Raw genomic sequence first — 121339 nt, forward strand, 5'->3', positions numbered from 1 at the left:
ATTTGCCGCTCTCTAGATGCATAAGATCAGCTGATCCCATTCATCCCAATAGGGAAAGGGGGGGAACCCATATCTCTGGACCCCCTGATCCCATCTTTACAAAACTTGGGGGTTCTTGCAAGAAGCCTCATCTGAAGCTACGCTGAAAGTTTGAGACCTATACCCCCAAAAATGGCCCCTCCGGAGCCGCGGAAAAGCGCCAATGTGCTTCAAGTGGCTTTATTCCTGTCACTGTGGGCAATTTCTTTGTGGGGGCAACCTCTTCCGGGCCCCATATCTCGGGACCCCCTGACCCAATCTTTACAAAACTTGGGGGTTCTTGCAAGAAGCATCCCCTCAAGCTACCCTGAAAGTTTGAGACCTCTACCCCCCAAAATACCCCCCCCGGAGCCGCAGAAAGGCGCGAGTGCATTTTTAATGACTTTATTCGGCCGAATTTCCCCCCGAACTCGAACTAGGTGCCGAATTCCACAGATCCGAATCGGGGGAGTTCGGACTTCAGCATATCCCGAATCGAGATGGGCTGAATTCTGCCGAATCCGAACTATACCAATTTTTTTTTCAACAGCCCTACTACAGAGATCATTTTTGAAGTAAATAGCAGATTTAGAAGGCAGAGTATGGAATTACATGTCTGCTGAACTTCCTCCTCTCTTCTCTCCCCAGGAATTTTCCCAGCCAGAATTGGCAACCTTAAGAGAGAGTACTCATGTTGCCCACAAGTACATGGTAACATGTAGAAACAAATACAACTTTCAAAATGAACGCTACTCTCACATAAATGAAGACAGATCTCTTACCAAAAAAAGCAAAATTTATCTTGGATAATTAACCAGGCACTCTCGCTCAGCCATGGGAACTGAGATTTATTCAGTTCCCAAGGGATTTAATTATCACAGAGGCCTTGAAATGTTGAAGAGATGTTTAAATGCCCCTTGATAACAGCTTCCTGTTGATTTTGGGTATTGTGCCCCCTGCAGACTCTTACCACAGCCAGAGTTTTAGACAGGATCTGTTAAGACCATTACTAAGACGATGGGATCTGTCCAAGAGGGCATGGCTCATAAACCAGCCTTCTACTGAGTCAGGCCATTGGTCCCTCAAGAGTTTCCTGTCAAGGTCTTTCACATTCCCTTCTGTCTGATCTTTTAAAATGGAGATGCTGGGATTGAACTGGCGACCATGCAAATGCCAAGCAGATTCTCTACTGTCTAGTTTGTGGGCTTCCTGGAGGCACCTGGTTGGCCCCTGTGTGAACAGACTGCTAGACTTGATAGGCCATGGTCTGATCCAGCAGGGCCTTTCTTATGGTCACTGAGCCATGGCCCAGTAGACATATGGACTAGGGTTGCCAACCTTCAGGTGGCGGCTGGAGATCTCCCATTATTACAACTGATCTCCAGGTGACAGAGATCAGTTCCATGGAGAAAATGGCCGTTTTGGCAACTGGACTCTATGGCATTGAAGTCCCTCCCTTCTCCAAACCCCACCCTCCTCAGGCTCCACCCCCAAAATCTCCAGGTATTTCCCAAACCAGGGTCAGCAACCCAGTACAGACTCTTCAGCAATAAAATTTATTACTATTGTTTGCTTTAGGTATTATTAGGATTTTAGTGCTATTAGAGTTCGGGGTCCTTAATCATAGAATCATAGAGTTGGAAAGGACCACCAAGGCCATCAAGTCCAACCCCCTGCACAATGCAGGAAATTCACAGCTTTCCCCCTCCACACCCCTAGTGACCAGAAGATGGCCAAGATACCCTCCCTCTCATCATCTGCCTAAAGTCACAGAATCAGCATTGCTGACAGATGGCCATCTAGCCTCTTCTTAAAAACCTCCAGGGAAGGAGAGCTTACCACCTCCCGAGGAAGCCTGTTCCACTGAGGAACCTCTCTGTTAGAAAATTCTTCCTAATGTCTAGACGGAAACTCTTTTGATTTAATTTCAACCCGTTGGTTTCTGGGGCAACAGAAAACAACTCGGCACCTTCCTCTATGTGACAGCCCTTCAAGTACTTGAAGATGGTTATCATGTCCCCTCTCAGTCTTCTCCTCTGCAGGCTAAACATATCCAGCTCCTTCAACCTTTCCTCATAGGACTTGGTCTCCAGACCCCTCACCATCTTTGTTGTGGCTGTGGGCACTTTTGGAATTTTGAGACTAGGGAGTGGAGACCAGCGCAAAGTGGCTGCCGTGGGGCATGGGCCGTGGGGAGATAGGGTGTGTGTGCAGCATTCTGCAGCCTGGTGCCCCTTTGTATTAAAAACAGACACACACACTCCAACTATGCAACCATTCATTGGAGCAGATCTGTGTTTCGAGGCTTGCCAATTCCAGGTTGGGAAATTCCTGGAGTTTTGGGGGGTGGAGCCTGGAGAGGGTAGGGTTGGGGAGGGGAGGGACCTCTGCAGGTACGTGAGGCCAAAGACCATTTATGGATAGGGTTGCCAACCTCCAGGTAGCAGCTGGAGATCCCTTGCTATGACAACTGATCTCCAGCTGATAGAGATCAGCTCCCCTGGAGAAAATGGCGGCTTTTGCAATTGGACTCTGTGGCATTGAAGTCCCTCCCCTCCCCAAACTCCGCCCTCCTCAGGCTCCTGCCCAAAAACCTCCCGCCGGTGGCGAAGAGGGACCTGGCAACCCTATTTTATGGATGCTGGCTAAACACAAATCCAGGAAAAGTGGGCAAAATGCATGGAAAGGCATGGGGAGAGAGAGGCTACCTCTGACGGTCGGAAAAGCCCCAAAGTAGTCGGGGGATGGGTGACCGCAAGGAAACAGCCATGCATAAATGGCCATAGAGTCTGCCTTCCAAAAACTGCCATTTTCTCTGCCGTCTGGAGAGGACGTGTAAGCCTGAGAGATCTCCAGGCCCCACCTGGAAACTGGCAACCCTGGCTCTGTCCTCACCATCAACCCTCTAGACCAGGCTTGTCCAAACTGCGGCCCCTGGGCCACATGCTGCCCAGGACAGCTATGAATGCGGCCCAACACAAAATCGTAAAATTACTTAAAGCATTATGAATCAGCTATCATTAGGGTTGACAGGTCCCTCTTGACCACTGGCGGGAGGTTTTTGGGGCAGAGCCTGAAGAGGGTGGGGTTTGGGGAGGGGAGGGACTTCGATGCCATAGAGTCCAATTGCCAAAGCGGCCGTTTTCTCCCGGGGAACTGATCTCTGTCGGCTGGACATCAGCTGTAATAGCAGGAGATCTCCTGGAGGTTGGCAACCCTAGCTATCGTTAGTGTAAGTGTATTTTATGTACGGCCCAAGACAATTCTTCTTCTTCCAATGTGGCCCAGGGAAGCCAAAAGATTGGACACCCCTACCCTAGACTGGTGATGCAGTTGCCCAAAATGCTGGCCACCGCCGGGCTAAAATTCCTCCTTTGCTTCCCACGATTAGCCCTCAGTTGATGCCACACAACGTGAGAAAGGGGGGAAGCGGAGAAGAGACAGCCGTTCCCTGCCACCGCCAAAAGTCATAAATCCATCAGAGGCAAGGCCAAAGCAATCTCCCTCGTCCTTTAAAAGAAATGCCACCAGCCACTGATAAGGGGCAAAGCGACCGCGCGAGGCTTTTTGGGGGGAAAGGAGGCGCAGTCAGCATTTGTTTGCACCCCTGGGCTCTGCTAAAACGTGTGCAGCAAGGCAGGGGGGACGACGACTCCAGATTTAGAGCCTCGGTGCGGTCAAAAAGATGCTTTCTCCGCAGAGCTCGTAAAACCGAAGCCGCCGGAGATTAAGTGGCTGGCTGGGAGGCCCTTTTCCTGGGAGGCTCCAGGGGCGGGGGGACAGGTGGGAAAGACACAGAGAGACTAAGCGTGTCCTGAGCTGGAAAACCCGGCAAAGTGGGGAGCCTTTATAAACAGCACCCCCCCCCCCAAATGAAGAGGTGGGAAGAGAGAATCGAGGCGAAAGATAATGGCCATTTATGCAGGGTCAATTTTGATGCTCGCTCAACGCTCTTTTTTAAAATGCGACCTTTAAAATGCCTATTCACAGCCCCGATGCAAAAGGAGAAATTCCACCCCATCCCCACTCGCCTGCTCCTTCGTTCCTTTGTTTGCATAGCCATTAGCAACTGCCGGTTGCATAGTTAAAGTGCGGTTGTGATTTTGCATGCTTCCTTGAGGGGATTCTTCGAGGCGGGGGCGGAGCAAACACAAAAGGTCGCGTTAAAGAGGCGCTTAAGAAATGCTAAGCAGGTATGCGCCGGCTTGGCAGTCGTTCAGCGTGAAAAACTAAAAAAATAAATATGTGGGGCACTTCAGCCTGGAACGCGCTGCTAATTACCAAGCATAAATGGCCAATGTCAGGAAACCAATGTGATAATTTCCTATGGCATATTCTGGCCTTTCTGTTTTTCACAGTTGAGGAGGGCTGCCAACCTCCAAAGTGGGGGGTGGAGATCTCCTGGAGTTACAACCGACTACATAAATTGCTTATTTATTTATTTTTTAAAAAATTATTCCACTTCTCCTGAAGAAAATGGCTGGAAGGTGGACTGCGTGGCATTATACCCTACCAAGGTCCCTCCGAGGGGTTGCCAGCCTCCAGGTCCTCAGCATAGATGCGAAAAGATTAAACAAAGTGCAAAACTTTATAATGCTACACAATAACACAAACCACAACTGGTCATACAAACAGATATAACACGAATAACATCAACATGTGCACCACCAAAAAGCAGTCCAAAACCAACATATATAGTCCAAAAGGTATACAGCCATTCAAAAGGTAAGTATTCAGCAGTCCTTTGAAAGTTAAGTGTTCGCAGTCAACAGTGGTCCCATGAAGGTTTCCACGAAGTGAAGACACAGACCGATGGGGATACGGCCGTTTCGATTTCTTACATTAATCTCTTCTTCAGTCCCCACAAACAGCTTATTCTTTCTTTAAATTTGGCTGCCAGCAATATTCTTTGACCAACGTCAACCAGTTCCACAAAGGGATACAAAAAGCATAGCCCTAAAAATCTCCCGTCGGTGGCGAAGAGGGACCTGGCAACTCTATCCTAAGGCTGGGCTTAGTTAGGTTTTCAGGCCTCAGAGTCCTCTTTCTGCACTGTTCTGATCAGTACAGCAAGACTTTCACCCGTTCAGAATCCTGTTTTTCCTCTTTTCTGGCCCCCATTTATCAAGGTGGGTGGTAACTATCAATAGGGTATTTTTGCTTTTGGCATACCCTCCACCTTGACGCTCACCTGGCACTTACCCCGCTGTCAGCCTTCAATTCAAGGCTTTATCTTTATTTAAGCTGTCATATGGCTGTTTTTAGGTTTGAGGTCTGCTTTATGGATCTCTTTATGCCCTTTTTATATCCCTAGCTTGTTTTTAATGGCTTGTTCTGTGTTTTTTTTTTTAATTTGAATAATTTATGACGGTTTTATGATTCTGATGGTGGTTTTTTTTTTTTTTTTACACGTAAGCTGCCTACAGCAGGACTCTCCAGAAGTGGCATAAAAATGTCCTACACAAAAACAAATTGTACAACTTCAGCGACATCTGCGTTTGCTACTAAACCACCATTGCCCAACTGCAGAATTGTCATTTGTCTCAAAGTTCGTGCTCTTCCCCCCCCCCCCAGAACTTCCATCCAGGATGAAAGAGTAAGGCAGCAAGATTGCTAGAAGACCTTTAAAAATAACGAAAAACCCTGGACCAGTTGCCAGACATTTTTGCATAAGATCCAAATAACCTTTCCTGGGGGTTTGTTCACATTTGGTGATCGTCCACATCAGATAGCTTCCAGAGTTCAAATGCCTTGTCTTCATCAAATATATTTGCTTATTTATCCCTGCAGCTCTTCCCCCTGGTGTGCGCTTCTGTCATCTCTGGACACATTTCTTTGGACTGCAAACACTATTCTTGTCTAGATCTTAAGGACTTAAGGTTGTGAAATCCCCCCCCCCCCCAGACAGGACTCTGTCCTCATATCGGGAAGGAATCAACAGGTGAAGTATTGTCAAAGGCTTTCACGGTCAGAGTTCATTGGTTTTTGTAGGTTATCCGGGCTGTGTAACCGTGGTCTTGGTATTTTCTTTCCTGACGTTTCGCCAGCAGCTGTGGCCGGCATCTTCAGAGGAGTAACAGTGAAGGACAGTGTCTCTCAGTGTCAAGTGTGTAGGAAGAGTAATGTATAGTCAGAAAGGGGTTGGGTTGAGCTGAATCATTGTCCTGCAAAAAGTATCAAATGTAATGTGCTAATCATTGTCCTGTAAGTATTAATACCACATACCACACCCTCATTAGCACATTATCTTGATATTTACAGGACAATGATTAGCACATTACCTTTGATGCTTTTTGCAGGACAATGATTCAGCTCAACCCAACCCCTTTCTGACTATATATTACTCTTCCTACACACTTGACACTGAGAGACACTGTCCTTCAGTGTTACTCCTCTGAAGATGCCTGCCACAGCTGCTGGCGAAACGTCAGGAAAGAAAATACCAAGACCACGGTTACACAGCCCGGATAACCTACAAGAACCAACAGGTGAAGTGTTCCTTGAATCGCCCTGCCCCCCAAAAGAGAACAACTTCTGCTGATTTCTGCCTGTTTTATGCAACAGCCATGCGATAAACGGAACTGGCAAACATGGATTGGGGGAAATCAGAAGGAGATTGAGACTGGGAAGGGCAGCCACGAAGGAGCTAGAAAAGATTCTGAAGTGTAAGGATGAGTCACTGTGTCACTGGCCACCAAGATTAGGTTAATTTATGCCATCGTATTCTCTGTTACTGTGTATGGGTGTGAAAGCTGGACAATGAAGAAAGCTGACAGGAAGAAAGTAGACTCCTTTGAAATGTGGTGTTGGAGGAGAGTGTGACGGATACCGTGGACTACCAAAAAAAAAAAAAATTCGTCGGTTATAGATCAAATCATGCCTGAACTGACCCTAGAAGCTAAAATGACTAAACTGAGGCTATCGTATTTTGGTCAAATTATGAGAAGACAAGAGTCACTGGAAAAGACAGTCATGTTAGGAAAAGTTGAGGGCAGCAGGAAAAGAGGAAGACTCAACAAGAGATGGATTGGCTCAATAAAGGAAGCCACAGCCCTCAATTTGCAAGACCTGAGCAAGGCTGTCAAAGACAGGACATTTTGGAGGACATTGATTCATAGGGTCGCCATGAGTCGGAAGCGACTTGATGGCACTTAACACACACACACAGAGGATTGGGGGAGCGGGCACTGGTAGGAATACAGCCCTGCGTTGGTGTGCAGTCTTCCACTACATGATCTTGGGTTCCTTTTATCTCAAAGATCTGAGGCTATTTTATAGCATTCTTCTTTCAAGAGTATATTAAACCAGCCAAGCTGAAAAGAAGGGTCAAGAAACTGAACAAGGGCTTGCAGCTTTCGGAGTTTTCCTATAATCCCTCCTTATGTTCCTTAGTCATAAGCGCACTGGAGATGAATTCTGTGTCACTGAGGTCTCTCCCTCGGGCAAGGATCTTCACTTAGGGAAAGACACAAAAAAAGGAATCGAGTCCCTTTCACAGTACTGGAATCCAGAAAAAATTCAACACCCCATGATTTGTCATTCAAGATATTTTTCCCCGAAATTGCCTGTCCTTTTTAATCAGGGAGCAGCTGAAACTGATCCAGGAGGCAGCGGCTATTTTAAGATGCAAGGAACCTCAGCGCCCTGGCACAATTTGAAAAGACACTCCATTGCTGAGAATCCTGCCAGTGAGCGCTAGGCGGTGATCTTTCTTCAGGAGATAGTTGTCTGGAACGGCTGCTGTTTCATTTGCGATCACTAAAAAAGATCAAGATCCGCCTTACTTTTTTTTTAATGTGTGAGACATGAAAGGCTTAACTTCAGATGCTGTTTTTTTTTCATGAAAAAAACATGAAAGCAAATGGCACTTCATATTGAACAATTTTGCCTACAAGGAGACAGCTTCCCTTACAAACAGAATATGCACCTTGTTAGCAACAAGATTTCTGGGGGAAGGGGGGAATCTGCTTTGAGGTAGTAGTAGGGTTGCCAAATTCAGTTTGGGAAACTTCTGGAGATTTTTTGGGGGGCAGTACCTGGGGAAAGTACAGTTTGGGGAGGGGAGAGACCTCAGGGGGGATGTGATGCCATAAAGGTGTTTTATGCAAGGTAGTTTTACCTTGGGTTTGATGCTTGCTCGGCCCACACTTTTCTGTTGCGAATTCCAAAAAATGCTATGCACTAGCAAAACTACCAGCTCAAATCTGGAAGTGTCTGAGTCCTCGCCCCTTGAAAATGCTGCTTTGTAATTGGCTGTAGTGCTTGCTGTGAGAAAAACGTCCAGTTCTCCTCCCCCCCCCCAGTGGAAACCCAAGCGCCATTTTAAAAACAATTTCCCAAAACAGAGCTCTTTTAAAAGGAAGGGGGTGGGGGAGAAACCCAAGCGTCGTTTTTAAACCCATTACTAGGTGAGGCAAATGTCTGCTCAGAAAGAACTCCAGGTGGGAGACAAAAAATCAGAAAGCATCCGAGTCTCCACCCCTTGAAATGCTGCTTTGTAACTGGCTGTAGTGCTTACTGTGAAAAAAACATCACCCCCCTCCCCAGTTCCCCTGTCCCGCGCTTTGAATTATGCATGGAGATTTGACCCGGACTGATCTCAGGGATAGGGTTGCCAACCTCCAGGTACTAGCTGGAGATCTCCTGCCAATAACAACTGATCTCCAGCAAATAGAGATCAGATCACCTGGAGAAAATGGCCTCTATGGCCATTGGACTCTATGGCATTGAAGTCCCTCCCCTCCCCAAACCCAGCCCTCCTCAGGCTCCGCCCCCAAACCTCCTGCTGGTGGTGAAGAGGGACCTGGCAAACCTGCTCAGGGGAGTTCGAAGAATCGCATTACAAGATCAGGAAGACCCAGAATGTCGAGGGCTGGGCGCAAGGCCATCTCTGAGGGGTGGAGAACTCATGCATAACTCCAAGGAACAACAGAGTCAGTCCAGGGGCAAACATGAGTCAAAGTACCCATGCATAAAGGACCACCATCTACCCTCCAAAGCGGCCATTTCCTCCAGGGGAACTGATCTCTGTAGACTGGAGATCAGTTGTAATAGCAGGAGAATTCCAGGCCCCACTTGGAGGTTTGGCAACCCTGGCTGGTAGACTAGCTTCCTGCTGAGGCTTTGAAAAACGAATAACTTCTACATTTCCCATTCCTACACTGAGCTGTGACGTGGCTCTCACGGTGCAACCTTAAAGCCAATCTGTAAACTTATTTATGTTATTATTCGTTTTGTTTTTTTCCTGCCCTTGAAGGGCCACGGCATCACTCTTACCTTTTTAAAAAGGAGAATCAAACCGGCTTACGGTCTCCTTCCCTTCCTCTCCCCACAACAGACACCTTGTGAGGTAGGTGAGGCTGAGAGAGTTCGAAGAGAACTGTGACTGGCCCGAGGTAGCCCAGCTGTGTAGGAGTGGGGAAACCAACCCGGTTCACCAGATTAGCATCTGCTGCCTACATGGAAGAGTGGGGAATCAAACCAGGTTCTCCATATTAGAGTCCACCCCTCAGAACCATTACACCACGCTGGCTCTCTTTTTGAACCCACATTTGCTCCCCAGTACAACATTGAATTGGGTGGGGGGAACCAACAGATGGCCAATTGGCCACAAATCTATTCTGTGTGCCCCCCATAAGCTATAGCCCTCCACTTACTAGTCACATGAACACATGAAGCTGCCTTCTACTGAATCAGACCCTTGATCCATCAAAGTCAATATTGTCTACTCAGACCGGCAGCGGCTCTCCAGGGTCTCAGGCAGAGGTCTTTCATGTCACCGACTTGCCTAGTCCCTTTAACTGGAGTTGCCGGGGATTGAACCTGGAACCTTCTGCATGCCAAGCAGATGCTCTACCACTGAGCCACGGCTCCTCCCCTAGTCCAGTCCCAGGAAGCTCCGTACTAGTCTGAGAACCCCATAATTGCTCCTTCACTGGTAGATCGATGTAGAAGCCTTACTTCCCTTTCACCGAACAACAGAAAGAAGCGGTAGTAGAAAGTGCTCCTGGGGGGGGGGGGGTTCAAAGCAAGAGGCAAACAGAGGTGGTTTGTCATTGCCTGCCTCTGCGTAGCAAAACCCTGGACTTCCTTGGTGGTCTCCCATCCAAGTACTAATGGGGGCTGACCCGAAGAAGAAGAAGAAGAGTTGGTTTTTATATGCCGACTTTCTCTACCACTTAAGGGAGACTCAAACCGGCTTACAATCACCTTCCCTTCCCCACAACAGACACCCTGTGGGGTAGGTGGGACTGAGAGAGCTCTAAGAGCTGTGACTAGCCCAAGGTCACCCAGCTGGCTTCATGTGTAGTAGTGGGAAAACAAATCCAGTTCACCAGATTAGCCTCCGCCGCTCATGGGGAGGAGTGGGGAATCAAACCCAGTTCTCCAGATCAGACTCCACCGCTCCAAACCACTTCTCTTAACCACTACACCACGCTGGCTCTTAACCACGACACCACGCTGGCATCTGAGATCTGATGAGATCGTGCTAGCCTGGGCCATCCAGGTCAGGACACAGAAATAAACACTGATATAATTATTGTGGGGGTGGATTCTTAAGGAGTCACAACCAGCAACGACCTGCCTAGCAAATATTCACCACCACTGGAATAAATTCATTACACAATGCAATGCAAATCATGAAACCGCAGGTGCTGCAGCATATGTCTGAAGGATAGGTTACCAAATAATGAGTCATATTTTTGTATTAATGGAAAAATACAATTTTTTAAAAAATCAACCATTCTTCCCTGCCTTCTGATGACACAGGCTGCAGAAGTATTGACTCATGCCTTGTCTGTATTCTCATGGAGAGTCTCGGGGAGATAATTGGGAGATTATTCACACACCATATTGCTCAGTTTCAGGGCTGGAGGAACAGCCTGGCGTTTGCCGAGCGCCCAACCTTGAAATAAGCTGAAGCGTCCCCTTCCCTGGTCCCTACCCATGAAACAGAGGAATGACCCAGACTTTTGGTGTCCCCACAAAGAAGTCCCCCAAAAGCTAGCTCCCACAACTCATATTTCATGGTACACTGGTTGGGCCTGTGCCCTGTGTAACAGTCGCAATCCGCTCCAACTCTGTTCTACTCATAGAAGTTTCCTATCAACAATTATGTGTGTGTGTAAAGTGCCGTCAAGTCGCAGCCGACTTATGGCGACCCCTTTTGGGGTTTTCATGGCAAGAGACTAGCAGAGGTGGTTTGCCAGTGCCTTCCTCTGCACAGCAACCCTGGACTTCCTTGGTGGTCTCCCATCCAAATACTAACCAGGGCTGACCCTGCTTATCTTCTGAGATCTGACGAGATCAGGCTAGCCTGGGCCATCCAGGGGATATTTTTTTTGGGGGGGGGGATTTTCAAGTGCTGTAGGTGGGGGAAAGAGGTTATCTTGGATTTTTTGCCCTTGTCCCCTTATTTATTTATGTCCTACTTTTCTCCCCAGTTGGAACTCAAAGCAGCTTAGGACACCATTCTCCCCTCCTACATTCTCTTACAACAACCACCCTGTCAGGTAGGTAGGATTGTCAACCTCCAGGTACTAGCTGGAGATCTCCCACTATTACAACTGATCTCCTACACATGAAGCCAGCTGGGCGACCTTGGGCTGGTCACACTCTCTCAGCCCCACCTAACTCACAAGGTGTCTGTTGTGGAGAGGGGAAGGGAAGGTGATTGTAGGCTGGTTTGATTCTCCCTTAAGTGGTAGAGAAAGTCAGCATATAAAAACCAACTCCTCCTCCTCTTCTTCTTCCTCTTCCTCCTGTCAGTGGACATGACATTTGATACAGTGAAAATGATGTCCTCGAGGACCCTGCAGAGAGAAGGATATTTGTTCAGATCTTTTATTGCCCCAGTCTTCAGAGGGGAATGGAGATATTTACTCTCTGAAATAATAGGAAAGCAGAGAGGTGTGTGTGTGTGTTTGTGTGTGTGAGGGACAAAGACTTCATCTTTCCCTCAGTGATAGATAGTTGTGGGTTATGAAGTGATAAATCTTCCCTTTGGCAGAGGGGCAAGACGGGAACTGGCACCCAAGGTCAACCTCTGCATATTCCTCCTCCCCGCTCAGCCAGGGAAGGGAAGTCCCAGCGTTGCCACCATAATGCTGAAGCAAGCAAGAAGGGGTGGAGGCTGCAGGTGAGGACTATATTAGACCAGCAAAGCTGCACAGGTGGCTTTTTCATTCTGTGAAACAGAGAGAGAGAGAGAGAGAAGGGAAAGGTGGACTAGAGGAGCAGGTAGAGAGAAGAATCTGACAAGATATGGCAGACCGGAAGAGACTTCCGTCTCAGGTGAGGTCCACCTGCTCCCCCACTGTTAACTTTCCCTTCAGGCTCTCCTAGGTTTTGTAAAATATCCACCCATGGGTTTTGTGTGGCCCAAATTTCAGCTTTCTGGGTGGTTCGAATAAATGTGGAATTTGGGGGCTTATGAAACATCATGGTGAAGTGGTTAAGGGTAGCAGGCTCTGATCTGGAGAACCAGGCTTGATTCCCCACTCCTCCACATGAGCCGCGGAGGCTAATCTGGTGAACTGGATTTGTTTCCCCACTCTTGCACATGAAGCCAGCTGGGTGACCTTGGGCTAGTCACACTCTCTTAGCCCCACCATTCTCCCCTCCTACATTCTCTTACAACAACCACCCTGCCAGGTAGGTAGGATTGTCAACCTCCAGGTACTAGCTGGAGATCTCCCGCTATTACAACTGATCTCCTACACATGAAGCCAGCTGGGCAACCTTGGGCTAGTCACACTCTCTTAGCCCCACCTACCTCACAGGGTGTCTATTGTGGAGAGGGGAAAGGAAGGTGATTGTAGGCCAGTTTGATTCTTCCTTAAGTGGTAGAGAAAGTTGGCATATAAAAACTGACTCTTCTTCTTCTTCTTCGAAGTTTAAAGAGGCAGGCAATGGCAAGCCATCTCGGAACGTGTCTTACCTTGAAAACCCCATGCGGTCACCATACGTCAGCTGAGACTTGACGGCACTTTCCACCCCTACCAATTTAGAGAAAAGATGACTACGGGGATGGGGTGGGGACGACAATGAACAAGTTTTATAAAGCAGAGTCGATACTTCTCCCATAATACTGGAACTCGTGGCCACCCAATGAAGCTGATGGGCAATAGATTCAGGATGGTCAAAAGGAAGTACTTCACTCCACTGTAATTATCTTGTGGAATTTGCTGCCTCTAGTTTATCTGGCCTTACAAGGGGATTTGACAGCTTCATAGAAGGGACGTCCATGAATGGCTGTTAGCCATAAAAACGAAATAGAACCTCCATTTTCAGAGGCAGTAACCCCCTGAGAACCAGTGCGGGGAGACCACAATGGAGGGCGGATTTGGTCTCCATGTCCTCCTTGCCTATAGGCTTTCAGAGGGCATGTGGTTGGCAACTGTATGAAACAGGATGCTGGACTAGACAGACTTACTGTTGGTCTGATCTAGCCCAGCTGCATTGAGATTCTTAAGGTAAAGGTAAAGGTCCCTTGTGCAAGCACCGGGTCATTCCTGACCCATGGGGTGATGTCACATCCCAACGTTTACTAGGCAGACTACCTTTATGGGGCGGTTTTCCATTGCCTTCCCCAGTCGTCTTCCCTTTACCCCCAGCAACCTGGGTACTCATTTGACCAACCTCAGAAGGATGGAAGGCTGAGTAAACCTTGAGCCAGCTTCCTGAAACCAACTTCCATCAGGGTCGAACTCAGGTCGTGAGCAGAGCTTGGACTGCAGTACTGCAGCTTGCCACTCTGCACCACGGGGCTTCTGTGTTAAGGTTCTTACCTTAGCTCTTCTGCACTTTATGTCCCCTCTAGAGACCCTTCTCTAATTCCCGTCCATATGCTTTTTGTAAGCAGTTTTGCAAGCTTGTACAAAAAAGTGTTTGAATAATTGTCTAAAAGGGAGGGCATGTTTCAGAGGGGATGAGAATGTTCATCCATAAGTGCTACCTTTTGCCTAAACACTGATCTATCTGTCTGTCTATCTGTCTGTCTATCTATCTGTCTGTCTGTCTATCTGACTATCTATCTGTCTATCAATCATCTATCAATCATCTATCCATCTATCCATCTATCCATCTATCTATCCATCCATCCATCCTTAGGCAAAAGGTAGCACTTATGGATGAACATATATACATTTTATCCTGCATGGAAAGTGTGTGTAAATTCCCCCCCCCCAAGTATACCACCCCCAAAAAAGATGGGGTCATCTTACACTTTTATACAAGCTACAGTTACAGCCAGTAATTGTGTGTGTGTGTGTGACATTTTTAAGGGAGTTATTTTACATTTGGGATTGTCTTCCTTTTGAGTAAACACGGTAAGATCCATTAATGCTGCCGGCATCCGTGGTGCCTGAACACAAGTGACGGGGACTTTTCCGTTGTGGCACCAGGATCAGGGGACCCTTTCCCCTCATCAGCTTGCCTAGAATTTCGCTTGTTGAGTTTTATACGCCAGATATTTTCCCCCCCGGGTTTTGGCCTTGTTTCTTCTTGCCTTTTTAAAAAAACAATTGACTCTCCTATCCCGCTCTTTATATTACCTTTACAGCTCTCTGTTGAGATTTATGATTTACAATCGGGCGGCGAAAATGATGCTAAATTATTTTTAATATCCTTTTAAACTGCTGGGATTTTGAGTCTGGATGCGGATTTATTTCTTTTATTTCATTGTTTTTAACCTTTGCGTGGAAGCTGCCCTCTGAACACTGCCGATATAGCGGGGAGTGGCTATTTTGAACGAACGTGCGAACGAAACATTTTAAGGACTCATTAAACCCTCTCTCTTGATCCTCGCACCGCAGCCCCTTGGCTGTCCGGAGAGGACAAAGAGGTGTTGATAACCGGTCTCTGGCAGACGTCTCTGCTTTTCCTGTGCACAATCCCACTTGCAAGATGATCCGGGGGTCTCACACGCGCTTCCTCTTTGCTTCCCACTTAATTGCTATTCCAAGAGCCGCACGCGTACGGACAGGCCAAGGCATGGAGCAGGTTTGAGAGATGTCAGCGCACCATCCGCATGGGGGGGAAATATGCTCTTCATTCCTCTCACACATTGCTAGGCTGTTTGAGTTAGTCCCTGCCTGGCGGCGGCTGCAGCACTACACAATGTGTGTGTGTGTGTGTGTGTAGTCCGTGCCGGGGAAAGTGGCACCAGGCAGCTATGGAACCAGTTGCAGCAATGCGAAAAGATTAGTGTGACTAGAGCCAGCGTGGCGTAGTGGTTAAGATCGGTGGCTTGGAGCGGTGGACTCTGATCTAGGGAACCGGGTTTGATTCCCCACTCCTCCCCGTGAGCGGAGGACGCTAATCTGGCGAACTGGATTTGTTTTCCCCACTCCTCCACATGAAGCCAGCTGGGTGACCTTGGGCTAGTCGCAGCTCTGTTAAGAGCTGCCTCAGCCCCACCTATCTCACAGGGTGTCTGTTGTGGGAGGGGAAGGGAAGGAGATTGTAAGCCCATTTGAGTCTCCCTTAAGTGGTAGAGAAAGTCGGCATATAATAATTTCAAATACACCTCATTGGCAGAGCACGAAAGGCTAGCAGAACGACTATGCTGAACCAGACAAAAGGTCCATCCATACCAGCATCCTGCCTTGAGTAGCATCCAGTAAAATGCTTCCAGGAAGTTCCCAGTCCCTTGCTGTTAGTCCTGGGCTTCTGGTTATCAGAGGCATATTGGCTCTAAATATAGACCTCCAGTCTTTTTCTAACACCTTAAGCTAATGAGCATCACCACATCCTGTCGCATATGTGGATGGAGAGATATTTCCCTCCCTCTCCTCATAATGAAGTCTGCCCAGTGAAATTGACGGAAGCCAGATGAAAAACATGATTTGGTCAGGCAATGTGTAATTCACTTATGGAATACGCTCCCACAAGACAAGGCGATGGTCAGGAAGGCAGGTGGCTATTAAAAAAAAAGGATTAGACAAACTCATGGAGGGTTGATCGGTGGTGTTCAGTTATGACAGCTACATGTGGAACCTTCACAAGCAGAGAGCCAACGTGGTATAGGAGAGCCAGCGTGGTGTAGTGCTTAAAAGCGGTGGTTTGGAGGGGTGGACTCTGATCTGGGGAACCGAGTTTGATTCCCCACTCCTCCACATGAGCCGCGGAGGCTAATCTGGTGGACTGGATTGGTTTCCCCACTCCTACACATTAAGCCAGTTGGGTGACCTTAGGCAAGTCACAGCTCTCTTAGGGCTTTCTCAGCCTCACCTACCTCATGGGGTGTCTGTTATGGGGAGAGGAGGGGAAGGTGATTGTAAGCTGGTTTGATTCTCCCTTAAGTGGTAGAGAAAGTCGGCATATAAAAACCAACTCCTCCTCCTCCTCCTCCTCCTCCTCCTCCTCCTCCTCCTCCTCCTCCTCCTCCTCCTCCTCCTCTCTTCTTCTTCTTCTTCTTCTTCTTCTTCTTCTTCTTCTTCTTCTTCTTCTTCTTCTTCTCCTCCTTCTCCTTCTCCTCCTTCTCCTTCTCCTCCTTCTCCTCCTTCTCCTTATTCTACTACTTCTCTTATTCTACTACTTCTACTACTACTACTTCTCCTCCTCCTCCTCCTTCTTCACTTCCCGAAACCCAGGACCTGGGGACAAACAACAGGTGATCGGCTTTTATGGCCGAGCGTTGCAGGAAAAAGAACGCTGAGCTCCACTGGTTGTGGTCAGAGCCAGCAAAACAGTTCTTGCGTTCTCAAGACGTGCTGTTACTGTAGTTAGTGCCTTTGGAGAGTCCTGACCTAATTATCTGCCAGTGCGTTCCTAAACTGGTTTGATGCCCCTTATTGTACAAATGCATGCGTTAAAACCCAGCAGTATAGGCAGGGAAGGCCCATATGTCAGTATAACTCTTCCTGCCTGCTCTCTCTCTTGCTTTGTCCTCTTGGCATGTGAGTTCCATCTTTCTGGCTTCACAGTTCACGAACCGTTCCGACTCTCCCCTTGCCGCCTTCTCTCCCCCTTCCCTCTCCTTGAGGGTTCCCTCCTGCCATACACCTGATATTCAATCCTGGCTGAGAAAATGCCTCTTGCTCAGATCAGATGTGGCTTTGGGGGGGGTCATGTGACAGAAGAAGGCTGCTATAAATATAGTTAAACCCTGCCATCGCTGCCCCCAGACGCCTTTGGGGGCAGGAAGAAAAGAAAGTGAGAAAGGCACAAGGAACCGGGAGGCAGAGAGAGGCCATGCCGCGGGCCGAGTCGCTCGTGGGGCTCAGCGTTTGGCTTGCGGCGACCTCAACTCGGCTCAACAAAGGTTGAGCACAGTGCTATGGAGCATTCGAGGCGCAAGGCGGATCATGGCCGGAAGGACTCGGCGTTGTGGGGTGGTGCCCCCCAATATGACTATGTCCAATTCGAGCACTGCACCAGTTATGGGATCCCATTGGAGGCGAGCCACGAGACCGGGGGGACTGGGGATGACGCGCGCTACCAGGAGAAGGCCTTCAACCATGCTCAGGTAGGGTGGGCGACAGGGGTGTGGGTAGGGTTGCCAGCTCCGAATTGATTTTGGGGGCGGAGCCTGAGTAGGGAAGGGTAGGGGAGGGACTTCAATGCCATAGAGTCCAATGGTCAAAGCGTCCATTCTCTCCAGGGGAACTGATCTCTGGAGATCAGTTGTAATAGCGGGAGATGTCCAGCTATTTCCTGGAGGCTGTAAGTTTGCATGAAGTATATACAACATCCAGTAAAAGCAAACAAGATTTAGTTGTAAATTTTGTTCATTATTTCGGTATTTTCCCATAAGGAACACAGCAATAACTGTATATCGATTAGCACTGGAGGGTGGCAACCCTAGGTATGGAATCATCTGTCAGGTCCAAATGGACTCTTGGACTTTTCCTTTCACAAAATTGCTGTTCCCCCACAGCAGGCCTGAACTGGTGTAGCAACTGAGATGTCTGGGTAGTCAACTTGAGGTTGGAAAATTTCTGGAGATTTGGGGGTGGTGGAGCCTGGGGAGGGGAGAGGCCTCAGTGGGGTATAATGCCATAAAGTTCCCCCTCCAGCCATTTTCTCCAGGGGAACTGGAGTCCAGTTGGGATTCCCAGAGATCTCCAGGCCCCATCTAGTGGTTGGCAACCCTATAAAGTGGTAAAATCCTTAGGTGTAGGGTTGCCAACCTCCAGGTACTAGCTGGAGATCTCCCACTATGACAACTGATCTCCAGACGATAGAGATCAATTCACCTGGAGAAAATGGCTGCTTTGGCCTTTGGACTCTATGGCATTGAAGTCCCTCCTCTCCCTAAACCCTGCCCTCCTCAGGCTCCGCCCCCCAAATCTCCAGGTATTTCCCAATCTGGAGCTGGCAAACCTACTTAGGCAGGAGATTGTACCATAACACTTCAGACTGCTGATATGTATGTCGGGGTTTGACACATTTTTAATGCTCTCACATGTAAAAAAGGCTATGCAAATTATATGTTGAGCATATGAGGAGGAAACGTTGAGATTCTGAAGCCTGTAAACCCTCCCCTGCAATCTGAAGCAGGACAGTCTATCCTATCACCTTGTTGAGCCAGCCAACCCTGACTTCAAAATGTAGCCTAGGTCTTTTATGCATGGCTGTTTCACTCACGGTTACCCCTCCGACAACTTCGGGTCTTTGTGTTGAATATGCATGCCATTTCCAACCCGTCAGAGGTCGCCTCGCTCTCCCCCTGCGTTTTCCTTAGGGTTGCCAACCTCCAGATAGTAGCAGGAGATCTCCTGCTATTTCAACTGATCCCCAGCCGATTGAGATCAGTGCACCTGGAGAAAATGGCCGCTTTGGCAAATGGACTCTATGGCATTGAAGTCCTCCCTCCCCAAACCCCATCTTCCTCGAGCTCTGCCCCAAAAAACCTCCCGCCAGTGGCAAAGAGGGACCTGGCAAGTGGCAACCCTAGTTTCCCTGATAGCCATATAGCATTCTGTATTCTGGAAGCAATATAGCAAACCTTTGCCACTGTACGTGAGATGGTGGGATTCTTGTCTTCAAGCAGAAAATTCGCCATGAAAACACGATAACGGCTGGCCAACCACACGTTTGGGAGAGCACAGTTTCTGTGATGCACTCGATATGCCATTTGGTGTGACTTGGGGACGCAGGGACTTTCCATGCGCATGCTGCTTCTGTGCATATGAACCAGAACATTGGACAACCAGGGTTCTGGTTTGCTTGTACGGAAGCTGTATGCGCATGGGAAATCCATGCATTGCCACATGTAACAGCGACCACTTTTATCTGCTGGATTATAGGGACGGTGCATTCCTGATACAGCTGGCGGGCTCCCGGCTTATGTGGACAAAATGTCTGAAGAGGACTATTGTATTTTGGAGATGTGCAGAGTGTTCCCTCCCACTTAAAATATTGTGGGTTTTTTATTATTAATTTTCTCAAAAAGGATACAGAAGGAAAAAAGGGGAAAGGGGTAAAGGAAAAATAACATGACTGATTCATTTCTGTGCCCCGTGCAACCCCTATCCACCCGTCCTTTTCTTCCAGTCAGCAATTAGTTCTGATTACTATTTTCTTAGTACTATTTCTTTATTCTTTCTAATCACTTAAAAACAAACCAATTCTTCATCCTCGCACTAATTTTTCTTCTAAACTATTATATAACATTCAGTCATCAAAATCATAGTTCGCATTGATTAGTCGTTTAACGCAACCTCTCAACTCCACTTGATCACTAATATTATTTCTTAGTCCTACATACATTACAAATCAACTTATCGACTGTATCTGTCATAAAAAGATTGCTATTTCTGTTTACTAGAAGCCCCATGGCACAGTGGTAAGCTGCAATACTGCAGTCCAAGCTCTGCTCACAACCTGAGTTCGATCCCGACTGAAGTCGGTTTCAGGTAGCCGGCTCAAGGTTGACTCAGCCTTCCATCCTTCCAAGGTCAGTAAAATGAGTACCCAGGGAAGATGACTGGGGAAGGCACTGGCAAACCACCCCGAAGTCTGCCTAGTAAACGTCGAGATGTGACGTCACCCCATGGGTCAGAAATGACCCGGTGCTTGCACAGGGGACCTTTACCTTACTTTTTTTTAATCTGTTTATGTTCATCTATCAATTTTCTTTGAAGCAAAATTGTTAATCTTGCCATTGTGGCGAATTCTTGCATTTTTGTAATCCACTCTGAGATTTCTGGTATCTTCTTATCATTCCAATGCCTCGCATATATGATTCTCGCAGCTGTTGTTGCGTATTGGAAGAGTTCTTTATGTGTAGCCTGTATTTGTGTTGGAATTATCCCTAATAGCATATGTTTCGCATTCAGCGCTTAACATATTGTGAAGCCTTGCATGGAATAGCGAAATAGATTTGTAGTGTGAAATTGGCATGCATGACCACTGATTTGAAGAAGGCCTAGAAAGATACTTCGGCAGGTTTCTAAGATATAAACTGGGGGTAATTCTGCATTTGTTTGCTTGTCCAGTTATCCTCATAACAAAATGTTGACAATCTTGAGAGTGATGCATGCAAAAAATCTTTATAACAGCCTTTCAAAAGGCCAAGCTCTCCTTTTTTTCATCAACCGCAGTCATCTGAAAGGAAACCATGAAGGTGCTGGTATGTGAGTCAGGAAGCCTGTAATTCCTAGCATAGCACATAAGTTAAACCCAACAGAATCTAAGCAAATATTATCAGCCATCAGCCCTGATGTACCAACATCATATTTTGCTGTAAAGTACTGGTAAGACTGACTGGAAACTAATCATGATTTTCATGACATTTTTGGCAGCTATTAAATGTTTTTCCACCTTTTCGGTGATTTTTTTTTTTTACACTTCTCACAAGAATGTTCACAAGGGTTGCCAGGTCCCTCTTTGCCACCGGCGGGAGGTTTTTGGGGCATAGCAGGGTTTGGGGAAGGGAGGGACTTCAATGCCATAAAGTCCAATTGCCAAACCGGCCATTTTCTCCAGGGGAACTGATCTCTGTCGGCTGGAGATCAGTTGTAATAGCAGGAGATCTCCAGCTAGCACCTGGAGGTTGGCAACCCTAGTGTTCACTCATTTGTAAACTGTGTCCCCACCTGCCTTCCGTGATGTCATCATGTAGCCAACTCTCTGATTTGCTATGCAGTGTTGGGACATCCTCCTATTCACTGCATGATCCTTGACTGGATGGAATAATAACCCACGTGTCTCATGCAGGAAGAATGAGCAGGGGGAAGGGAAGAAGGCATCCATTGCTTGCAAGATTTACACCAAACTTCAGTGGCCAGCCAGCAAAGGAAATGAGGGATCCAGTCAATCAAGTTGTTTTTCAGGAGAAGGGGAAGTCTATCCTGCTGGGATTGCTGGTTTGGGCCTTGGAACTGTAGAATATTTGGCGCAGCTGTAGAAACCGAAAGCATTGCAGCATAATGGCAGGAGGAAGGAGAATCTTGAGGAGAAGGACTGCAGTTGTAGGGGGAAAAGCAGTGGAAGAATCCAGGAATTCAATTAATCAGCTCTATCCCTTGCAGATTTGACTGGTGTTTAAAGGATGCTATGGCCATTTACGCAGGGCTGTTTCCCTCGCGGTCACTCCCGCCGACTGCTCCGGTGCTTCATTTTGAGTATGCATGCCTTTCCCTCGCTCTCCCTGGGCGTTTCTGCACCTTTTGCCCGCATTTTCCGGATTCTCGCTAAAACAGCGTCCGGAAAACATAGGCAAAAATGCATGGAAACGCGCAGGGAGAGCGAGGCGACCTCTGATGGTCGGGAAAGGCATGCACAATCAAAACAAAGCGCCGGAGCAGTCTGCGGGGTGAGGGAAACAGCCCTGCATAAATGGCCTAGGATACTTTGCTCTGACCTGGATGGCCCAGGCTAACCTGATTTTGCCAGATCTCAGAAGCTAAGCAGGGTCGACCCTGGTTTGCAATTGGATGGGAGACCACCAAGAAATACCATGGTTGCTCTGCAGAGGCAGGCAATGGCAAACCACCTTGGTTAGTCTCTTGCCTTGAAATTTCTACTGGGTTGCCATAAGTCAGCTGTGACTTGACGGCACTTTACACACACACACACACACACACACACACACACACACACACAATGCCTTCCACACAGCAGCATTCATGTATGGTTTTCCTCATTGCCGATGCGATTGCAGTGGGGGATCCACCTGAAGGGTTGTATTCCTGTGTTTACCTGTTTCTGAAACTAACCCATTGTGACCTTCACACTTTTTGCATTTAACAATGGTTAAGCAAGAATGGTTAAGCAAAAATGGAGGCGCGGGGAATCAAACCCGGTTCTCCAGATTAGAGTCCGCCACTCTTAACTTCTACACCACACTGGCTCTCCCACATATCCTGCCCATACACATTGATGGAGGCCCCCTGAACCCAGGGAGACTCATCTGAGGAAGAAGGTGGAGAAAGTGCCACTCTGCACACAGATTTGTGGGATTCTTATTCCCAAATAGGACCCCCGTGGCACAGAGTGGTCAGCTGCAATACTGCAGTCCAAGCTTTGCTCACGACCTGAGTTCAATCCCGACGGAAGTCGGTTTCAGGTAGCCGGCTCAGGGTTGACTCAGGCTCCCATTCTTCCAAGGTTGGTAAAATGAGTACCCAGTTGAGGAAGATGGCTGGGGAAGGCACTGGCAAACCACTCCGTAAACAAAGCCTGCCTAGTAAACGTCAGGATGTGACGTCACCCCATGGGTCAGGAATGACCCGGTGCTTGCACAGGGGTCTACCTTTACCTTTAAGCAAGAAAGGCAGAGGGATTGGGCCGGGGTAAGTTCAGGGCAGCGGCTGCAAAAGGCAAGGTTGTATTGTGGAAACCAGGATTCAAGGGCTCTGGCAGAATCGCCAGAGTTACACCCTTCGAAATCAGCGGACTGCTGTCGTAAGGAGCGAAGCGGTCAGATTCAGGATCGAAAAAGACACCGAAGAAGTGGAGAAAATGGAAAGGAGGCTGAACTTTGTGCGCCAGCAGCTATGCGTGGCATCCAAGACAGGAATAGTAAATGGAAAACCTTCTGAGATCACCGTGGTCCCACAGGACATAATATGTTCAGGCTATATTGGCGTTCACCCAAAGGCTGAGGCTTCCCCCGGTTTCCTTTGTCCCTTTCCTTAGCAGTGTTGAGAATAGGTGCTTTATGCAGAGTGCAAAAGGTTCTTCTCCCCCCCAAGCTTGATTTCCATTTCTTTGGCTCCATATTTTGCCTCCCTTCGCGCTCGGTGTTTATACCCGTCCGATGTTTGTGCTGTAGTTCTCGTGTTGCTTCTTAGTCATCGTTTAGCTAGCTCTTGATTAATCTTCCTCCTCTGGTCAGCCCCTCCAGCTGCTCTCCAGGATCTCCTGCTATTTCTCAGGACCTTCCTGGCGTTGCTCCTGTTGAGGGGGGGAGGCATAAAAGACTGCAGCCAGCCTTCCTTTGCAGGAGGGAGGTTGCAAAGCGCTATTACAACTCCTCTCCAGCCAATAGAGATCAGTTCGCCTGGAGAAAATGGCCGGTTTTGCAATTGGACTCTATGGCATTGAAGTCCCTCCCCTCCCCAAACCCCACCCTCTTCAGGATCCACCCCAAAAAACCCCTGCAAGGGGTGAAGAGGGACCTGGCAACCCTAGCTAGAGACTGCCTACCCTTACCATTGATTTCTGTTAAAGTATATGGGTGTATGAGCTTATGGCTGTCATGAGAGATCCCCAACACTTTCTTCAGAGAACAAGGTAGGGCATTTCTTCTCTAGGACAGATGAGGCACCATTTAGGAGATAGTCCGGTGTTGCCCACCTCTGGGTGGTTGAATTCAAACAAAGTAGCACAAGAACAAAAAGCCAAACTAAGGCACATAAATGCCCAAATTGGAAAATGCTAACAAAGTGTATTGAAACAACCATAAGGTGAACAACCACAGTTGATAAAAAAATAGGTGCAAGACCAACAGGTCAGTTATCACAATGTACAATAAACGAAAAGCGTTTAGTAATACAAAAGCAATGGGATAATAATGGGCTTCCGGTAAATTCCTATTTCATAATGATTTTTTCAAGCTTCCAAGTCTTCCGTATACTTGAGAATTCATTTGTGTAGCAAAGGAGTGTGCCTTCTTAGGTGGTGGCTGGAGATCTCCTGCTATTACAACTGATCTCCAGCTGATAGTGATCAGTTCCCCTGGAGAAAATGGCAGCTTGGGCAATTGGACTCTGTGGTGTTGAAGCCCCTCCCCTCCCCAAACCCCGCCCTCCTCAGGCTCTGCCCACAAAACCTCCCGCCGGTAGGGAAGAGGGACCTGGCAATCCTACTGGAAAGGGTTGTTTGGGATCTTCTGGGCTTCGAGCAGAAATGTGGCAGTGGGGAACCTAGGGGTATACTGGCAGGAGGGAGGGGTGGTAAATCAATGCTAACCCCCTGAAACCTAAATACAAGCAGTTTGTTTCCATTATACCTACGAGAAATTATTCTATTTTATTACGGGAAAATGTAACCTTGCAGAGAAAATGAACTCAACACTGTATTCCTATGCAGAGTTATTCCAGCTGAAGTCCAGTAAAGCTTAGACTGGAATAACTCTGCACAGGATTGCGCTTAGGGTTGCCAACCTCCAGGCAATTAATCTCCAGGCAATAGATACCAGTTGCCATGGAGAAAATGGCAGTTTACCTAGATGTAATTGAATGGACAAACAAAGTAGCAGAATATGCAACCATGGCTAAATTAATGTATTTAGTGCATAACAGATCAACCTCTGAGTTCTATGGAAAATGGAAAGTATTCCTTGATTAAATTGCTGTTAACCAATCAAAATAATAGACTGTAAGAATTTAAGTAAGAAATGCATTGGCAGATGTGCAAATATATTAACTTAAAGAAGGGATAATTGAATTGCAATTATAAAGCGGGTAGGAAGTCCCACAGAACTCAGCAGAACTTACTTCTGGATATGCATGTTCAAATATGACAAATGAGTATAAAACTGATGTGGAGAAATGCCCTCCACCCTAGAAGCCAACTTGATATTTTACTAAGGGAGGTTATACTCTGCACAGGCTCCAGAAGCTTCAAGGCTGGTAAAATGACTGAGAAAAAAGAAAACCACAAGAGATGAGTCATCTGTCTCCCAAGCATGGAGCACTCTGGCCTTTAGTTATGCAAATGGCTCTGGCCAAAGTAGAACAAAAGGTTTAACAGCTAATACTTGGGACAGCAAAAGTCTAGATCGTATTTTCTTCCCCTTGAGGCAGGAACATCAGAACTGACCACAGAGTAGGATGAACTCTCAAAGGGAAGATTATAAACTCAGGACATGAAGAAGAAACTCTCTGTTATCTTTCAGCTTTTGCCTTGGGAGGTATAAGCCATGCAGGACTAAATCTTTACCTAGGGACTCCATGGGTTGAGTGTCAGTGGGAAGAAGTCCATACTCTGAGAACGAAAGTAACAAAGGACTTTTAAATGCTGCAGCTTCAATAATTACTCGCTATCCTAATTAAACACCGGTTAGCATAAGTACAGAATTTAAGGTCAGGAGGATTGTGTTTTTACACTGTTTCTTTTTATCCTTGCTCAACCTGATATTTTTCCAGACCACGTGTACTTTTTTAATTTTTGTTTATGACAGGTTATAACTTTTATAAGACTTTCATATATTTTGAATTCGTGAAGTTCCACTGAAATATTCCATGCTTATTCAGGCCCATTTCCCAATGAATAGTAAAGGGGGACACAGTGGTTGAGCTCACCATCCCTTCAGTAAAATAGCTCAAAGGTGAAATAGACTGTCCCCTAATTAGCTAGTAAGAGCAAAGCGGAAGATACAGATGCTATGCAAAGCCTTTAAACAGCAACAGAGAGACAGTTTTAGATGCACAAAACCATTAAGCAGCATATATTCTTTCAAATTTGTTAGTGGCAGCAGTTACTACCTAAAGAGTAGTACTCCCCCACCCCAGGAGTAAGGGAAAGGGGCAGTGTCACCAAGATGAGACTTGAGAATTTTCTGACCTAGGATCAGGAGGGAACGGGTATCTGTTGTGTATCTGTTCCTCACATCTATTGTTGAATTTAAGAAACAGGCAAAATTGAAAGATCAGCTGGTACGTAGTCACAGTGTTTGACACAGTAGAAGTCTGCAAATTTTGCCAAGGATGGGGCTTTCACAGGGAACGCTTCCCTTGTGGAAAGCATACTTGCTGTAGATTTACTTGCAAAATAAAATATTCAGTTAACCTAGGGTCGCCAGCTCCAGGTTGGGAAATAGCTGGAGATTTTGGGGGGGAGATTTTGGGGGTGGAGGAGGGCGGGGTTTGGGGAGGGGAGGGACTTCACTGGGGTACAATGCCATAAAGTCCACCTTCCAAAGCAGGTTTTTTCTCCAGGTGAACTGATCGCTGTCACCTGGACATCAGTTGTAATAGCAGGAGTTCTCCAGCTACCACCTGGAAGTTGGCAACCCTAAGTTAGCCCCATTGAAAGAGCACCTTGAAGGATTTCACCATGTATAGCTCCATCCAATATATGTCCTTAAATACCCATGTCGGAAGCTTTACGGGAGAGGAGGGGACATTGAGAAGCCTAAAGAGACAAACAGAGTGAAGAGCACAAAAGCAATATTTCCCCGAAGAAAACTGATGCCCCTTTCTAAAACATTTTCTGGATAATAATAACCTGGCATATTTTTGTGCTATATCAAACAAAAGTAATTCTAATGCAATACATTTCTGCTCAAGAGCCACAATGGACCTGGAGATCCCTAGCTCTGCACCGTTCCCATTTAAAAGAAGAACTTGAGCTATCCCCGCTGATGAAGATAACACATGTGCTGGCTTAGTTCCTTTTGGCTCCTATATACATGGGGATTTCTGCTAGCTACTAACTTAGGCAGGGGAAGAAATTCAGTCTCCTTGTTTTGCAAGTAACATTTACATGTGTATATGGCCTCATAGGAAGCTTTCTGGGTAGGTCTTGCTATTCCCCCCCCCCCTTACTTTCTCATCTTTTTCAAGTGGGTCTAGAGAGATTTTTATTTGATAATTAGAGTAGTGCCAGTTCCTGTTGTGTTATCTCTTGCTGTATTTGGGAAGGGGGGAGCCAGCATGGTGTAGTGGTTAAGAGAGGTGGTTTGGAGTGAGGGACTGTAATCTGGAGAACCTGGTTTGATTCCCCGCTCCTCCGCATGAGCAGCAGATGCTAATCTGGTGAACCGGGTTGGTTTCCCCACTCCTCCACATGAAGCCAGCTGGCTGACCTTGGGCTAGTCACAGTTCTTTCTGAACTCTCTCAGCCCCTCTCTCAGCTCTGTTGTGGGGAGGGGAAGGTCATTGTAAGCCGGTTTGATTCTCCCTTAAGTGGTAGAGAAAGTCAGCATATAAAAGCCAACTCTTCTCCTCCTCCTCATTTTAAATTGGAGTTCAGATTCTGTTGGGTTTTGTTTCTCCTTTGTGTGTTTCTTTCAGGTGCTTTCCTGTCTAAACTCTCATGCACCAAATGAGCTTTTGCTGCTGGACCCAGCTGAGAACACAAAGACAATTATTATTTTTTAAAGCTGCCATCATGCTGGGTTGTGGTTCTCTAGAACACTTTTGCACGGTTCTTAAGGTGGTGAAACAACCTTGGATATATTCCTTTGTGAGGAGAAAAATAAACCCCAGTATTTATAGTGTTCATACTCTTCCGTCTTTCAGATACCTTAACACTTATACAGTTGGCATGCTGCTTAAACTAAGAAGCAGGGGTGTCCCATGTGACTTTGGGGTTTTCAGGTGTTCCTCTATGACAGGAGACCTCCTGGGAATCTCTATTGTTACCAGTTCGCTCCTTTAACCATAGAATTTTTGCAATTCCTAGAGAACCTCCATGTCATGACATACTTCCACTTTTCTCTGGAAGAGACATCATACACCAGTGTGATGCTGGTATGCCTGTCCCTGCCCCCAAAATGCTCCTAGGGGTCCCAGCTGCGACCTAACAACCCTACATGTGATGCTTTGCTGGGGATAATTGTAACTTTTGCCATTAGAAGGATAGGAGGATTTGGGGGTGTTAATAAGAGAGCATCCGGAGGTTAGGGTTGTCAGGCCCCTCTTCACCACTGGTGAGAGGTTTTCAGGGTGGAGCCTGAGGAGGGTGTTGAAGAGGGGAGGGACTTCAATGCCTTAGAGTCCAATGGCCAAAGCAGCCATTTTCTCCAGGTGAACTGATCTCTATCGGCTGGAGATCAGTTGTAATAGCAGGAGATCTCCAGCTAGTACCTGGACATTGGCAACCCTACTGGAGGTGCCACTAGAAGCCCTGTGATAACATGGATACTGTGTGGTTAGCAGTACCCGGTAAGGGTGGTAGACACGACTTACTGGGGATACGATCCACTTGATAGCGGGGAGCCCGCAGGGTGCCTTCGTGGTGGAGCCACCTCTGTCTCCATCACCCCCTGATGTCCTCCGTTAGAAGCACCAAATATTGTTTCCCTCTTCAGAAGCATTGAGTGGTGGAAGCAAACAACACATGAGAGGTGAGAAGGAATCCAGGTTGCACCTCGAAGCGTCAGGCAGAAAGGAAACTCCACATTCATATGCCAGTAAACAATGTTAGATGAAGAATCCCAATTTGGGATTTGGCTCTGTCTCCTGTGGAAGCCATTTGGGGGTGGCACTCACCCCCCCCCTACAAAATTCCAAAGGTGCCCACAGCTTCAAAAACATTGGGGACGCCTGACATACAGTCATGTGTATATAACTCTGGTGTTTTTTGTAAAAGGAGAGCGCTTGCCTGAAATGTACTGGGTTGTCTCCAGAGAAGCATAAGCGAAAAGAAAAAGGGTGTCCTTCTGCAAACGCTTGCGTGAGTACTAATGGAAATGCTACAACAGCTAGAGCTACCGTCCGATACTTCTTAATGCTCAAACAAGCAGGAACGTCGCAACAGGGATTTAATTATTTCGCTTTTCTTGCACGCTGCTCCTACGGGAGACCCATTTCTGCTTGCAACCTTGGATCCAGCCCCCTGGTTTCATTCTGGAACACAAACCTCGTCCCATATATATCCCGTCAGATCTGTCCCTAACTGATGAAAAATCACAGTTTACACTCTCTTGACTGCTAAATTCTGTGCCGCAGCTATTAAAATACGCCGTACCCTGACAGGGTAAGAGTAACAGAAATACTTTATTTTGCATTTTGATTCAGCTGAGCTGAGCTGGGGACTACAGGCAGGGGTGAGTTTAAACTTTGCCTTTCTTAAAACGCTGGGAAGCCTAGCTAAACTGAGAATTTAATTGAGGTTTGCTGGGAGAGGGTTGTGATTGTTGTGCCAGTGGGTGATTAAGGTTGATTGCTGCCTGAAAGCTTGATTGTTACCTTGTTAAGGGGGGTTGTTGTGATTGGAGCTTGTGTGTGAGAGGTGGGGGCTGTGAGCATTTAAATTCCAAGGCTCCTGCTCGCCGAAGCCTGTGGATCATGACTGGGGATCTGTGGGGTGAGTATAAAATCTTGTTATCTTGGCAGAGTAATTTTCTCCATCCAGTTGGAGTACCGAGCAACTTGAATATCTATGTGAATTAGCAGCAGATAGCTGCAGGGTAAGGAAATTCGGCACTCAGTTCTTATTTGGTACAGGAAGAGTGCAAGAGAATAAAGGGCAGGGTTACGACACCAAAGAATAATATAATAATAAATTAATTAATTAAATACCAGTTATGAAGGTAGAAAGCCAGCAGGGGTCGGGGAGCTATCCAGTGTGCTGCATGGAGTGTCACATGTATGATTATCTGCCTGCTGGATCAGAATGTGAATGGGCATTAAAATGGCAAATTCAATGTAAGTGTAAAATGATGCATATTGGGGTAGGGCTGTAAAAAAAAAAATCGGTACAGTTCGGATTCGGCCGAATTTGGCCCTTGTGGGTTCGGTATGTGCCGAAGTCCGAACTCCCCCACTTCGGATCCGTTCAATTCGGCGGGAATTCAAAGTTCGGAAAAAAATTCGGCCGAATAAAGCCATTAAAAACACAATCGCGCCTTTCCGCGGCTCTGGGGGGGCATTTTTGGGGTTAGAGGTCCCAAACTTTTGGCAGAGCTTCAAAGGACGTTTATTGAAAGACTCCCCAAGTTTTGTAAAGATTGGGTCAGGGGGGGCTGAGATATGGGCCCTGAAAGGGGTCCCCCCTACCCTTAATGTGCATCTCTCAGCAGAGCTTGCCGCCCACGCACAAAGCTCCCAGCCCCGACAACAGCTGAGAAATTAGCAAAACAACTGCAAACACAACCTTGTTAAACAACACCTTTGCAACACACAACTGAAACCTCCCCCCTCAAACCAGGGAGCGAGAGACTCGAGGGGGAACACACACCCCAGTCAGAACCGACGAAAGCCCCCTTTGGCTTCCCCCCCACCCACAGAAACTGCTCCCTCCCCACACACACACAGACTCTGCTTTCCCCCACACACACACACATACACAGGAGAAAAATTATAGATTAAAGCCCCCAAAGGGGTCTTACTGTGGCTGTCTTCTGTTCCATCAAGAGGGGCTGAAGAGAGGACTTGTAATCCAAGATGATTCCAATTAGGCACGGAACGTTTTGCTCTGGAGAAGATGCACAGGATCTGATCCATTCATCCCAATAGGGAAAAGGGGAAAGGGGAAAGCCCATATCTCGGGACCCCCTGACCCAATGTTCACAAAACTTGGGGGGTATCTTAAGAACACTGGTCTGAAACTCCGCTCAAAGTTTGGGATTTGCACCCCCAAAAATGCGCCCCCTGCAGCCATGGAAAGAGAAAAGGGGGAGGCGATATTTCTGCCCCCACTGAACCCATCTTTACAAAACTTGGGTAGTATCTTAAGAATAATTCACTGAAGCTATGCTAAAAGTTTGGGGGCTATATCCCCAAAAAAGCACCCCCTGCAGCCACATAAATGGAAAAAGGGGGGAGGGAAAAGGGGGAGAGCCCATATCTCGAGACCCCCTGACCCAATGTTTACAAAACTTGGGGGGTATCTTAAGAACACTGGTCTGAAACTCCGCTCAAAGTTTGGGATCTGTACCCCCAAAAATGCGCCCCCTGCAGCCATGGAAAGAAAAAGGGGGGAGCCCATATCTCGGGACCCCCTGACCCAATGTTTACAAACTTGGGGGGCACTTTAAGAAGCTTCATCTGAAGCTCCAGTGAAAGTTTTGTGTTTGCACCCCAAAAAATACGCCCCCTGCAGCCACAGAAAGGAGCGAATGTGCACAAGCACCCCCCCCACACACACACGAGGATTTCGCTCTCTCTCTCTCTCTCTCCCTGGCTGGGCCGCACATCAGCTGATTCCTCCAGTACTCAATCCTGACTGATTGGCCAGAAGAAGACCCAGCTTGCCCACCGATTGGCCGGGGGAGGAGAATGCTGCTTACTGACGGTTATGCTGCTTACTGACGGCCGAATTTGCCGAATTTATTCGCGAACTCCCGAACTCGCTGAATTCGGCCCCCCCGGTTGCCTGCCAGTTTTGAGTTCGGTTCCTCCCGAACTAAAAACCACCGAATCAGGGGAAATTCGGCTGATTTTCAGTTCGGGCCGAACCGAATTGACAGCTCTATATTGGGGCAAAAACCCACTGATTTTTTTTTTTTGGCGGTCCACGGAATCCATAACACTTTCCTCCAACACCACATTTCAAAGGAATCTACTTTTTTCCTGTCAGCTTTCTTCATTGTCCAGCGTTCACACCCATACATAGTAATAGGGAATACGATGGCATGAATTAACCTGATCTTGGTGGCCAGTGACACATCCTTACATTTCAGAATCTTTTCTAGCTCTTTCATGGCTGCCCTTCCCAGTCTCCATCTGATTTCCTGGCTGCAGTCTCCCTTTTGGTTGATGATGTTTGGTTGTTTGTTTTTGCTGGTCAGTGACCATATTAATAAATCTATAGATCTGATGCAGCTGGAAATCCACATTAACCTGCTCTAACTCCATGCGACAGATATGTCCTTAGTTGTCCCCATTCTCAGCTAGTCTTTCTCAAATATCTACCCAATGCACTCCATATAACTGTCAGACATACGCACACTACCCAAGCTGTCAATTTATTACAGATTTTATAGTGATGGTTCAGCAGCTAAAGACATTTTTTTACCTGATTGACAGCTCAAGCTGGCCATCTCTTGTTGGTCTAACGTATTTAGATTTTCATCCTGCTGATTCCCGGAAGGTCTGAGTGGGCTACAATAAATGTAAATATACAAACAGGGTCCAAAATAGAAATTAGTCAAGAGAAGTGTTAAAGTCCTCTATCACTAACCGTGTAATCTGGTTGTTTTTTTAAACTTTGCTGTCTCTTCACTCCCATCTTCCCAACCCAGAGACATTAATTTAGCATATTTTTATCCTGCCGTTTCTTCAAAAATCTCAGGGCAGCAAACATGATCCTCCTTCATCCATTTATCCAGAGAGGGGATTTGAACCAGATCAGGGCAGCAAACATGATCTTCCTTCATTCATTTATCCAGAGAGGGGATTTGAACCAGATCGTGGTCCCACACTCTAATTACTAAACCACGCTGGCTCCCAGGCCACAAGAAACATAACTGAAGCAATATGAAACTTTCATCCACCATTTTGATACTCTTACTTCATGCCTAGGAGAACTCACTTCCCCACTTAGACAGAAAGCATAATACCTTCCCTAATATTATGTTTTAGCACTTATATAGCACTTTTGAGCGTTCATTATCTTAGTGATGCTTAAAACAGTCCTGCGAGGTAGGCTAGAATCATTCCCCCCGTAGTGCAAAGTGGTGGCAGCGGCTGAGTTTGAGACAGTTTGAGAGAGGAAAGCATATTTGAGCCTCAAGTCAATATAGGGAGGCGATGGTATTTAACACGGAGGACTCCATCTTTAAGGCTTACTTCTCAATGAAGTAGTAAAGGTGATGTCAAGGAGAAGGCATAAAACGCCTCTCTGCTAACATATGCTTTCTTTCTCTGCCAGTCATATTTCCAGTTCCCCAATCCAAACCTCTCCAGAACAATTTTGTTTAATACATTTTTATCCCAGCCTTCCTTCAAGGAGCACGGCTCCGTGGCCTTCGGCGTTCCTCCATTTTATCCTTACAACAACCGTGTGAGGTAGGTTAGGCTGAGAGTGGGAGAGCACCCAGAGGACTTCATTGCAGTCTAGGAATCTGAATCGCCAAGATCCTGGCCCCACACCTTGATCACAACACTGCTGAATATCAACCCCTTCTATTCATTTCTGCTTTCTTGTCCCTCTAGAGCAGGGGTGTCAAACATACGGCCCGCGGGCCGGATTTGGCCCCTTAAGAGCTGTTATCCGGCCCACGAGCCAGCCAAGGCAGACACACACACACCCCTCTCTCGATCTGGGCTGGCGAGGCATGGCTCGGCCCGACCAGGTGACCTTTATGTCATATCCGGCTCTCGTAACAAATGAGTTCGACACCCCTGCTCTAGAGCTCTGCCCCTATACACACTTACTGAAGGGGGCGGTGTAGCAAGTTGGTACCCGTTCCCACTCATGTTCCCAACAGAAATCCTCTTTCTGCACCTCATCATCCCCATCAGTATTATATCGATTAGTAAAGAGAGCCAGCGTGGTGCCGTGGTTAAGAGCGGTGGTTTGGAGCGGTGGAGTCTGGTCTGGAGAACCGGGTTTGGTTCCCCGCTCCTCCACGTGAGCGGCGGAGGCTCATCTGGTGAACTGGATTTGTTTCCCCGCTCCTCCACACGAAGCCAGCTGGGTGACCTTGGGCTAGTCACAGCTCTCTCGGCCCCACCTACCTCACAGGGTGCCTGTTGTGGGGAAGGGAAGGGGATTGTAATCCGGTTTGAGGCTCCCTTAAGTGGTAGAGGAAGTCGACACATAAAAACCAACTCTTCTTCTTCTTCTTCTAAAGTGGATGCTCGTGTCTGTTGTGAAGGCAGCAAAAGAGGGACTCCTGCAGAAAAAGCAGAGGTTACTAGTTAGTCTGAGGGCTAGTTAATCAAAGGAGGAGGGAAAACCTCTCTCCTCGGTCAGGGATGTGTGGCTCTGGAGACGTGTACGTTTAGCCAGGAATTTTATTTGACTTTTATGTAGGATTTAGGCAGGCGTAGGGAAGAAAGCTTATTTGCTAGTGTTAAAAAAAAGCACCCTTGTACAATCCGATAACATGAAATCTACCTTGGCAATTTCTGAGAACCAGAGACTGAGGTGAAAGGGGAAACCTTTGAGGTTTGGGTAACCAGGTTCAGTAAACCTTCTCACCTGAAGCAAATATTCTAGGGAAGGGAGAAAAGAATCTCACCTCAGTGTTTTACTATAGATTGGCCCAGTTAGCACTTAATCCCTTGCGGAAAAGGTTGTAACTGCTGGGTCACAGTCTTTTTACCCGTTGAAGCTGAAACCTTCCATGCATCACACTTACTCTGCTGAATATTGTTTTCTCCCCCTGTCAAATAAAACGTGTTGTTTTACCTTCCCCCATATTTTGTCTGGCCGGTCGAATATTTAGTGAACAGGGGACTAAATCTACCTCATAAGTATAGAGTTGCCAACCTCCAGGTACTAGCTGGAGATCTCCTGCTATTACAACGGATCTCCAGCCAACAGAGATCAGTTCCCCTGGAGAAAAGGGCCGCTTTAGCAATTGGACTCTATGGCATTGAAGTCCCTCCCCTCCCAAACCCCGCCTTCTTCAGGCTCTGCCCCCAAAATCTCCAGGTATTCCCCAACCCAGAGCTGACAACCCTACGTAAGTACATTTATTTATTTTATTAGATTTCTACCCGGCTCCAAAGTGACCATTTTTTAAGATTTCCTGGCCAAAGCCGGGCTCAGAGCGGCTAATAAGGCTAAACATAATAAAGCCTTGAGCCTAAGGATGCAGTTGACTCGGAGCTTCATCCTATTCAACTTCCTCCCAGAACCGCCACAATATGGCTTTGCACATAAAAGTAACAATAAAGTCCCAAACAACCTGATGAGGACTGGGCAAGAAACAGGAGACCGGACTGTTCAGAGCAGCGAAGCAAACAAAAGATGGGGAGCTTGATTAATTCAAGACTCTCGGACTGCATGCAGTTTTCAACGGGTAGATAGGGAGTGGGTTTCCAAATTATGTGGTTTTTCTCCTGTGTTTTCTCACAGGCCTCCAGATTGCTTCCTCTGATAGCAAAGTTCATGATTGCAAAGGCAGTAGAAGCATAGAATCATGGAGTTGGAAGGGACCGCCGGGGTCACCTAGTCCAACCCCCTGCACAAGGCAGGAAATTCACAACTACCTCCCCCCGCACACCCCTGTGACCCACTACCCCAGAAGTAGGGTTGCCAACCTCCAGGTACTGAAGGAAAATAACAAGCACTGATGGCTACTGGAAACATCAATAAGACTTTTTATAATTCAGTCATAAAAATCAAACCTTATACAGTGAAACAGAAGCAAACAAAGTCCCGTGGTGAAAATAAATTTCGCCAGGTGAGGTCTCCCGGTTGCCAAGGTCCAGGTGAAGGCTGGAGATCCGTTCACTGGGGCGGCACTAGCGGCATGCCAAGCCGCAGATGAAACAGGTACCGCAGGCAAAGGTAGTTGCAGATCAATATTGGCTGTATGTAGCCGAAGAATTTTGAGCCAAAACTTGATTTTAAAGTAAATTGTAACAAAAATTGGGGCTAAATTGCCCTTTACTTTGAGGAGAATTTCCTTAGAATATTTTAAGCCCGAAATAGGATTCCGGTATTTTCCTATTTCGCTGATGCTTTGTCCATCGGGCTTAAGGTGGCTTGAGCTTTTGAATTGTATAACCTCCAGGTACTAGCTGGAGATCTCCCGCTATTACAACTGATCTCCAGCCGATAGAGATCAGTTCCCCTGGAGAAAATGGCCGCTTTGGCAATTGGATTCTATGGCATTGAAGTCCCTCCCCAAATCCCACCTTCCTTAGGCTCCTCTCCAAAAACCTCCCACCGGTGGTGAAGAGGGATCTGGCAACCCTACCCAGAAGATGCCAACAAAACCCCTCCAGGATACCTGGCCAATCTGGCCTGGAGGAAAATTGATCCTAGACTTCAGTAGAAGGCCACCTGCTAACAAAGTCAATTTCTGCATATTTGGGGGAGGGGGACTCTTTAGTAAGGTTGCCAGGTCCCTCTTTGCCACCCGCAGGAGGTTTTGGGGCCGCTTTGGCAATTGGACTCTATGCCATTTTCTCCAGGTGAACTGATCTCTATCGGCTGGAGATCAGTTATAATAGCAGGAGATCTCCAGCTAGTACCTGGAGGTTGGCAACCCTAGTCATGGGTGACACAGGGCAGAAGAACTGAGTTTTATTTGGCTGGAGACAACCAGCGATGCTTCACAGTTCCCCTCGCCCCCCGTGTCTGGTTCTGCTGATCCAAGCACTGCCCATCCTCTTCTTGGCACTTGGTGTATCTTAAAGGAGCACGTGTGTGCAGAAGATGTGGGAGGGAGGAGGCATTCCGCGAGGTGCGAATTGCCAAGATCTCCGGACATGCATCAGTGGGAGGAACATGAGCTCCGAGTGAGCCAGCAGACCAGAGCCGGGTTATTGAAGGGCATGTGACAAAGAACCGTCGGTTCTTAAACAACCCCCTCTTCCACACCCACACCACCACCACTTTCTGAGGGAAGGGGGACATATGGAACAGAAAGAAAGAATGAGCACAGAGCTACTGGGTCACAATTTGGTTTTCTGTGCCAGACAACGGGGCTTTTTGAAAGGCAAGTTTGGCACTGTGCAGTGGTGTGGGATGATAACTCGTTGCATATAGCTGCACTGTTACAGCACACCTGTACATTTCCCCCTCTCAAGCCTGAGCACATGTTCTGTTTCTAAGGGCACTTTCACACATGCCGAATAATGCGCTTTCAATCCATTTTCAATGCTCTTCCAATGCACTTTAATGATCATTTGCAAGTGGATTTTGGGCACTTTCACACGCCCTGAATAATGCACCTTCAATCCACTATCAATGCACTTTGCAGCTGGATTTTACCGTGTGAAATGGCAGTATCCACTTGCAAACTATCATTAAATGCGTTGAAAGTGGATAGAAAATGCATTATTCAGGCTGTGCGAAAGAGGTATCTGCCGTTTCACAGTAAAATCCACGCAAAGTGGATTGAAAGTGCATTATTCGGCATGTGTGAAAGCACCTTAAGAGTCACATCTCTTGGCATTTAGAAGCCTGCACAGAGTGGGAGAAAATCCCCAGAACTAGAGCGTACCAATGCCAAAGAGTGTTATAGTCACCGTTCATGTAAGAGGCATCATGAATGCCAACAAAACTTTATTTGGAACAATGGGGAAAAGATACACAGATCCAATTCCAGTAGGCCTACATGACTCTACTCATATCCTCTGACTACCTTCGATTCTAGAATATTGGTTAACATTTTGGAGTTTCTTTTTTTTTAAAGCTGAGAATTAGTACATTGCTCAAGAGATTATTATAAAGTTATTGATCTATAGTGAGATGCTGGGGGTTTTCTAAAGCCCTCTAATAGTGGAGGAATATCAGCCATGGGGGGCAGAGGCAAGGAAAATGGCCCTGATGTGGGCAGGAGCTGTAAACACGTACACCTTTCTATCCATATGGCACCCAAGGCCACTTTGACTGCAATCTTTCCAAGAAGACCACTCCAATCCAGGTTTGGGAAAGACTGCAGCAAAGTGTGGGGGGAGGCACAGAAACGGAACATATAGGTCATTAGCACATGGCCCTTTTGTCTTGCAATTCTCCTGCTAGTGTAGCGAATCTCCGCCGTCAAAGCGCGTGGTCGTCTCCCGCCTGTGGGATCAACCCACCTCCCTTCCAAAACTTCCCCAGGGTTTTACAATCCCAGCTTTGTTCTGATTTAAAAGGAAGCATCGCAGCAGTCGCGAGTGCTTGCTGGTGCGTTTCAGCGCTGGGTAGGGATGTCTATTCGGTTCGGTCCGAACTGAAAATCAACCGAATTTCCCCTGATTCGGTGATTTTCTGTTCGGACGGATCCGAACTCAAAACTGGCGGGCAACCGGGGGGGGCGAATTCAGCGAGTTCGGGAGTTCGCAAATAAATCCGGCAAATTCGGCCCTCCCTTCAGGGGAGCCCGCTGAAAGGTGCGGGCTGCCCTTTAAACTGATCTGCGCCTCCCGGCCGGGAGGAAGGAAGGGGAGTCGACCCCAGCGCTAGGGCTGTCCCAAAAAAAAAAATTCGGTACAGTTCAGATTCGGCCGAATTTGACCCTTGTGGGTTCGGTATGTGCCGAAGTCTGAACTCCCCCGCTTCGGATCCCCGGTAATTCGGGGGGATCCGGAGTTCGGGGGAAAATTCGGCCCCCGCGCGCCTTCAGAGGGATTCCCTGAAGGCGCGCGGGGGCCCTTTGACCTGAGCCTCCCGGCCGGGAGGCACAAGTCAGTTTAAAGGGCAGCCCGCGCCTCTCCAGCGGAGCCCGCTGAAAGGAGCGGGCTGCCCTTTAAACTGACCTGCGCCTCCCAGCTGGGAGGCTCAGATCAGTTTAAAGGGCCCCCGCGCGCCTTCAGGGAATCCCTCTGAAGGCGCGCGGGGGCCGAATTTTCCCCCGAACTCCGGATCCCCCCGAATTACCGGGGATCCAAAGCGCGGGAGTTCAGACTTCGGCACGTACCGAACCCACAAGGGTCAAATTCGGCCGAATCCGAACTGTACCGAATTTTTTTTTTTGGACAGCCCTAGCGCTGGGGTCGACTCCCCTTCCTTCCGACTCTCCCCCATTCCACTTTCCCCCTCCTCCCACTTTCCTCTCAGTGGAACTCTGGAAAATGCCCGCCATCGCACGGAATGGCTTTACATTTCCGGAGTGCTCCTTTGTTCCCATTTTTGTTAAAAATGATGCTTTTGGCCGGTATGTCGGTATACCAACGTATTGGAATGGCGGGCGGGTGGTGCTTCAGGTTTCGATAAGACACAGCAGCAACAAGAAACACGGAAGTGGAGTGTTGTGGCTGGGAGCTCTGCCACTATTCCCCTGTACACTCTCTCACACACAACCCTCTGCTGCAGCACAGGCTGGGGTGCAGAGAAGAGGCGCATGGTGCAGGAACTTGAGAAGGCCTCCCCCCCCTCCCTGCCAAGAACGAAGAGGCAGCCACCCGCCCTCTCGTTCGCCTCGCTGCACCATGAAAGTCACGGCACCAGGCTGTTTTTATTTTGCAAAGGAGGGCGGGGAGTCTAAAACCTTGCTTGCTTTTTAAAAAAAGGGTTTAATGTTGAAACAATGGCATACTGTAAAATTTTTTTTTTAAAACCCTCATTGTTAGGTCAGCCCTTAACCGGCATCAGCCAATCACAAAGCACTGACGAGAGTGATGACCACTCCCCTACTATCCCGCGGCGCTGCATGGGAACGTTCCTCCTTGATCATTGCGGGATTGATACAGGACGAAGTTCACCGTGCATTTGATTTTTGGATCGCGGGGTAGGAAAGCGGGAGACGTGAGAGGGAGAATCGCAAGACAAAACGGCCATGCGTTAACGGCCATAGATAGTAACATCATGCAGATGATCCCCCAAACAGCACCGCAGTAAGGAAGCCAAGATGCAGCGAAATGAACTCTGCTGTGGGTTTGCAAAACACAGGACCGTTCTTTTCAAAGCATCTTTTGTTTGCTTCATACATACTTCTTGAGTTAAGTGTTGAAAGCAGAGCACACCTGGATGTGGCTTAGTATTCTACTGAGATATGTGCTCCACGGCGTTTATTTACCAAAAGCGGTCCATGTTTTGGGGAAACCAGTCTCTTGGAGAACATGGTTCTTCTTTTGTCTTGTTTTGCCTTTAGGGGAGGTGGTGTGATTTTTAAAAGATTCTTTGATACGTATGCATTTGCATCAGAGGAGGGACTCCTATTTACTTGCATGGAGTGGGGAGTTATCTGCCCTGAGCCCCAGGAATTTCCCACTACCAAGAATTGAGGAATGGGAGAAAAAGTGGTCTCCACATAGTATCACTGTAGGAATTTTCCCTATAGTAAAGACCCATGGCACAGAGTGGTAAGCTGCAGTACTGCAGTCCAACCTCTGCTCACGACCTGAGTTCGATCCCGATGGAAGTCGGTTTCAGGTAGCCGGCTCAAGGTTGACTCAGCCTTCCATCCTTCGGAGGTCGGTAAAATGAGTCCCCAGCTTGCTGGGGGTAAAGGGAAGATGACTGGGGAAGGCACTGGCAAACCACCCCGTAAACAAAGTCTGCCTAGTAAACGTCGAGATGTGACATCACCCCATGAGTCAGTAATGACCCGGTGCTTGCACAGGGGACCTCTACCTTTACATACTAGGCTGGGGAGGCAGCCTAGAATGTCACCAGGAAGTGACATCACCCTCCCCAGGCACACACCCCCAATCTCTTGGTACTCATCAAAGGCATTGATGAGAACCTTAATCAGAATTCTTCCAGTTTCAGCCCCTATGCTTGGGTCTCAAAAAATGAAATCTTTGAAAGATGTGTGCGGATGTATTGATGTGCACAAAATGCCGCTGGACCGCTTCCCTTCAGTCCCTCAGTAACTGCATACACAGAATATGTTTCAGCTGCAGCTGTTCTTTTGTAAGTAGGTGTAAATAATGCATGAGAATCAACATGCTTCCATTTCAAAAAGTAAACAGCCCTCTTCAGAAGCCAACACAAGGCAGGCTTACACCAGAGTAAATTAACACAACATCCAGCAGAGGAAAAACCACCTCCAGCAATAGGGTTGCCAGGTGGGTGGTTTTGGCAGGCAATTGCCCGCCAATCCACCGGGCTGCTCCGGAGCAGGGATCGCTTGCGCATGACTGCACGTGACGCGATCACATCACTTCTGGGTTTACCCCTGGAAGCACCGCAACCGTTTTAGCACTCCCACGCCCTAAACGCCAGTTTTTTGGGGGTTTGAGTGCTAAAACGGCCACGGCGGTGCAGTGCTTCCGGGGGTAAACCTGGAAGTGATGTAATTGCATCGTGCATGGCTACACATGCAATCACACCAGCCCCCCCCCAAAAAAACCTGCCAATGGAGAGGGGGCACCTGACAACCCTACTCCAGCAATGGGATGGCTCGTAGGGTTGCCAGATCTTGGTTGAGAAATTCCTGGGTATTTTTGTGGTGGAGGCTGGAGAGGGTGGGGGTTTGGAGAGGGGTGGGACCCTCAGGGAATGATAATACTATTGAGTCCTCCCTCCAAAGCAGCCGTTTTCTCCAGGGAAACTGATCTCTGTAGTCTGGAAAGTAATTCTGGGAGATCTCCAGACCCCCTCCCCAGAGGTTGGCAAGCATACTCTAATGCAGTGGTTCCCAAACTTTTCGGGCCACCGCCCCCTTGGTTCCATAAACTCAACCCCAGCGCCCCCTTCCCTATCATATAAAAAGCATTAATCAAAATAGGGGTTTGTATGACTCGCTAAAGAAGATAATAACAATAAAATGCCAAAATAGTAACAATTAATTGCACATCTATTCAAAATCAAATTAAAACTTTTTGGCTGAAATTTATTCAACAAAACTGATGAACGTGGTCCAGTGGTACCAGCTCTTCAAAGTCTGGAAAAAAATTCTGATAGTTTCCACCAAATTTGCCAGCATGGTGCCAGAGCTTGATCTACTGTAAATTAGTGAACAACACTGTTGAAAGGGCCCACCTCTAGTGCCCCCCTGCTGCCCTCTTGCCTCTTAGTGCCCCCCCTAGGTAATCCCACCGCCCCCAGCGGGTGGTACTGCTCACTTTGGGAACCACTGCTCTAATGGTAACCCTTGATGTGAAAATAAGTGTGCCAAAATTACACAAGACTGTCTCTATTTTTATCAATGAAATGTTAGAAAGTGGGATATGTTATTTTCAGAACTATGCCCAAGTCAGGTTTAACCATACAGCCACACCAAACACCATTCAAGGACTACCCACCACGCTCAGGAATCCCGTGCCTGAATGCAATCTGTGCCTTGGCTTCAGGCAAGCGATGAAAACATCCTAGAAACTGGGTCATGCTCAAGTTGACATGAGCGCACCATGCCGGAATCATACGTCTTCACTCCTGAGTTCACATTGCAATGCTTTTGCTTCAGAGGTTGCCTGGGGCTTCTGATGCTCCTGCTGAGAATGCCGGTTAGGGCAGCCGCTGGAAATGGTTGATTCGGGTGCCCTCTTACCCTTTGACAGGCTTGCCCCCAGCTCAACATCTGGCTGGACAAACCGCTTAGATTTTCTGCAGCTCAGTCAACCGTTTTCCCCAGTTAATAGCCTTGAGAACGCATTTCAGCACTTTTAGCAGAATGGAAATGGGAAGGATTTCAGATGCCACCTACTGATTTTGCCACTACCGCCAGGTCTCCTGAGACGCAGAGGGCAGAGCCAGGGAGCTAAATGGTGCCCGCTGAATCAGGGTGGAGACGGATGGCATGAGAAGAACACAGCCTTCTAGGGTTGCCAGCTTCGGGTTGGGAAATACCTGGAGACTTTGGGGGCGGAGCCTGAGGAGGGCAGGGTTTGGAGAGGGGGGGGACTCTAATGCCATCGAGTCCAATTGCCAAAGCGGCCATTTTCTCCAGGGGCCATTTTCTCGCCTGGGGATCGGTTGTAATAGTGAGAGCTCTCCAGCCATCACCTAGAGGTTGGCAGCCCTACAGCCTTCCAGTGCTTGTGGTGGCAGAAGATGTCAGAAGCCTGGTGGACATGGAAAGGGGTAGCAAAGCAAATAGCAGGTGTCTCCCAGCCATGTCTTTTGATAAAAGGTAAGTTGTGTCATCGAGTTGCAACGGAATGATGGCAACCCATCTTGGGGATATCGATGCAAGAGATGAGCAAAGGCGGCCTGCCAGTTCCTTCCTTTATGTACAGGGTTGCCAGCCTCCAGGTAGTGGCTGGGGATCTCCTGCTATTACAACTAATCTTCAGTGAGATCAAGATCAGTTCCCCTGGAGAAAATGGCTGCTTTGGCAATTGGACTCTATGGCATTGAAGTCCCTGCCGTCTCCAAACCCCGCCCTCCAACCCAGAGCCAGCAACCCTATCCAAGTAGCAACTCTGTACTTCTTTGGTGGTTTCCCATCCATGTGGTAATCATGGCTGATCCTGCTTAGCTTCTAAACGCTGGTGAGATCAGGGCTGGGCTATTTAGGCTGCTAAGTCTTTTGACAACGTACCTTTATTAGGGTTGTCAACCTCCAGGCCCTAGCTGGAGATCTCCCGCTATTACAACTGATCTCCAGCCGATAGAGATCAGTTTCCCTGGAGAAAATGGCTGCTTTGGCAACTGGACTCTATGGCATTGAAGTCCCTCCCCTCCCCAAACCCCGCCCTCCTCAAACTCCACCCCAAAAACCCACCAGTGGCGAAGAGGGACCCGGCAACCCTAATCCTTAACCAGAGATTTTTCTCCTTCCCCGGGAGATCCTAAGACAGAGGATGAAGCACCCTAGCAATCCTCAAGTAGTTCTGTCTGACAACTCTTCGGTTTGCTGATGTGGGACTAATGCAGGATTTTTTTAAAAAAAATTTGCTTAAAAGGACATTTCTCTCTTCTTCCTCTCAGCAGGTACATTATTTATTAGCATGTAGAGCAAAAAAAAAAATCCTAGTAAATTGTAAATGGTTATGGTGGCAATCCTAAGCACAGTTGCTAAAGAATCAAGGCAACTTACATCTGAGTAAACATACTTAGGACTGCACGGTATGCTTAGCAACCGGCATGCTGATAAATGGGTGTTTTCCACATCAGCAGCTGGAATGATAACTTCTTGAGCTCTCCCTTTTGCAGAAGTACGACAAACCACTGCTGGCCGGGTGAAATTGCTCCATTTTTCAATCTGACGAGCTACAGCAAGAATAGTTGGTTGTTTTCTTTGAAATTGCAGTTCTGTATCCCAGGCCTGTCAGTATGTTTAGTTTATTGTTCATCACTGGCATTCTGAAGATAAATTATTTTTATTATGTTATCGTTTTCCTCTGAATCTTGTGAACTTAGTTTTTTTGTGTCAGTCTAGTTCGGCTTTGTTAAAACCCAAAGCTCAAATTACAAAAACTCTTGTCATTGGAATTGGGCTGCCAGCTCTGGGTTGGGAAACTCCTGGAGATGTGGTGGAGCCGGGAAGAGTGTGGGGTTCTCTCCAGGATCAGAGGAGCATGCCTATTATATTAGGTGCTGAGGAACACAGGCAGGATGGTGCTGCTGCAGTCGCCTTGTTTGTGGGCTTCCTGGAGGCACCTGGTTGGCCATTGTGTGAAAAGTCTGCTGGACTTGATGGGCCTTGGTCTGATCCAGCATGGCCTTTCTTATGTTCTTATGGGTTTGGGGAGGGGAGGGTCCTTAGTGAGGTATAAGGCCAAAGAGTCCACCCTCCAAAATAGCCATTTTCTCTAGAGGGACTGATCTCTGTCATTTGAAGGGGAGGGGCTGTGGCTCAGTGGTAGAGCATCTGCTTGGCATGCAGAAGGTCCCAGGTTCAATCCCCGGCATCTCCAGTTAAAGGGACTAGGCAGGTAGGTGATGTGAAAGACCTCCGCATGAGACCCAGGAGAGCCGCTGCCGGTCTGAGTTGACAATACTGACTTTGTTGGACCAAGAGTCTGATTATGTGTAAGGCAGCTTCATGTGTTCATGTGAGATTGGTTGTAATTCTGAGGGACCTCCAGGCTTTATCTGGAGTTTGGCAGCCCTATGGAAGAAACTTTTATACACACATCTACTTTGTAATACGGTATATTGTTTGGCCCTGTGCCTCTCCAGTGTAAGAGCTGGGTCACATAGGGAAGTTCTTCAATTGATTACTACTGCAAGAAATAATGAAATGGTTGGTATGTATGAATGAGCTCTGCACCAAACTTTTAATCACACACAATGCTTTTCAGTGAACTGAAGGCTGAAACAAAAAAGAGGAAGATCACACATTATATCTATAAAATGCAAACTGCAGATTTATACAGCCTCAATTTACCTTGGGGCCAAGGAATGGGGAGGGGGTTAACACTTCAACCTCCACTCAGTTTGACTATTCAAAATCTCCCTCCCTGCTTTGTTATTACCAGGAGAAACCATCTTTGTCCTTTAAAAATGCACACACATTCCCCTTGACATGCTGACGTCAAAGCACAGAGCCTGCTTTCAAGAAGCAAAACCAAGAGGAGGACAAAGGGTTAAACACCTTTCCCTGCACAGCCCCGAGACAAATTGAGACTTATGGATAGGACTGCATTGCATTTTATGGACAGAATGTGATGCATGATTTTTGTGTCAACTTTTCAGCTGTCAAATTATCCCTTCCTTTGCCTGCAGTGTAATCAAGTGAATGTGTGAACAGCCTCTACATCCCATGGGGACTGAGGCAAACATTTATCTTACCAGCATTCTGTGAGTACATTTCTTGTGTGGGACTTGTGTCCCAGCTGGACATGATAATGCAGATGGGAACTACAGATGCCCAAAGTTGTCTACATAAGAAGGATGTAGACAAGCTGGATTGTGTCCAGGTGAGGGGTCTGGAGACCAAGTCCTATGAGGAAAGGTTGAAGGAGCTGGGTATGTTTAGCCTGCAGAGAATACTGAGAGGTGATATGACAACCATCTTCAAGTACTTGAAGGGCTGTCATATAGCAGATGGTGCCGAGTTGTTTTTTGTTGCCCCAGAAGGTCGGACCAGAACCAACGGGTTGAAATTAAATCAAAAGAGTTTCCGTCTAGACATTAGGAAGAATTTTCTAACAGTTAGAGAGGTTCCTCTGAGGAACAGGCTTCCTCGGGAGGTGGTGAGCTCTCCTTCCCTGGAGGTTTTTAAGCAGAGGCTAGATGGCCATCTGTCAGCAATGCTGATTCTATGACCTTAGGCAGATAACGAGAGGGAGGGCATCTTGGCCATCTTCTGGGCATGAAGTAGGGGTCACTGGGGGTGTGGGGGGGGAGGTAGTTGTGAATTTCCTGCATTGTGCAAGGGGTTGGACTAGATGACCCTGATGGTCCCTTCCAACTGTATGATTCTATTATTCTAAGCAGCTAGTGCACTCTGTATCTCTATCCTTCTGATCCCTGTCGTCTCATAAGTAGCTCGACAAATGGCAAACCCATGGCTCTGCTTTGTCTGTTCCCAGCTCTATGGCCAGTACACAGACCAGCTCCCCAGCCTTTCTGAGAAGGAAGCAGACCAACTCCTGAGCAAGAAAAAGCCCCAAGGCAATGGCCAGAGCCCGGTAAAGCAGAGCAGTCAAGCTGAAATCAAAGAGGAGCGATACTCCAAGTGCCATGGTAAGCTACCGTAAAGTGTGCTCTTCTGATAAGCTCTCCTGTCCAGTGAGGGATGGATCAAAGCTGGCCCTCCTCAAACTGCTTGTAGTTCCAGCAAGGGGAAAAAAGACAGGCTCCTTTGTTGAGGCTGTCTTTTTTACTTTTGGGGGCTAAAAAAGCCAGAGGGATTCCATTTCAATCAGGAAAACAGGGCAAGGTGCTTTTTAACTTACAACAAGTTGCTTTTAGTTCCAGTAATGGGAAAAAAGACAGGCTTCTTTGTTGAGCCTGTCTTTTTCCTTCTTGGGGCAAAAAGAGCCAGAGGGTTCGTTTCAATCAGGAAAACAGGGCAAGGTGCTTTTTAAACATAAAACATGTTTTTTGACCCCAGCAAGCAGCTGTAAGGGTCCAATGTGCATCAGAGCTGTGACAGTAGAGAAGGGGGTTTAACTCTCCCACTCCTTGGGCTTTTCCGCATCAGATCTTTGCTCCAGCTTGGCTTCTTACCTACACCTATGTATCCCCTCCCTAACACAGGGTATCTGTCCCATTGGAACCCCATGAGTCTGGTGACCACAGGATGGTGGAGGTCAACAACCCCCCTCCGCCCCTTTACACACCTTACACACAGTATCATTTGCGTGTCATTCCTCTTCTGCTTTTTGTTCAGGTTTCCCCCTTGTTTTATCAGACCACTTTTGCGGTGGTCTGAAAAAAACTCTCGGCATCTTGTCCGCTGAAGCTCAACATCCTACTCGTTTCCGTCCTACTCTTTCAGTATCAAAGACTGAACTTTCTCAGGGAAATGGGCAGGACTTTAAAAGTATTTCACTTGGTCTGGATCAGCTCCAGACAAGTTGATTCCAGCTCAAGCTGTTGCCTCATCTTTCTCTTCCACAGCCTGTGCTAAAAGCATCCAGAAGTACATTACCAAGAAGCTGGGAGAAGACTGGATATTCTTGGCTCTCTTGGGCCTTGTCATGGCCTTGGTGAGCTGGGGGGTGGATTATGCCAGCGCCAAGAGCCTGCTAGGTAGGTGACCTTGTAGTCTCAAGTTATCTGTGTTTTGGGGTGTAGTGGCTAGAGCATCAGACTAAGGTTTGGGGAGACCCAGGGTTCGAATCCCTGCTGCGGAAGCTTAGTTGGTCACCTTGGGCTGGTCGTAGTCAGCCTAGCCTACCTCGCAGGGTTGTTGTGAAGATACAACGGAAGAAAGGAGGACAAAGTAAGCCGCTTTAGGTCCCCATTGAGGAGAAAGGTGGGGTATAAATGTCACAAACAAATAAATACCCTGCTTTATCCCAAATTCGAAGACATTTAAATGCAACGAAGAGCCACTATTAAAAGTGAGATGGTTGGGACACGAGAGGTTCTCTAACCTTTAAGAGAGCCAGCGTGGTGTAGTGGTTAAGAGCGGTGGTTTGGAGCAGTGGAGTCTGATCTGGAGAGCCGGGTTTGATTCCCCCACTCCTCCACATGAGCAGCGGAGGCTAATCTGGTGAACTGGGTTTGTTTCCCCACTCCTACACATGAAGCCAGATGGGTGACTTTGGGCTAGTCACAGTTCTCTCTGAACTCTCTCAGTCCCACCTACCTCACAGGGTGTCTGTTGTGGGGAGGGGAAGGGAAGGTGATTGTAAGCCGGTTTGAGTCTCCCTTAAGCGGTAGAGAAAAGTTGGCATATAAAAACCAACTCTTCTTAAAAAAAAATGAAATGTGGTGAGGTTGTCCATTTCATTGGCACAGTAGTTGAGCACTTAACCTTGGCCTTCCCCCCCCCTTGTTCTCTCAGTCTCACTTTCCCCAGAATGCTTTGCAGGTGCAAATAGGGTTGCCAACCTCCAGGTAGTACCTGGAGATCTCCCGCTATTACTGTTGATCTGCAGACGGACCAAGATCAGTTCTCCTGGAGAAAATGGTTGCTACTTTGGAGGGTGGATTTTATGGCGCTGTACCCTGCTGAGATCCCCCCTCTCCTCTCCAAACCCTGCCCTCCCCAGGCCCCACCCAAAAAATCTCCAGGTATTTGCCAACCCAGAGCTGACAGCCCTAGTGGGAAGGCAGTTAGGGGTGGAAGCCAATTCTGAGCAGAATGTGAGCTGGAAGTAGGGTTGCCAACCTCCAGGTATTTACTGATAATCAACAATGCAAAACAAATTGTATTAAATGCTGGAAGACAAATAATACTGAAGTGAATGGTGAATGCAATATTTACAACAATTTATATAAGTCCATATTATATGTCAATTGATGTCCAAGATGGTAATCATCATGCTGAAGAATAAGATGGAAAGATGGGATACGATCGTTTCGAAGTCTTCTTCAGTCCCAATTATATCACCAAGAGTGTATGCACTCGTTTCAATCACGACTCATTGTCTTAAGCCACAAGGGGAATTAACAAGTTCCTCAAACGGATACAAGTTGTAGCTGCACAATGACTTTTTGCAATAATCAGTAGTTCCAAAGGACTCGAATATGCCAGTGCAAGCTTGGTAAACACAGCGTCTTACAGTAGGTATACAATGTTCCCACAAGGGATACAAAGTTCTACACTCTGAAACGATCGTATCCCATATTTCCATCTTATTCTTCAGCATGATGATTACCATCTTGGACATCAATTGACATATAATATGGACTTATATAAATTATTGAATATATTGCATTCACCATTCACCTTTTGTATATAGCACTTCAGTATTATTTGTCTTCCATCATTTAATACAATTTGTTTTGCATTGTTGATATCAGTAATTTCCTGTACTAATTTCTAAACCTATGGTAACAGTACAGAGGTGTTTCTTTATGGTAACCTCCAGGTATTAGCTGGAGATCTCCTGCTATTACAACTGATCTGCAGCTGATGGAGATCAGTTCCCCTGAAGAAAATGGTCACTTTGGTCATTGGACTCTATGTCATTGAAGTCCCTCCCCAGGCTCTGCCCCAAAAACTTCCTGCTGGTGGCGAAGAGGGACCTGGCAACCCTAGCTGGAAGGGAAGGAGTTAAGCAGTCCCTCCCCCCAGCCCCAACTCAGCGGATGCCACTATTAGGCCATTTATGCACGGTTGATTTTGATGCTCTCTCAAAGCTCCTTTTTTAAAATCCAACCTTTAAAATGCCTATTCATGGTCCCGATGCAAGAGGAGAAAGCAAAATTAATTCCACCCCCACACACACTTGCCTGCTTCTTTGTTCCTTCGTTTGCATAGCCATTAGCAATCGTCGTTTGCATAGCTAACCCGCAGGTGTGATTCTTCATGCTTCCTTGAGTGGATGCTTTGAGGTGGGGACGGAGCAAATAAAAAAGGTTGGGTTAAAGGGGCTCTTAAGAAATGCGAAGCTCGTATGTGCCGGCTTCGCAGTGACTTCTGGAGTGATGGCTCAGTGTGAAGAACTAAAAAAGAATATGCGGGGCACTTCAGCCTGGAACGCGCTGCTAATTATCAAGCATAAACGGCCTTAGAATCTGGTGACCCGGTTTGTGTTTGACCCAATGATCAATTCCTGCTGTGATTCACTTCGATCTCTTTGCATCCCTTGCAATTGGTGCTTCCTTTAATAACATTTTCCCGTCCCCCCCCCCTTTTTTTTTGGTCCACAGTTTACAAGTGGATTTACAAAGAGCTGCACCCGAGCATCCCGATGCAGTACCTGGCCTGGGTGACCTACCCCCTCGTCCTCATCCTCTTTGCCGCCGTCTTCTGCCAGTTAGTCTCTCCGCAAGCTGTGGGTGAGACAGCAACGTGTGCAAAGATCGGCCTGCCTGTCAAAACACAAACAATCGACAATGGCAGGCCCCAGATTTTGAAACCCAGGTCTCCCTCAGTCACTTCTGGGGGAGAGGCTGGGGACGCCCCCTGATTTTTTACAGTGTAAGGTGTATACAGATGAGGGGAGCCAGTGCGGTATAGAGATTAAGAGCGGTGAACCCTAATCTGGTGAACCGGGTCAGTTTCCCCACTCTTACACATGAAGCCAGCTGGGTGACTGATGTGGACTAGTCACAGTTCTCTCAGAACTCTCTCAGCCTCACCTATCTCATAAAATGTCTGTTGTGGAAAGGGGAAGGGAAGGTGATTGTAAGCCAGTTTGATTCTCTTTAAAAGGTAGAGAAAAGTGGTTATAAAAACCAACTCTTCTTCTCCTTCTCCTTCTCCTCCTCCTCCTCTACCTGCAACTGACTTTACTTTCACTAGCTGGATTCATTGCTGGTATTTGAACCCAAGGAGGGAGGGGAGATTTAGCTGGGAGATTTAGCCATGACTTTAAAATTTTCTCCCCACCCCTGCCCTTACAGTGCACGATTGGAGAATATCTAGTTGTGTCTGGCATCATGTTTTGTTTGAACCTCAGTCATGGCTCAGACAGATGACAGTCTCCTGTCCTTCTCTATCTGTAAAATGGAAAGTGCAGACTCCTGCAGCCTCAGTTTGCCTTAGGGTTGTCAACTTGTCAGGCAGTTTAACCCTTCAGCCTCAACTCGGCTTAAAGGAGAGGAAATGTGGCCAATAAAGCACATGCCTTTTCTTTTTTAAAATGTTAGTAGCACAGCAGGGGAGCTATGGTTGCCAGGCCCCTCTTCGCCACCGGCCGGGAGGTTTTTGGGGCGGAGGCTGAGGAGGGCGTGGTTTGGGGAGGGGAGGGACTTCAGTGTCATAGAGTACAATTGCCAAAGCGGCCATTTTCTCTAGGTGAACTGATCTCAATCGGCTAGAGATCAGTTGTATTAACAGGAGATCTCCAGCCATCACCTGGAGGTTGGCAACCCTAAGGGGAGCCCATTTTGCATACTGAAACCAAGTGGAAATTGAGTGGTTGAACCCTTTCTGCATGGCTCCCAAATAGGGTTGCCAATCTCCAGGTAGTAGCTGGAGATCTCCTGCTATTGCAACTGATCTCCAGCCGATAAAGATCAGTTCCCCTGGAGAAAATGGCCGCTTTGGCCATTGGACTCTATCAGGGCTGGATTTAGGTTTGATGAGGCCCTAAGCTATTGAAGGTAATTGGGCCCTTTATATGTCCAGGTAACCGGTACAACAGCTTGACCTACATTCAACTGTGCTGCACTGCGGTCTGCAGCTGCATGCTACATGTTGCCATGCAACCAGTCCATGCAGAATGTAGGCACCCTATATATAGAAATGAGCAAACCAGTGATATTTTAGGGAGCAGGCTAGCAGGTGGGGCCCATTACTTACATCATAGGAGCCTACACAACACAAAACACTGTTGCTGAATGTAGGTTTTATTTTATTTGTTTTTTATCTTATATTTTGGAAATGTACATCCAGGTTTTTTTTTCCTTTAAATTTTTTTGGGGGCCCCAAGAGAGTGGGGCCCTAAGCTATAGCTTGTTTAGCTTATACGTAAATCCGGCATCACTCTATGGCATTGCACTCCCTCCCCAAACCCCGTCCTCCTCAGGCTCCACCCCAAAAACCTCCCACCGGTGGCGAAGAGGGACCCGGCAACCCTGCCCCCAAGGCAAACTGAGGCTACACGACCGGATAAATTGCAGTATTATAGGCCTGTGGAGATGTGTCTGAGGCCTCAGTCTCTCTGTGTGAGTTGTGGTCTGTTTCTACAGTACTGTCCTTCAGTGCCATTTTTTTCCCCTCCTTTGTCCAGGCTCTGGGATCCCTGAGCTCAAAACGATTATGCGGGGAGTCGTCCTCAAGGAATACCTCACACCTAAAGCTTTTGTGGCCAAAGTAGTAAGCCTGACAGCTGGTCTGGGAAGTGGGATACCTGTTGGGAAAGAGGTGAGTACAGGTGCCTGGGCTGAGGGGAGATTGTGTGCCAGAAGACAGAAACCATAGTTAGTACTGGGGAATAGGATTGCCAGGTCCCTCTTCGCCACTGACGGGAGGCTTTGGGGGCGGAGCCTGAGGGGGTGGGGTTTGCGGAAGGGAGGGGCTTCAGTGCCATAGTGTTCAGTTGACAACGTGGCCCTTTTCTCCAGGGGAACTGATCTCTATCGGCTGGAGATCAGTTGCAATAGCAGGAGACCTCCAGCTACTACCTGGAGGTTAGGATAACAAAATCACACCTCTATACTCAAATGTTATGGTATGAACTTAGGATAGGTATAAGAATGAGTCACCCAAAAAGGTAAGTACAATATTCTATGTCGATATAATAGTCCCAAGTATAAAGCACAAACCATATAATCACAGTCCTATATAACATCAATATAATTCTAATCCAAAATGAAAAATGAAAAATGAAAACCCCTCATGTGCAACCCAATAATAGTCCAATATAATGTGTCCAATTGTGGTCAACCAATTCTCCCGGTCCAGAGAATGTTCTTAACAACGTAGCTTCACAGCCGCAAGGTAGAGATGGCATAAGAACATAAGAAAGGCCCTGCTGGATCAGACCAAGGCCCATCAAGTCCAGCAGTCTTGTCACACAGTGGCCAGCCAGATGCCTCCAGGAAGCCCACAAACAAGACGACTGCAGCAGCACCATCCTGCCTGTGTTCCACCGCACCCAATATAATAGGCATGCTCCTCTGATACTAGAGAGAATAGGTATGCAGCATGACTAGTATCCATCCTAACTAATAGCCATGAATACCCCTCTCCTCCATGAATATGTCCACTCCCCTCTTAAAGCCCTCCAAGCTGGCAGCCATCACCATGTCCTAGTCAATTTCAGGCTGTAGTGAAGACCAGATGCTTGCCCAAGACGGTTCAGCATTCAATGTGTATAAATATCCATAGCGCAACTGACCAATGCACAAAAAGCAGTCCCGGATAGCTAGCCTTTTCAGTCAAACCTTTCTTCAGTGTGCGCTCATTTTGCCCAAAAGCACTAAATTCTGTGTCTGGAGCTGCTAACACAGTCAGTATTCCTCAGTGGGCATATTTAATACTATCGCTGTATTAACTCTGATGTGTTACCTGTAGGTTTTCTGTTTTAATTAGAAATATAAAATTGCTGAAATTGAAGCTGTATCTAAGTTGGAACTGCCCCTGGTGAATTAGCAACCTGAATATTGGTAATTTCATTTAAAGAGAGTTATGATAAATTATTAACAAGCTATATTCCGAGACAGATGGTACTGCTTGACATGGGATACTTTCAAGGCGACGAAGGGGGAAAGGGAGCCAAGTGGAGAATCAAGGAGTCGAGAGGCCAAGTCTGTTTTTATTTCGGGCCGATATCATGGCACTCCTCATTCTGCTTCCCTTCTGCTCTTCTCTTTGGCAGGGCCCCTTTGTGCACATTGCTAGCATCTGTGCCGCCGTGCTGAGCAAATTCATGTCCATCTTTTGCGGCGTATACGAGGTAAGCGCTCTGCATGCTCCGTCGGGCTTGGGGAAAAGGTTGCGGAGAATGTCAGGCGGGAGTGCCTCGCGGGCCTAGAGCCGGGAAAGGAATCTGCACTACTACAATAAATTCTTCAGTTATAAAGTAGACGGTGCAGTAATAACAGCAGGTGGCTACATTAGCTACCTGGTAAATTAAAAGAAGTAGATGGTAGGACAAAATCACAGTCCGGCAAGAATCGTGTAGAAGAGAGCTTTGTACTTCAAACAGTGCCAAAGCTGCTTCACACCTTATTATAGTCAGAAGGGTTAATAGTTTTAGTTGTTTTGTTTTTTCATAGAATCACAGAGTTGGAAGGGGCCATAAAGGCCATCTAGTCCCTAACAGGGGGAGCTTTGCTCCAGCTATGCCCACTCGGCTGGCACAGTACTCTCCGTACCTTACTTGAAATTGGTTAACATGGCCACAGGAAGTAGGAAACCTTTGGACCCAAACATGCAGCTGCCACCTGAAGTGTCCAGAAGTTCTCTTAGACTCATCATAGAATCACAGAGTTGGAAGTGTCCATAGAGGCCATCTAGTCCAACCCCCTGCACCATGCAGGATCAGCCTAGAGCATCCCTGACAAGTGTTTGTCCAGCCTCTGTTTAAAGACTGCCAGTGAGGGGAAGCTCACCACCTCCCTAGGTAGCTGATTCCACTGTCGAACAACCCTTACTGTAAAAAATTATTTTCCTAATATCCAGCCGGTACCTTTCCTCCTGCAATTTAAACCCATTATTGCGAGTCCTATCCTCTGCTGCCAACAGAAACAGCTCCCTCCCCTCTTATAAGTGACAGCCCTTCAAATACTTAAAGCAATCATGTCCTCCCTCAACCTCCTCTGCTCCAGACTAAACATTCCCAAGTCCCTCAGTCTTTCCTCGTAGGGCTTGGTCTCCTCGTAGAGCTTGGTTTTCTGGATACCAAACCTAAAACACTGAGTGGGGTTAGTGGAAAGGGCCGTCAAGCTACAGTTGATTTATGACAACCCGTAGAGTTTGCAGGGCAAGAGATGTTCAGAGGTGGTTTGCCATTGCCTGCCTCTGCATATGAACCCTGGACTTCCTCAGTGGTGTCCTATCCAGGTACTAATCAGGGTCAACCCTACATAGCGGGCACAGAAGGGCCAATATACATGATACATGTGACATGAGTCAGGCCCCAGGTGCTTGATATAACTTGTAGTCACACTTATGGCAGGGTAGGATTGCCAACCTCCAGGTACTAGCTGGCGATCTCTTGCTATTACAACTGATCGCCAGCCGATAGAGATCAGCTCCCCTGGAGAAAAGGGCCACTTTGGTAACTGGACTCTATGGCATTGGAGTCCTTCCCCTCCCCGAACACCGCCCTCCTCAGAATCCGCGCCAAAAATCTCCTGCCGGTGGCAAAGAGGGACCTGGCAACCCTATGCTGGGGCAAACTGGCCTTCAAAATGTTCCATTGCTCCATTCAGCTCAGGAGCGCCACTAGATGGAGGAGGGGCTTCAAGCTTCTTTCCCACACCATTTTTTGCCAGTGGAGATCAAGAAAGGGGAGCCCAAGGAAGGGGCAAAGAATCCCCCCTACAGCTTTTCTGCTGGTGAAAAAGGTGTGGGAAGGAAGCCTGAAGGCCCTACCTTGCAGCCCCCCTGAGCCGAACAGAGCAGCAGAACACTTTGAAGTTGAGTTCCCCCCATCAGATGTGTGACTATGAGTTGGGTCGATCCAACTCATATCACATGTATCGTATATTTTGGGCCAAAGTTTGGCACCCTAAGAATCTTTGCTTCCATTTAAACAAACGACAGGGTTGTAGACCTCCTGGTTGTACCAAAAATGTTGGAGATGCTATCAATTTCTCGTAAAGAATCAGAAATCAAAGATGGTTTTGGCAGGGCTTCTGGCAGCCATGGATGTGTCTTGAATCTTCTGCACAGCTGTAAACCAAGAACTATTTTTTTAAAGAAACGCTCAGCTTGCTAGCTCTCTCCTATGGCTGCATTTCCCCTACTAAAACATCTAACCTTGTTATGCCTAAGGCCTCCTGCCATCAGTCCCCTGCTACCATCCTATTGCTTGTGAAAATATTTCCAATTCTCGCCCAGAATTACTATAATGTATACAAGACTGCCTACAATGGATTTTGTATGCAAGGGTTCTGTTTTCTGTGTCCTGGTTTTTGCCCGTTTTAGCACAAAATAAACAGAGTCCTTCTTGTATCCACTGCCCATATATCCTGTTTGGTTTCAAAGTGATTCATGATTATTTACGATTTCATCAAGAGTAAAGCATTAATTTGTCAGGAGAACAGAGAGTGCTTATTCGTGTGTTTAGATATTTATAACCTGATTTCCCCCCCAATGGGGTCCCAAAGCAGCTTACAACATTTCCACCCCTCCTCCATTTTATCCTTACAACAACTTTTTGTGGGTGGGTTAGGCTGAGCGGGTGTGACAGGCCTTGGGTCGCCTGGCAAGCTTTCACGGCAGAGTAGAGATTCGAACCTGGGACTCCCAAATCCTAGTCCAGCACTCTAACCACTAGGCCACAATGCAAACATTGGTCGTTTATGCACGGGTACTTTCACTCACGTCCCCCCCATCTGTCTTGGTTGTTCCTTGGAGTTATGCATGAGTTTTCCGTCCATTAGAGATGACCTCTCTGCCAGCCCTCACAAATCCCAGGACGTCCTGATCCTCTGTTAACCCAATTCTTCCCTCTCCCCTGAGCTCGGCCCGGGTGAAATCCCCAAGCATAAGGCAAAGCGCGGGACACGCAAGCTTGGTTTCTCTCACAGCCAATTACAAAGTAGCGTATAAAGAGGCAGGGATTCAAATGCTTCCTGCTTCCTCGGAGCTCTTTCTGAGCAGAAGAAAGGCTTTTTAAAACCAAGGCTTGGATTTCTCCCCCCTTCCTTTCAGATTGCTCCATTTTTTTGTTCTTAAAATGTTTTTTATGCAGCAATTGGGTTTGGGGGGATTTTCTCTCACAGTAAGCACTACAAAGTAACCCAATTACAAAGCAGCATTAAAAGGGGTGGGGACTTGATTTGAGCTTGGAGGCTGCTGGTGCAGAGCTTCCCAACAGGAAGGTGTGGGTCCAGCAAGCAACGAACCTCAGGTGAAACTCCCATGCATAAATGACCATTGTGTGCCGTGAAAATGTGGTTGTTGTAAGCAGATGCGTCTGGAGACTGTGTCTCTAGAAGCTAATTGCGCCAAGCGACGCTGGCTGAAATGCAAAGGAGATTGGTGCTGGTGTTATGGAGAGACTGGCCGGGCAATTTCCTCCCGATAGCACGCAACCCAGGCCAGGTTAGTACGGAGACTGGCATAGAGGTGCAGGGTTTGGTGGCCCATAGAAACGGAACCACGACTGACGTCGGCTGTGTGCCGCGGCCGCCTCTCCATGCCAGACCAGTTCTCTGCACTAAAGACAAACTCCGTGTGCTGTACGAGAAGGCTGACTCGGCTGTTGCCCATGGCTTGGTTTTGGAGGAGGGGGGGACTAACCACAAGGCCGTGCTGCCTCTAACCCTGGCATGCCTCTCTCTGGCTGGGCTCTCTGTTCCAGAATGTGCACAGGCAGCTCGACTTCCTGGCAGCGGCTTGCGCGGTTGGCGTTGGATGTTGCTTCGGGGCACCTCTCGGAGGCAAGTGCGTTTATTCAAACACTTTACCCTTCCTGGCTGAAGAAATCCCTGGCACAAAATCTGTATTTTTGGCACAGCTTGGCTGCTTTATGGCAATGCAGCAGGCCTGTTATATGTTGTAGACCACACGTACTGGGAAGCCGGCAGCTAGGTACAGATCCTCCTGATATATGGGGTGTAAGTCGGGTGAAGTTAAGTCTATTGGACACGTTTTCTTCAGATGCTCTTTCTATGAGGAAGCAAGATTTAAGCTTATTTCCCCTCTCCTTAATCTAACAAAGGATAGCTGTGAGGAAGGGAGGCTGAGGAATCTCCGATGGGAAGGGTCAGCCCAGATGATGAAACAAGAAGCTAAATTCTGTGCTGCGGTATACGAGAGCCGTCAGACAAAGCGGACATTTCCCACGGTTACCACCACCGACTGCTTAGGGGCTTCCTTTTGATTACGCACACCTTTTCTGACTGTCAGAGATGGCCTTGCTCTCCCCGCACATTTTGCCCGCATTTTCCAGATTCTGGCTAAAACAGCATCTGGAAAATACAGGCAAAACGCGCAGGGAGAGCGAGCCGACCTCTGACTGCTGGAAAAGGCATGCATAATCAAAAGGAAGCCCCGAAGCAGTCAGTGGGGGGGGGGGGGTGGCCACGCAGAACCGTCCCTGCGTAAAAGGCCCCTGAGGCATTCACAGTAGCCAGGATGATCCTTACAATAGCATCCATCAAGCCGGAGGGAACATCGAGTGCTGTTTCGAGTCCGACCGAGAAGGAGAAGAATGAGATAATTAAAAAATAAAAACAAATACAAATAATAAAAGCAAACACAAATAAATATTAATGTATCGGGAGCTGTTTGCTCCACACTCTCCCCCTTGCCATTGTGACGTGACCTTTGGCAACAGCTTTCTGCAAAGGCTCTTGGCAAAGTGTAGCTAATGAGTTATGGAGTGCCCTTGAGGTTTGATCGCTATCCAAACAAGCTGCCGGATAAATAATGGGTCATCAGCCTGGAGTCAAGCACAAAGCTTCCTCTTTCCAAAGGAAATGAGCAGTGGGATACAGGCCAGAGGTGACATAAAGGGCCTTGAGGCCTCAAAACCAATCCCCATCTTCATTAGCATTGCCAACTCTGAGTTGGGAAATTCTTGGAGATTTTGGGGTGGAGCCTGGGGAGTTTGGAAAGGGACCTCAGCGGCGTCTAATGCCTTAGAGCAGAAATTTGCTCTAAGAGAACGGATCTTTAGTTTGGACAGCAGCTGTGATTAGGGTTGCCAACCTCCAGGTAGTAGTAGGAGGCAGCACGAGGCTCGAACACTTAACACTAATAATAAATAAAAACTTGTAATAAATATTGAATTTTTACCGTTAAGGAGGCTTAAGCCCTGCGAGGCATTCTCACGTGTGGATTAACACGCAACCATTGCTGATATCTCGTTGCTTTTTGTTGCTTCATTTGAATTAACAGTAAAAATTCAATATTTATTACAAGTTTTTATTTATTATTAGTGTTAAGTGTTCGAGCCTCGTGCTGCCTCCTACTACAGTCTATACTTATTCAGCACAGGTTACTTAAATGTTTCCTGAACCTCCAGGTAGTAGCTGGAGATCTCCTGCTATTACAACTGATCTCCAGCCGATAGAGATCAGTTCCCCTGGAGAAAATGGCTGCTTGGGCAATCGGACTCTACGGCATTGAAGTCCCTCCTCTCCCCAAGCTCTGTTCTCTTCAAGCTCTGCCCCAAAAACCTCCCACCGGTGGCGAAGAGGGACCTGGCAACCCTAGCTATAATTCTGGGAGATCTCCAGGCCACACCAGGAGGTTGGCAACCCTAATCTTCATCTATCTTCCCACCCCAATTCAGGAATAATATCTTTGGGAAACGTTATTTCAGAATGCAAAGAATCCACATAGATTTGGCAGGTTATTAAATTATGTGGGCTGAATCCTACCAGCTTTCCCACTGTATCTTGCCTGATTTCTCTCTTCTCCATACTCCACCCCCCCCCCCCAACACGGTGTTGTCTACGCAGGTTCCACAGTTCCTAACATAGACTTTTCACTGGTCAAATGGGGCCTTCCCTTCCTCTTTTGTCAGCAGAAAAGTTGCTAGGCTCCTGTCCTGCATTTCTAGCTTCTAAAATATAGCATCTGTCCCAAAATAATAGATTATTGAAGTAAAACATGTATAGATTTTTAGTTCTTTATATGCACAAAGGGTTTTAAAAATGTGGGAGCTTTCTGATACATCATGCCACATTTGATTTCGGATTGGGATATAGCTATGGGAGGAATTAACCTCTGGATTTTTCTGAACACCTCGTCTGGCTCTAATTTCCCTGCAGCCTTCTTTAAATAAACAACAGGAAAACTGCTGCATAGTTAGTATGCCATGTCTCTGTATAGCTAGTATGCAATGTCACCATAGAAGAAGAAGGGTTGGTTTTTATATGCCGGCTTTCTCTACCACTTAAGGAAGAATCAAACCGGCTTACAATCACCTTCCCTTCCCCTCCCCACAAAAGACACCCTGTGAGGTAGGTGGGGCTGAGAGAGCGCTAAGAGAGCTGTGGCTAGCCCAAGGTCACCCAGCTGGCTTCATGTGGAGGAATGGGGAATCAAACCCGGTTCTCCAGATCAGAGTCCGCCGCTCTTAACCACTGCACCACGCTGGCTCCCCATACAAAATTTCCACCAAGACATCACTTCCCTATAGGACCCTGTGGGTAATCTTCAGGTAGTTTGTGCGACAAAGTTGATCTTGTGCAGATTGCTGTGTGGACCTATCCCACAAGGTTTGTGCAAGTGGAAACTTCCTGGCAGACACCTGCATGAAGCTATTTACACAGTCATTGGATTATCACACATGATTAGTCTACAGAAAAGATTTGTGCTATTTCCTACACTTCTATGCTGGGATTTTAGCATGTTGTTCCCATACCATTTGCTGTACCTCTTAATTTTTCAGTTCTTAACTATGGATTTTTTCCCCATGCTTGAAAATCAATCATGTGGATACGATGGAGAATTCTGTAAGCATAAGGCTATGTTATCTGCCCCCCGGGTAAATGCTGTTTGGAAGTGTTGGTTTTTTCCCTTCTTTCCCCACAGCATCATAGTCCATTTGTGTGCCTTCTGGGGTTTCAAATCTACTGTTCTGCAAAGTTTTGGGAAATATCATAGTAAAGTTTGCAAGGTTGCCATGTGGGTGGGAAATTTCATTGGGGGGCTTTTAAAAAACCTGTTATTGAATATTTTGATATTGATAGAATGATATAACAATCTGTGTAATGGGTTCTATAAATTCCTAAATTTCATTTTTTTAAATGTAAGCGTCTAGCCCTTTCTGTTGCAGAGATATGAAAGGAAAGGCATATCTCTACAGCATAAGGGGCTCGAGACTTACTTTTTTAAAACATGAAAGCTGAGAATTTTGAGAACCTATTGCACATATTGTTATAAAGCTATATTGATATAAAATCAATAATGGCTGATTTTTTAAAATGGAAAAAGCCTCAATGGACTGGGGAAGAGGATATGACTGGGGAAGGGGAACTGGGGGGAAACCTGCCACGCGGAAGCCCTGTTGCTGTATCGGAAGCTGCACCAGGAAAGGAGAAATTCACACAAGCTTGTTCCCGTGAGGAAGCCACCTAAGATTTTTTACGCATGGCTGTTTCATTTGCTGTCACCCCTCTGACAACTTCAAGTCTTTGTGTTGATTATGCATGCCGGTTCCGACCGTCAGAGGTCGCCTCGCTCTCCCCCTGCATTTCCCTGCGTTTCCCTGCGTTTTGAAATTTGAGATAAAACAAATCTCTGAAAACATGGCCAAAATGTGGGGGGACGCGGGGGTGGGTGGGTGAGGCGACCTCTGATGGTCGGAAATGGCATGAATAATCCAAACAAAGACCCTAAGGGGGGGGTGACCACGAGGGAAACACCCATGCATAAAAGGCCTCTGATATAAATCTGTTTTGGGACAAAATCTCCTCCAGGAGCTTGTGTGAAAGGGAGGAAGGAAACTCCTGGCATAGAAAGTATTTTTGAGATTAGCCAGTTCAGGTGTGGAGTCCATATCCATTCATCATTGAGTGCCTCCAGCTTCCAGTTCTATCACTTATTTTTCTTTCTTCCTGTTTTCCATGTCTTGTTTTTGTGTCCTTCTCTCTCTCTCCCCCTTCTGCTCTTCCTCTCTGTCTTTCTCTCTCTCGTGTCTCTTCCCCCAGTAGCAGCCATATTATTACACAGATGTCCTGACCGTGGGATGTGCCGTCGGGGTTGGCTGTTGCTTCGGGACTCCCCTCGGAGGCAAGTGGCGGCTGACTTCCGTCTGACTTTTGCTTAGAAGCGTCGTGTCCTCCCTTCTTCCCCACCCACATAGGCGTAGCATCCATAGCTCATGGGAATGCCCTCCACTATTTAAACTTACAGCATACACCACCAATCACAGCTGGCCTCAGCCGCCATATTGTGCCACAGTGAACAGCGTTGCCAAATCTTCAGGTACTGGAATAAATCTATGCTGAAATGTGAGTAATTAACAAACAAACAACAGCCCAATGGCTCAATGTCATAAATATAAATTTCTCACTCATGCCTGCGTGACGTGGGGATTGCCTTGGAACCCTCTGGTCTTTTTCTATATGATGGATTATGCAGGCTGATGAAGCTTTTGCGAAACGTATTTCAGTTATCCGGAGTGCACGTCTCAAGCCTAGGATCTTCAAGCCTAGGATTTCAAGCCTAAGAGGATTTTCAAGACACTGAAGTTCAGCTCAGTGTTCCTCGTGTCATTATCAGCTGAGTTCCCCGGACACAGCTTAGTTAATTTGTGGACTTTACAGCGGACTGTTTCTTGTTGCTCTGCTTCGTATTTCTTGTTCTTCTGCTGGCTAATTCTTATGTGTGGCACTTACACAGTATTTTTGTATCACAGAATTTTTGTCTACTTTATTTTTGTCAGTAGTATATTGTATTTATGACATTGAGCCATCGTGCTGTTGTTTGTTTGTTAATCCTCCAGGTACTAGCTGGAGATCTCCTTCTATTAACAAGCAATCTCCAGCCGATAGAGATCAGTTCACCTGGAGAAAATGGCCGCTTTGTCAATTGGACTCTATGCCATTGAAGTCCCTCCCCTCCTCAAACCCTGCCCTCCTCAGGCTCCGCCCCAAAAACCTCCCGTTGGTGGTGAACAGGGACCTGGCAACCCTGACAGTGGACAGATCAGGCAGCTATCAAACCGGAAACGAAGGGGCACGTGTTATTCTATTTATTTGCTTCATTTACACTCCGCCTTTCTCCCAAGAAGGATTCAAAGCAGCTTACATTGTTCTCCTCTCACATGAACATACATGAAGCTGCCTTCGACTGAATCTGACCCTTGGTCCATCAAAGTCAGTCTTGTCTACTCAGACCGGCAGCAGCTCTCCAGGGTCTCAGGTGGAGGCCTTTCACATCACCTACTTGCCTAGTCCTTGAACTGGAGATGCTGGGGATTGAACCTGGGACCTTCTGCATTCCAAGCAGATGCTCTACAGCTGAACCATGCCCCTCCCTCCCTTTTATCCTCACAACTACCCTGTGAGGTAGGTTAGGCCGAGGCCGAGTGACTGGCTTGTGTGCAATTATGGAGCTTCCCTTGCAACGTACAGCTGCAGAGGTGTGCGTTCTGAGTTCATGCAGGGCATCAGTGAGCATTGTCTAGCATTGTAGGTGAAATGAATGTGCACGGTGTCCAGAACACTCTGCCACGCACCAGAGTGGGCAGACTGGTCACTGTGGAAAGGTTCCCACAAGAAAGAAAGCGTGACAAATAATAAATAAATTTTGATTCGCGGCTAGCATGCCAGATGAAACAGGTAAAACAGAAACGGACCATACAGAGTAGATGTTTACAACCAAGGCCAACAAAATTAGGAATCACCCAATTTTACATTTCCACAGATTAAGGAAGCACGTTAAGGTGACGTTGCTTCATTGCTACTGCACAGTATTTTGCAACCTGGGTGGTGATTGGTGAGCTATTTCCCAGCAGAAACCGTTTGGTCCATTCACCCTCATCACCAGCTCCCATTTCCCTAATCAAAGGGTCAATAATATTGAAGGGGCCTGACTTGTAGAGGGGGCATCTAAAAAATACATGCTCAGAAAGCTTGACAGCGAATGGGTCCTGAGATATAGTATAAGTTGGGTTCTTATGAGCTGTTAAGAACTCCCATTGTTACCTCATATCTGCCCTGCAGGGGAGCGTTCTTTTGGGGTGGAAAAGAAACTATTTCTTTAAAACCTGCCTTTTCTAAACACCATTTACATGTGCTGTGTGGAGGTGAAGTCTTGGTGGAATGCAAGGTGTTTGGGGTAGGGAGGGATAGTCTGGTATCACCCATGTACGAGAACATCTCTTTCCCCTCTAGGTGTCCTCTTCAGCATCGAAGTGACTTCCACCTACTTTGCAGTCCGGAACTACTGGCGGGGGTTCTTCGCGGCCACGTTCAGTGCCTTTGTTTTCCGAGTTTTTGCTGTCTGGAACAAAGACGCAGGTAGGATGAGGTCTCTTCTCAGCCTCTGCTGCAACTATCGCCCCTCCTGCACTGAGGATTCCTTTGTACAGGAAGGCAGAGTCCTATGTTGTGATGCAGAGACAAAAAAAATGCGATCTTGGGGTGCATCAACAGAGGCATAGCATCCAAATCGCAAGATGTCATAGCTCCGCTGTACACTGCATTGGTCAGTCCGCACCTGGAGCATTGTGTGCAGTTCTGGAGGCCTCGCTTCAAAAAGGGCGTGGGCAGAATCGAGCGGGTGCAGAGGAGAGCGACGAGGATGATCAGGGGTCTGGAGACCACCAAGCCCTATGAGGAAAGGCGGAGGGAGTTGGGAATGTTTAGTCTGGAGAAGAGGAGGTCAAGGGGAAACATGATTACTCTCTTGAAGTATTTGAAGGGCCGTCGCTTAGAGGAGGGCAGGGAGCTGTTCCTGTTGGCAGCAGACGATAGGACTCGCAATATTGGGTTTAAATTGAGGGTAGAAAGGTACTGGCTGGATATTAGGAGGAAAATTTTTACTGTAAGAGTTGTTCAACAGTGGAATTGGCTACCTAGGGAGGTGGTGAGCTCCCCCTCACTGGCAGTCTTTAAGCAGAGGCTGGACAAGCACTTGTCAGGGATGCTCTAGGCTGATCCTGCATTGAGCAGGGGGTTGGACTAGATGGCCTGTATGTGCCCCTTCCAATTCTATGATTCTATGATGATCGCCTTTGATTGTCGTGAGTGACACCACTCCCTATTGTTCCAGCCCCTTGCAGGGATGCTCGAACACTCGCCGGTTTGGCTCATATACTGGTTGCCGCTGGCTAACGGGGAGCCAGTTTTTCAGTGGGCTGTTTACCTGTGCATCAGCCATTTTGTGGCTGTTCGGCAAGCCGCTTCACCACATTCCTCCCTAAAAGCGCAGCACAAGCCGCCTTCCATATGTGCATGTTCTTGCGCAACTGAGCTGAGTTTCATTTCCCTTCTTGCTGTACAGCTGATCTGCTTGGTAGGCGAATGTTTAAACAGACACTTCAGTCACTAACACACCATATAAATCAATCAGAAATGTTGTGTTTATTTTTTAAAAACTACTGTTTGGTGTTTATCTGTCAGGAGCAGGCCATGAGGATGGTATGCGGTAGTGCGATTGTGCTGCTTCCAGGTGCTGGTGTGCTATTCTGTCCAAGGCCAATCTATGCCCCGTGTTTAGTCATCATAGATTCCCATACTGTGGGAATCGTCAAGTACTCCTTCCTGCCTCTTGGGGGGGGGGGTTTGCCTGGGTAACCGGTTATCTCCTTTTGCTCTTCCATATATGCTATGTACCTTGCCTTTGACCCTTACTAGTGTCCTTTTGAACATGGCTTCTGAAAACCTGTCGATTTACTAGTCCTTTTGAATATGGCTTCTGAAACCTGTTGATTCTACCCAATAAAACTGCTTTTGTGGATTGGTTGTCTGCTGAAGTCTGTTTAAGGGGCCCCCAGGACTAGAGCTTACATTATCTCAGTAGTCTTTAGATATTAATGGCTGCCCATCTGTTTGGATTGGCAGCGTTTTTGTATATGCGCAGTTTTGGGGAAATGAAACGAAACAATGCAAACTTGTTCAGTAGGGATTTGAGCCATTCACTGCCAAACCGAGCAGACCTGGTGAGCGACACCGTCAAACAAGGCAAACCCAATTGCTGAACACGCTCAGTGTGAAATTTCACAGCTTCCCTAGTCCCTTGTGGTGCAGTCCTGTGCAGAGTTACTCTAGCCTAAGCCCGTTTATTCTATCAGGTTTAGACTGGAGCATATCGGCATAGAATCGCACAGTTAGCCACCTGCATAGCAGATGAGAGCGCTCTTCAAGAGGCTTTCATTCAGGAGGTTCTCGCTTTCCAAGGTGAATGGGAAGCCTGCACAGTCTAGAATGTTCACATTATAAATGCCTGTGTAGCAATACGCCCCTGCTGACCCGTGAGCGCCATTCTGCTTTGGGTCCTCTGAGAAGTCGAGCCGCTGAGCGGCTGTCCCTGGTCTCTGCCTGGCCCACGTCCACCTGACTGCTGGAGCATTTCTTTGCTTCTCTCTGGGTATCTACGCTGCCACCAGCTGGTCATTTTGAGTATCTCCTGCTAAGGGGGCCAGCTGTGCTAGCACTCTGTTCACATAGCCACTGGTAAGCTTCCTCTAATGTCCACATCTCATGCTCACTCCGATTAGTTACCACAGGGATGGCTTACTGCATTAGCATGCTCCGGGGATCTAGCTTTCTAGTGGCCAATCATTTCCCTCCCCCCACCGGTAGAGTTTTCAGTAATGTGTTTGAGTGGGGCTTAACAAAGTTACGGGGAATAAACCTCCAGCATTCAGAGTAGTAAAGAATTTGTTAAAAAGAAAATGTCCATACGTATCCTCTGCACAGCAGTGGATCAAGCAAAGATACAAAGAAAACATGCATACATGCAATCCTCTCTTCCTCCTCTAGACATATCCTGTCTGCTGTGATTCTATGGTCGTTTACGCATGGGAGTTTTACCTGGGATTCGATGCTCACTCGACCCACATTTTTCCGTCGCAAATCTAAAATTTGCTATGTACCAGCAAGGTTACCGAGCCCAAATCCAGAATCATCTCCCCACCCATTGAAAACACTGCTTTGTAATTGGCTGTAGTGCTTACTGTGAGTTAAATGTCCATCTCCCCTCTCCCCCCGGCAGAAACCCAAGTGCCATTTTACAAAACAATTTCAAAAAACGGTGCTCTTTAAAAGGAACCGGGGGGTAGGGAGAAACCCAAGCGTCGTTTTAAAACCTTTTCTTATGTGAATGTCTGCTCAGAAAGAACTCTCGGAGGAGGCAAAATCAGGAAGCATTTGTGTCCCTGCCCCTTTAAATGCTGCTTTGTAATTGACTGTAGTGCTTACTGTGAGGAAAATGTCCAGCTCCCCTCTCCCCCTGGCGGAAACCCATGTGCAGTTTTACAAAACAATTTAAAAACCAGTGCTCTTTAAAAGGAACCTTGTGTGTGGGGAGAAACCAAAGCGTCGTTTTAAAACCTTTTTTTATGTCAATGTCTGCTCAGAAAGAACTCTTGGAGGAGACAAAAATCAGGAAGCATTTGTGTCCCTGCCCCTTTAAACACTGCTTTGTAATTGGCTGTAGTGCTTACTGTGAGAAAAAACATCACACCCCCAACTCCCCTGTGGCGTGCTTTGGCTTATGCATGGAGATTCCACCCAGGCTGATCTCAGATGAGATTGAAGAATCAGGATTTCACAGCAGCGGGAAGACCCAGGATTTGTGAGGCCTGGCCGCGAGGTCATCTCTAATGGACAGAAAAGTCATGCATAACTCAAAGGAACAACCAAGTCAGACCGGGGGCGAACTTGTGTGCAGTACCCATGCATAAACAACCTAGGAAAGGATATTTACTCATAAAGTTACAGCATCCTGTCAGTCATCCGTTAGACAGATAATGTTCAAACTGCACAATCCCAGAACTTCAATTATGTAGGGATCTTTTTCCGCTGAAGGGCACAACTAGTGACTACAGGTCTACAATGAGAAGCTGCCTTGGTTCTTGTAGGTTATCCGGGCTGGGTGACCGTGGTCTTGGTATTTTCTCTCCTGATGTTTCACCAGCAGCTGTGGCAGGCATCTTCAGAGGAGTAACACTGAAGGACACTGAAGATGCCTGCCACAGCTGCTGGCGGAATGTCAGGAAAGAAAACACCAAGACCACGATCACACAGCCCGGATAACCTATAAGAACCAATGAACCCTGACCGTGAAAGCCTTCGACAATATTTAGAAGCTGCCTTGTACCGAATTGGGCCAGTAGTTTCTACTCTGACCGACAGTAGCTTTCCAGGGTCTCAGGTAGAGGTCTTTCACGTCACCTGCTATCTGATCCTTTCAACTGGAGATGCCAGGGAGTGAAGCAGGGGCTTTCCGCGTGCAAAGAAGAAGAAGAGTTGGTTTTTATAGCCCAGTTTTCTCTACCTTTTTAAGGAGACGCAAACCGGTTGACAATTGCCTTCCCTTCCTCTCCCCCACAACAGACGCCTTGTGAGGTAGGTGGGGCCGAGAGAGCGCTAAGAGAACTGTGACTAGCCCAAAGTCACCCAGCTGGCTTCATGTGGAGGAGTGGGGTATCAAACCCGGCTCACCAGATTAGAGTCCTCTGCTCGTAACCAGTATCCACGCTGGCTCTCTGTCTTTATAAGATGGCACGTTTTGCAGCTGAGAACAATCAGTACATACTGTCTCTTATAAAGGTGCTCACCTAATTTAGTTCATCATACCAAGCTTGGTACAAATATTTTAGAGGTTGTGTCTCGGTTCTGATCTGTAAATGTAACGCTTGGAGTTACTGAACTCCAATATACATGTCGGGTCACTCCCGACAGACGTTTGGTATATATGCCTGATGACGGCTGTTTTGTACTGACAGATGGCTTGAAGCAAATAAATTGAACTGAACTGAAGTGAACCGAACTTCGGTGTTTACCGTGCTTCTGTATTACGTATAAATAGCAAGAAGGAAAGAATTTCAAAGGCAATTTAAGCCCCTGTGTGAAAATGCTATTAGACATTTCCTCGCCTGAAGAGAAAAGTTAAAATGATCCCTCGTTCCTCTGGACCAGAGTTCTCTCTTTCTCTTTTTAAAATGGAAATGGGAGGCAGAAACAAGATAACCCCCCAGAATGTGTTGTCTGAACAAACTGCTTCAGAGATCAGGTCGGCCCCCCCGGGGGCTACCCATTCAAGCAACCCAAGCTTTTATCTTGGTGCGTGGTTCTCCAGGGCCGAGCTGTTCCTTTTCCTGCCAACATATTTTCCTGGGCTTTGAATCTGGTACTAAAGTTCCTGGACAGGCATTGTAAGGGAAATTGTTAAAATGTTAATTAATTCTTGCCAATTAATTCATAATAATGACCTGAGACCAGTGGGAGATCAGGAAACATCCATTGAGGGAGTGCATTGTTAGAGAAGGAATCTAGAGACCACACAGCTTGCTAAATTGAATATCTATCTATCCATCTATCCATCTATCATCTATCCATCTATCCATCTATCCATCTATCCATCTATCCATCTATCTATCTATCCATCTATCATCTATCATCTATCATCTATCATCTATCATCTTCAATCCATCTATCCATCTATCATCTATCATCTATCTATCTATCTATCTATCTATCTATCTATCTATCTATCTATCTATCTATCTATCATCTTCAATCAGCAGCATGATTTCACATCTTAAGCATCCTGACTTAGTAATAGGATAGTTAAGATGTAAAATCACACTGCTGATGACAGACAGATAGATTAGAGTCCGCCGCTCACTTGGAGGAGTGGGGATCAAACTCGATTCTCCAGATTAGAGTCTGCCGCTCTTAACCACTACTACACGCTGGCTGTCTATAAAATGGCACTTTTTGCAGGTGAGAAAATCGGTACATACAATCTTCCGCTGTCTCTTATAAAGGTGGATCCCGTCGTCTGTTGTTCCCATTTCAAATCCTCTCGTGCTCTCTTTCTCTCCGCTAACAATCCCTCCTGTCCTTTTTTCTCCCCTTACACAGTCACCATCACAGCCTTGTTCCGAACCAACTTTCGGATGGATTTCCCTTTCGACCTGCAGGAGCTGCCCGCCTTTGCCGTCATCGGGTAAGCCCAAGGGGATGTGACTCAGTTGCCGGGTAGAAATGATGAGAGGCGAGCCCTGGGGAGACAACTCTGTATGAAACGGAGCGGGAGCTCTCCGGAGGCTGCCGGGAGGCGATCCAGCCACAATCCCGACGCTTCGAGCTATCTTATAATGACTCCGTTCGGGAATGCACAGAATGCTTGATTCATGAGCAATCCTGCTAGTATGCTGCCCCAGGGGGGACCAGATGCAAAATGCTCTTGTATTTTGAATGTTTGAAGGAGGGGGTTTCTGCAGAGGTGTCTCGTTGCAACTCTGCATGGCAAAATACACCTGTAGAGCCAGCGCGGTGTGGTGGTTAAGAGTGGTGGTTTGGAGCGGTGGACTCAGATCTGGAGAACCGGGTTCGATTCCCCCACGCCTCCATGAGCGGTGGGGGCTCATCTGGTGAACTGGATTGGTTTCCCCGCCCCTCCACATGAAGCCAGCTGGGTGACCTTGGGCTAGTCACAGCTCCGTTAGAGCTCTCTCAGCCCCACCTACCTCACAGGGGTCTGTTGTGGGGAGGGAAAGGGAAGGTGATTGTCAGCCGGTTTGATTCTCCCTTAAGTGGTAGAGAAAGTTGGCATATAAGAGACCAACTCCTCTTCTTCTGTCCCAAATTCTGTCTTAATATGTGCCGATTCGGGGCTGAGGACCTGAGATGTCCTCCTTAGCATTTGGTCATCTCTAGGCAGAGGTGCATAGTCTGTGGATTTCTTTTTCGCCCGCCTTTCTTTTCTTGTGGAGTACAGTGAAGGACTCCTGGTTAGGAATTAGAGGGGCTGTCCATGATGTAGGAATACAGGAATGCAGGTTAACTGTATCGGATTTTCCCTCTACAAACCAGGATCCTAAAGTGTAATCTAGGCTTAAAATCCTGGGGTTTCTTTTGTGGGCATCTAATTCTGCTTAACCTGGACCCCTGTATTTGTATGACAAAAATAACTGGGTCTAGTTTCTAACAAGGGTTCTCTTTGTAGGGTTGCCAGGTCCCGCTTCGCCACCAATGGGAGATTTTTGGGGTTTGGGGAGGGGAGGGACTTCAATGCCATACAGTCCAATGGCCAAAGCAGCCATTTTCTCCAGGGGAACTGATCCCTATCGGCTGGAGATCAGTTGTAATGCAGGAGATCTCCAGCTAGCACCTGGAGGTTGGTGACCCTATCTCTTTGTGAGAAGGGAAGGGGGAAGCAGGGCATGTGTTCGAATACAGTAACAGCCAGGCTCACGTTGGTTCAAAGTGGTGTCTCAACTCAGCCATGGTGTCTCTACCGGTCCAAGTGTTGGGGTTTATGGAAATGGAAATTGTGTTTGGAAACATACGTTTGTTAAAAACTGTCATGTCATATCTTTTTTTATCAAGACTGCCCAAAACATCACAATATTCTGAGCAAGCTTTTGTGTTCCCCAGAATTCCTTAATCTGGTGGGACGTTCTGTAAGAATACAGGGAAGGAGGGAAGGGGGAGGAAATTATGTTTTCATCATCTGCAGTTCGAAGAGGCTTGAAACGGAATTCAGGATTCTTCTGCGGACCATTGTGGTTACAGACAGCCTTTATAAATTTATTTCATGCTCTCCAGCTCAGAAATGCACAATTATCTTTCTTTTGTACTTTCACGTACAAAGAATTCAGCATTGTACGCTGCCTTCCATTCTTCTGGGAGATACAGCGAACGAGCTCTTCTTGAGGCTGGCGTGTTAAATAAAATTACAAAACTGTTGTAATGAGATTGCCAGAATGAGGGGAATGTAAAATTGAGCTACTTTGATAGAGCAAAATAGGTAAGAAATTATAATTCATTATATGGAAGTGTTCTTTTTTAAAGATGTGAATGTGAAAATGTTATATCACTTGGTTAAGAAAGGCAATTAATGTCACTTACGGTGCTATCCTTAGCAGGGGTATATTCTTTTAAGTCTTTTGAGGTCAAGGGGATGTAGAAGGGTATATCTCTGTTCAGGACTGCAATAGTCAAAAAGGGCAAGAGTCCAGTAGCACCTTAAAGACTAACAAAAATATTTTCTGGTAGGGTATGAGCTTTCGTGAGCCACAGCTCACTTCTTCAGATACAGCTAGAATGTGAATCCATCGGTCTTTAAGTAGAGGAACAGTATGTAAATGTGAATAGCAGGCTTGATGGGATTAGGTATGATATGCAGAAGAGTCTGTGATGTCCAGGGGAGAGATGCGTGTGGAGAAATCAGCATTGGTAATGGGCCATGAATGCAAGGTCTTTATTCAGCCCAGGTAAATGCATTGACTTTAGTTTGAATATCAACTGTAATTCAGCAGTTTCTCTTTCCAATCTCCCTTTAAAATTCCTTTGTAAGAGAATTGCTACTCTTAAATCTGCAACAGAATGTCCTGGAAGGTTGAAATGTTCACCCACTGGTTTTTGAATATTGTGGTTTCTGATGTCTCTTGCCCTTTTTGACTACTGCAAACAGACTAACACGGCTACCCACTGTGAATTATCTTCATGGCAGGACTGCAATGTAAGTGAGTGTATAAGAGGAAGTGTGGTGTAGGGGTTAGAGAGTTGGACTGGGATGAGGAATAGCTGGGTTCAGATGTTGGATATTATGACTATCCCAGAAAAAGAGAATGTATAAGAGAGAGAGAAAGGTAATTAAACAGAAGCTGGGAAAGTACTGGGTTAATTTTTCCTCCTTCCGCCATAGGATTTGCTGTGGGTTCCTGGGAGCGTTTTTTGTTTACTTCAATCGGCAGGTGGTTCTGTCTGTCCGACGACATACGGCTCTAAGTAAATTCCTAACCAAATAGTAAGTACGCTCTTGGCCATTTATCCTCTTCGGGTGGGTGGGGCAGCAATCATACTGTTTTAATGGACCTGCAAAGCACAGAAGCCAAGGAAGACCAGACGTTTCCTGGGATCTCCATGTTCTGTGATGTTCCCAGTGATTGTTCAATTCTCAGGTGCAAAATTCAGATAAATCACGGCAGGTTCCCAGTGCACATCTGGCTTGGCTCGACGTTTGTGCAGTAGCAAACTCTGCTAAGAACCGAAGGCCTTTTATGCAGGGACGTTTCCCCGCGGTCACCCCAGCCGACTGCTTCGGGGGCTTCCTTTTGATTATGTGTGCCTTTTCGGCCGGTCAGAGGTCGCCTCACTCTCCCTGCGTGCTTTGCCTGCATTTTCCAGATTCTGGCTAAAACGGCATCTGGAAAAAATGGGGAAGTGACCTCTGACGGGAGGAAAAGGCATACATAATCAAAAGGAAGCCCAGAAGCATAGGGAGAAGCTAAATTAGAAATCCTTTGATCCAGAAACAGTACAATTGTCTGTGAAAATCAAGTCAGTGCACATTTTCCCCAGTGAATATTTAAGCTATATATGAGTTACAATAAACTACCCATAAAAGCAATCTGGTCATTTTATTCTGGCCTTTGCCGTAAATAAATTCATTCATTCATTCATATGCCCGCACCCCCAACTTTCATCCTCATACTTGTTAAAGGTTGAAGGAACTGGGTATGTTTAGCCTGAAGAGGAGAAGACTCAGAGGGTCTATGATAACCATCTTCAAGTATTTGAAGGATGGGGCCGAGTTGTTTTCTGTTGCTCGGACCAGAAACAACGGGTTGAAATTAAATCAAAAGAGTTTCCGTCTAGACATTAGGAAGAATTTTCTAACAGTTAGAGCGGTTCCTCAGTGGAAGAGGCTTCCTCGGGAGGTGGTAAGCTCTCCTTCCCTGGAGGATTTTAAGAAGAGGCTAGACGGCCATCTGTCAGCAATGCTGATTCTATGGCCTTAGGCAGATCATGAGAGGGAGGGCACCGTAGCCATCTTCTGGGCATGGAGTTGAGGTCACTGGGGGTTGGTGGGGGAGGTCGGAATTTCCTGCATTATGCAGGGGGTTGGACTAGATGACCCTGGTGGTCCCTTCCTACTCTATGATTCTGTAATCAAAAGGAAGCCCCGAAGCAGCGGGGGTGACCGCGGGGAAACGTCCCTGCATAAAATGCCTAAGTTGCCTCTTTATCGTTTTTCATCGGGAAGGTGTGGAGTAGGGTACCTTCCCCCCCCATGTCACAAGAACAAAGTGTTTGTTTGTTTGTTTCCTGAAAAGAAGTTGATGCAGTTTTATTAGCTAGAGGAAAAGGTGCTATGGGGTGTGTCGTTCAAGTGGAAAATAATTAATAAGGTTGGCATGATACCCTGTTTACCTTTTGAATCCGGTTCCAGGAAAGAGACTGAAATATCATAATGTATTTTCATCTTGCAGAAAGCAGGTATAACAAAACTGATATTAGCCAGTTTGAGCACGAGCTAGGCAAACAGAAGCACTTGTTAGTCTCGCTGATTTCCGGAAGTACCTGGTTAACTCTCTTTTGCTGAAACGATTGCAACTTGGAAATTCTTGTTTTGGCTGGATCGTGCAAAAATCTCATCAAAATCACTTTAGGTGAATTTTGTCTCTGATAATTATGCAAATTCGCCAGCCTTAAGAATCCACAAGGGAAGTAACTTTTAGTGCCCTGACCTGGATGGCCCAGGCTAGCCAGATCTCGTCAGATCTCAGAAGCTAAGCAGGGTCAGCCCTGGTTAGTATTTGGATGGGAGACCACCAAGGAAGTCCAGGGTTACTGTGCAGAGGAAGGCACTGGCAAACCACCTCTGTTAGTCTCTTGCCATGAAACCCCCAAAAAAGGGGTCGCCATAAGTCGGCTGCGACTTGATGGCACTTTACACACACACACAAAACTCTGCTTAGGACTGCACTGTAAACAAAGAGGGAAGTCCCCTTTGCAAGCTGATGCTAGGCTCCTAGCGGACCACATCTGACTAATTTTCAATCCTAAATCATTATTAGAAACATAGAGAAAGAAAGGCATTTCCTGGTCTTGCAATATGCCGGTTTGAAGAGTCTGTTGTGGTCTGTTGTGGTTTTGATGAGACTTGTGTTTGTCGAATCGGGGCCTTACACGTGAATGTGCAAAGTGGGAAAGCATTGTGTCTGAGCTGGTGGGAAACAACGCAGAAGTTTCGTTTGTGGCATTGGATCTCTGATGGCTCATTCACACACCGAAATCCCCACTTGAATTGCAGTCCTCCTCAAGTGAGGAACACCCTTTCGTAGACCAGAGTATAAATTATGAAGGCATGCCTCAGTGGCACAGCACGTGCTTCTATGTACAGACGGCCCCAGCTCCAAACCCTGGCACCTCCAGCATATTGTGTTGTCTAGCAGTGGAGCCTATGTGGTTGATAGGAACTCATGCATGGAGCTCATAGACTCATAAATGTGGAAGTCCCTGCCCCAGGATGTGGGGATGGCTGCCAACTTGGAAGGCTTTAAGAGGGGAGTGGACATGTTCATGGAAAATAGGGCTATCCATGGCTACTAGTCAAAATGAATATTAGTCATGATGCATACCTATTCTCTCCAGTATCAGAGAAGCATGCCTATTCTATCAGGTGCTGTGAAACACAGGCAGGATGGTGCTGCTGCAGTTGTCTTGTTTGTGGGCTTCCTAGAGGCACCTGGTTGGCCACTGTATGAACAGACTTCTGGACTTGATGGGCCTTGGTCTGATCCAGCAGGGCTTTTCTTATGTTCTTATGTTCGCATGAGCTTTGCTTTTTAGTCAAAAGGATAAGATTTATTATCTGCAAGCAAAATTTTCTGTAGCCCCCCAAGTGTGTCTCTTTCCTCTTAGCACATTCTTTTCTTTCTGTAAAAGTACTCTATATTATAACAGCATGGATGAACAAGCAATGTATTTCTATTTGTGAACAGTGGATTAAAAAAAAATAAAGCTCACTTGCATTGATGCAGCTTAAATTAATCAGTATTTTAACAACTTGCAATCAAAGAACGTTATCTTCTTAGGGTTCAAACAGAAGGGTTGAAGATTGTGCATCTGGATCTGTCCATCGAATACAAGCTGCCGGCCTCAGCCTACGCTGCCTCAATTTTCTTCAGGCCCATTCATGGAAGCGAGAGGTCATTTAACTCTTTGGCCTCCATTCGAATTTGTTCATCCTTGCTTCGTTGTTATCATTTTAAAAGGGGAAAAATACACGTTTTAAAGAATACTCCTTTTCTCTTTTGAAATGCAAACAACAAAGCAGGAGAACGGGTTTCGAGCAGCGAAACTGAGTGAAGATTAAAGGGCTAAATCTCCCTGTCCTTCACTGCATTGCCCTGAGGCAAATTGAGGCCGCACAACCTTGCTATTTACCTTTTATGGTCAGACCAAGACATGTGATCTTTGCCTTATCTCTTTGAGCCTTCATAGGACTTCGCTTTACAACCAGTTCAAACAACAATGCCTTAGTATCTTGCCCTCCAATTCCACAGTGACTGACAGGAGAGAAATTAAATCCACCCCATGCACTGGGGAGTCCCATAAGAAAATAAGAACATAAGAAAATTCCCATAAGAACATAAGAAAAGCCCTGCTGGATCAGACCGAGGCCCATCAAGTCCAGCAGTCTGTTCACACAGTGGCCAACCAGGTGCCTCTAGGAAGCCCACAAACAAGACGACTGTAGCAGCATTTATCCTGCCTGTGTTCCACAGCACCTAATATAATGGGCATGCTCTTCTGATCCTGGAGAGAATAGGTATGCATCATGACCACTATTCATTTGGACTAGTAGCCATGGATAGCCCTCTCCTCCATGAACATGTCCACTCCCCTCTGAAAGTCTTCCAAGTTGGCAGCCATCACCACATCCCGGGGCAGGGAGTTCCACAATTTAACTATGCTTATTGATCCTTGACAAACGTCTTCCCGTGCTCAGTCCTGCTGGTGTGGCATTCTATGTATAGAGATCAGCTTGCCTTACAATCTGCATGACTTTTCTCTCTCTCTCTTTTTAGTCGCCTTATCTATCCAGGGGTTATAACCTTCGTGATAGCATCTCTGACATTCCCTCCTGGCTTTGGGCAGTTTATGGCTGGAGAGGTGAGAATGCTTCTGTGCTCGTAAGATGCCCATTGTCAATTTCCTAGAATGAGGGATATGTTTGTTCTCTACATGAGGTGCCCATTGCAGTGCACCTTAGTTTTCTAACAGTAGCTAGCTGAAGCAAAAAGTACCCCTTCTCTAGGGTTGTCAGCTCCGGGTTGGGGAATACCTGGAGATTTTGGGGGCGGAGCCTAAGGAGGGCAGGGTTTGGGGAGGGGAGGGACTTCAGTGCCATAGAGTCCAATTGCCAAAGTTGCCATTTTCTCCAGGGGAACTGATTTCTACCGCCTGGAAATCAGTTGTAATAGCAGGAGATCTCCAGCCACTGCCTGGAGGATGGCAACCCTAAACTTCTCTATTGTGGGCACTATCAGGACAGGGGGTAGCCTGCTCTGTCCCTTGCTGAGAATAAAAGTAGTGGCCATCCCATTTGCCATTGCACTGAATAAGGGAGGGTGAGGGATCCTCACAGGTTGGGCAATACCTGGGGATTTTGCGGGTGGAGCCTGAGGAGGGCAGGGTTTGGGGAGGGGAGGATCTTCAATGCCATAGAGTCCAATTGGCCTGGAGATTGCCCAGAACTATAACTGATCTCCCGACTACACAAATCAGTTCCCCTGGAGAAAACGGTTCCTTTGGAGGTTGGACTCTATGGTACTGTACCCCGCTGAGATTCATCCCCTCCCCAAATCCCATCCTTCCCCATGCTCCATCCCTAAATCTCCAGGAATTTCCCAACCCGGATCTGTCAACCCTAGCTTCAAACTTGGCTGAGTGGAGCAATAGCATAGAAACCATTCTTTTGGGAGTGGTGTGTGTACTCTGTGGTAAAAGAAATTGTTAAATCAGCGCTTGGTGCAGAGATAAGCCAAATCTGGCAACACCACCAGCAGCAGAGAACAGGACTCACAACAATGGGTATACATTTTGGGCAGAAAGGTACTGGCTGGAAATTAGGAAACATTTTTTTACTTAATAGTAGTACAGCAGCGGAAGTGGCTGCCTAGGGAGGTGGTGCTCTCCCACTGGGGTTACCAGGTCCCTCTTCGCCACCGGTGGGAGTTTTCTGGGGTGGAGCCTGAGGAGGGCGTGGTTTGGGGAGGGGAGGGACTTCCGTGCCATAGAGTCCAATTGCCAAAGCGGCCATCTTCTCCAGGTGGACTGATCTCTATCGGCTGGAGATCAGTTGTAATAGCAGGAGATCTCCATGTAGTACCTGGAGGTTGGCAACCCTAGCTTCCCCTCACGGGCAGTTTTTTAGCAGCAGCTGGATGAATCGGGTTGCCAGATACCAGGTAATGGAAATCCCTATACAGGAAAATTATTTTTCAGTACACAACCACTAATCACTCTAAATATTCTTTTTCAAACTGTATTAGACTTTATACATATCAACGTATGATGAATTATTACAGTAAGACATACAATACTGAATGCATAAGATGGACCATAACATGTTAGTGTCCATAAACCAAAGTCCATATAACTGATGTTCAAAGTTATATAACAAGCATCCATCCAGAATTGTAATAATGTAATAGTTGGAACACCAGGGGAAAAAAGGGGGAAAAAATTCCACTTATCCGGAAGTATGATCCTTCAGTGCCAAAATTGAAAGATGCACTTGTTCCGTGGTCAGCTGATCCTTGCTGGCCAATCCTGTGTTGTCCCTTGGATGTACTGCTGCTAAGAAGCTAGTGTAGAAAATGCTGCTGGAGAAAACTATGCGCTGTACATGTAATTGTACACGCATGCAATGTATACACACAGGTTGTATACACTTGAAATATGTAGAAAGTAACAAGACTTTGGAAGGAGTCCAGCTGAAGGGGGGCGTGATTAACGTCACTTCCGGGGTAAACCCGGAAATGACAAGGATGCTCTGGCACATTGTTCCCAAAACTTTATGGTTTCTGTAGAATTTTTGGAAGAAAACTTCCAGCCGCTTCGGGTGAACACGTCTGCCCGAGCTTGAGGATGAAACTATCACGGTACATTGAGACTGGCTATTAGTAATAGACTGGCTATTAGCCTTCCGCCTCAATGTACCATGATAGTTTCATCTAGCAACGTGATAGACGCACATCCGTTGTGTTTATGAATTCTCGATAGACAAAGCTTCTGCGAAATGGGATTTGCACCGGGTTCCCATCTCGGGGATTACAATCTTGACCACGAAGACACCGTGCTCTAACCCGGCTCTCAGTGCATGAGACTGGGCGCTTTCTTATCACCCTCAAGCTCGGGCAGACGTGTTCACCCGAAGCGGCTGGAAGTTTATCTTGTGTCCTGTTAATTCTCAGAACTTCACTTTGTATAGTTTCTCGGGACTTTCTATTGTTCTGCAATGTTTTATTTTGCCTGTTATTTTGAATAATCACCAATTAGCTATCAGTGCTGTCTTTTGTCTTTCACTGCCTGGAGGTTGGCAACCCTGCCTGTATGGCCCCTTCCAAGTCTACGGTTCTATGAATTCTGGTCCTGTATAATTTATGCAAATCAAACAAACATGTGCCTGCTTTTGGATAGTCTGGCTTTTGGGGTTTTTACCAGGCACCAACACCCTTAAACGTATCTCTACAACCATGAAAGGCTAGAAAGGTAATGTTTTCTTTAGAATGAAAGTTGAGAACCTCAGGGAGATGGAGTCTGAAGACAGTTACATAGTCTACAGCTCTTCTGTGCTTCTGCAAGTCTGACGCCTTCGTCCATCCGAAGGAACCTTCTTCCATTAGAAGAGGCTCAGTAGAGCAGCCCTCTTTTGTTGGAGGAAAGCGCCTTAGGCCAGAGAAAAGCTTCAGGCTTTGCCGAGCACTGTAGGCGAGATCCAGGCAAACACTTTTCTCTCTTTGCAGCTGATGCCCAGAGAAGCCATTAGCAGCCTTTTTGATAACTACACTTGGGTCAAGCATACAGAAGACCCCCAGATCCTGGGGAAGTCTGCAGTCTGGATCCATCCCAAAGTCAGCGTGTTTGTGATCATCCTTCTCTTCTTCCTCATGAAGGTGGGCATCTGTCTGAGAGTGTGGGATGGGTGTCCGGAGCCAACAAAGCTCTTGCCGCTTTCCTTCTGCAGGTGTAGAGAGATGTCCTCAGGTCGCAGAGAAGTGCTGCGTCACTTCCTGGAGCACTTTGTGAATTTCCGCCACAAAGGCAAGATGTGCTTTTTTGGACAAGGCCAGTTGCGCTAGGTTTAGAGGGAGGGCTACCAGACTCCTGCCGCCACCAGCGGGAGGTTTTTGGGGCGGAGCCTGAGAAGGGCGAGGTTTGTGGAGAGGACGGACTTCAATGCCATAGAGTCCAATTGCCAAAGCAGCCATTTTCTCCAGGGGAACTGATCTCTGTTGCTTGAAGATCAGTTGTAATAGCAGGAGATCTCCAGCTAGTACCTGGAGGCTGGCAACCCTAATTTTTGTTGTTTGTTTGATAGACTCATTATAGCCCCTCATGGCTATTAGTCTCTGGGAATCTACTTCCTTGGGCATCAAAATGGACTACTGGGGAGAGGGAAATGTGGGAAGAACCCCCAGGCCTTACTTCCACGGATCCAACCCGTTAAACGTATATTTATGCCAGCATGGTGTAGTGGTTAAGAGCGGTGGTTTGGAGTGGTGGACTCTGTTCTGGAGAACGGGGTTTGATTCCCCTCTCCTCCACATGATGCTAATCTGGTGAACTGGATTTGTTTCCCCACTCCTACACATGAAGCCAGCTGAATGGCATTGGGCTAGTCACACTCTCTAAGCCCCACCTACTTCACAGGGTATCTTTTCTGGGGAGGGAAGGCGATCGTAAGCCGGTTTGAGTCTCCCTTAAGTGGTAGAGAAAGTCGGCGTATAAAAACCAACTCTTCTTCTTCTTTGTTAAAAATCCCATAACAGGTTTATGAGCATTTATGTTTGTTTGATAGGCCAGTGAGACAGAGAAGTGGTGTAAGGGGTGGTGGCTGGTGAATGCTGGGGGGGAGCATTGATTGGCATTCTCTCTAAAATCCTGACTCTTGCCAGTAGTTAATCACCGATTCTTCCCGCCCTGCGTCACCCCAGGATATGTGTATGGCTTGCGTGGATTCCCCTCCTGGCATTCCTGCCTCCCAAACCCTGTGACGCCCTCTCCTCTGTCAGGCTTCCCCTCAGACCATTCCTGACCAAACTGGGCCAGAAGCCAGACCCACACGCTAACCACGGCTGCCTGTCCCCTCTGTCCTAGTTCTGGATGTCGGTCGTCGCCACCACCATGCCGATCCCTTGCGGAGGCTTCATGCCTGTATTTGTGCTGGGTGAGTCTCCATCTTTTTCCTGGGGCTTCTCCGAGAGGGATTCCCCACAGGTCAGTGAACTGTGATGGAGCTGACAGGGAGGTGCGGAGCCGAGTGAGAAGGAGCTTCTCTGGGGCAACTGGGCCCCCTGGCTCCCCATTGTGGTATAGTGGTGTAGAGCCAGTGTGGTGCAGTGGTTAAGAGCGGCGGTTTGGAGCAGTGGGCTCTGATCTGGAGAACCGGGTTTGATTCCTCACTCCTCCGCATGAGCGGCGGATGCTAATCTGGTGAACTGGATTTGTCTCCCTGCTTCTCCACATGAAGCAAGCTGGGTGACCTTGGGCTAGTCACAGTTCTCTTAGAGCTCTCTCAACCTCACCTACCTCACAGGGTGTCTGTTGTGGGGAGGGGAAGGGAAAACGATTTGAAGCCGGTTTGATTCTTCCTTAAGTGGTAGAGAAAGTCGGCACATAAAAGCCAACTCTTCTTCTTCCCTTCTGGTGTCCGTTGGGGAAACCCATTAACAAACCAGCTTCTCATTCCCCTGCCCCTTCTCACATGCCAGCTGTTGCCCACAACTCACCGGTGCTATTCTGTGCTCCTTGAGTTCTAATTTCTCCAGCTTGAACTCCATTTGCATGTAGTCAGTGCAAAAAAAAACCCCCTTCCTTAAGTTTAAATATAGACCTTTTTAGCTTTTGGGAGTAGAACCAGCTAATTTTTCTTCCTCTCCACTTGTTTAAAAAAATACACACACCTTGATTAATCTTTCAAACATTGGCCTTTTATGCAGGGAGGTTTCCCCATGGTCACCCCCACCGACTCCTTTGGGGCTTCCTTTTGATTATGCAACCCTTTTCCACCCATCGGCGGTCGCCTCGCTTTCCCCACACGTTTTGCCCATGTTTTCCAGATTCTGGCTAAAACAGCATTGGAAAACACGAGAAAACCACGTGGGGAGAGCAAGGCGACTTCTGACGGTCTGGGAAAGGCATGTATAATCAAAAGGAAGCCCTAAAGCCATTGGCGGGGGTGACTGTGGGTAAACGTCCCTGCATAAAAGGCCTTCCTCTCTGCGTCTTTCTTTCTTTCTTTCTTTCTTTCTTTCTTTCTTTCTTTCTTTCTTTCTTTCTTTCTTTCTTTCTTTCTTTCTTTCTTTCTTTTTCTTCCTTTTTCTTCCTTTTCCTTCCTTCCTTCCTTCCTTCCTTCCTTCCTTCCTTCCTTCCTTCCTTCCTTCCTTCCTTCCTTCCTTCCTTTCTTTCTTTCTTTCTCCTCGATTAGTCTTTCAAACGTGTGGTAAAGTCTCATTGCTGGCCCGTGATTAGGCTGGTGTGAAAAATCCTTAAGTATTTCTCTAATTGTTGTTGACAAATGTGTCAGAGCAGAGGTAAGGAGCTGTTTCCTTTGTTAGGCTCCCAGTTGTGAAATGTTGGTTTCTCGATGGTTGTAGGGGCTGCCTTTGGACGCCTGGTGGGTGAAATCATGGCCTGGCTTTTCCCTGACGGGATAATCTTTGATGGCATCATTTACAAAATCTTACCTGGAGGTTATGCGGTGATCGGTAAGTACAACCCCCCGCTTTTTCCTTTGGCTACAAAACTTTCGTTTCCAGACCCTCTCCACCCGTACAATGCTGACCTTTCCCCCTCTGCCAGCGTGCTGTGGTGGTTTGGAGCGGTGGACTCTCCACTCCCCACTCCTCCACATGAAGCCAGCTGGGTGACCTTGGGCTAGTCACAGTTCTCTTAGAGCTCCCTCAGCCCCACCTACCTCACAGGGTGTCTGTTGTGGGGAGGGGAAGGGAAGGTGATTGTAAGCCGGTTTGATTCTGCCTTAAGTGGTAGAGAAGGTCGGCATATAAAAAACCAACTCTTCTTCTTCTTCTTTCTCCCCAATCTGGGAAGGTGCCGCGGCTCTAACAGGCGCAGTGAGCCACACAGTGTCTACGGCGGTGATTTGCTTTGAGCTGACGGGACAGATCTCTCACATTCTGCCCATGATGGTGGCAGTCATCCTGGCCAACATGGTGGCCCAGAGTTTGCAGCCAAGCCTGTACGACAGCATCATTCAAGTAAAGAAGCTGCCCTACCTGCCGGACTTGGGCTGGAATCAAATCAGGTACATCCGGGAGGGGGCTGGAAGGATGGGAGCAGATGGTGGGAGGGGAGAGGGTCCGGCTACAAAGAAGAAACCAGTTCCAAAGAAGACGGGGGATTGACCTTTGAGTTACATCATGTGTGTTCGTTTATTTCAAAACATTTATACCCCGACTTTTCCCCCAGGTAAGGTCCAAAGCAGTTTACAAGTATGAACAACATGCAGAAAATAAATAAATAAAAACATTAAACAACAGATTACACAGTGAAAGTCGGATGCGATGAATGAATGAATGAATGACTAATGAAGAAAGCCTCTTTCTGCTAGCTCATCCTTTCTTCTTTGCTTTTAACTTCTCCCCACTGAAGCAAATACAACATCTTTGTCGAGGATATTATGGTGTGTGATGTGAAGTTCATCTGGTCTAACTGCAAATACCGGGATCTGCAGTCTCTGCTCCAGAGTACAACTATCAAGACCTTTCCTCTGGTGGATTCTCCAGGTGAGCTGGTGGGAGGGGGTGGGGGGCAACCCCACTCCTGTTCTGTGTGATAGGAATGGAGCCTTATAAACAAAAGATGCTCCATGGAGAGGTCGTCATTTTCTCTGCCCTACTGATCCTTGAACACATGAACACCAGAAGCTGCCTTCTACTGAATCAGACCCTTGGTCCATCAAAGCCAGTATTGCCTACTCAGACCGACAGCGGCTCTCCAGGGTCTCAGGCAAAGGTCTTTCCCATCACCTACTTGCCTAGTCCCTTTAACTGGAGATGCTGGGGATTAAACCTGGGACCCTGTACATGCCAAGCAGATGCTCTGCCGCTGAGCCACACAGCCCCTTCCCAGTTGATTTACCCCTAGGGTATGGAAGGGTCCCAAGGGTCTCAGGTAGAGGTCTTTCCCATCACCTATTTGCCTAGTCCCTTTAACTGGAGATGCCAGGGACTGAACCTGGGACCTTCTACATGCCAAGCAGATGCTCTACCACTGAGCCTTGGCCCCTTCCCCATTGATTTACCCCTAGGGTATGGAAGGGTCCCCAGGGTCTCAGGTAGAGGTCTTTCCCATCGCCTACTTGCCTAGTCCTTTTAACTGGAGATGCCAGGGACTGAACCTGGGACCTTCTGCATGCCAAGCAGATGCTGTACCACTGAGCCACAGCCCCACCCCATGCACTAGCCCATCCTTCCTCCCCCTCATGCAATAGAAAAACACTTCACTTCATTAGCTGCATGCCACTTTGATCCTTCTGCACAGTTTGATCCCTCTATACATCAGAGAATCTGTTCCTAAGATAGGCATTCCATTGAAGATGCTCATTCAAACTTTGAAAAGAATCCCTGAAGCAGAAAAGCGGAAGGGTGAATCTTCCTCCCCTACTCTTGGTCTTGGCAGCCAGGAAGCTTTTCTTTCTGTTGTTTTGCTTTGTGGTTTTCCCTTCTTTTTTGGCATTTTTCATGAAGATGCACCCATCCAAGTGTTCCTAGTCTCAGAACTCTGCACTGGCACAAACAAATACAGTGCTTTCATCAGGATCTTGCAAATGAAACAGACTCAAGCTTTTAGCAGCTAAGCAAGATTTGCTCAATTTTGTTGCCACTGCAACGGGAAACTGGTTCTATTTGGGAATATACAAGGCCAAGTTAAATGGTATGTTAGTCAGAATTCCCACAAACTGGGGTTCAGTCTGATGAGCAGTCTGGAAGTGAGAAAAGCCTGATCTGGTAATGAAATCCAGTGGCATTAGATTTCAAGATTTATTCATTTCTTCACACAACACATAGTTAAATTGTGGAACTCCCTGCCTCAGGATGCAGTGATGGCTACTAACTTGGAAGGCTTTAAGAGGGGAGTGGACGTGTTCTTGGGGGATAGGGCTATCCATGGCTACTAGTCAAAATGAATACTGGTCATGATGCATACCTATTCTCTCCAGGATCAGAGGAGCATGTATATTATATTAGGTGCTGTGGAACACGGGCAGGATGCTGCTGCAGACATCTTGTTTGTGGGCTTCCTGGAGGCACCTGGTTGGCCACTGTGTGAAGAGGCTGCTGGACTTGATGGGCCTCGGTCTGACCCAGCATGGCTTTCCTTATGTTCTTAAGATCATCCCTATTTTTAAAAAAGATCATGCAAAAAGCTGAAAGTTTGTCTAGGTCTGTTGCAAAGCTAAGACAGAACAGAACGCCTGTCTAATAAGTCGTGCGAAGCACAAAACAAGTTTGGCACGTCCAATGCCTTTTGCGATTTTGTGAGTAAGACTGACGGCCGGGGGCGAGGCTCAGAGGACTTGGCAGGAGGAAGGGGGGAACCGCAGCAGACGGCCTGGGCAGAGTGGGCCTTGGTCATCTCCCACTTGGCACGAGGGACTGGCACTTCGTGTGGGAGGGAAGGAAGTCGCAGCTGAGCCGTTGTCATATAGATGGGGCAGAACAGCTGCTGCTTTCTGTGGGAACCTTGTGCTGCTTTAGAAAAGCCAGGAGCACTGGAGAGAGACTCTGGTATCTTTCTGCATGTTCTGAGACATGATCTGGGTGTTGGGTTGCTGGGGGAAGCCAAGAAGCCAAGAAAGCTCTGGTTAAGAGAACGGGGTCCTCGCTCCCTTTTGAAGCAGATGGCTTGTTGAACCCATGAGCACATGACGCTGCCTTATACTGAATCAGACCCTTGGTCCATCGAAGTCAGTATTGTCTATTCAGACAGGCAGTGGCTCTCCAGGGTCTCAGGCAGACAGATGGCGTGGTGTAGTGGTTAAGAGCAGTGGAGTCTGATCTGGAGAACCAGGTTTGATTCCCCACTCCTGCACACGAAGCCCGCTGGGTGACCTTGGGCTAGTCACAGTTCTATTAAGTGCTGTCTCAGCCCCACCTACCTCACAGGGTGTCTGGTGGGGAGGGGAAGGGAAGGACAGTGTAAGTCAGTTTGATTCTGCCTTAAGTGGTAGAGAAAGTTGACACATAAAAACCAACTCTTCTTCTTCTTCTTCTTCTTCTTCTTCTTCTTCTTCTTCTTCTTCTTCTTCTTCTTCTTCTTCTCATTACTTACTTGCCTAGTCTCTTTAATTGGAGATGCCGAGGACTGAACCTGGGTCCTTCTGTATGCCCAACCAAGTGGCATTTATGTCATATCCGGCCCTTGTAACAAATGAGTTTGACACCCCTGCCCTAGAATATACTCCATTCTCCTCCAAGCCTTCCTGTTGTGAAGGAGGACTTGTAAGGGGGAGGTAGTCAAGCTGTCCTTTAGGGAAGATTGCCCACCAGGGCCGGTCTGCTCCTTGACAAGCCCCTTGACAAGCTGTCCCAAACGTGGTTTGAAAAGGACTTGTGGGGAAAGTTAGCCTTCTCAAAGAGCCTTCCATAGGAAGGCAGGTTAGGGAATGTGGAACTTCTCCATTTATCTATGGTTTTTTTAATTTCATTTCTTTATGAAATTTGTATCTTGCCTTTCTGCCCTTACAAGAGCTACCAAGGCCATTTAAAACATAGATGATAAAATCACATTTTAAAACCATTAAAGGCAACCCCCCTGCCAAACACACATTATTAAAACAATTTTAAAAAACAGAATGAAAAAAAAAACAGGGTTAAAATATGAACAAAACAGAGCGAACAGACGTACAAAACATAAAAACATCGGTTAGGAAGGAGGGATCATTGAGGGAAAGCCGAACGAAACAAAAAAAGTCTTCGCCCAGTAGTGGAAGCTGGCAACAGAAGGGGTAGGCTCTACACCCGTGTTGGCGAACCTATGGCACGGGTGCCACTTCCGGCACGCGTAGCCCTTTCTGCCGGCACGCACTGTTCCTCCAAGCCGCTGGCCTTTCCGGCTCTGCCCCACCCCGGATGGGGGAGGCTGTAGCCCAGGGGTGGGGAACCTCCGACATCATTGGCGGTGGCCCCGGACTCTCCCACAGAAGCTGCCGCCATTGCCGCCGCTGGAGCGTGCGCGGCCAGCCAGGCGGGTGGGAGAGCGGGGAACAGATGCCGAGCACTCACACTCGGCATGGCCGGCGGCTTCTCCGGCGCCCTCTGGGCCTGTGCGGGCGGAGGGGCATGGCTGGTCGGTGGGTGCGAAGGAGGAGCCCTCTGCCCCACCCTGCTCGCCTCTCACAAGCCTGCCGCCGAGCCCCACCGAGTGGCAAATCCAAGGCAAAACCTCCCATGCATAAATGGCCTCTTTCTTTTTCTGTCTCCCTCTGTCCTTTTCTTTCTCTCCCTTGCTCCATTTCTTTCTCCCTTTCTCTCTCTTTTTCTTTCTTTCTCTCCCTCCCTCCCTTCCCTTTCCCCCTCCCTTCCCTTCTTCCCTTCCTTCCTTCCTTCTTTCCCTCCAGCGGCTTCTCCGGCACCCTCTGGGTCTGTGCGGGCGGAGGGGCGTGTAGTCCTATTCCACCTTTGAAGTGCCCACAAGCTATCCTCCAAACACCTTTCCATTTGTCTTGATATGTAGAGAGAAAACACTAAGGAACTAGTTGCCAATCTCCAGGTACTAGCTGGAGATCTGCTATTACAGGTGATCTCCAACCAATAGAGATCAGTTCCCCTGGAAAAAATTGCCACTTTGGCAATTGGACTCTATGGCACTGAAGTCCTTCCTCAAACCCCACCCTCCTCAGGCGCCACCCCAAAAACCTCCCACTCATGGCGAAGAGGAACTTGGCAACCCTAGCCTCTCCCTCTGGGCCCCCTCTGGGGGTGGTATTCAGGTTAAATTGCCGCATTGGCACTCTGCGATAAATAAGTGGGTTTTTGGTTGCAGTTTGGGCACTCGGTCTCTAAAAGGTTCGCCATCACTGCTCTACACTATAGTCTTGGAGAAGTTGAGGGCCATTTACACATGGGAGGTTTTGGCGTGGATTTGCCACTCTCTAGATGCACATTTTCCCCGTCCAAATTCCCAAAACTCAACAATAAGCCCCCATGCAGAGATTTGAGAACTCAGATGGGGAAAATGTGCATCTAGAGAGTGGCCAATCCAAGGCAAAGCCTCCCATGCGTAAATGGCCCTAGAGTGACATCAAATCCCCACTCAGCTCCTTCCGCTCCCCAGTTCCCACCCTCCTCAGGCACCCCCTCCCCCAAATCTCCAGGAATTTCCAAGGTAGATTTGGCAACCCTGCAAGATCATACTTGAACCCAGGCCTGCCATGTAGTTTGTGAAGATCCCTGAGGTATGCAGCTACTAGGGTTGCCAGGTCCCTCTTCGCCACCGGCAGGAGGTTTTTGGGGCGGAGCCTCAGGAGGGAGGGGTTTGGGGAGGGGAGGGACTTTGATGCCATAGAGTCCAACGGCCAAAGCGGGCATTTTCTCCATGGGAACTGATCTCTATCGGCTGGAGATCAGTTGTAATAGCAGAACTGATCTCTATCAGCTGGAGATCAGTTGTAATAGCAGGAGGTTAGCAATCAAAATTAACACCTCTGTACCATTACCTAAGGTTAGAAAATAAGTACAGAAACAAGCTAATGACTATGCATAATAACATTGGTATATTGAATGTAATAAAGCGCTACACAGCCAAACAATTCTACATGACTACAGACTACAGCTTGTATCCCGCTCGGGAACATGGTAACTGTGAACTTGTCTGTGCAACCGTGATAAATGGATATCCTATTGTTGGAATTGATGAAACAGAGAGATTTATGTGGTTGCTACTTTGATCCCTTAAGAGGAGTGATTAAGAATTCCATGAAAGGTATTGAAGCTACTGAAGCTTACATTGTAAAAGTACTTATTTTGACACCAATAATTAAACGGGACTGAGGAAGAACTGAAATGATCGTATCCCTTTCTGTCTTTCTTCAACTGAAGACAGCGACCTTGGATTGATTGTTACTGTACCAGGACTATATAATTCTTCATGTATAATTGTTTGGCTGTGTAGCACTTTATTACATTCAATATACCAATGTTATTATGCATAGTCATTAGCTTGTTTCAGTACCTGGAGGTTGGCAACCCTAGCAGCTACCAAGTCACATGTGTATTAGTCCAACAGCCCTAAATGCTTTCTTTCCCCTACCCCTCCCTCCTCTCTTCTTGCAGAGTCCATGATTCTCTTGGGCTCGGTGGAGCGCCCAGAGCTCCAGGGTCTTCTTCTCAGGCACCTCAGCCCGGAGCGACGTCTGCGCCTTGCCAAGGAGAAGCTCCAGGAGCCAGACGAGGCACCACACGACGAGAGGCCCGCATGGAAGCACGAATCCTTCGCTTTTGTGGACGAGGACGAGGATGAAGAGGAGAAGACCGAAGTGAGGAAGGGGTGGGAGAGGACCAGAGCGGGGAAGGGTGAAAGGAAAAGTTTAAAAGATGGAGCGAAGGGAAGAAGGAAGGGAAAGGGAACTGACTGTAACGTCGTGGTTAAGAAGAGGAGATGCAGGCCTTCTGATGTTTGCTTCCAGTCTCACCTCATAGGTAGGGTTGCCAACTTCCAGGTGGTGGCTGGAGATCTCCAGCTATTACAACTGACCTCCAGACAACAGAGAAACTGGCCGCTTTGGCAATTGGACTCCCTCCCCTCCCCAAACCCACCCTCCTCAGGCTTCACCCCCCAAATCTCCAGGTATGTCCCAACCCGGAGCTGGCAACCCTACTCATAGCCAAGCTGGCCTCTGCCTAAATCCCCCATCTGGCCTACCTGACAGGTAGGGTTGCCAGCCTCCAGGTGGCGGCGGGCGATCTCCTGCTACTACAACTGATCTCCAGCCGATAGAGATCAGTTCCCCTGGAGAAAATGGCCGCTTTGGCCATTGGACTCTATGGCATTGAAGTCCCTCCCCTCCCAAACCCCGCCCTCCTCAGGCTCCGCCCCAAAAACCTCCTGCCGGTTGCAAAGAGGGACCTGGCCACCCTACTGACAGGGCCTGTTTAAAGGTTACTGAAGTGATATATTGGGCGAAAACGGATGATCGCTTCAGCCTCCTTTATTCCCTGTTTCAGCCAGGATTAAGTCAGGATCAAACGCACGTTCAGCAAAATGCATGTGTTCGATCCTGGCTAAATCCTGGCTGAAACAGGGAATAAAGGAGGCTAAAGCGACCATGCATTTTCACCCATTATTTCTCTCAGTCTCTCTCTTTTTCTCTCCCCCCTCCATGTTCTCCATAAAGTATTTCTGAGGTGGTATACAACATTATTGTATTCATTTATGTTGATGTTTTTGTCCTGCTTTTTGGGAGGCAAGGTAGCAGGGTGTATAGGGCTGCCAACTGCAAGGTAGTAGCAGGAGATCTCCTGCTAATTCAACTGATCTTCAGCCGATAGAGATCAGTTCCCCTGGAGAAAAATGGCCGCTTTGGCAATTGGACTCTATGGCGTTGAAATCCCTCCTTCCCCAAACCCCGTCCTCCTCAGGCTGCGCCCCCCAAAATCTCCCGTTGGTGGTGAAGAGGGACCTGGAAACCCTAATGGTGTAGCCCAATCTTATCATATCTCAGGAGCTAAGCAGGGTTGGCACTTGGATGGGAGACCACCAAGGCTCTGCAGAGGAAGGCAACGGCAAACCACCTCTGCTTTTCAGTTTCCTTGAAAGCCCCTTCCTGGGGTCACCCTAAGTCAGCCTAAACTTGACCGCTCCTGCATGCATACGTATACTGCTTTTCTCCCCAATGGGGACCCAAAGGGGCTTACAGAAACACCACAACAGTTTAAATAAATTTAAACTAAACTGTTTAGATTTAAACAGACAAGCATGAAGAGTGGATTGCAAATAAAGGAAACGAATACAATAATATAAACAGAGCAAACGAATATGATAAATAAATATATAAATAATAAATAATAAAATAATATAAACAGCCAGTGTCATCCTGTGCTGGTCTTGGATCCACAGGGTTAGTTCACACAGGGCCACAGTCATGGGCTGAGAACCTACAGCAGGGGTGGGGAACCTTTTTTCCGCCAAGGGCCATTGGATATTTATAGGATTATTCGCGGGCCATTCGCCCCTTCTGCCCCCAGCCCTCTTGTAGTACAGAGGGAATACGTTTCTCCATGGCCCGGGTGGGAAAGGGTTAACACAGTTTCTTGGGCGGCCCTAGCAGCTACATAGCTAATAACTCTTCTGTAAAGGGGGAAAAGGTTCCTTTTCTTGGCAAAACAAACTCACATCTGCCTTGAATAGAGGCTATTCTTGTCCTTGGGAGGGGGCGGATCGCCAGTCTTAAATCCTTCTGAGCTAGAGATCTGCCAGGACCCATGAAGGGCCAGACCAAATGACTTCGCGGGCCTTATATGGCCCCCGGGCCTGACGTTCCCCACCCGACCAACAGCCAATGCCTTTGGCCCCTGGCATAAAGCTCATGCCTGGGGCCACGCCCGGTAGGGATGCCGGCTCCGGGTTGGGAAATACCTGGAAATTTGGGAAGGTGGAGCCTGAGGAGGGCAGGGTTTGGGGAGGGACATAGAGTCCAATTGCCAAAGCAGCCATTTCCTCCAGGGGAACTGATCTCTGTTGCCTGGAGATCAGCTGTAATAGTGGGAGATCGCCAGCTAGTACCTGGAGGCTGGCAACCCTAATGCTCAGACTTTGAGCACTTGCAAGAAGAAGGGAGACAGAAGCTCCACCTAGATGTTCCACAACATTCCCCACATTTCATTAAAACAACAAAACAAATATAATGCTAAAAGTGAGCAGCATAAAATCAAGAAAAGCAGCAACAGAATAATTACAAACAGAAATGAAGGGTGGGTTGAGAAGAAAAAAGAAAGCAACGATGAGCCCTGTTGTAGAGGAAAGTGCTAAGTAAGAGCTAAATGCGGTTTTTCTAGGAAAATGCTGAAGCTTGTTCCCTTTCCCTTTCCCTCAATAGCTGCCTCGTCTACCCCCATTAGCCTCTTGTCACCCAGAAGAACCTAATGGCCCTGTGACTCCTCGCAAGCCTTTGCCAGAGACACCAGCTCCTCAGGAAACTGCAGGTACGGACATTGGGGGGGGGGACATTCCAGCCAGGGCTTAGAGATCTAACTACCCTTACCACTAGGGGATAGGGTGGGACACGGAAAAGTCTGGAACCCTCTCTCTAGGAAGATTCAGCTGTCCCCTCCTGTTTCAATCTTCCATCAGACTTTTTGATTTTGTTTGCCAACGTGGCGTAGTGGTTAAGAGCGGCGGACTCTCTGGGGAACCAGGTTTGATTCCCCTCTCCTCCACATGAGCGGCGGACTCTAATCTGGAGAACTAGGTTGGTTTCCCCACTCCCTCACATGAAGCCAGCTGGGTGGCCTTGGGCTAGTCACAGATCTCTTAGAGCTCTCTCAGCCCCCCCTACCTCAGGGGGTGTCTGTTGTGGGGAGACGAAGGCAATTGTAAGCCAGTTTGAGACTCCTTAAAGGTAGAGAAAATCTGGGTATAAAAACCAACTCTTCTCCTCCCTCTTCTTCTTCTCCCTCTTCCTCTTCTTCTTCTTCTTCCTCCTCCTCCTCCTCTTCTTCTTCCTCTTCCTCCTCCTTCCTTGTATTTTAATTATTGTTCTCATTATGTTTTAGTATGTGTACTTTAGCTTGATTTTAATTCTTTTAATTCTTTTTTTTGTTTTGTTGTAAAAACGTGATTTCATTCGGTGTGTTTTAATTTGTTAGCTGCTTTGGTGGCCCTTGTGAGGGCAGAAAGGTGGGGTATAAATGTTGTAAAATAAAATCTATAGAAAATAGAAAGGGAGGAGAGACCAGGCATTGTGTGGCTAGAGAGCGGACAAGGATCACTGATCCTTTGTGAATTACCTTGACAGTGGTCGTTCGGAGGAAAGCAGGAACACATGGAGACGGTGCCTCTGTACGTATACAGAGTGCATTTCTACTACCACTGAGTACTTGCAACTCAATTTTTGGGAAATGCCTGGAGATTTTCGGGGTGGAGCCTGAGGAGGGCCGGGTTTGGGAGGGAAGAGGCTTCAGTGGGGTATAATGCCATAGATTGTACCTTCCAAAGAAGCCATTTTCTGCAGGTGAACTGATCTCTGTCACCTGGAGGCCAGTTGTAATCTCAGGAGATCTCCAGCTACCACCTGGAGGTTGGCAAGACAAGGGAAATGGCTACTTGAAAGTCTGGTCTCCCGCACATTTCCTTTTTTCTCTTCTTTCCCACAGTCCAGAGATGCTGGCGCCTGACACGGCAGCTCCTGTGCTTTTACCACCCTCCGCCTCAACCAGAGCTGGCTGAGCAGGTGAGGAATCAGAAAAACTCTCCTGGGCCCAACTAAGCTTGAAAGGGAAGGCTGATTATTACAGGGGAGAAGCGAAGGACCAAACTAGAAACGTCTCTGGGACATCCATGAAAAGCAGCTCCCCCCTCCTCCTCCTGCATCTTGTTAGATGCCAAGAAAGCCATTCAGTTTCTTCTTTGAGGGCATTTTCTCATACAGGGAAGGAGGTGTGGCTCAGTGGGAGAGCATCTGCTTTGCATGCAGAAGGTCCCAGGTTCAATCCCCAGGATATCCAGTTTAAAAGGATCTAGTAGTAGGAAAGGCCTCTGCTTGAGACCCTGGAGAGCTACTGCCAGTCTCAATAGACAAGGCTGACCTATATAAACCAAGGGTCTGACTCAAGATAAAGCACCTTCATGGATCTCCTATTGCAGCCTTTCTCTTTCCATTCCCTTGTATGAGACAAAATAAAAGAAGCTATACAATTAAACCCCCAAGGCTCTAGGTCCGGAGGAGGAGATCTTTGGAGAGAATTTAGCCTGGACCCGATTGAATTATACTAGTGCAGGCAGTAGTTTGTGCTGGCTGATGAGGCTAGGCAGGCTAGCGGCGGAAATGTTACTCTGCTTGCTAAGATTCACTGGATGTTGTCTACACATTTTCAAGCTTCTTTTGGGCTAGAAATGGGATTCGTTTATTTTAACGAAGGCAGAAATGCTCAGGGAGTTTGATTCTGCACCCCGTACCAAAGATATGTTTTCTCCGCATTTGTGTGGAAGCTAGAGCTATCAGAAATCTTCGTCATCATGATTTAAACAATCGTTTTGCAGGAAAAGGCATGTTTTCTTTGTTTGTAAGTGATCCGTTTGATTCAGAGGCCCTGGGACAAAATGCTGCTTCTAAGATGGCCATCTGCAGTTTGTACAAATAATTGTAACAACAATAATTAACTTAGAAAATTTTATCCAATTGATCAGGGTGATTTTCCCCCCGTCGGTCAAAAGAGTTTTAGTCAACTTACCTAACTGGTTAAGCACCTAAATGTTGCAGCCCTAGCAGAATTACTGAACATGCTTATCCCTGGATATTGGGGTTATAGCGAGGGCTTTTGGGGGTCAGGGGCTTTTGTCCCAGGACTCTGCTCGATCACGTTTGAAGCCTTCCTCCAGCCAAAAAGGAAGAAATGCATCTATCAGAGGAAGGCTCCTTGAGCTGTGGGAACGCTTCTAGGCTCGGCTCAGCAGAGTAGTCGGATGAAAGCCACCATTTCTTCTGCTGGAGGGTCTCATCTAGCATTAAGGTGTCGCCTCTTTGTTCTGATCATGGGTTTGGTTTTCGATCCCCCTCAGGATTCGACGGACCTTGTCGACACCATGAAGCCAGAGGAGGTAAGTCTGGAAAAGCTGATACCAGAGAGCCAACTGGAACCCCCTCCCCAAAAATCTGGGGTGGTTTACAATCGAAAAATAATCACAATCCTCTTTCTTGTCAACTAACGGTTGGACCCTTTTGCTTTCCGATCCTGCAAGCAGGGACTGCCCGTGGGGAGTCCGTGCCTAAGGTGGAAATGCTACCACTCCATTAAAAGAGTTATAATACATTTTATAGCTGACACGATTCAGCTTTAGTTTCCTTAGGGGTTTAGAGCAGGGGTGTCAAACATAAGGCCCGGGGGCTGGATCCGGCCCCTTGTAAGCTCTTATCTGGCCCATGAGCCAGCCAAAGTAGCCACCACCCCACTGACTCTCAATCTGGGCTGGGGAGGCCTGGCCCGGTCCGACCAAGTGACGTTTGTGTCACATCCAACCCTTGTAACAGTTGAGTTCGACACCCCTGGTTTAGAGGATGTCTCATAGCCAAACTTGAGGGAAGGCAGGGGAGGTCTCTTTTCTGTTTATTGAAAATGGAACACGTAGGTGAGGTGGGGTTGTCCGCACCAGGTTGAGGAATTTCGGGAAATTTGAGGATGGATCCTTAGGAGGGACCGCAGCAGGGTGTCATGCCATAGAGTCAACCCTCCAAAGTAGCCATTCCTGGGAACTGATCTCAGTAATCTGGAGATGTTGTAATTCTGGGAGATCTCCAGGCTTCACCTGGAGGTTATGCAGAAAAACGGCACTTATGGCAAAAAAGCATAGAACGACTAAAGGCTTAACCATGAAATTCAATATAATGTAAACACATACATTCAAGCACAAAAATTGACAACAATGCCCATTGAAGACAACTGGCAATCCAGCGACGATCAATCATAATTCCACAGAACATATGTTCCTGAACCAAGGCATGTAGCCATCTAATACAAGCGGATGGCGAGTCTACGTAGAGTTGAAAAAGCTAATGCGAAATAGGACTCAATACCCTTATTCTTGGCATTCTTGGACTTTATCTATTTCTTTATGTCTTCAATGGACATTGTTGTCAATTTTTGTGCTTGCATGTATGTGTTTACATTATATTGAATTTCATGGTTAAGCCTTTAGTAGTTCTATGCTTTTTTGCCATAAGTGCCGTTTTTCTGCATGACCTCCTATCTTGGGCACTAGTTTTTGTAGTTTGATTTCTTCACCTGAAGGTTGGCAACCCCTAGGTTGAGGGGAACTAAACCATTGCCCCTTGTCTGGCTTTTCTTCATTACTTGAAGTATTTTTCCCCCGTCATTTCATTCTTGGAGTCAGGCTGGGAAGGGGAAAATGGTTCAAATAATGGAAGGCCTTGAGGTAAGGAGGAAGTCAGGGTTTAAACACCCTTCACCCATGTCCTGTGCTTGAGGAAAACAAACACTTTTCTCTCTCTGCTGTCTATGTAAGTGGGTGGACAAATAGATCCCCCCCTGTCTTCTCCCATTTGGGCCCACGTGGTTGGGGAATAGGGTTGTCAACTCCGGGTTAGGAAATACCAGGGTATTTTGGAGGTGGGGAGGAGGGCAGGGTTTGGGGAGGGGAGGGACTTCAATTGGGTATAATGCCATAGAGTCCACCTTCCAAAGCAGCCATTTTCTCCAGGTGAGCTGATCTCTGTTGCCTGGAAATCAGTTGTAATAGCAGGAGATCGCCAGCCGCCACCAACTTGGAAGGGGACACGTTCTTGGAGGAGATGGATATTCATGGCTACTAGTCAAAATGATACTAGTCATGATGCATACCTATTCTCTCCAGGATCAGAGGAGCATGCCTGTTATATTAGGTGCTGTGGAACACAGGCAGGATGGTACTGCTGCAGCCGTCTTGTTTATGGGCTTCCTAGAGGCACCTGGTTGGCGACTATGTGAACAGACTGCTGGACTTGATGGGCCTTGGTCTGATCCAGCAGGGCCTTCTTATGAGTTTAGCAACCCTATTGGTGGATAATGAGTTAAGCCAAAGGCTTCATGGGGAAGAAGGTTTCTGAGGAGGCGTTTTGAGTTGCGAGAGCAAGTTCCATACATAAGAAGCAGCGAGAGGAAATGGGTCAGAGTTACAATGTCCATGTTGGAAGAAAAGGGAGCGAAGGGCGCTTAATCCCCCTCTCAGGGGCAGCTCCCGAGAAGCCGCTGCTCCCCTAGTGACATCAACAGAGCCGTAGCATGCAAGCACTTGGAAGGGGGAACCTGTTAGGAGTGGCACCCTGAGGGCAGAGATTCTGTGGTCCGTGGGACCAGGTAGGAGTGCAAAGTCTCTCTCTGTGTGAGTGTGTGTGTGTGTGTGAACCCTTCTTTCTTGTGTCAGATAGAAGCTTGGGAGGAGGAGGAGTTGGAGAAAGAGGTGTGCTTCAATAGCTGCCGCATAGACCCTTCTCCCTTTCAGCTGGTGGAGAGAACATCCCTGCATAAGGTGAGTGTCTGCTCTGCCCCTTTCTGTCTATCTCTGCACTCCTTTGCCCTGGTCCCCTAATTCGTCTTCCTGCTCTCACTCTGGGGTCCTTGTGTCTCTCCCAAGTCTGAATTTGCTAAGTCGAAAGTTCATGAGATTTGCCTTGTTTCCCTTTTGCTACGGCGTGCCTTGTGCTTCCCAGCATGGTGTAGTGGTTAAGAGCGGTGGTTTGGAGCGGTGGACTCTAATCTGGAGAACCTGGTTTGATTCCCCACTTCTCCACATGAGCGGCGGAGGCTAATCTGGTGAACCGGGTTGGTTTCCCCACTCCTCCATATTAAGCCAGCTGGATGACCTTGGGCTAGTCACAGCTCTCTTAGAGTCCCTTTTATGCAGGGACGTTTCCATGCGGTTACCCTCACCGGCTACTTTGGGGCCTCCTTTTAATTATGCATGCCTTTCCCACCTGTCAGAGGTAGGGCTGTTGAAAAAAACATTCGGTAAAGTTCAGCTTCGGCAAAATTAGGCCCTTTTAAATTCGGGACGTGCCAAAGTCCGAACTCCCCCGCTTCGGATCCGCGATATTCGGCGCGAGATCCGGAGTTCGGGGGGAAATTCGGCCCCCCGCAGGCCTTCACGGGTCTTCCATGAAGGCGCGCAGGGGGCTCTTTAAACAGACCTGCGCCTTGCAGCTGGAAGGCGCAGATCTGTTTAAAGGGCCCCCCGTACGCCTTCAGGGAAGCCCCGTGAAGGCCTGCGGGGGATGGGGGAAACAGATTTGCACCTTCCAGCTGGAAGGCGCAATCTGTTTAAAGGGCCCCCCGTGCGCCTTCAGAGAAGCCCCGTGAAGGCGCGTGGGGGGGTCTTTAAAGGCGGGAAAAGGCAGGTTCGGGAACGCCGAACCTGCCAAATGTATTCAGCGATTGCCCCGAACTTGCTGAATTCGGCGCGTCCTTTTCCCGCCTTTTTTTCCGTTCGGTTCCATCCGAACCAGAAACCGCCAAATTGGGGGAAATTCAGTTCGGGACAAACCGAATCGACAGCCCTAGTCAGAGGTCACCTTGCTCTCCCCGTGTGTTTTGCCCGCATTTTCCAGATTCTGGCTAAAACAGCATCTGGAAAACACAGGCAAAACACACGGGGAGAGCGAGGCGAGGAAAAGGTATGCATAATCAAAAGGAAGCCCCAAAGCAGTCAGCGGGGATTACTGCGGGGAAACGTCCCTGCATAAAATCCCTATAGTGGAGGTTTATTGGATTTTCATCAACTGAAAAAAACGAGCTGGATTAACTGAGCAGCAGGTTGCTTTTTAATGCAAATGCTTGGTGGGGAACAAGCCGGCCATACTTGGGTTTCATTTATTTTGACGAAAACATTGGCGTGTTCCCTGTCTCTCCGCTCTGCTGAGTGTGAAGCCTTCCACCAGAATTAGAGAGTTACCCTGGAAGACATCTCCTTCTACCAGCACACTTCACTGAGCGACGTGGTACAAAACGAGCTGTAACCTCAGGTTTGCCTTCCATAATTGTATAATCGATGACTTCTTATCTCACTTCAGCTTGTTCTCAGTACCAACAAAACATTAACTTGTTGGGTAGGTGGAATCTCTGTTCCTATAGTTCACATAGTTAAATTGTGGAACTCCCTGCCCCAGGATGTGGTGATGGCTGCCAATTTGGAAGGCTTTAAGAGGGAAATGGACATGTTCATGGAGGAGAGGGGTATTCAAGGCTACTAGTTTAAATTGATACTAGTCATGAAGCATACCTATTCTCTCCAGGATCAGAGGAACATGCCTATTATATTAGGTGCTGTGGAACACAGGCAGAATAATGCTGCTGCAGTTGTCTTGTTTGGGGTCTTCCTGGAGGCACCTGGTTGGCCACTGTTGGGAACAAACTGCTGGACTTGATGGGCCTTGGTCTGATCCAGCATGGCCTTTCCTGTGTTCTTATGTCTTGATTGGGGGCTTCCTGGAGGCACCTGGTTGGCCACTGTTGGGAAGAAACTGCTGGACTTGATGGGCCTTGGTCTGATCCAGCATGGCCTTTCCTGTGTTTGCATGTCTTGTTTGGGGGCTTCCTGGAGGCACCTGGTTGGCCGCTGTTGGGAACAAACTGCTGGACTTGATGGGCCTTGGTCTGATCCAGCATGGCCTTTCCTGTGTTCTCATGTCTTGTTTGGGGGCTTCCTGGAGGCACCTGGTTGGCCACTGTTGGGAAGAAACTGCTGGACTTGATGGGCCTTGGTCTGATCCAGCAGGGCTTTTCTTATGTTCTTATGTTAATGTTTGGACCCATCAGAGGGATCATGCCTCTGCTGTTCTCCGAGTTCCTGCTTAGGGTTGTCAACTTTGGTTGGGAATTTCCTGGTGATTTGGGGGCAGTATCTGGGGAGGGTGGAATTTAGGGAGTGGATGGAGCTCGGGGGGATGGGACATTATGCCATAGAGTCCACCCACCAAAGCTGCCACTTTCTCCAAGGGAGCTGATATGTAGTCTTGATATTAGTTGTAATTAGGGTTACCAGCTCAGGGTTGGGAATTACCTGGAGATTTTGTGGGTGGAGCTTGAGGAGGGCAGGGTTTGGAGAGGGGAGGGACTTCAATGGGGTATAATACCATATAGTCCACCTTCCAAAGCAGCCATTTTCTCCAGGTAAAATAATATCTATTGCCTGGAGATCAGATGTAACAGCGGGAGATCTCCAGCCACCACCTGGAGAAGGGTTGCCAGCTCCAGGTTTGGAAATACATGGAGATTTTGGGGGTGGAGTCTGAGGAGGGCGAGGTTTGGAGAGGGAGGGACTTCAATGCCATACAGTCCAATGGCCAAAGTGGCCATTTTCTCCAGGGGAACTGATTTCTATCACCTGGAGATCAATTGTAATAGCAAGAGATCTCCAGCCACAACCTGGAGGCTGGCTAACCTAGTTGTAATGCCGGGATAACTCAGGCTCCTCTGGAGGCTGGCAGCCGTATAAAATTTTTCCTTGTTTGTGTCCAGTATTTGCCATAGGCAGCTTTGGTATGAGTTTGAAGTAATCCATTTCTTTTTCTTTTCTCCTGTCTCCCACCTCTCTCCCTTCCAGACACATACCTTGTTCTCTTTGCTGGGCCTCACCCATGCCTACGTAACCAGCATGGGGAAGCTGAAAGGCGTGATTGCGTTGCCAGAGGTAAATGAAACCTTGCTAGCCCGATATCCAGCTCTTTATTCTTTGTCAACGAGTTTTCCCATCAGTTGGGAAAAGCCAAGCGGAGCAGAAGGTTCCAGTTTTGTACTCGGTATGGTTTGAGACAGGGGAAACCAAAGGGGATGAGCTAACACTATCTAAGATAACAATCAATAAATCTATTTTTATTATTATTATAATGTTTTCTTCACGTTTGTTGATGTTACACGCATCCTGAAACACTGGACACCATATATGAGGTGTGAGCCAGGAGCCATGTTTTAAGACACAGGGGGAAAAACGCATGGTTGCTTTATCCTCCTTTAATCCCTGTTTTAGCCAGGCTTGAACGCACATTAGGCGAAACGCATGGGCTCGATCCTGGATGAATCCTGGCTGAAATAAGGACGAACTATTTTAACATAAAGCCACACAGAATAAAAGGCTTTTATATATCTTTTACCTTGTACAACATTTGTGTATATGTCAAGATGTGTATTGTAAAATTGTGTATGTATAGGGTTGCCGGGTTCCTCTTCAACACCGGCGGGAGGTTTCTGGGGTGGAGCCTGAGGAGGGCGGGGTTTGGGGAAGGAAGGGACTTCAATGCCATAGAGTCCAATTGCCGAGGCGGCTATTTTCTCCAGGTGAACCGATCTCTGTCGTCTGGAGATCAGTTGTAAGAGCAGGAGATCTCCAGCTAGTACCTGGAGGTTGGCAATCCCATGTATGTATGACCACTGAGGAAGGCCTATAAAAGGCCATAACGCGTCTGGTCAGATTTTGGTCATTTTATGTACTAACATCATACAATCATAGGGTTGGAAGGGACCACCACGGTCATCTAGTCCAACCCCCTGCCCAATGCAGGAAATTAACAACTACCTCCCCCCCACGTCCCCAGAGACCCCAACCCTCCCCCCACCATGTAGGATCCCACAATCAAAGCACTCCTGACAGATGGCCGTCCATCCTCTGCTTAAAGACCTCCAAAGACGGGGACTCCACTACCCTCCAAGGCAGCGCATTCCACCATTGAACCGCCCTCACCATCAGGAAGTTCTTCCTAATGTTTAGGTGGAATCGCTTTTCTCTTAGTTTAAATCCATTACTCCGTGTCTTAGTCTCTAAAGCAACAGAGAACAAGCTAGTTCCTTCATCAACATGACATCCCTTCAAATATTTAAACATGGCTATCATGTCTCCCCTCAACCTTCTCTTCTCCAAACTAAACAAGCCCAACTCCCTACATCTCTCCTCATAGGGCATCAACTGTTGTGCGTTGGTAATATTTGTAAGTATGTTTGTGCGTTTTAGGAAGCCTGTATTTTAGGCCCTGTGTTTTTAAACGCATGTGTGCACAATATATAATAAACATAGATTTATTGGTTGTTATATTAGATAGTGTTAGCTCAACCCCTTTGGTTGCCCCTGACTTTTAGGTTGAGTTTCTTGGTCCCCTTTTTCTTCAGTGGTTTGAAACAGGCGATAATATATTCAAAGAGAACTGAAGGTGGTACGGCAAAGGCCCCCCTTCTCGGTGTGTGCACCCTTTTCTTTCGTTCCATTGTTGCTTCTGGTCAAACAAGTTCTGCAGATTCTTGAACAAAATTAAAAAAAAAATGTTTGAAATTTGCTCACCAGAAGTGGAAGTGGGATGACCTTCCATATTTCATCTCATTCGAATCATCTTCAGCTCTTTGGAAATAATAATACCTATCTGTTTCTAGGCTCGGCTTTCTTTGTTGGTTATCCAGACTGTCTGTACTGGTCTGGTCCCCCACCCCTCTTTCCGTGATGGACAAACCATCTGGCAATTTTGTGCCCTGAGACATGTCCGTATTACAAACCTGTATCGATTTTGTAATAGTTTACCCCCAAAAGAATCCTGAGGATTATATTTTAGTCAGGGCGCTGAGAATTCTCCATAAGAGGTTGCTTGCCCTCAGAGCTTGCTATGATGAGAAATTATAGCTACATGCAGGGGCCTGCGAGACTTGCAGGAGGGGAATATCAGGCTCCCCCACACCATCACCGAGCTTGACACTGCTCCAAGCCTCCAGAGCTGCCTCTTGGCCTGGCAGTGGCGATGTCCAGGAGCCATTCCAGACCCGGGATGGCTCCTGGACACGCTGCAGGCGAGCCCTGAGCAGCTTCCCAGACTCTGCTGCCACTGGGGATTTAACCCCCCCAAGTTTTTTTTTAGTTTTCAGATTTTTCTGCTAACCTAGGGGGTTTCCCAGGTTTGCAGAACTATCCGTTTATAATCACCGTGGCCCCAATCTGTGGATTTAGATATCCGCAGTGGGCCATGCTTGACTATTAGAATATAAGATTAAATCACCTGAGTCAGTGGTATAAGTATGTCCCAGAAGTGATTACTTCTGTAGACCATTCTTTGTGTGGATATTTATAATCTGTTTTCCCAATAACTGATTTGTTTAGCCATTTTCTTCCCCTCAGAAGAAACTATAGTTAGGCATCAGGAACGAAACAAATTGTGTGGTGGACTCTTTCTGGTCTCCCTAGTGTCTGTTTAGGAAACCTCATGGCGCAGAGTGGTAAGCTGCAATACTGGAGTCCAAAGCTCTGCTCACGACCGGAGTTTGATCCCGACGGAAGTCGGTTTCAGGTAGCCGGCTCAAGGTGGACTCAGCCTTTCCATCCTTCCGAGGTCGGTAAAATGAGGACCCGGCTTGCTGAGGGTAAAGAGAAGACGACTGGGGAAGGCACTGGCAAACCACCCCGCAAACATAGTCTGCCTAGTAAATGTCAGAATGTGACATCACTGCATGGGTCAGTAAGGACCCGGTGCTTGCACAGGGGACTACCTTTACCTTTTACCTAGTGTCTGTTTACTTAAGGGTGCTCCTGATCCATTCACCTGTTAATTTGTCCTCTCTCTCTCTGAACTTCTAAGCTCCAGAAAGCGATTGAGGGCTCCACGAGCTCTGGCGTCCAGTTGCGCCCTCCCCTCGCCAGCTTCCGTGATGCCACCCAGACCTCAGGCAAGGTGCAGGATAAATGGGCCACACAGTCATGGAGCAAGCCCAACAGCAACATGGCTCCTGAGGGAACCACAGTGGACTTGGAGACGGATACCTCAGTGGCCCCCGGCTGTCCGTACCCACAACCGTCCCCCAGCCCAAAGGACCGGAAAGGGACACGCTCGGTATCGGTGGCCGATATGGAACTGGAGGAAATGGAGCGGGCCGGCCCAGCTGCTGAGAACATCTCAGACATCCTGAAGGACCTCGACCTGCGCTCCTCGGACCTGACTGAGGATGAGGAGGATGAAGATGTCCCGCTATAATTGTATAGGGAAGGGGGCCCTCCCCACTCCCTTCATCGAGCTACTCATGCTTCACTTGCGCTTTAGGGGGGAGTCCTGTCCTGCCCTTGTGGAGGGTGACCCGTGCCGGAGGACTTTGGCTAAGCGGACTGGCTCTCTCTTCTGCCTCTTTCGACGTGTGGAGGGGGGTATATGGGAGGAACCTGGGCTGGAGAAACCGGGGAATATCTCCTCTCCTTGTGCCCTCCTTTGGAAATGGCGATGAAATGTATGTGCAGCGCTCCGCAGGGCTGCGTTCCCTGCTGGGAGACGTTCACGGCGAAAGGTGAGGTCATTTCCCTTCAGTTGAAGCGGCCTGCTTCCCCCGTTGCCAACAGCATGTCGAATCTGTCCCCGTTTCTCTTACATGGCTGGATACAACGCCTGCAGGCTCGTAGCGTGGTCTGGAGAAGAGGCGGGAGGAGGATTTAACAAAAAGGGTCGGTCCAGCCATCGAAATCATCCAGCCCCGTTCAGGAACGTGTCCAGAATGAGAAAAGCTGCATCTTATGTAGTTACTTTTCTCTCTTTTTTTTTTGCAGTGCCTTTCCCTTCCGCATAAGTGTCAAACTCACCCACCCCCAAGACTGTTTCATACCTTTACATGCCCCTCACACCTCCACCCTTCTGCCACACCCCTGGCCCCTTCCCACCCTGAAATCTCCACTCACCTGTTCCCACTGGGGTGTTTCTTTCGGAAAGAGTGGAAGCGGGTGAGAAAAAGTAGAAGCAGGGCTTTGTTTTAGGCCTGCTCACAAGTTAAGAGTGAACACACGTACATCCTGCTTGTACATGCGCGCATCTGTTTGCGGGAGCCGACACACATTCACTTGACAAAGGAAACCGGGGACCAGTACCTGGATAAACGTGTGGTTTGAATCACATGGGCAGAATGTAACATGAGGATTACTCCACATGCAGATGAAGAAAAATCGCATGTATGCTGCACACAGACTGTACATGCGTTCGCTGTAACCGGTGAATCGGGCTTTTATGTAGAGTTGCCAGCTCCAGGTTGGGAAATACCTGGAGATTTTGGGGGCGGAGCCTGAGGAGGGCGAGGTTTCAGGAGGGGAGGGACTTCAACACCATGGAGTCCAATTGCCAAAGCGGCCATTTTCTCCAGGTTGGCAGCTAGGGTTACCAGCTCCGGGTTGGGAAATACCTGGAGATTTTTGGGGCGGAGCCCAAGGAGGGCGGGGTTTGGGGAGGAACTTCAATGCCATAGAGTCCAATTGCCAAAGCTGCCATTTTCACCATCGGAGATCAGTTGTAATAACAGAAGTTCTCCAGCTAGTACCTGGAGGTTAGTAGGAGAAAAAGACACCACTGTACTACTATCAGGAGATTAGGAAATCAGTACAGGGGCGACAAAAATGTACAATAACAATTACTGTTAAGTGCAACCAGTGTTTATCCTATGGTGTCTAAATACAACTATACATATAAACATACAGTGTTATGTACAAGCATACAAAAATAACAAGCACAACCAAACAAGTCCACATGGAGGGTGACACAGACACTAACAAAATTCACAAAAATGCAAGGTCTTTGGCAAGGTGCTGCATTCTTCTATAAGTCCCATGCAGGTAAGTGTGCAATTAATGATAACTACCCTTCGTGGGAACTAACATGCATCCAGCATTTTGAAATTTAATCTTTAAGATGTGCAATATTAGAGGAATCTATATGAAGGACTGATGAAGAATTCTACCCATAAGAATTTGAAACGGCCGTATCCTCCATCAAGTTACTCCTCTAAAATTGGTATTTCTGCTAGAATTGCACACTTACCTGCATGGGACTTATAGAAGAATGCAGCACCTTGCCAAAGACCTTGCATTTTTGTGAATTTTGTTAGTGTCTGTGTCACCCTCCATGTGGACTTGTTTGGTTGTGCTTGTTATTTTTGTATGCTTGTACATAACACTGTATGTTTATATGTATAGTTGTATTTCGACACCATAGGATAAACATTGGTTGCACTTAACAGTAATTGTTATTGTACATTTTTGTCGCCCCTGTACTGAGTACCTGGAGGTTGGCAACCCTGTTGGCAAAACCTACTTCTATGTAAGTGTGTGTGTGTGTGTGTGTGAGGGTGTCTCTCTCTCTCTCTATGCCCCATACACTGGCGAAAAATAAGGTAATGGCAGGAAGAAAGTTTGCTTGATCTTCATTATTTTATCTGTATATTTCTCTATGATACTCAGGGCTTTTTAAAAACGGTAGATTCCTGTGCCTTGATTCAGTGGAGCGCACAAAGAGCAGCTGAGTCCTTTTAAAAAAGCGAAAATCCTTCCAATTAGCTGTTTGGGAAGGGGGGGCAGAGGAGATATACATTAAGCCTCCTCGCCAGGATGGTTCTGCATACAGCTCCAGCTGAAGGGATTGCAGAAGTGAACTGTGGGCAGACCCGGGTGGGGACCGTGTTGTTCCCCATGAAGTGAGGTATATGCACACAGAAGCCTGCGTCTGCACACGCAGCAAGACTGGGGTGCTAGTGAGGAGCGAGCCTGGTGCAGTGGTTAAGAGCGGTGGTTTGGAGCGGCGGACTCTGATCTGGAGAACCAGGTTTGATTCCCTCCACTCCTCCGCATGAGCCGCGGGGGCTAATCTGGTGCACCGCATTTTGTTTCCCCACTCCTACACACGAAGCCAGCTGGGTGACCTCAGGCTAGTCACAGCTCTCTCAGCCCCACCTGCCTCACAGGGTGTCTCTTGTGGGGAGGGGAAGGGAAGGTGATTGTAAGCCGGTTTGATTCTTCCTTTTGTTGTTCTTCTTGTTGGTAATGCACTTGTCTTAAACATAAGAAATCCAGGTAAGAAAATGGGGGTGATGGGAAATAAAGAGAGCTGCTGCTTCCGAAGGGCGCGCTACACATTTATATAGGGGTTTGTGTTGTTTTTTTAGCAGTTTAACCGTCATTTTGATCCCTTCCTCCAAATCCTGCAAATTGTAATTTGGTGAGGTTGCCAAGAGCCCTGTTAGTGATCCTTAGCGTGCCTTTAACAATCTACACTTCCCAGATGAGAAAGAATGCAGAGTGCTAATCCCATTTCACTCTGTAAATATAGTGTCTAACCCACCCACCCCCCGCAATTATTCATTTTCACCATGGAGATCAGTTGTAATAACAGAAGTTCTCCAGCTAGTACCTGGAGGTTGGCAACCCTGTTTCTGTGCTTATTTCTGTGCTTCACTGTTAGGGTTGCCAGCTCCGGGTTGGGAAATTCCTGGGGGTTTGGGGGTGGAGCCTGGGAGGGGGGGGGTTGGGAAGGGTCGGGACCTGGGCGGTGTATAATGCCATAGAGTCCACTCTTCAAAGCAACCATTTTCTCCAGGGGGACTCCTCTCTGTAACCTAGAGATCATTTAGTAATTCTGGGCCCTTCCCAGAGGTTCGGCAACCTTACCCTGCAGCCAAAGGGGTCACCAAATTAGGCACTCCAATACCCTTGCTGCTGCAGCCCCAGTACCTCTTGAGTGCACACAGTGCCCCCTCTAATGTGCATAGCGTTGCCAACCTCCAGGTACTAGCTGGAGATCTGCTATTACAACTGATCTCCAGCCGATAGAGATCAGTTCCCCTGGAGAAAATGGCCACTTTGGCAAATGGACTCTATGGCTAGGGTTGCCAGGTCCCTCTTTGCCACCGGCAGGAGATTTTTGGATTGGAGCCCGAGGAGGGTGGGTTTTGGGCAGGGGAGGGACTTCAATGCCATAGGCCATTTATGCACGGTAATTAGCAGCGCATTCCAGGCTGAATTGCCCTGCATATTTTTTTGAATTTTTCACGCTGAACCGTCATTCCGGAAGTGACTGCAAAGCCGGCGTATACTTGCTTCCCATTGCTTAAAATCCCATTTAACATGACCTTTGGTGTTTGGCGCGAAGATTCCCCTCAAGGAACCATGCAAAATAACAACGGTGCGTTAGCTATGCACATGCTAATGACTATGCATACAGGAACGAAGGAGCAGGCGAGTGGGGGTGTGTGGAATTTCTCCTTTTGCGTCGGGACCGGGAATAGGCATTTTTAAAGTCGCATTTAAAAAAAAGAGCTTTGAGCGTGCATCGAAATTGACCATGCGTGAATGGCCATAGAGTCGAATTGCCCAAGCAGCCCTTTTCTCCAGGTGAATTGATCTCTGTCGGCTGGAGATCAGCTGTAATAGCAGGAGATCTCCAGCTTGTACCTGGAGGTTGGCCACCCTATCTATGGCATTGAAGTCCCTCCCCCTCCCCAAACCCCACCCTCCTCAGGCTCCGCCCCCAAACCCTCCTGCTGGTGGCGAAGAGGGACCTGGCAACCCTAACGGTGCGGCTTCTAAATTGTATTTGGCCTGTGGGCTGGAAGAGAGAGAATGCACTTGGATTGGCTGGGCTCCTGCAAGGAACTACCTGCAGGAGCACTGAAGAGCTTCACTGTCTACCTCACTGTCCTGCCAAGCTGTCCCAGGAGAAAAAGATTAAAACACGGCGCTTGCTGGCTGCAGAATTTCTGAGCTCTGTTGCGCCGAGGGAGGTACAAACAAAACCACTCCAAACAGAAGTCTCCCGGGCAAAAGGCAGAATCCTTTCTATATAACTGCCAGGGGTGTGTGTGGGTGGGGAAGAGACAGAATAGCAGGTAGAAATTCAGCTGGTGACAGTTTCTTTTTCTAGTGCATCCTCATGCAGTGGGGAAAGCTTCAGTTATCGAATTCTCCTGCTAAAGGTGCACAAAGCGTTCTTAGAGGGGAAAGGGCGCCAACCCATGTGTTGTTTTTCAGAGCTCATTAAATGCGATTATAAACCACAATTCTATGCAAAGGTCATAATTAGATACGTCTGCACCACGGGCCAATTTCACCCTCTGCCAACGGCATCCCTTGCCGTTACGGAGAGGCAAAACGACGGTTCTCCCCTTACAATACATATTTTGTTTCTGCAGATCATATCAGCTCCGGCACTATGAACATCCTGTAATTTTAAACATGGTGATGATAATGCCAGGTTCTTTGCCAAGTGTTTATGAGGACGTGGCCAATTCCCCTCCTGATCAGCCAAGATCGGCCGTACCTCCTCCAGCCCCTGCTGTCCAATACGGAGCTGACCTTTTAGAGCAGGGGTGGGGAACCTTTTTTCCACCAAGGGCCATTTGGATATTTATAACATCATTCTTGGGCATTACAAAATTATCAACTTAAAAATTAGCTGATGAAGCCCAAGCAGGCAGCTGCCCCAGATGACACCCCCCCCCCGCTCCACGGGCAGACAGGCAGGCAGGCAGGCATCCAACCAGTAGCACACTCCCCCCACCTTCTGCCCCCAGCCCTCTTGTAGTACAGAAGAAATACGTTTCTCCACGGCCCGGGTGGGAAAGGGTTAACACCGTTTCTTGGGCGGCCCTAGCAGCTCCATAGCTAATGACTCTCCTGCAAGGGGGGAAAAGGGTTCCTTTTCTCAGCAAAATAAACTCACATCCGCCTTGAATAGAGGCTATTCCTGTCTGCGGGACGGGGGCGGATCGCCAGCCTTAGATCCTTCTGAGATAGAGATCTGCCAGGACCATGAAGGGCCAGACCAAATGATTTCGGGGGCCTTAAACGGCCCCCGGGCCTGACGTTCCCCACCCGTTTTAGAGACTCCAGTGCTGGATTCTGTGGATGCCTTGAGGCCTTATCCAAGTTTATCGTCTCCAGAAAGGTGCGTTGGCAACCCTAGTGCACATGCTTCTATGTACTTGCACCCTTGGGTCTTCTTCGTCAGCGTTTGGCGACTAACTACAATTTTGGCTAGGTTAACAGTCCAAAACCCCTCAAAGCTGTGGTAATATATAGAATATATATATATATTATTAATACATGCAATGTAAGAAATGCATACAGTGGCCAGGCATGCACTTTTAAAGAATGGGCTATGACTGAGTTCTCACTAAAGTTACATGCCTTTGCCTGAGCAAAGTGTGCATGTCACATGAACACATGAAGCTGCCTTCTACTGAATCAGACCCTTGGTCCATCAAAGTCTGTATTGTCTACTCAGGCCAGCAGCGGCACTCCAGGGTCTCAGGCAGAGAAAGGTCTTTCACATCACCTACTTGCCTAGTCCCTTTAGCTGGAGATGCCGGGGGACTGAACCTGGGACCTTCTGCATGCCAAGCAGATGCTCTACCACTGAGTCACAGCCCCTCCTCACCATGTCAGAATGTGCCTCCAATCCCCTCCCTCTAAATTCACTCCATGTAGAAAACTAGCATGTCAGGGAAACGATTCTAGCCTGGTATGGTACAGAGGAATGGCCTTCTATGTGTGGCCTACCTGCAATGTGCACCGAGGGTTTCCAGGTCCCTCTTCGCCACCGGTGGGAGATTTTGGGGCAGAGCCTGAGGCGGACGGGGTTTGGGGAGGGGAGGGACTTCAATGCCATAGAGTCCAATTGCCAAAGCGGCCATTTTCTCCAGGGGAACAGATTAGAGTCCACCGCCCCAAACCACTGCTCTTAACCACTACACGCATCTAGCTCTCCACACTGGATGGAAGTAAATGTGACTTTATTGGTTGACAGTAACTACGAATGTGGCTCCTCGTGAACTAGAAGGGAAAGGTGCACTGGCCTAGCTCACAAAACTACCCTCAGAGCTGGGCTAACACATTGAAAACATACTCATTGATACCTTGAATATAAATAGCAACCTCAAATAAATAGCAACATAGTCTTACTATACATTTCTTCAACACTGTGCTTTATAACCTAAGCCTCATGGCTATGGTAAGCCTATACCTAGGGTGCACATAGGGTTGCCAACCTCCAGGTACTAGCTGGAGAGCTCTCGCTATTACAACTGATCTCCAGCAGATAGAGATCGGTTCACCTGGAGAAAATGGCTGCTTTGGCCATTGGACTCTATGGCATTGAAGTCCCTCTCCTCCACAAACCCCGCCCTCCTCAGGCTCTGCCCAAAAAACCCCTCCCGCTGGTGGCGAAGAGGGACCTGCCAACCCTAATGATAAATGCTAGCGCCTCCTCCTGGCATGATGATGTCGCTTCTGCATCATCCTGGAAGTGATGTCATCATGCCAGGGATACCAATCATGCCTAGGGTTGCCCACCTCCAGGTAGTGGCTGGAGATCTCCCACTATTACAACTGATCTCCAGTTCCCCTGGAGAAAATGGCCGCTTTGGCAATTGGACTCTACGGCACTGAAGTCCCCCCTCTCCAAACCCTGTCCTCCCTGCTTTCTCTTAATCTTTGGCTCCTCTTTGAAGAACACGCAATGCTTCTGGTAAAACATCCCCACAGAAATAACACACAATTCCACCGACCGCAATGTCAAAAACCACGTGCCGTTTAATAGCAATAAATTCATGAGGTCCTTACAGGCCATAGTAGGCAATGATCTTTCTTCCTCGGTGGCTCTTGCCACAACCTGGCATGAAATGCCATACCATTTTTGATAGCTATATGTATAGTTACATATATATATTTATATATATATTTATATATGTGGTATATATAGATATATATTTATTTATAGAAGATATATTCTCATGAGTCACATTATCAAAACATGCGGAGAATAGCCAGCGAAATAGTTTCAAGCAAAGACTTTTTTTTTTTTGAAGGCGGGGGGGGGAAACCTGGAAGACCAAAGGCAAATCTGTTTTGTTTTAGACTATTAAGGTGTGGCCCTGGGGCAGGTACAGGGTGAGATGGCCATCGTGGTAAACCCACTTCTCGTCTTGCTTCCCCCCCCCCACTCTCACCTTCATCCCTGAAAAGTCACATTAAACATCGACCGAGACAAATGGAAAGAATTTTGTGCCCTGCCCCCTTCTTCAGAAACGTAGAGCCCGAAAAGCAAGGCTTAGGACTGGCTGCCTCTGGTCATGTCCCCCTGATGCAAAAGCAGTTTCATATACTGGGCTTAAAAAAAGAAGAAAAAAAGAGCAAAAACTTAAGCCCTGAACTTTTGGTTACTTTCGAACTTGAATCCACCATCTCCTCTTGTTACCTTTTACACAGCCACTGTTATAGAATCATAGAGTTGGAAGGTACCACCAGGGTCATCTAGTCCAACCCCCTGCACAATGCAGGAAATTCACAACTACCTCCCCCACACACACCCCTAGTGACCGTCCACTACTTCATGCCCAGAAGATGGCCAAGGTGCCCTCCCTCATCATCTGCTTAAGGTCATAGAATCAGCGTTGCTGACAGATGGCCATCTAGCCTCTGCTTAAAAACCTCCAGGGAAGGAGAGCTCACCACCTCCCGAGGAAGCCTGTTCCACTGAGGAACTGCTCTAACGGTTAGAAAATTCTTCCTGATGTCTAGACGGAAACTCTTTTGATTTAATTTCAACCCATTGGTTCTGGTCCAACAGAAAACAACTCGGAGTCATCCTCTATCCTTCCGCTCCTGAAAAGAGCTGTTTAAAAAGTCCTGCCCATTGCAAAGTTGTTTTTGAGGTTCATTTAGTCACTTGGAAACCCTTCCCACACACGTACAACAGATCCTTTGGTGATTCTCCCACTTCATGCACAACACCTAGGGTTGCCGACCTCTGGGTGGGCCTGGAGATCTCCCAGAATTGCAACTGCTGTCTGCACTGCGGAGAAGTTTCCCTGGAGAAAATGGTAGCTTTGGAGGATCAACTATATGGCATGGCACCCCCACTGAGGTCCCAACCCAGAGTCGGCAACCCTAGCAGCACCAACTAAACCAGAAAAAAATAATTAAGGAATTGCTAATTTATAATCCACAAAATGGTTGATGTCTCTGGTTCCTTGAAATTATAGGAGGATACAGAATTATTACCAGAGACTCCATGACTGGAGCTTTGGGATAAAGAAGAAGAGTTGGGTTTTATCCCCAGCTCTTCTTTACATTAAGGAAGGGGCGGGGAACCCTTTTTCTGCCAAGGGCCATTTGGATATTTATAACATCATTCGCGGGCCACACAAAATTATCAACTTAAAAATTAGCCTGCCATATTTGGTCAAACATTTAGCCAAGAGGCACGACCGGAGATGGCTCCGAGTGTCTGCCATGTAGAGCGACTCGCTTTTGAGCTTGCTGTCCTCAGCTGGGCCCAAGAGATTCAGGCAGGGCAGCATCCTTCTGAGCTAGAGATCTGCCAGGACCCATGAAGGGCCAGACCAAATGATTTTGCGGGCCTTATATGGCCCCTGGGCCTGATGTTTCCCACCCCTGCCTTAAGGAGTCTCAGAGCAGCTTACAATCACAGTCCCTTCCTCTCCCCACAACAGGCACCTTGTGAGGTAGGTGGGGCCGAGAGAGTTCCGAGAGAACCGTGACTAGCCCAAGGTCACCCAGCAGGTCTCATGTGGAGAAGTCGGGCATCAGACCCGGTTCTCCAGATTAGAGTCCACCGCTCCTAACCACTACACCACGCTGGCTCTCAGATGGGAATAATGGCTTTAACTTTTAGAGAAAAAAGAACTGAGATAAGCTAAATGGGAAAGGGAGTAACACCAAAAGAAACAAAATTTGGGGAAGCCATCCCTGCATCATGGACTGGCTTCACCATGAAGGACCCTCTTGTGTCTGAGGTCCTAGCTCTCGCTATGGCAAATTGGAGTCTGTAGGAAGAGGCTGGTATGGCTGAACGCTCCTCCATACAAAAACTAGCATATCAAGAAGTTAGGGTTGGCAGCCGGTGGTTGGCACCTAGTGGGAGACTGAAGGTGGGGGAGGACATGGGGGAGGGGCACCGTCAGAGCAATGGTGTGATGCTACTAGTGGGGCAAACCTGGACATGACATCATTGTATCAACGTGATGTTCTAGGATTCAACAGAAACTCTATGGCTTTGCCTCTTGTTTTATCAGACAGTTTTCAATGAATACTAGAGAAGAGATGTGCAAAAACATTTTTTCGGTAAATTTCAGGTTCGGGTTTATTGGGCCCAGGTTTTTGTTTTTGTTTGTAAACCTGAAATAAGCCAAATACCCATACCGGTAAATTTCAGTATTCGGCTCATTTTCAAGTTTCCCCCAAAAATCGGGTCCATTATAGTCAATGGGGTTTTTTTCAAAGCATTTTTGGAGGAAGAGCCCCTAAATTTTCAGTGTGGCTGCAAGGCATTCTCCTTCAATGATCACCAAAGTTTGGTGAACTTTGGGACAGGGGGTCCAATTTTATGGGCCCACAAAGGGGTCACCCCCATTCTCCAGGCATTTGAGAGCCGAGCTGTCCATTGGTTTTCAGGTTAAAAAGTTCAGCATTGCTGAGGACTGATGGAAAGAGCCGATTGCCTGGCTGGCACCTCAAAGTATGGGGCTGCCTTAGTTTCTGGGTTACTTTGTATGAGCCAGCTTCAACAGCTGCTGTCAATGCAAATTAGCTTCCAAATGGAGGGAAAAGGCTTAAATGCAAGAGAAATAAGGCACGGAAAACATTTCTTTTGGTGGCAAATGACATCCTGTGAGCAGTCCTTTATATATGGTAATCAAAAATCTGATTCCAAGAGATGGTCACAGTGTGGGAAAACGAAGCCTCTACTCAGGGCAACCTTCACTTTGACAGCAGGTTTTCAGGGAGGGGTGGTGAGATTGGAGCCAGCCAAAGTCTCGACCATGGGGGCTGTCTGAAGGAGATTGCTCATCTACGTGGATGAAGAAATCTTCTTTGGAAGCATAGTGGTGTCAGCAGCTGTTGAAGCTGGCTCTTTTTAGCTGGAGGGTATATCCCTCCGGACGGGACTGGCTGAGCCCCGTCTTTTAAGGACTCTTCTGCCATGCAGACTAGTCTTCTGTTGGGTGATATACCTGGAAAGTTGGTCAGACCAAGTTAACTCCGATTACACGACCCCAACCCCAACTATGGGGCCCTAACAAAACCAATCAAAAAAACAAAGAAAGAAAAAGGGGAGAAAGCACAGAGCCATGCCTCTGAGCAAAGGTGAACAGCTGAACCTGAAAAGCTGAATATTTATTTGGCTTTTTCAGGATTCGCCTATACGGCTATCCCCAGGTTTTGGTATCCAGTAAACTTAAATCCTGAAATTTACTGAAACAGCTAATTTCGGGTTTATTTTCGGTTTGGGCTAATTTCAGGTTTATTTTCTGTTTGGGTTTATCGATACGTACAACCATATACTAGAGTGTCACGCTGGTGTCACTTCCAGGTTCACCACTGAAGTTATGTCGCACTGCCACTCTGAAAGCAAATTTCAGCGTTCCCCCTCTCCTGCCATGCTACTGAGCGTAGTGGAGGTAAGGGGCTGCTGCCAAGGGGTCTTCAGCTATAGCGGGAGACCTGGTCAACCTGCAAGAAGTCCAGGCTAAAACCCTTCTCCCTGCCATCTAGTTTCCTATGCAGTGGGAGTTTTAAAAATGTACACAAAAGACCATTCAGTCACATGGACCCCTATCCTGTGGCACCAGCTAGGGTTGCCAACCTCCAGGTACCAGCTGGAAATCTCCCACTGTTACAACTGATATCCAGCCGACAGAGATCAGTTCCCCTGGAGAAAATGGCTGCCTTGGCCATTGGACTCTATGGCATTGAAGTCCCTCCCCTCTCCAAACGCCGCCCTCCTCAGGCTCCACCCCCAAAACCTCCCGCCGGTGGTGAAGAGGGACCTGGCAACCCTGGCCACAGCCTAGCCACACAAAGGCGTTTATCACTTTAATCATAACTATAAACACTTGACCTATGCCTTTGTAACCTGATTTGCTTTTTTTAAACAACCTCCTACCTTCTAACTGGGATAGAAGGACTCAGGGATCTCCATTCCTACTTGTACCTGATGAAGGGAGCTTTGACTCTTGAAAACGTATACCCTGGAAATCTTGTTGGCCTTTAAGGTGCTACTGGCCTTTAATCTTGCTCCGCTACTATAGACCAACAAGGCTACTACTCACTTGAAACTCTCTCCAAAAACTGTTCCGCTAAAAGCCAGGTGTATTGTGTTTCTTTTTGAGGACTTCATGCTGCAGAAAGCAGAATTGACTCTTCAGCCCCATTTCCTACTTTGCCTGGATCTTTTCTCCCACAACTCAAGAGGACTGAGTGGTGGTGGTGGTGGGGCAGCCCAGCCACCACGAGGCCTCCTGATAGAAGTGGGCCAATGGACTCCCTAGCTTTAGGAGCTCCCAAACTATTCTTTAAACTGAATTTTCAGGTCCGCGTGGGCCGACTAGGACTCCAGGGTGCATTTAGTAGGTTCTGAAAATTATTTAAAATTACTTTAAAAAAAAAATATCTGGGGGCTTTGAATGTGGAACTCCCGGTGCTGGTGAGCTCTGGCCCTCAATGGAAATAGCAGATCAAAGAGTGCAGTGCTTGCTTTTGACAAGGAAGGGGCAGAGCTCTTGCTCTTGGGGAACGAGGAATTGTAGGTTTTTTATGCACGGCTGTTTCATTTGCTGTCACTCCTCCAATGACTTCGGGTTTTTGTTTGGATTATGCATGCCGTTTCCGATCGTCAGAGGTCACCTTGCTCTCCCCCTGCATTTCCCCACATTTTCAGGGACCTGTTTTATCTCGAATTTGAAAATGCGGGAAAAGGCAAGGGAACAGCAAGGTGACCTCTGATGGTCAGAAACCGCATGCATAATCCAAACCAAAGGCCCGAAGTCATCGGAGGGGTGACAGCGAGTGTGAAACAGCCATGCATAAAAAACCATAGACTGCTTGCGTGGGCCTAAAAAAATTGGAGTGGGGAGGGTATTCCCTGCCCCCTGTTCCTGCTACTACTCAAGCGGCTGACAGGGGGGGAATAAAAAAAATTGTGATCAGGTGATGGTGTAATGTCACTGCAGGGGGAACCCGGAAGAGACATCAGTCCTTCTTAGGTATCATGCTGGTTTTACCACAGAGTTTCCAGTGATTCCTAGAGAGGTGCAAATTAACATCCGGGTTTTCCCTAGAAATGACATCACACTGTCCTGTGATGGCACCCCCCATGTTCCCACCCCCCTTGGACTCCTGATTGCCAGCACTGGCTGACAACCTTAAGTGGGCCATGCCGGGCCTGAGAGACACTTAAGGATCTTATGGAGAGACACTTATGGATGCCCTTGGTGGTATTTTGGCTTTTATGACTTAATGCATTTTTTAAAAAAACACACACATCACAAAGCCATTGCCTCAGGGTGAATCGCCACCTTGTACGTCTGTGACTTTTTCACGCCTGCCAGGGCCACCGCTACTGCAAGTCACAGGCAGTGATCAAGAAACTGCAGCACCTTGACCAGTACGCCAAATGAAACAAAAAACAGGGACATTGGAAAAATGCAGGGCCCTTGGGAGTGAGCCAAATTCTGCTTTATTTATTTCTTTTTAATCCAAAAAAACTGGATTTTTAAAAAACGGTTTCAAGGATAGCCCTCGACATGCAGTGGAAGCATAAATCAGCACAGTGTTACATGCATAAGCCGTCAGGTACCCCGAAAACGATGCCTCGCACATGAGCAAGCGACGGTTAATTCTCCACAGCCCAAAGATCACCCAGTATGCTCAACACCTAACAGCCAGATGTCCACTGCACATGAATTTAGAAGCAACATCAGGGGAGGGTTGTACCGAAGACCAAAATACAAAGACTGTGTCATATTTGAATGGGGCACGTGTCTATTCTCAGATGGGATTGGGAACCCATGCCTTCCCTTCTCGCTGCTTGCGTGAATTTGAAAGAAATCAAGCGGACGAAGGACATACTTACACGTGCCCCGTTCATATGTGACTCATGTATCCCGCATTCGAGGTTCCACGGCGAAGTACGAAAACTCTTTTGTTTGAAGCGGCACTCAGGTTATCACAGAGAGAAGGAGCTAGCTTGTCGGGAAGATGGGGAACATCTTCCATTTCAATGTGAGTCATCCTCTCTCAGATGGCTGCCAAACAGCTGAGCGAGAGGTAGAGAGTCAGTATTTCCAGGTGAGAAGGACAAGTGGGGGTACTGCAGGGGTACCCCCTCCCCCCAGCCTGGCTCCAAGACCAGAATGAGAAAAATGACCCGAAGAGAGGGGTGGCGGGAAAATCCCTGCATCTGCAGACACCTGGCTGCTCACCTGGAAAATGCCTCCCTCCATCCATTGCTCTGCTGTTTGGTGAAGGCCTACATTCAGAGAGACACCCCTACTACCGCTAAGGCTGCTTCCATACAGGCTTTATTCTCATTTGACATCCAAACTGGAGCAGGATTTTGTAATTTTGTGTTGTTGTTGGGGGTTTTTTCTCGCAGGCTCAATCATACAATGTCATGCCCTTATCATCCACTGACTGGGTTTTGCCCTCCTTGATCCGGTCTTTCCCAAACCTGGTTTGATACTATCTGACGAAGGGAGCTTTGACTCTTGACAGTTCATACCCTGAAACCTTTGTTGGTCTATGGTCTCTAAGATGCTGCTGCACTCAAATCTAGCTGTTTTACAGCAGACCAACACGGCTACCCTTGTGAAACTATCTTTTAGGAAAGATCCCTGTCAAAGTGCCTTTGCACACTCTGTGGACAGGAAGGTGTGTATTTTTAAGGTCCCACCCACATCGGTCCCATTTTTCATCCATCAGCTGAGTTAAAAAAGAACAACAGGCAGTTGCTAGATTGTTACAATAATGTTATAACGAAAGATTGTCAAGATCAATTAAGTTTCTCTGAAATCGCAGCTTTCTTACAAAAAAAAAGTCGCTATCCCTTTTTTGTCAAGAAGATATGAAAAGGCTACAGGCTTTTTAAAAATGAAAAGTGGGATTTCAGAGGTGCTAGTAGATCGTGGCAATAAATCGTTATAGCACTATAGCCCTGTAGCAATCAAGCAAAGTTTGCGAAACCCCTCAGAAGGCACTGGGAGTGGGGATGATGGACACCGGGGGCCTAAGTAGATTTGCCAGACCTCCTGCTGCTGCTGGAAAGCCTGTTCTCCACCAGTCCAACACCAGCAGAAGAAAAATAAAATAAAAACAGCAACATCATCAACGTCACTATGCCAGTTTCTTACCATAGAGTTTCCAGCAATTCCTAGAGCTACCCTATGTCACTTCTGGAGTTTACCCGGAAGTGATGTAGGTTGATTATGCATGGTCGCTTTAACCTCCTTTATTCTGTTTCAGCCAGGGTCAAATTTTTCAGTCTGCATGCTACCTCGTTTCTTGGAAGCTCAACGCTGTTTCGACGCAAAGCGAACCCGTTTTTTTCCCATTCCTCTTCTGGCCCGAATTAAACAGTTCGTCCTGGCTCATTCCGGAGTCACAGAGCGTGCAGACTCTGTTCTCGGGTTGAGCGTCCCCACACCATCACGCCCCATCCTTTTCCAACTCCCTCTTCAAAGCAGCAAGCAGGGGAAAACAGAAGATTGGCTTCTCACACAGCCAATCACAAAACAGTGTGTAAAGAGGTGGGGATTCAAGTGCTTCCTGCTTCCTGCTACCTCAAAGCTCTTTCTGAGCAAAAGAAAGACTTTTTAAAAACGAGGCTTTGATTTCTCCCCCCCCTTCTTTCAGATTGCTCTGCTTTTTGTTTTTAAAATGCTTTTTTATGCGGCAGCTGGGTTTGGGGGGGGGAAGGAAATCTTCTTTCACGGGGAGCACTGTGAGGTAAGCCAATTACAGAGCAGCATTTAAAGGGGTGGGACTTGATTTGAGCTTGGGAGACTGTTTTTCTGTATTCATGGTTCAATTAGCACACAGTTCGTCCCTGATCATTCAAGCCAATGCATAGTTTCCCCCAACCCGGGTTACTCTGATGTGCAATGAACCCAGGTCCAAGCAGGGACATCCAGCCCATGCATAAAAGACCATAGTGACATTGGCGACATTACTGTTTTTATTTTATTGTTCTCCCACCACTTCAGCCACAAGTGACATAGCAAAGTCAGCAATGTCATAGGTACCACCCCATTCCCCCACATCCCCAGCCATCCTGCTTAGTTGCCAGGCTCGGTCTGGCAACCCTGGGCCTAAGGCAAGGAACATATAGGCAAAACAACTGTGCAGACACCCCATTGTCAATGTACTTGCAGCAGCGAAAGAATTGCCGCTGTGTGGAAGAAGCCGAAGCGTAGTTCTGCTTACTTTAACAAGTTCCCTGTACATCTGATACATCTCTTGGTTTCAACTTTGTGCACACCTGAACTCAGCCTCACGGGAGAGCTGCAGTTTAAGAAACATTCTACTCGGAGGTCAAGCATAAACTGAGGAGACCTCTTCTCCGTCCCAGCGAGTTTTTCTGAGAGGGATAGGGAAAGAGGTGACCGCGTTCCAACTCTAAATTCAGGAAAGATTTCAGATTCATAAAAATGCAAAACCCCTTTAGAAAAAAGGGGGTGTTGTTTAATTGTCCCGAAATTAGGTTTATACAGAAATCTCTTCCGAGATTTTTAAAACAGAGAATAGGGTCTCTTTCTATGGACTTTTTAGAAGCAGACTGTAAGATTCTACAGCTGAGCTGAGATTCCTGATCCCACTCTCCACAGATACAATTCCCCATCCTGCCCCCTCCAATTAGTTTACCCCTCTCCTGTTGCTTTTTACCTATTTTCCATGTAACGCGTCCCTCTCTACTGTCTCTCAGACACAGACACTATACATCTCCCAAACATTTGTGTCACATAGAACCAAATGCACACATTGCTTGCATTTTTTTTTGTTTTTTAAAAAAGACATTAAAAGAACAGAGCGAAACGAGATGAGCCGCTTTTGTCTCAAGTTCCATGAGTGCCAAGATGATGGGAGGATACATCGACACTGAAATATAATTACCGTAAACATCCAGGGGGTTAAGTCCTGGTCCTGGATAGGCACGTGGAGCAAAAGAGTTTGGAGGGAAGAAGCAGCAGGCCGCCTGGAGCTCCCCCCCTCCCCGCCCAAATTGGGAAGAATCCCAAAGCTTTCCTGGTTATCCTGAAGGCTCCAAAATCGTTGGGGCACCTGGAACCCTCTCGTTCTCATTTGCAGAGACGACAGCCCTCTGCGCTTTCTTCATCGTTTCCTCATCGTCACTGCGGCAGAATCCCCCCACGCTGATGGGAAGCCAGAATGCAGCAATTGAAGAGAAACATGGGAACGTGAGGCTTTGCCCCTCCCGTTCAGAGCAGTGCTGTGCCCAATCCTCCTTGCCTTCAGAGATTGGCACCAGAGCATGTAAACATATTTTTTAAAAGAAAGAGAGCAAAACTGGACTCCCCGGTGCTCAGAAACGGAGCGGTCTCCTCACTCGAGGAGACAGGAAGAGCTAATGAAATGGGGAACAGAGAAGAGGAGGGTGTAATTTCATGCATCTGCTGTGGTACACCCCTGCCCGAGCACTTGTCCGTCGTCACGACAGCATTTCCAAAGAAAGTGCGGCAGAGAGGGAAGACGGAGCTCGCCTGGCTACTGAAACTGATGAGCTGAAGAACTCCCTCGATCCTTCATTGAAACTGCAAGGGCAAGAAGCATCCAGGGAACAGAAACATGCTTGGAGAAGCACTTCCAGAGAGGAGGGGATTCAGGTCCGTTTTCCAGAAGAATGCTCTTTGCCAGGTCGCCCTCAAGTCACCTTTGGCGAGAGCTTCCTTATGGGACGCAAGCGGCTTTAGTAACGACCACGTGCTTTTTGGTTGGCAAATGTTAATTGTTCCATGCTATTTCTTTGCTCCCCTTTTATTCTCTGCAGAAGGCCAGAGAGCATTAAAAAAATCGTGTTTTTTTTAATACTTGCGTATAAACCCCGCAAAACAGCAATTGAGAAGGACAACTTTAGCCCAAAATATATAATCCATAAACGATGACTTGCCGATCACAAAATAAATAAATGAATAAAAAATAAAGATACTTTCCTCATTCCTGATTGAGTCAAAAGTTTGAGTGATAGCGTCGACAATATCAATGAGAAAAAAAAGATTGGAAAAGAAAGCACGAGAGTGAAATTAAGGGAAAGAGAGCAAGAGAGCAGAACTGATCTATTCTCAGTCTCTGTGCCGTCAATGTTTTGGCACTACAGAGGACACGGTGATAGGGGAAAGAGTGTTACTTCACTGCAGGTGATAACCCAGGTCTCTCCCTCTGGTAGCTACCATTTAGAGAACCTGGAAATATTTTCAAAATAAAGAAAAAAAGCAACAAATGCCCTAATGTAAACCGGAAAACTGCCATTGGAACCGTATGTGCTTGCTTCCCATTGGCCTCTCTGCCTTGTCTTCCCTGCACACAGATGGAAAAAGAAGACTCCATGTCTGCACAAATTATATTTTAAAAGACAGACGACATCCCCTTTCCCTCCCTTGCATGCAGT

The 121339-nt window shown here is 47.5% G+C and overlaps 1 protein-coding gene across 1 annotated transcript; it reads left to right on the forward strand.

The window, feature by feature from the left end:
- Positions 1-17299: 17299 nt before the first annotated feature.
- On the forward strand, positions 17300-103101 carry CLCN1 (chloride voltage-gated channel 1). The gene is made up of 23 exons (XM_056848584.1): positions 17300-17488; positions 46056-46209; positions 47089-47220; positions 49795-49923; positions 51822-51955; positions 53412-53489; positions 61375-61453; positions 63562-63687; positions 69262-69346; positions 72053-72154; positions 76224-76308; positions 79167-79316; positions 80521-80590; positions 82020-82130; positions 82474-82687; positions 83035-83168; positions 88719-88921; positions 91481-91586; positions 92757-92833; positions 94162-94200; positions 96520-96624; positions 99694-99780; positions 102698-103101. Exons 1-23 carry the CDS (start codon positions 17300-17302, stop codon positions 103088-103090), a joined length of 2982 nt encoding a protein of 993 aa, XP_056704562.1. The 3' UTR covers positions 103091-103101.
- Positions 103102-121339: the final 18238 nt, after the last annotated feature.

This window comes from Euleptes europaea, chromosome 4 (genome assembly GCF_029931775.1).
Source record: "Euleptes europaea isolate rEulEur1 chromosome 4, rEulEur1.hap1, whole genome shotgun sequence".
Classification (NCBI taxonomy): Eukaryota; Metazoa; Chordata; class Lepidosauria; order Squamata; family Sphaerodactylidae; genus Euleptes; species Euleptes europaea.

Bases quoted from the DNA above. Each gene is read 5' to 3' on its own strand.
- CLCN1 (XM_056848584.1), top strand. From the start codon at position 17,300: ATGGAGCATTCGAGGCGCAAGGCGGATCATGGCCGGAAGGACTCGGCG. The intron at 88,922-91,480 runs GTGAGGAAGGGG...TTCCCTCAATAG, and splicing joins ATGAAGAGGAGAAGACCGAA to CTGCCTCGTCTACCCCCATT. The intron at 92,834-94,161 runs GTGAGGAATCAG...GATCCCCCTCAG, and splicing joins AACCAGAGCTGGCTGAGCAG to GATTCGACGGACCTTGTCGA.